This window comes from Saccopteryx bilineata, chromosome 5 (genome assembly GCF_036850765.1).
Source record: "Saccopteryx bilineata isolate mSacBil1 chromosome 5, mSacBil1_pri_phased_curated, whole genome shotgun sequence".
NCBI classification, from domain to species: Eukaryota; Metazoa; Chordata; class Mammalia; order Chiroptera; family Emballonuridae; genus Saccopteryx; species Saccopteryx bilineata.
Window position 1 is genome coordinate 265,247,488 of NC_089494.1, and position 112,373 is coordinate 265,359,860.

Sequence of the window (112,373 nt, forward strand, 5' to 3'; positions counted from 1 at the left end):
CGTGCTAGGTGGGTTGTTTATTGATGAGGGACAGTGCTGACAAGGGTCCTCAGAGCCCAGAGGGCCAACAGGCACACAGAGCCCGGAGACGGGACACAGGCGTGCTAGGTTGGGTTGTTTATTGATGAGGGACAGTGCTGACAAGGGTCCTCAGAGCCCAGAGGGCCAGCAGGCACACAGAGCACGGAGATGGGACACAGGCGTGCTAGGTTGGGTTGTTTATTGATGAGGGACAGTGCTGACAAGGGTCCTCAGAGCCCAGAGGGCCAGCACGCACACAGAGCCCGGAGACGGGACACAGGCGTGCTAGGTGGGTTGTTTATTGATGAGGGACAGTGCTGACAAGGGTCCTCAGAGCCCAGAGGGCCAGCACGCACACAGAGCCCGGAGACGGGACACAGGCGTGCTAGGTGGGTTGTGTATTGATGAGGGACAGTGCTGACAAGGGTCCTCAGAGCCCAGAGGGCCAGCAGGCACACAGAGCCCGGAGACGGGACACAGGCGTGCTAGGTTGGGTTGTTTATTGATGAGAGACAGTGCTGACAAGGGTCCTCAGAGCCCAGAGGGCCAGCAGGCACACAGAGCCCGGAGACGGGACACAGGCGTGCTAGGTTGGGTTGTTTATTGATGAGGGACAGTGCTGACAAGGGTCCTCAGAGCCCAGAGGGCCAGCACGCACACAGAGCCCGGAGACGGGACACAGGCGTGCTAGGTTGGGTTGTTTATTGATGAGGGACAGTGCTGACAAGGGTCCTCAGAGCCCAGAGGGCCAGCAGGCACACAGAGCCCGGAGACGGGATACAGGCGTGCTAGGTTGGGTTGTTTATTGATGAGACGGTGCTGACAAGGGTCCTCAGAGCCCAGAGGGCCAGCAGGCACACAGAGCCCGGCGCTCCGCCTGCAGCAGGAGGGCGTCCGTCTGCAAAGCAACAAAGACCATCAGGGGGTGACACAGCCAGCCCCAGCCACCAGCTGTCTGTCTCCACCTGCTTCTGAGGCTCTCAGAGCACCACCTGACTGTGTCTTCACCCCACTTAGCGGGGACCCTTTGCTGCGCTCTCAGCCTCAGCCTGGGACCCTTGGCCCACTCCTCCCTCTCTCTTCCTGCAGGCCCTGCCTCTGCAGCAGCACTGCAGTGACCATGTGCACATCCACCCCTCAACCCAGAGGACTCTGTCCCTGCTTCTCCAACTCCTTCAGCCTCTCCTGGGGTCCCCCATCCTCTGACATCCCCTCACCCTTGAGGGGGGGTGTGGGGGCGCTGCTCTTCTCAGGAGCCCAGCTCCTGACGCACAGACTCAGGCCCCTCAAACCCTGGGGTGCTGTTACAGGCTCAGTCTGGGACCTTCGTAATTGGCCAGAAAAGGGGACGCGACTGGGGCCTGGCCTTCTTTTTACTTCTGGGAATTCTCCCATCCTCTCAGTCATAAACAAAGGCTCTGGCTGGGGCACAGCACAGGCTCCATGAGGCTCACCGTCCATTCCACACCTGGGGCTGCCCCCTGCCTTCTGTTACCCTGAGGCAGCCTATGCATGAACCTGTTCCTCCCAGCCCACCCTGCCCAAGCCCACCTACCGTGCCCAGCACTACCCCACCCCCCAAGAAGGGACCGCTGCTTCTCCCTGCCTCAGTTTCCTCTCTGCCCGTGTAGGGAAGGCAGGATTGGGACTGGTATTCTTTCTCAGGGTCCAGCTGGGGTTGGGGGGAGATGGCACAGGGAAAATGGTTAATGAGGCCTTGGGGTGGCGGCCAGGCCTGGAACTAGTGTGCAGGGCATTTGAAAGGGGTGCTCCCAGACGAGGCTGGTCCCCAGAATGCTCCGGGGAAAACTGCAGCCAGATTAGGGCGCTGCACCGTCAGTGGGGCCGGGAGACTTGAGAATGCAGCCCCGCGGTCCCGGGAGGGGCCGGTCCTCACCCGCGTGTCCAGGCTGTAGGCTGTCTTCCGCAGGTCCTGCAGGGCGCGCTGCATAAACTCGAACGCGTGACAGTCCACGCACGGGCGGCCTGTGGGGACGCGGGTCAGCGCGGAGACGCTCTAGCTTTGTCCCACGAAGCAGCCGGCCTCCGCCCACCCCTCATCCCCCACAAAAGAAGCGTCCAGGGAGCCCGGCTGCAAGCGGGGCGCAGGGACCGCCGGGGACAAAGGCAAGGGGCGGCTTCTCGCACGCCCGGGTGGGGCCCGGGCAGGGGACCCCCGCGCGGCACCTACTCTGCGCAGGGACGGTGCTCCCGGCTACGGGCTCGGCGCGGGCCTGGGCGCCCAGCACGGCCACGCTCAGCAGCAGCAGCAGCAGCAGCAGCCGCGGCCTCGGGGGTCTGCACGGCGACGGGGGGGCCATGGCCGAGCGGAGGGAGCCTGCGCCCTGCAGCGAGCCGGGGAAGGGTCGGCGCGCCTCCCGCCCTCCGCCCCTCTACCCCCTCATCCCCCCTTCCACCCCACCCCCTTTACCACCCCCGTACCACCGAAACCAACGCAAGCCCCACCCCGCGAACACCCACGACCCATCACCCCAACCTCAACCCACGAATGTTAACCTCGAACCCCCCTACCTCAAACACCCCACCGCCCCCACGACCCAGAGACCCCCACCCCGACCCCGCCCTTACCGCGGTTCAGGGACCCCGCGAAAGCAGTGCGGGCGACTTCGGAGGACGTGCTGCGTTCAGCGCGCACCGCGCATGCGCTCCCACCCAACCCCGCCCGGGTTCCCCCTCCGATGTCGTCGTCATGGAAACCCGGAGACTGCACGAACCGCTACCTTAACCGGACCCACGTAGCTCCAGGATTTTTCTGTGCCTGACCTTCGCCCCAGGTTGCGGATGGAGCACCGTCTAGCGCACAGGTTGAAGGAGGGCTGCCTGGAGGAGGCGGCCTCTGGGTGGAATTTTCAGAGCCATCAGTGGAGGGAGCAAAGCTGAGGAAGCGGGAAATCTGCAGCGGAGCTTGGCAGTTCAGGGCTGGGGTGTCCCTGGGGCCGATCCCGAGGGAGGGGCTTGGTGCACGTGAAGAGCTGGGGGGCCAGTGCAACAAGCACCTTTCTTCCCCTCGGGCCGGTGGGCGGCCAATCGGGTGGCCCGGAAACTGGGCCTGCAGGGCCAGCATCTCCAGTGCACCATTTCTGACCAAATCCCCACGCCAGCTGTGTTCTCCCTGCACCCAGCCTTCACTCCCTTATCCGTGAAGGGGTGAAGAGACCTCTGCTTTCGCGGGGTCTCTGAACCGCGGTAAGGGCGGGGTCGGGTGGGGGTCTCTAGGCTGTGGGGGCGGCGGGGTGTTTGCGGTAAGGGGGTTCGCGGTTAGTGTTCGTGGGTTGAGGTTGGGGTAATGGGTCGTGGGATGAGAGCGGGTGTTCGCGGGATGGGGGCCAGGGTGGGAGTTTTGCTGGTTTTGGGGGTTTGGGGTGCGGGTGGTAGAGGAGAGATCTGGTCCAGGAGCCACCCGGGCCCGCGGGGTCGTGGAGGTCTACCCTCTCCAGCTCTTATTACTGCCGGCCTCGCCCCCACCCCACTCTCCACCTCTCCAAGCCCAGACACTTATTTGCCGCTGTTCTTCAGCCCAACTGTGTGACCTCGGACACGTCTCTAGGCCTCTCTGTGGCCTTTTCTTCCCCTTGAACGCACTGGGTTGTTGCCGTATGGCCCCCGCGTGTGGCCCTTGTGGGCGCCGGAGGCCCGTGTGTCTCACGTCCCCCCATGCCAGCCAGCGAGTGTGGGGAGACCGGTCCCTCTGAGAACCGGGGACCCACTTGGCGTCCACTGGTCTCTACAAAGCCCAGTAAGGGCGCAGAAGCCCAGGCCCACGTCCGGCTGCGCCTGGGTGGGGCCGCACCTGGCCCCCACAGCCATCTCCGGGCCTCTCGGGTTGGTTGTCGCCCAGTCATGAGATGGGGACGTTCACGGCCCGGTGGTACGTGGGTTTCCTGACCAAGGGAGGGGCCGTGCTAGTGACCTCCCCCTCTGCTCGTGCGCGTGGGACGGACGCGGGGCCGAGATGTCCGTCTCGGGCTTCTTAGGGACAGGGTCTTGCTGAAGCCCCGGCCCGGGCCGGGGGATCCAGAAACGCGCGCGGGCAGGACACCAGCATGGCGGGGAACGGCAGGCCGCGCGCATTTTCGCTCGCTTCTTTGTTTGGAGTTCCACACTCGGCGCGGGCACGGCCCTGACACCGCGCGGCAGGTGGGGCGTGGGGGTTAGGGCTTCAGTGTATGAATTTGGGGGGACACATTCCGTCCATAGCACCCCCCCCAGCTGCCCTTACTCTGACCTACATTTTTTTTTCTTACAGTTCTCACCTTTTGACTTTCTCTCTCTCTCTCTCTCTCCATATATATATATATATATATATATATATATATATATATATATATACTGTATTCATGAAATATGAAATATGTTGATGTTTCAATGTACCTAGAGCTCCTGGGTGGGGGTGGGGGGCAGTTTTGCCCTCAGGGATATTTGACGATGTCTGGAGACATTTTATGCTGTCACAGCTGGGAGAAAAGTGCCACCGAATCTGCTGAGTGACCTGCCCGATTTGTCGCTGGTGGTGCAGCTGAAAGCCTTAGTATTTGTCGCGCCACTGGGACGTCAGGCACTGGGAGGGCAGGGGCTGGTGTCTTGGCTCTTTCTGGGTCTGCGGCCTCTGGAACCACTGGGCGGTGAGAAGGTGCCCAGGATGCCTGAGTGTGTGAGTGCAGGGACCCAGGTGAGCGGGAGACCCACCTGCTCGGGCAGCCGCGCCTGGGGAGGAGCTGCCTTTCTCCCGGCTGGGGGGAGAGCGAACAAAGGGCACTGAGGAGGAGCTACCGCGCAGGCCCTTCAGGGGTGGGGAAGTGAAGGGTGGGTACGAGAGAACGCTGGTGAGGCAGGCACTGGTCAGAAACGGTGCGCTGGAGATGCTGGCCCTGCGGGCCCAGTTTCAGGACCTGGAGACTGGGCTGTGGGAGCTGTTGGCACAAATATGGCCTCCTCAGTGATACCAGGACGCTTGTGAAATGAACCCTTCTGATGCCTTCACTGCAACATCTAGAGCCCTTGACGCCTCCACACTCTGGGGGCCACCACTCAGGGGCCCAGGTGGGTCTGGGGGCATCTGAACCTCAAAGAGGCTGTTCAGCCACCTCATGCTTGCTTGGGCTCTGGCTGGGACAGTCTCGGGGACTGTCCTTGCCTCTTAGAGCAGATAAATCCACAGACCCACCGCCCTAATTCTCTGCTGTCGGGATGCACTCCCCAACTCCCCCTTACCCTGCATTAGCCTTCCCAGCAGGGGGGGACTGAGATGAGGAGGTGGGTGGAGCCCATGAGTGACGCTGATAAACGGGAACCAGAGAAGGGGGAAAAGAGGGTGTGTGGGGGGCATGGGTTCCAGGGACACAGGCAGAGTTTGCTTTCAATCATGTCAGGTTGACTCAGCGGAGCCAGAAAGGAGAGACGTGTGATCCAGGGCTTTGTGGCTCAAAAGGTAAACTGGTTCAGTCACTGTAGCCTGATTGTCTCACAGCAGGGAGACCAGATGTCAGCCTGGCCCTTCAGTTCTGATCAGATCAGGGGTCCCCAAACTTTTTACACAGGGGGCCAGTTCACTGTCCCTCAGACCATTGGAGGGCCGGACTATAAAAAAAACTATAAACAAATCCCTATGCACACTGCACATATCTTATTTTAAAGTAAAAAACAAAATGGGAACAAATATAATATTTAAAATAAAGAACAAGTAAATTTAAATCAACAAACTGACCAGTATTTCAATGGGAACTATGGGCCTTCTTTTGGCTAATGAGATGGTCAATGTGCTCCTCTCACTGACCACCAATGAAAGAGGTGCCCCTTCCGGAAGTGCGGCGGGGGCCAGATAAATGGCCTCAGGGGGCCACATGCAGCCCATGGGCCGTAGTTTGGGGACCCCTGGATCAGATTATCCCCCCCCCTGTGGGTTGTATTTCCTACTTCTCTGCATTTACCGTAACTTATTGGATGTCAGATACTGCAAGTTTTACAATGCCCTGTTTTACATTCATATATATATATATATATATGTATATATATATGTGTATATATATATGTATATGTATACACACAGACTTTTTAAAGATTTTATTGATTGATTTTAGAGAGAGGAGAGAAAGAGAAGGGAGAGGAGTGGGAAACATCAACTCATAGTAGTTGTTTCTCCTATGTGCCTTTTCTGGGAGAATTAACACTATTGCAAAACATTACAAAGCTACAGTATCAAGACTGTCACATCAGTGTAAGGATAGGTAGATAAAGTATAGACAAATCAGGACAGCCCTGGCCAGATAGCACAGTTGGTTAAAGCATTGTCCCCAATCACAGAGGTTGCCAGTTCAATCCTGGATCAGGGCAAATACAGAAACAGCTGGATGTACCTGTCGCTCTCTCTCTCTCTCTTCCCTCCTTCTTCTCTCTCTGAAATCAATAAAAATATATATGTATATATACACATAAATACACATGTATGTGTATATGTATATGTAAATAAACAAATCAGGATAGAAAGGAGTCCAGAAATAGACCCACATGGACATGAACGACAAATATTTTACAAAGGCAGTTCATTTTAGCCTGACCAGGTGGTGGCGCAGTGGATAGAGCGTCGGACGGGGATGTGGAAGACCCAGGTTCGAGACCCCGAGGTCGCCAGCTTGAGCGCGGGCTCATCTGGTTTGAGTAAGGCTCACCAGCTTGAGCCCAAGGTTGCTGGCTCAAGCAAGGGGTCTCTCAGCCTACTGTAGCCCCACAGTCAAGGCACATATGAGAAATCAATGAGCAACTAAGAAACCTCAAGGAAGAATAGATGTTTCTCATCTCTCTCCCTTCCTGTCTATCTGTCCCTATCTGTCCCTCTCTCTGTCTCTGCCACAAAAAACAACAACAACCCCAAAACAAAGGCAGTTCATTTGAAAAAGATGTCTTTTCAACATACGGTGTTGGGACAATGAGATGTCCATATTTAAAAACAAAAACTTCGACTTCCTAATATTGCCATCTAATAAGTGTAATGAGGCATCATGTCATTATAATTTGGATTTCTCAGGTGACTGATGACTTTAAACATCCCTTTGTTTCTCAGGTTTGGGGTTTCCCTTCTATGAACTGCCTATTCTTATCTTTTGCCCATTTTTCTATTGGATTTCCTTTTTCCCTCTGATTTGCAGGCATTCCTTTTTTCATTCTAAATTTCAATCCTCTATTGCTCTTTAATTTTGCAAATACCTCCTCCTAGTGGTCTGTCTTCTTTTTGTTAAGCCAGTGACTATGTAGAATTTTTCCTGATGACCCAGAATTGAATCCAAGGACATAAAACAGAGGACTCAAATACACGAAGTACCACACATTCTATAGAAGGCCACAAACAGGGTCAAAGTTATTTGGATTGTTTCAAGTTTTTGGCTGTTATGAATACAGCTGCCAAGGACATCTGCATCCAGTAAAGAAAGATTTTTCATCTCAGCTGATGGTTAGTTACACTTCGATCATTATTTGACAAATGGATTCCACTCTGTGCTTTTCCCAGTAAGTGTATTGTCATTAAATTTGATCTGTGACCTGACCTGTGGTGGCGCAGTAGATAAAGCGTCGACCTGGAAATGCTGAGGTCGCCGGTTCGAAACCCTGGGCTTGCCTGGTCAAGGCACATATGGGAGTTGATGCTTCCAGCTCCTCCCCCCTGTCTCTCTCTCCTCTCTCTCTCCCTCTCTCTCTCCTCTCTAAAATGAATAAAAAAAATTTTTTTGATCTGTGATCATGTGTGAAACTATTTCTCACCTTCAAACAACTCTAACTATTCTTTTTATTGAATTTATTGGGGTGATACTGGTTAATAAAATTATTTGGACTCGGGTGAACAATTCTATTGATATAATAAATCATCTGTATGTTATATTGTGTTCACCACCCCAAGTCACGTCTTCTTCCCCCACCATTTATCCCCCTTTACCCTCTGGTAATCACCATACTGTTGTTGTTTGTGTCTATGAACAACAATTTTAATTATTAACTGGAACTTGTTTTAGCTCCAGCACCACTTACTCAGAACTGCAGCCAACAGTGAGTGACATGAGGGACTCCTTGGTTGCATCGGATAATAGTTTTTGAATACTGGAAGTAAATACTGCCTCAATTTTGTGTGTATGTGCTATTTGCAACATAATGACAACAGACACAAAACACTTTTAACTTTAATCTTCATTGTTAGCATTTTTCTCTACCACTTTAAGTCTGGAGAGTCACCAAAACAATCAGTAAAACCCTTCTGCCAATATCTATGGTGTAAATATTCCCAACACTGCTGGGTTCAAGCTGCCAATGCAACATCAGTGAAAGTGAAGTTGGGAAGCCAGTGTTCCCGGGTAGACCCTCACTTCACTTCGTTGACAGGTTCTTGGGAACTGTGCCTTTAAGCAAAATGACATATAATGGAACCAATGTCACCCTAGGCTAAGCGATATAAACAAGAGTTAAGTTCCTACTGCATGTTTCTAGTCACAAAAAAATCACCAAACTTCTAAATGAAGACCCACATCACTTCTAATATTAAATATTAAAATCAATGTGAACTGTATATACATTTAAGAGAATAAAAACAAGCAGAATGATTTTCCAATCTGCATATTCCAGTTCAGGGTCCCGGCTGGCCAGTCTATCCCAGTAGCTCAGGGCACAGGTGGGACCCCACCCTCACTCACACTGGGACAGTGCAAACAGTCACTCATCCCACAGGCATTGTGGGGATGTGGCAAAACCCACGTGGGTGCAAGGAGAACCTGCACACTCCACACAGACAGCCTAGCTGGGAATCCATTTTTAACATTAAAATTATATTTATTGCCCAGCCTATAGTGGCGCAGTGGATAGAGCATCGACCTGGAATGCTGAGGTTGCTGGTTCAAAACCCTGGGCTTGCCCGGTTGAGGCACATACAACAAGCCATCAATGAACAGTTAGAGTGAAGCAGCCATGAGTTGATACTTCTTGCCCCCCAACTTCTCTTTCCTCTCTCTAAAATCAATATGTAAAATCTTATAACACACACAAATCCTGCCACTAAAAAAATTATCTTTATTAAGCCAATTTTTTTTCCTTTTTATTGAATTTATTTGGGTGACAGTGTTTAACAAAATCATACAGGTTGCAGATGCACAATTCTGCAACACATTTTCTGTACATGCACCGTGTGTTCATCACCCCAAGTCAAGTCTCCATCAATCTCCCCCCAAATATCCGCCCCTTCTCCTCCCCCCTCCTCCCCATCCCTAGGGGCAGTCACCACACTGTGGTCCATGTCCGTGAGTTCTTTCACCCTTTTTTTTTTTCTTGTTCAATCCCCACACCTATCCCCCAATTTTTTTCAACATTCTCATGACCATCACTTGAGGACCTGCAGGACAGCACTTCCGACATTCAGTTACAGTGGCTATAAGTAGTGCCTAGAATGTGGATAACAGTGACAAATATAAGATACCTTGTGAAAGGTAAAGTAGTAAAATGAAGACAATGAAATTTGATTTTCAACAATGGCTGTGTTTAAGGACAGACTTGTAAAATTCCTGAAAATTTAACAATGGCTTGTCAGCCCAGCTCCAGCCCACGGCTGTGGGAGGGGAATGGTGCAGTCCCTTTTGGCAGCCTGGGTGCCCTCTGGCCAACAGCCCTTTTCTGGGACACGCACCTCTCAGGCCCTTACCCATTGTCCTGGAGAGGAATGGAAAGCTAAAATGTGCTGGAGACAAGGTTTGACACAAATCTCATCTCTGTCCATTCAGACACAAACATATACCCGAGAACACCTTGTGAAAGACACACACACCAGGACATATTCCGAGCATGCCAGAGTAAGGGGTGAGGTGTCTGGGGACAGAAGCAAACTCTGGGACTGATGGTAAAAGGAAGACAAATAGGTTCAAACAAAATAAAACCAGAGTTGGGCCTCATCCCCACCAATGAGGACAGTGGGTCCTGATCTGAGGTCTGAACTGTGACCTCCCCAGGGCCCAGGTGCAGACAGAGGAGGCAGCAGTGGTGCCCCCAACCCCTCCCCCAGTGCTCTGGATGACAAGCAGGACGGAGCCTCCAGGCATGGTGGGCGATGGGGAGGTCTGGCCACAGGCACCCTTTCTGGAGAAGAGATCCAGGTTGTGACAGGGGTGGCAGATATAAGGGATGTTGTGGTAGAAAGGTTGGGGGAGCTCCTGAGCCTCTGGGGTGCTCTGTGTGCAGGTGCTCAAAGAGGTGGCCTTGGCCATGCCACAGTAAATGTCCGCATACCTCACAAATTTGCTGTCCTGGTCCACCAGAGCCCTGACTCCTGATTCAGTGCTATGATGACTGGAGACAGGCCAGGAAGCCAGCCTGGTGGCAAGGAGGGGCTTGGCCAGGGTGGGAGAGGGCCCCTCCAGGCACTCAGCTTTTGGCCGAAGCCCATGCCTAACATGACTCTGGGGGGGGGGGGCGGGGGTGATAAGAACCTGGCCAAGATGGGGATGACTTCCTTTCAAGGGGACGTGACCAATGACGCCCCTCTTTGAGCATCTGGAAAGGATGATCCCAAACGTGGCACGTGCAGGTGTCACGGACAGGCCCCAGCAAAGCCACCTGCATCTGACCCTGAGGACAGGGAGCAGCTGCAGGCATAGCCGCGTGTCCTTTCTTGGGACAGCTGCCTGGTAAATGGCCACCACAGTAGAGAGGCTGGCCAGGCCTGAGGGAGCTGGCCCAAGTTCCTGTGGGTAGAACTGCATCATAAAACTGCACCCCCTTCCCTGCCTATCCAGCTGCCCAGCTCTTCTCTCCACACCTTCTGCAGACTGCCCACTGCCTTTGGATCATGGGACCCACAAAAACAAAGGTTCCTGCCTCACTAGGGTACCCCCCAGCTCCCAGATGTGGCTGAAAAAGGGGGCTATGTGGCCAGTCTGAAAAGCTCAGTAACTGAAGTAACCACACAGGAAGGACTGACCACAAGTTCCTGACCCACAGGTCATGCTGGACAGTCATGTCCCAGGACTACTGCTTCTGAGCCAAGGTCCGACTTTTATCTTGGGTTCACGTAGGATAACATACCTTCGGAATGTCGAGTCATCTTCTTTTACAGACCCCCCGCAGGCATAAGATCTCCATGTGCTCCATGTAAACGTTAGGCATTAACTACCCGCGCCCACCCATATAGAAGCACGTGTCACTCCGACCCAAGCTGTCCCCGCCTTGCCTTCTCCCGTCCCCCAATCGACCACCGAAGGGTTTCACGCCATCCCCTCGTTCTGTCCTTGGACACTAAGTGCGAGGAAAGAAGAACAACACACACAACGGCAGAGCATGTCTCCATCCTCTGATGAGGTTCTGCTTTGGGTCAGCCCGTCAGATCTGGACCAAATAAACTCACACTATTTGGACTTGGCATGGACACGGCACATCGTAGGTGCTCCGCGCACGTTAAAGAAATGAACGAAAGCTGAACCCTACCTGGATCTCTTGGACAAAATTGCCCCTAAATGTGTCTTTCTGACCTCGAAAACTGCCTCCAAGGGCCTGCTAGGGGCCCTAGCCGGCTGCCCGCGCCGATCTTGCTCCGCAAATCCAAGGCGGAGCAGGTGAGATTCTCCGCCTGGCCGCCGCGCGTGCGCGCGCCCGCGCACTGGCTTCAGGGCGCGACGACTCTCTTGACGTCATCTCCCACGGCCGCCCAGAGACCGCGAGCGCCGCCACGTTAGGTTACGGCGGCCCGGCAGCCCGGCGGCCCTCCGCCGGCGTCCCTCCGCCGGCGTCCCCACGAAGCGGCCAGCCGAGGCCCCGCCCCCGCCTACGTCACCACAGGCGCCCAATTCCGGCGCCGCCATGTTGGGGGTCCTCGCCGCGGGCGCGTAGGTGTCTTCATAAGATGCCGGCTCGGCGGCGGCGGCCGGCTTTTTCCCCCCCAAGATGGCGTCCATGCGGGAGAGCGACACGGGCCTGTGGCTGCACAACAAGCTAGGGGCCACGGACGAGCTGTGGGCGCCGCCCAGCATCGCGTCCCTGCTCACGGCCGCGGTCATCGACAACATCCGCCTCTGCTTCCACAGCCTCTCGTCGGCCGTGAAGCTCAAGCTGCTGCTCGGGACGCTGCACCTCCCGCGCCGCACGGTGGACGAGGTGAGGCAGGCGGCGGGGCGCGGTGCAGGGCCGGCCTCCCCGTCCCTGTCCCCGAGACCCGGACCTCGGAGTCTCGACGGCGCTGTCCCGCTCCCGGCGCTGCCCTCGTCCCCGCAGCCCGCGTCCTCCGGGAGGGAGAGCGGAGCCCGTCGCCGCGGGGCGGCCGGGGGTCCGGGGGGCGCGGGCACATGTTCGCGCCGGCTCCGCGGGGAGAAGCGGCGCTCCACGCCCGGGTTCCCGAGCGGGCCGTGCGGGCGCCCTCGGCTCTCGGAGAACTTCCCAGCGCCGGCGCCCCGCGACCCAGCCCACGTGCGGGTCCCTGTCCTCCGCGGGCCCCGCCGCACGCTCGCGTCTCCGCGTCATTCTGGTCGGTGGGCGGGCATGCGTGAACGTGAGTGTGAGAGTGAGTGAGTGTGTCGGTTCCCATCGCGGCGCGGCCCCTGGTTTTCCGTGAGACGTGAACTCCGCCGTTCTTCCAAGAAAAAAATGTTGAGGACCCCACGGGGGGTGGGAAGCCTCCCCGACGGCTGCTGCCGCCGCCGCCATGGTGGCCGGGGAGGCGGTGTGACATGCCTACGCGCGCCGGGGTCCCGCTCGCGGCCTCCCCGCCCCTCCGCGTCGGCGCCCGGCTTCTCGGTCATGTTACCGGCTTTGCGACCCCGGAACACGCAGCACGGGGTCCCCGCACGGGGACACAGCTGGCGGCGGCCGGCGTGGCTGGTGATGAGCGGTGTCTGCGCTCGCGCTCGGGCCGCCCGGACTTTCCATCTGGATGGCTCAGTGCCCGGCTGTGCCCACCGGGGGTTGGGTCAGATTCAACCCACGCGCGACGCGCCACTCGCCAGCGGGCGTTGTATGTTGATTTCTTTGTTTTCCAAAGTGTCTGCGTCGCTTTTTGTGGTTGTCGTCGTGGAGGCGTCACGGACAAGACCGCCTTCTACTCTTTTCAGCGTCGTGATGGGATACTGGCTTGTGTTTCGAAATGATTTCCCCCGCAAAGTCTAGTTACTTAACATCGGACGCACTGCGTGTCGCTCCAGAATCTTTTTTTTTCTTTCGACGGGAACTTGGAAGGCTGAGTCCCTTGTCAACTTCCAGACGCGCCCACCGCAGGATCCGCTGCTGTCACCGCGCTTGCTGTGCGTCACATCCCATTGCTGGCTGAGCATGGTTTCATGGGTGGACTCACTTGTTTGATTTTCTTTGTTGTGAATTGTCTGTTCAGATCTTTTTTCTTTTTTTTTTTAATTTTTAATTTTTATTTTATTTATTCATTTTTAGAGAGGGGAGAGAGACAGAGAAGGAGAGAGAGGAGAGAGAGACAGAGAGAGAGAAAGAGACAGAGAGAGAGAAGGGGGGAGGAGCTGGAAGCATCAACTCCCATATGTGCCTTGACCAGGCAAGCCCAGGGTTTCGAACCGGCGACCTCAGCATTCCAGGTCGACGCTTTATCTACTGCGCCACCACAGGTCAGACTGTTCAGATCTTTTGTTTCTAATTTTTTTTTTTTCGTTCTGTAGGGATTTTTTTTTTTTTCTTAAATAAGGTTGGATAGCTGTGGCTTTTCAGTGGCAAGTTACAGGTATCGTCCCGTGTGGGCTGCCCTAGCGTTCTGCACACAGACACTGAGCTGTAGCTAGAGGAGAATGTACTTGTCTTCCCCCGGGTGGTTGGAGCCCAGTTTGTCTTCCTTTCGTTGGATGTGCTTCTGTGCCCCCCCCGGGGGGGGGGGATAGGGGGAACACCCCTGCTGTCACTTCAGAGTTTACAGTTTTGCTTTTCCCATTTGAGTCTATTTGGAATTAATAATTGTGTGACACTGCGGTTCCGATTTTATTACTTTCCATATGAATGTTTCATCAAGCCCAGTGCCATTTATTGAAATGACTGTCATTTAGTGTTTCAAAAAGGGTCCATTGGCCTGACCTGTGGTGGCGCAGTGGGATAAAGCGTCGACCTGGAACACTGAGGTTGCTGGTTCAAAACCCTGGGCTTGCCCGGTCAAGGCACATATGGGAGTTGATGCTTCCTGCTCCTCCCCTTTCTCTCTCTCTCTCTCTCTCTCTCTCTCCCTCTCCCCCCGCTAAAAAAATCAATAAATGAAAAATAAAAAAAAATAGAAAAATACCCCCCCAAATTAAAAAATAAAAGGGTCCATTGATTGCTGTCACTTGTGCTGTGGGTTTGTTTCTGGGCTCTCCTCTGTTCCTTTAGGCTGTTTATATATCACTGTGTTAGTAACCCACTGAGTCCTGGTGTTGCCCCTCAATGCATAAGTCTTGACAGCTAACAGACCCTGCCACTTGATTTTCCTTCTCCAGGCGCGTCTTGGCTATTCTTGGCCCTTTGCACTTTAATACTGTCTGTTGTTTTCATCTCTTAGGTTACACATACACCCACATACAACTAGGTGAGATTTCCATTAGGACTAAGTTGAATTTATAGTCTATCCTGGGGTTAAATCATGTCAATGTTGAATCTTCTAAGTCAGGGGTCGGGAACCTATGGCTCGTAAGCCAGATGTGGCTCTTTTGATGGCTGCATCTGGCTCACAGACAAATCTTTAATAAAAAATATAATAACTTTAAAATATAAAACGTTCTCATGTATTACAATCCATTCATTTCCTACCGCTCATGTTCATGGTTGTGGGTGGCTGGAGCCAGTCACAGCTGTCCTCCAGGACAACACCAAATTTTTATTGGATAATGCGTAATGTACACGGGTCGTTGTATGGCTCTCACGGAATTACATTTTAAAATATGTGGCATTCATGGCTCTCTCAGCCAAAAAGGTTCCCAGCCCCTGTTCTAAGTTATGGATATTGGCATCTGTATTTAGATCTTCATTAACATTTGCTGTAAAGCTTGATGACTTTCTCCATAAGGGCCTCCCGTCTTCTGTTGAATTTCTAGATATTTCATAGTTCGTTTCAGGCTGTTATGTAAACATGTTGAAGTTTTCTTTTTAGATGAGTTTATGAATAGCATCTGTGCTAAAGTCTTACTGCCTGCAATCATTTCCCTGTAGAATCTGTATTTTTCTGTGTACTTTCTATTACTGTTTCTCTTTCCAGTTACCCTCTCCTTCTTTTTCTTGCCTCAGGGTGCTTACCAGGACTCTTCAGCATATTATCTTGTTTCTGATCACACGGGGAAAACTCTCAACTGTTTTGCCAATAAGTTTATATTTCATGTTATTTTTGGTAGACCTTTTTTATCTGGTTATGGAAATTCTCTTTTATTCTTAGATTTGAAAAAGTTACTACTTTTTTTTATATGAAATACTTCACAAAATTTGTGTATCATCCTTTTGCAGGGCCAGGCTACTCTTAGTTTTTAGAGAGAGACAGACAGGAATGGAGAGAGATGAGAAGCTTCAACTCATAGTTGTGGCACCTTAGTTGTTCATTGATTGCTTCTCATGTGTGCCTTGACTGGGACCCCAGCCGAGCCAGTGACTTTGGGGTTTTGAACCTGGGGCCTCAACGCTCTATCCACTGTGCCACTGCCTGGTGAGGTTTTTTTTGTTTGTTTTTAACTATGTCAGCAGCATTATGGTTTTAATTTAAATAACTTAACATTTTTAATTTTTTTCCATTGACTTGAGCGAGGAAAGGGAAAAAGAGAGAAAAAGAGGGGGAAGGAGAGAGAGCATCAACTTGTTTTCCACATGGTTGTGCACTCATTGATTGCTTCTTGTATGTGCCCTGACCAGGGATAGAACCCAGGACCTCAGTATCCTGAGATGACACTGACCGGGAGCCTCTTGGCCAGGGCATCTAATCTTGTTGGTATTGTTCCAATTTTTTTAGTATCGTGCAGCCAAAGGAGCACTAAAAATATTAGTTTAATTGTAAATGAGTTTTAACAACTCTGTTGAGATGTAACTCACCTTAGAATTCAGTTACTATGTATAGTTGAATTGGTTTTTAGTATGTCATGCTAATCAATTTGAGAACATTTTCCTCCTCCCAAAAAAACCCTGTACCAATCAGCAGGCTCCCCCACACCTCCCAGCCCCAGGCAACCACCCGCTTACTTTCTGTGCCTGTGGATCTGCCTCTTCTGGGCGTTTCCAGTAAACGGAACTGCTATATGTGGTCTGTGGTGACAGGCTTCTTTAACTTAGTGCTGTGTTTTCAGGGCTTGTCCGTGTGGCTCAGTACTTAATTCCTTTCTAATGACTGAATGGTGTCCCACTGTGTTGATGGGCCACATTATTCAGCAGTACTCAGCAAGGCACGGCTCACTTGCTGCCTTCGTGCGACTGACATCCCAGCTGTTTTCTGGGCCCTGAGCAATGCAGACGCTTGGGTGGTCCTCCCTGTGGTTTATTGTGAGCCAGGCCACTGTGAAAGTTCATGGCAGTTTCTGGGGAGCGCTCAGGTGCATACCTAGGAGGGGAATGCTTTGGGTCATGTGATGACTGCACCTGTTGGGGTTGTGGCCAAGCGGAGCAGGGCAGACAGGTGCATGGAGGGGACTCCACTGGCTACAAGGGTCCCTGGGAGTCTGGGCTCCGGGTGGCAGAGCTGCCCTAGGGGAAGAACTCAGTCTGCTGGGCACTGAGGGGACATGGGCACCGCCCCACGTCACCCTAGTCCTCTGGTGTGCTGGCCTCCTCCAGGGCCTCTTTCTGGTGCTGTCCAGAGGGGAGAATGGGAGCCCGGCACCGGCTGTGGGACGTGCAGGGCCTGGCCCGGCTCCTGAGGACTCCAGGGGCTCCTGCTGTCTCGGGTGCTCCCTGTCCTGAACCCCAGCATCTGCTGACTGCAGCCCCCGCAGCGATCCTCTGTGCCATGGGGAGGCCTCGGCACATGCTGGGCTCACAGGTCACAGAGCAGGACAGACAGCTCCGCATGCCTTCCCCACCTTCCCAGGCAGGTGCCCCTTCCCACAGCTGCGGGTGGCCGAGCCCCCGCCTGCCTCGGCGCTCCCCTTCCCGTCACTGCCTGAGGCCCAGCTCTCCACACCCGAGATGCCTCACTGGGCTCCCTAAATGGGTGGGTGCCTGGCCTAGTTCTTAGCAACACACACTCAGAGAAGGCGGGAGTAGAAAGTGTCGGGTCATGGATGACCTTCACGTTCACGGTTCCTGTGGTGGCAGCACGTGAGGAGACCAGGTGCTGCCTGGGGAGGCTGTGGAGGTGCGGCGGCCCCACGGGAAGGTGGGCACAGGCCAAGGTGGGGACACTAGGTCCGAGTGGGTGTTGCAGCCTGGCAGAGGCTACAGGAGCCCAAGAAGGCAAGAAGGCCCTGGGCTGGGCGGTGCAGAGGGAGGGAGCCCACAGGGTCCTGTGAGGGCAGGCTGGGGCTGGGGCAGTTTCTGGAGAGGTCGGACGGACGTTGCCCTGTGCCTACCCCCTGGCAGTTACAGGGATTTGCAGGGGGCTCCTCTTGTTTAAGAACAGAACATCAGGCCCTAGTGCTCAGCCCCTTCCGTGGCTCCTGTGCGAGGGGTGGCCCGTGGCTGTGCTGCCCGAGGAGGGCGGCGGTGCCCGGGAGGGGCAGGACAGGGTCTGGCTCAGGACTGGTGTCCTCTTCCCGGCAGATGAAGGGCGCCCTGGCGGAGATCATCCAGCTGGCCACCCTGGACTCGGACCCCTGGGTCCTCATGGTCGCGGACATCCTCAAGTCCTTCCCGGACACGGGTTCACTCAACCTTGACCTTGAAGAGCAGAATCCCAACGTCCAGGATATTTTAGGAGAACTTAGAGAAAAGGGTATGTGCGCCCATTTGGTTCACGCTGAGAAAGGGGGAGCAGGGTTTTCTCTAAAGTGAACTTGACCTCAGGAGTGGCAGCTGGGGGCTCTGCTGCTGCACAGCCGGGAGACTCCTCCTGTCTGCCACCAGCCCTTTGCCCGTCTCTGAAAACAAACTTAGAGCCGCCCATAAGCCCCCCCCCCCCAGTGTTCCATGGCTGTGATTAGAAAGCTGCATTTTGGGTGTTCCCTACTAGCTCTGTAAGGGAGAGCCCCTCCTAACCTTGTGCTGGTTGTTGAACGGACAGTGACTGAGTGCGAGGCATCCGCCATGCTGCCGCTGGAGTGCCGGTACCTGAATAAAAGCGCCCTGACGACCCTGGCCGGCCCCCTCACGCCCCCAGTGAAGCACTTCCAGCTGAAGAGGAAACCGAAGAGTGCCACGCTGAGGGCGGAGCTGCTGCAGAAGTGTGAGTGCCACACCCACACCCACACACACACACACACACACACACACACCCCACACACACACACCCCACACACACCCCACACACACACACCCCACACACACACACCCCACACCCACCCACACACACACACACACACCCCCCCACACACACACACCCCACACACACACCCACACCCACACACACACCCCACACACACACCCCACACACACACACCCCACACACACACCCCACACACACACCCCCCGCACCCGGGCTGAGCCCTGCAGAGGGGGCTAGGGGCTTGGAAACCTCGCCATGCAGATTGGGCATTTGTCCGATTTCTGTAGTTTTTATTCTTAGATTGCTTCCAGATTTCCTGGTACCTACACTGTCCTTTTTTTTTTTTTTTTTTTTTTTTGTATTTTTATGAAGCTGGAAATGGGGAGAGACAGTCAGACAGACTCCCGCATGCGCCCGACTGGGATCCACCCAGCACGGCCACCAGGGGCGACGCTCTGCCCACCAGGGGGCGATGCTCTGCCCCTCCGGGGCGTCGCTCTGCTGCGACCAGAGCCACTCTAGCACCTGGGGCAGAGGGCAAAGAGCCATCCTCAGCGCCCGGGCCATCTTTGCTCCAATGGAGCCCTGGCTGCGGGAGGGGAAGAGAGAGACAGAGAGGAAGGAGGGGGGGTGGAGAAGCAAATGGGCGCTTCTCCTGTGTGCCCTGGCCGGGAATTGAACCCGGGTCCCCCGTACGCCAGGCCAACGCTCTACCGCTGAGCCAACCGGCCAGGGCCCCTACACTGTCTTTTGAAGACAGAGTCCTACGTAAAGTTTTTGAGTGTCTTTAGAAACTTTTTTGCTGTACTGAACTGTGTTCTAACAATCTGTTTTAGAAATTTCAGAATGTTCAGGCTAAAGTTCTGTTATCTTTGTTACAAAAATGAAATCTGTGCCCACCAAGGCACACGGGTGAAGAGACAGGCAGCCTCATTTGGGCTTTAAAGATGATTGGTCGTTTTTTTGTTTTTTTTTTTTCTTTTTTCTTTTTTGTATTTTTCTGAAGTTGGAAACGGAGAGGCAGTCAGACAGACTTCCGCATGCGCCCGACCGGGATCCACCTGGCATGCCCACCAGGGGGTGATGCTCTGCCCATCTGGGGCGTTGCTCTGTTGCAACCAGAGTCATTCTAGCACGTGAGGCAGAGGCCACAGAGCCATCCTCAGCGCCCGGGCCAACATTGCTCCAGTGGAGCCTTGGCTGCGGGAGGGGAAGAGAGAGAGAGAGAGGAAGGAGAGAGGGAGGGGTGGAGAAGCAGGTGGGTGCCTCTCCTGTGTGCCCTGGCCAGGAATCGAACCCAGGACTCCTGCACGCCAGGCCAACACTCTACCACTGAGCCAACCAGCCAGGGCAAGATGATTGGTCATTTTATTTACTGTTTTCCCAAATCGTGGCTCATGAGCTTAGTGTGGACGGCGAGTGCCGGGAAAGGCAGTGCAGGGTGGTCGGGTCCTTCAGCCGAAGAGCAACACACAGATTTCAGTGAGCTGTTTTATTTTGAATGGTTATGAAATTGATACAGTATTAAGTAAACCCATAAATGCCCTGTTTGCGAAGAATTTGAGTGACACCCAGCAGCCACCGTGATTCTTGGTTCAGAACTAGCAGGGCCCGGGCCTGTGCAGTTCTGGCTTCATGGAGCAGGCAGGGTGCAGCCCGGGCCACAGGCCCCTCTGTGTGGTCAGCTGGGTGCGGGCGCTGTCCCTCCCTGAGCCATGTCAGGAGAATCTGCACGTGGAGGGGGACACCAGGCTGTACCTGCTGGCCACCGTTGATGAGGACACTCGACCAGGGCTGACCACAAGGCCCCCAGTCCCATCTGGGACTTCACATCCGCACATAGGTGTGGGCAGGGAGAACCCCGTGCACCCACCCTCCTGGGCAGCACAGCCCTGCAGCTCTGCTTTCTGCACAGGTGGCGCGGCTGTAGCCCTCACACTTGCCCTGGGCTCCCGGGTGAGCAGTGAGTGCACGTGTGGAGTGACGGGCGCGCCGTCCCTGCGGGAGCACGCACACCCACACCCTGTGCACGTCAGCGGGCGGAGGCTGTGTGGTCAGCGTGGGGCATGCTGACGGCACAACCTTCTTCTTGCAGCCACTGAGACTGCCCAGCAGCTGAAGAGGAGTGCGGGCGTGCCCTTCCACGCCAAGGGCCGGGGGCTGCTCCGGAAGATGGACACCACAAGTAAGGCCGCACGCACCTCGCCAGAGTGGCCCTGAGCTGCCCTCTGTCCAGGCCCAAGATCAGACGCCCGGCTGCAGGCCTCCTCGGCTTCTGGGCTGGCTTAGGGCCCAGAGCTGCCCATCACTCGTCAGGCCTGAGGGTTTGACCTGAGAGAGAGGATTTTCCTCGTTTGGCAAAGTCGTTCAGATAGTGAGGTCTGGCCACATGGCAGCCCAGAAGCTGCCTCCTGGCTGTTTGTGGAAAGGGCGGGCAGAGCCCAGAGCTGGTCCCAGAGGGTTTGCCACTTCCAGGCAGACCTGGGAGCAGAACTCGAGGGAAGTGGACTCCCGCGGCTCTCCTCTGTGGCAGCTGTGGGCGTGTCCTGCGAGGCAAACTGCCTGCCCAGAGAGTGGACGTGGCTCCTCCCTGAGCCTCCGGAGGCTGGGAGGGAGGGGCTGCAGCCAGTGGACCCTGTGCTGCTCCTAGGACTGCCTCCCTCAGGGTGGGGACACAGCCTCGTGCAGGACCTCAGCAGAAGAGGTCGTTACGACGAGGACACGGCTGTCCTGCACCCCTCTGGAAAGTGTGGACACACACCCAGTGGGCCAAATGTCATCCTCCTGAGTTTCATGTCCCTGTGTCCCCCACCCTGTGCCCCCCCCCACACCCACACTTACACACACACTTACACACACACACACTCACTGCCCAGGGCCCAGCAAACAGCCGGGACGGTCACGTGTAAACGGCAGACGAACATGACGTGGGAGCCAGAGGGAAGCTTGGAGAGGTGCCCTCTGCCAGCACCTCGTTGGCTCATTTGCCTTCTGTCACATGCAGACCCCAGTCCTGGACCTTTCATGTAGGGCCTGGTGTCTGGGTACTAGCTGACTTGTCACTGCGTGAGGGGTGGTCCCCTGGGCCCATCACCTCAGGCCAGTCTGTCGCCCTGGTTGCCTTGGAAGCACACTAGGTGGCTGTGGCCCCTCTGAGGTCCTGTGGATGCAGGAGTGGCCGCAGGTCTGTCTTGGGTCCTGGGCCCCAGTTGTGCTCAGACCCTGTTGGCAGCGCTAAGGGGGCTGCCTGTGAGTTGTGCCTGGTGGTGGTGGTGTGGGAACTGAGGGTGTGGCCCGTGTCCACGCGCTGAGCACCGAGGCAGGGTCCCGCTGTCAGGAACAGGGGTGCCTGCTGCCCAGGGCTGGGACCAGGCCCGGTTCAGATGTCCAGCGACTTCCCTTTGACAGGCAGTGTGGGGCCAGGCTGAGGGGACAGGGAGGGCGTCGAGCCTGTGACAGACCTGCCCACAGAGGTGCAAGAGGGATGTGGGTTGAGTGCTGCCTGTGGCGGGAGAGGCAGTGTGTTAGGATGGAGGGCGGCAGGTGTGGCCTTGTGTTCAGTGCTTCTGACAAAAATGTCACAGGTTGCCTGACCGGTGGTGGCACAGTGGATCGAGTGTCAGCCTGTACACTGAGGACCAGGTTCAAAACCCTGAGGTTGCCAGATTGAGCACGGGATCATTAACATGATCCCAAGGTCACTGGCTTGAGCCCAAGGTCACTGGCTTGAACAGGGGTCACTCACTCTGCTGTAGCCCCCCAGTCAAGGCACATATGAGAAAGCAATCTGAACAACTAAGGTGCCCCAACTCCTAACTGATGCTTCTCATCTCTCTCTGTTCCTGTCTGTCTTTGTCTCTTTAAAAAAAAACAAAACAGTCACAGGTTGGCTGTGATACCATTGCTTGCCAAAGGCTTGCTCTTCCTGGCAGGCTGACCCAGTCCCTGACGCTTGTCCACAGGGAAAGGGCAGGCCCTCGCTTCCTCAGGACGGTCGCAGGTGACATGGGCTGTCGCCTCCACCCGCCCTCAGAGATACTGCAAGTCCATGGGACCTGGGCTCATGCCTGCGCAACACCAGGAGATGGGCACAGGCACCCTGGGCGAGACACAGGAGATGGCACAGGCACCCTGGGCGAGACACAGGGTGGCAAGCTGCTCCCGAGCGTGCCGCCAGTGCCTCTGCTCCTGAGAGGGCAGCGTAGGAGGCACAGGTGGCGGGAGACAGGCCGTCTCTGCTGTCACGGCCGCTGGAGCACTGACGGCACGCTCCTCTCCGCAGCCCCCCTCAAAGGCATCCCAAAGCAGGCGCCGTTCCGGAGCCCCACCACCCCCAGCGTCTTCAGCCCTGCCGGGAACCGGACCCCCATCCCTCCCTCGAGGACGCCGCTGCAGAAGGAGAGGGGGGTGAAGGTGGGCACATCTCTCCATATCGGGCCCTCACGAGGCTGCCCTGGGTGCCCCCAACACTGTAGCTAAGGGTGGGCTTCTGTCTGTCTTGGCAGCTGCTTGACATTTCTGAGTTGGATACGGTCCGGGCCGGCCGAGAGGCAAAGAGGAGGAGGAAGACGTTGGGTGTGTACTTGGGGCTCCCATCGGGGTCTGCAGAGGGAGTGGCTGCCGCCCAGCCGGGGTCTCGGTCAGCACTCGGGCCTGTTCCTTGGCTCCATGGAGCCGCCGTCCAGGGAAGGGTGGCTGCTCTTTCCCGAAGGACGTGTGTGCTTTGCCTGGAGACAGCAGGGAGGGCAGGCTGGGCAGCTGTCAGGACCGGCTTCTGAGCCTGCTCAGGAGGGCCGGCCAGGCGCGCTGATGCACCTCTGTCAGCAGATACGGAAGTGGTGGAAAAGCCCGCCAAGGAGGAGACGGTCATTGAGAACGCCACTCCCGACTACGCAGCCGGCCTGGTGTCCACACAGGTAGGGCTTCCGCGTGGCGTGCCTGCCCGCCCGCCAGTCTCACCTCCAGCATCGCAGGAGGTTACCGTGCGCCCTCTCTTGTCCGATTCTTGGCCACTGAGTTGTCGGAAACTGTGTACAGTTGTGTACGTGCGTGTGTGTATATACATGGACAGGTATGCGATGTGGGCATGCCACCTGGTGTGGGATGTGCGCGCCCCCGTCCGGAGGGGGCGATGCCACCTGCTGTGGGATGTGCGCGCCCCCGTCCGGAGGGGGCGATGCCACCTGGCAGGTGCGGGACGGGAGCGCTGCTGAGTTGAGGCTGCCAGACGTGGTTCCCAGCGAGTGTGTCGCTGCTGGGGCGTCTCCCGTGCAGGCTGCATGAGCGGCTTGTGGCCTGCAGGGTGCCCGTCACTGCTGGGTGACAGATTATTTTCTTCCCATTGCAGAGTTGTGTTTTGTTTTCATAAAATGGGCATGTTTTCTGTTGCATGTTTATATGAGGAAAATGTCTCAAAAACGGCTGCTCTGGAAGCTTCTCAACCAAACAGAAGCAGCCCCCCCCCCCCGCCTGAGCAGCTGCAGGGCAGGGGGCTGTGGGCTGTGGGCAGGGGCTGCGGGCAGGGGGCTGTGGGCAGGGGCTGTGGGCAGGGGGCTGTGGGCAGGGGCTGTGGGCAGGGGGCTGTGGGCAGGGGGCTGTGGGCAGGGGCTGTGGGCAGGGGGCTGTGGGCTGCGGGCAGGGGCTGTGGGCAGGGGGCTGTGGGCTGTGGGCAGGGGCCTGTGGGCAGGGGCTGTGGGCAGGGGGCTGTGGGCAGGGGCTGTGGGCAGGGGGCTGTGGGCAGGGGCTGTGGGCAGTGGTGGCCCCTCCCCCAGCCCCGGGGAGAGCAGCGCCTGCGCCCGCTGCAGGGTCAGAGTCCTGCAGGTGGAGGCCTGTCTGGGAGCAGCACTGGAGGGGTCTCATGCTCTGTCTTCCAGAAACTCGGGTCTCTAAATAATGAGCCTGCACTGCCCTCCACGAGCTACCTGCCTGCCACGCCCAGTGTGGTCCCGGCCTCGTCCTATATTCCCAGCTCCGACACCCCAGCAGGTGAGTGGGCAGCAGTGCTGGACCCCATGTTGGGGCAGCCTGCCCGTGGCCCCTCACTGGCGGCCACCAAGCAGTGTCGCCTGCCCACGTGCTTCGCTGGCGTCAGGACCTGTTCTGTGCTGGCCGAGGGCGGGACAGTTTAAAGAATAACCCTAGTTTCCACCTGCTGCACCCTTCCTGGGGGCAACACGCAGCTGCCCCACGCACAGCTTGGCAGGAGTGAGTCCCCGCTGTGGAGTGGGAAGGGTAGCCGAGGTGACACAGGTCCAGTGTTTTGGAAAGAAGGTGTTGCAATGTGGACGAGGTTAGTGGTTCTCTGAGGTTTTCACTGGGTCAGGCTTAGCTTTGCCTGCTCGGAGCTTGGCTCTAGGGAGAGGGTGTCCAGAGGTGGCCTTTGGGGTCTGCCAACCTGGTTGGACTCAAGGAGGCTGCCTCCCTGCCTTCTCTTTAGTGCCAGAGTGAGGGACCTGCTGGTCCTCAGGCCAGGAGCTGACCAGAGCCCGGATGTCTTGTCTGCCAGTCTGAGAAGTTCTAAGCCCTCTGGCTACAGAGTAGGGCTCTCTGGGGCCTGTGCCTTCCGCCCTGCTGGGGGTGCTGTTCATGGCTCCTGCCCCAGCAGTGGGGAAGAGGCCTCCTGAGAGGGGCCAAGAGCTTGTACAGCCGAGGTCTCAGGGCCGACAGGTGCAAAGACCAGGTGGTGTGTGGATTCGGGCAGGACACCGTCATCACGAGGGCCTGGGAAGTGGAGCAGGGCCGGTCCCCTCTCTGGTAGTGGCAGGGCCTAGCACAGAGCCTGGGAGAAAGGGCCCCATCACGCCAGCCCCTTAGCAGGCCTCCGTGTGCACACAGCCCCGCCTTCCCGGGAAGACAGCCTGCAGACCAGCCGGCCCCCCGAGGAGCCCGGCCCCCCGAGTGCTGCCCTGCAGGCGCCGTTCAAGCAGAGGGCACCCATGTACAACAGCGGCCCAAGCCCGGCCGCGCCCACGCCCCCAGCGCCCGCCTCGCCCTTGACGCCCACCACACCCCCAGCCGTCACCCCTGCTGCCCAGGCACCTCCAGTGGCTTTGGTGGCCCCCCAGACCCAGCCTCCTGCCCAGCAGCAGCCCAAGAAGAACCTGTCGCTCACGGTAGGTGTGCCCTGGAGAGGCTGCAGGCCACCAGGTAGGTAGTGTGGCCTCACCCACCCACACCCACACCTGTAGCAGTGTTCTGGGGGCGCCTGGCGCGGCCGGCAGACACTCACACCTTCACCACACGCAGAGAGAGCAGATATTTGCCGCTCAGGAGATGTTCAAGACGGCCAACAAAGTCACGCGGCCCGAGAAGGCCCTCATCCTGGGCTTCATGGCTGGCTCCAGAGGTAGGTCCGTGGGGTCGGCCTGGGTGGGGTGGTGGGCTGGGGGGGACAGGCCCAAGGCCACAGGCGCCCACCCAGTCGCCCATGCCCCCGCAGAGAACCCATGCCAGGAGCAGGGTGACGTGATCCAGATCAAGCTGAGCGAGCACACGGAGGACCTGCCCAAGTCGGACGGCCAGGGCAGCACCACCATGCTGGTGGACACGGTGTTCGAGATGAACTATGCCACGGGCCAGTGGACGCGCTTCAAGAAGTACAAGCCCATGGCCAACGTGTCCTAGGGCTGCCCGCGCCGCCCGCGGCCTTGCTGAGCGGCAGCCTCACCAGCTGCCGCGCCCCCGCTGCCTTGGCCTCTGGAGTCTTCTCTGGGGGGTGTTTTGGACTTTTTAGACTTTTAATATGGGTTACTTTTTGTGCGATCTAAGACACTTTTTTGGATTCAATGTTACATTTTTGAATGTTCAAGTTAACCAAAAAAGTTATAACTTCCTAATTTTAGTGACAGCTCTGCCTGTTAGACTTTTACCTTTTTTATTTCTCTTAAATTCCACTGACCACGAGGGAGGGGCTCTCCCCGCCCACGAGGTTGAGAGGACCAAAGGTGGTGCCTGGCGCGGCCGCAGCGGGCGGGCGGGCGGGCCTTCGGTGTTCTCGCCCTCTGCGCAGCGGGAGCACGCACCAGGCTCAGGCGCTGTGCTCACTGTGAGGCCCACTCGAGTGAGGGCGGCTAGCTTTTCGAAGAAGAGTCAGAGCCATGTCCGTGCCGGTGCGTGCTCTCGGGCAGGGCGGGCGGGGTCAGCGGTGCCGCCCACCCGACTGTGTCGCCTTTAATGGGAATTTGGAACCAACATATTTTTTAAAATTAAAAATACATTTTTCCAAGATCAGAATTACAGTTACTGTTTTTGTATTTGTTACACTTCCCAAGGAGGCAACGTTAGTTTCGCCCTGGCCAGTCAAGCAGAGTGACAGTGTGAGGAGGGAGCTCTTCTGAGGGAGTGTCAGCAGACTGCCGCAGACAGACCCCAGAATTCAGAGTGTGATTCCACAGAAAAGAAGTTTAAGATAAACGTCTTTTAAATTTTTTTAATACAAAAATACTCATACACAATTTTCCAAACACAACTTCCCACTTTAAATGCTATTTCCCCCCAATATTGGCAGTTCCCAAATCTACATTTCAGTATATTTACCCCCTAGACGTTAACTTCAAGTTTTTGAGTCTATCAAAACTGGTGATAGCACCCAGTATTCCTAAAAGGAGCCTGACCTCATATCAAGTAAAGACACCAATAGGAACATTTAAATTTATATTTAATTTCTGACAGGGTATTTCACATCTGAACAGGGTATGGTGGACACCATCATGGACACAGTATTTACTAACATTCATTAAACACTGCACTCCTCATAGGATCAAGAATTTGGCAACTAATAGCCACTGGCATTAACTTTCATTAGAACAGCCTTTACTTAGTTTTTGAAAAGGTAGTTCAGGAAGAGGGGCACTGGACACGTGGTTCCTTGTCGAGATAACACTTCAGAGGTGTCAGGAGCACAGACCTGAGTGTGTCTGGGGCCTGGGGCCCGGGGCACGAGGGCCCTCCTTGGAGAACAGACAGACCTCGCACCGTGTACTGGGGTGCCACACGTGGTCACGGCCAAGCAAATAGCCTCCTGGGCCCTGCCAAAGGTGGGGGGTGACATTCACCTTCCCAGGCCAGTGCTGGCCGGCAGACATGTGGACACAGGTTCCTGACACCAAGGAATCCTGAGGTGTTGGGCAGTTTTTGTGGTTCTGCTTCACATTAATGACAGGGTTGAAGCTGACGTTCAGAAAGACTGACCCCAAATGCACGCGCGCCCGCTGAGACAGCACAGGGCCTGCCGAGCTGGTGGGACTCGGGACTCACAAACTGGTTTTCTAAGGATTTTCAAAGTTAGTGTTATTCGCTCCTTAGCCAATTTTGGAAAGAAGACAACCACATTGAAAATCAGTTTCCCAATAAGTTTTGTAAAGAAAGGACATTAAAAATTTGGAAGTATCAAAGTGACTCAAAAATCACAAGGTTTTTAACTACTGTCAAATATGGAAATAAGTTACTCTGCTCCCGAAAGTGCACACTGCAAAACCAGTTCTGATGTTCTGACGTCCAGTCCTTAGCTGGTGGGAAAGAAGTGACGTCAGCTGACGCCTGGGCCCTGGTGTCTGGAGAGCACGGCCACGCCCTCCCTGTGTGCCACTCGTGCCAGGATCAGCCACGCGGGGGTGTGAACACTGCCAGGCCTCTCGGCCCACCACTGAAACACCCTTCGGCACCGAGAGCAGAAGCAGCACAAATCTATAAACCAAGCCAGTACTTTTAAGACAGTGAAGAGAAAGTTCCGAGCTGAAACTCTCCACAGTCCCATCTTATCGGGCAAGTGCGCCTCCACACAGACTGAGCCACGTGTGCCGAAGCCATTGGGACAGCTCTGGTTTTCCTTTCCGTTCTATAAGCCGTCACTGTCCAGGATCCTGGTAGAGGCCATGGGGACGGCCAGTCCATACAAGTCCTGCCAGCCAGCACTCGGGAGGTGTGGGGCCCCAGGGGGCCTCGCACCCAGAACCTCTCCGGGGTCATGGCCTGCAGACAACCCCCCAGCTCATATCACAAAACCACAGGAAAGTGGAGAAGTGCCGGGGCGAAGGCCACCCTGCAATTCAAGGCCAGAGTCCACGAGCAACAAACCAAACCAATGTGTCAAGTTTTCTGCAGGACAGATGTTCTCCTTGGGAACTACATATAAGATGGTCAGAAGAAAGCGCCTGCTGCTGAGGCCCCCTCTTTCCCTCCCCTTGTGCATGAAGACAGGCCGGCCCTCTGAACGCACACGGTGCCTGGAGGACTGCTCCCCCTTTCCTAGAGGGCTCCCAACTTCCCAGGGTCGAGAGGCTCTAGAAAAGCAGAAGCACATCTTCCACAGAGTGCTGAGTGCCTCCCAAAAGTTTCTCACGCCCTGGGACTCTTCCACGGACGCTGCTGGGCACGTCTGGACCTGGCTGAGCACATCTGACCAGCACAACTGTTGTCCATGATCAGAGGCACAAAGTATGAGGAAGTGGACATGACTTCAGGGGCTAGTCCTAACCTCGGGGTCTTGGGCCCTGAAAAGAACACTTGGCGAGCCTGTTTCCCAGCTGTGTGGGTCTGGAGGGCACAGCAGGGCCCTCGCTAGGGGCCGGGCAGAACCAAACCGAACGCAGCGTAGAGCCTTCCCCTCAGCTAGTCATCACCAAGCAGACGCACAGGCCACACCCCGCTGGTTCAAACCTGCCGGGAGGACTCGGGGACGCATCAGTAAATACACGGTTCAGTCGGTGGTAATTGTGAAACGAGTTTAGCAAAAATGTATTGAGAATAAAAGCCAGAAACCGGTGAAGAAAACTCAAAAATGAAAAAAAAAAAAATACAGTCGTTCCCCAAGTGTTGGTAAGAATCTACTGAGGTTGGGCGAGGGCCCAGGTGAGCCGCCCGGGGAAAGCCACTCCTCAGCGGGGCCTGCACGCGGACGCTGACACAGTAGCAACGCTTAGTTAAAATCCACAAGAGAAAAAATGACGGGAAATCTTAAAACACTAGCACTATCACCATTCCTGGGCCAGCTCCTCACCATGATGAAAAAGGAATATTCCGAGGAAGAATTTCACATTAGTTGCATAAAAGCAAAACTGATGGTCAAAATCATGGTTTCCAAGGAACTGAGGTCCGAGTCCTTGCCCAGCAGGCCCGGCCTGGTTCCTCCTGAGTTGGTGACAACAGGTAAGCAGGCCAAGAAACAATGTTCAGATTCAGGAGACAACAGTGACTCTTTAGAAAAACACTAGTCTACACGTTTGGGTGAGATAAAAACATTTCATATGCCAATTTTTCAATCATAACCTAAAAAGATCGAGTGGGAGGGAATGTTGACATCTGCAGCAATTCAAGTGTGGCCGTAATGCTGTGGGCAAGGCGTCTGTCCTGGGACATTCCGAACCACGCAGCTCAGACGGTGGTCAGTGCGGGTGCAGCGGGCGCTGCCGATGGCTCAGTGGTGGGGGCGCCCCCCCCCAGGGGAAACTACACGGCTGTCTCACTGTCTCACGGCTCTGCCCTGGGTCCCTGGCCAGTCTTCACACTTGGCCCCACCCACAGGCAGGCTGGACCCTGGCCACCCTCCATCCACCCAAGCCCCCGGTGCTATTTGCTGTCCATGACCCTCCGCCAGCACCTCCTTCTCTTCCTCTTGCCCTTGGGCTTCATGGGTTCTGGAAAGGACTTCTCAGCCTTAGCGCCGGTCATGCACTCTGCCCCCGAGTCATGCTCACCGCAGTAGGGACGCCCATCCGGGGTGCAGCTGAAGGCCGCCCCGCCCTGGTGCTCCCTGCAGAAGGAGTTGGGGCAGAAGTGGCAGAAGGCTGCCGAGGGCTTGCCGCACACGTCACAGTGGTGCCACGGGCACACCCACTTCCCTGCAACGAGACCGCATGTTACCAGACGGGCAGCGTGCACCAGGCCTCATGCCCGGGCAAGAGGCTCCTCCCTCCCCACTGTCACACGCAGGGAAGCCCGCTTGGCGGCAGGGCCTGTGAGACCCACCGCCTGCCGCTGGCCCTGCCCCTCACCTGCTCTGTGGCCGTCTACCCCGGGCTAGTCACAGTCCTGCTGGTCTGTGCTGGCCCCTGACCTTCCTGCCTCAATTCCCAAGGGCTGTGTTAGGTCGGGGTGACGCCACAGACCTCTCTAACAGCCTGTCGGCCTGGCTCTGTCACCTTCTGCCATACAAACTCGTGTTTTTAATAAACACGTTTGACTTTCCTTTTTACAGAACTTGGCTTTCCTGACTTTGGGGCAGGGCTTCGCTTTTCCTCCTGAGGGCACAGTGCCACTCACCCACTGTTGCCAGGGTCTTCCCGGGACGCGCCCACGCCCACGCCACCAGGGCCGGGGACACAGTCCCCAAACAGCCACCACGTGTGACCCGGGACCCACCGAAGGGCCGCTTGCCCAGGCCTAGGCACGACAGGTGGTAGGCCTTGGTGCAGGACTTGCGGTCACACAGGACCAGCTGGCCGCCGTCACCACAGCGGAAGCACTCGTCCTCAGACACCTTCTTCCCATCGCCTCTCGTCCTGCGCCTCTTGTTCTTCTTCTTCTTGGTCTTCTTCCCCTTCTCCTCTGAAGACGGTGCCGCTGAGGTCTAGGGTTAAGAATGAAGCACCATTCATGTAAAAAAACAGCATGGACCAGCCCTGGCTGGGTGGTTCAATGGAGAGAGTGCCATCCCAGTGCACAGAGGTTGCGGGTTCGATTCCTGACCAGGGCATGTACGAGGAGCAACCAATGAGTGCAGAACTAAGTGGAACAGCGAGCTGATGCCCTCTCTCCCTCTCTCTCAAATCAACGGAAAGATAAAATAACAATAGAGGGCACTGGCTGAAGCAGTAACACTGGTGGAGAAGAATGGGCGAGGCCGTGACCTGGCCCAGCTACACACCCCTCCTCCACCACGGACCTGAGGTCAGCAGGCCAGCAAGCACAAGCACCTCTCAGCAGCCAAGATCCACAGGCCCAGACCTGCCGACGCCCCCACAGGGACAAGGACCCAGGGCAGCAAGGGACGTGGAGACACAGGAGGAGCAGGCGCCTGTGTGCCCCTCAAATTCATGTCCTTCCTGCAACCTGCGAGTGTGGCCTTGTTTGGAGACAGGGTTGTTGCTGATATAATTTAGGGTGAGGTCACTGGTGCGGGGCCCCTAATCCGGTCTGACTGCTGTCCTTACAAAAAGAAGACAGGTGGGGAGAAGCTACAGGACAACAGGGGCAGAGACGAGTGAGGCAGCTGCCAGCCCAGGACCGCAGTGGCCCTGATGCTGTGGAGTCCTGGGTCCCACAGTAGGGCCGCCCATCCGGGGTGATGCCCCCTGGGACCCAGCCCCAGCTGCTGCAGCCCTGGACATGGCACTGGGAGGAGTGTGGACAGATGGGCCAGCCAGCCTTGCCCACGCCCGCGTCTGCCCATCCTGGCAGTGGGCCACCTTGGAAGAAGCCACCTGTGACTACAGGAGCGTGGGGGGGCTCACCTTCGGCCTGTCCCCGAGGAAGCCGCTGCAGTTGGAGGCGCCACAGCGGCACACGGTCTTCTCATTGCCCAGACAGTCGAGGTTGTAGTTAAAGGTCAGCTCCGTCCCTGACGACAACAGACAAGCCCCATGGGAGCACCACCCACCTTTGCCAGGAAGCATTCATCCAGCTGCCAGGTGTGCCCGCGGCCCCCATGCCTACGCGGCCAACCTCGGCAGTGCAGCTCTGCCTCGTTCAACAGACACAACTGAGGAACACGTCCTCAGCTATGTGTCACCAGCCGCCGCCCATCCTGGCCACCCCGCCCGGAACGTACCTGCAGGGATGTCGCACACGGCAAACAGGCCCACGCGAGTGTCACCGTTCACCGTCCACTTGAGGGTCTCACAGTTGGGCTGGCAGCTGTGGTTCATGAACCGGGAATAGTTGCCTTTGGGGCCAGCATCAATTATACGGTCCTGAAAGGTACAACTCACGTTTCAAGTAGCACTGACACGTGGCCAACTCCCAGCCGCCAGTCCCACCTAAGGAGGTTTCAGGGTCAGGAGACAGCTGTGCCTCCGGTGTCGTACTGGGAACCATGGTCTCCTGTGTCCACTCACACAGGACACCCCCAATCCAGGCCTGTTTCTGTCGCTCACAGAGGGTGGGTCAGGACCACGTGGACAGGACCGAGCCCTGGGAGCCTGCAGCAGGACCCTTCTTTTTGACGGTCCCAACGCCACCCACTGGGTGAGAAACAAGGGAGCCAGGATGCTGAAGGTCAACACCCACTGTCCCCAAGCTCACACAGAGAAGACCACCCCAATTACGAATAGGCGCAGGATACAAACACAACTCTGTGAGAGCAAGTGCACCCCCACACGCAGGAGGGAGGGGACCCCAATTCTAAGCAGCTGGAAATGCAAATGGAAGTACGGAAACCTGACTTCAGACTGTGACACCAATGTCACAAAGGCAGAGGCCCCGAAGGAACACGTTGAGAAAGCCAGCCAGGCAGGCCAGCTGCAGGCAAGTGCCTGAGGACGCCCACAGTGACTGCAGCGAAATCCAGAGGTGGTGCCGCTGCCCAGCCACAGGACGCGGGCAGACCACAGCCTCCGCCCGCCTGCACACCACAGGGCCGGGCTCCAGACGGGCCGCCACAGAGGAGTCCCAGCTCTGACGGGAGCGGCCAGGCACCGAAAACAAGTCCGTGTCAACTGCTGGTCACCAGTGAACCCAAATCACGTCTGTGATGGGGACAAACGTGGAGCTCCATGGCACCAAGAGCACGGCACTGAGGCAGCCGTGGGCCCATCACGGGCAGGGCCCCTGCCATGTGGCCGGCCAGCCTGTAACAAAGCCCCAAGGGCTGGCCCATGCAGCAGGCCACACGCACACCCAAACTACTCTGCCCCTTGAACACAGACGTGGCCTCAGACTCTGCTTTTCTGTTCTCACCACACTGGACGCTGCGGCAACCAAACCTTGGGGACGCAGGGACAGTCCCTGACCCGGCACAGTGATGCTCCCCTGCCTGGCCCCACCTGCACTGGGACAAGACTGCGGTCCTGCGCTTGCGTACAGCCAGCATCCGCCAAAGTCTTTCTCCAGGCCTCCTAGGACGCCTGCCCCAGATGCCGGGCAGCGCCACACTGGGCCCTGGGCAGCTGGCCCCCAGCATCCCTGTCTCTCTGACTGGTTATCGGGTTCTGTTTTTGTACACGTGCTGAATAAATGTGTGTCAAGAACTTTCTCACAGGTGTTTTAACTTCATAGTAGCTTTCCTCAAACTTCCTCAGTTTTATGCTACTGGACCAACCCTTGCTTTCTGCACTCGGGGTCTGGCTGGCACGGCCCCACCCACGCTGTCACCACCTCCCGTACCCCCCCAGCTCAGTCCACCCATGTCACCACGGGAGCACGGGCAGCGGCCCTGGGAACCAGCCCCCGCCTGCTGCCCCTTTGCTGGCGCTGGGCTCGGGCCACATTTCAGAGGTCCACTCTCATGGCTGAAGACACAGCACAATTGTGCAGACTGGCATTCTGCACGGACTGAAACTGCCCAGCAAGGGTGACTGAAACAGTCCTGTAACTGAAATCCCAGCGACCTTTGCAAGGTGTCACCTCTCCACCTGAAACAGGGCGTGCGGCTGCTCCTCCACTGCTGAGCCTCGGCCCTCCTGCCTCCTCCTCCGGGTCTCTGCCTGCTGCGCTGCGGCCTGGAGAGCTGGCTTTCCTACCCCACTACTGGGCTCACCGCCAGGACCACAGGGCAACCCTCAGCGTGCCTCTGTGTTCAAGCCAGGCCGTCTGTGCCTCGATGTCTTCTGCTGTTTGTGACCTCTCAGCTCCTCTTCTGGCTTTGGCCGCCTCTGACACCCACACTCCCTCACTGCTCTCTTTCAGGTCCTGCTCCCGTCCCGGCGAGACCAAAGCCCACCCTTCTGTGGAGGGCGCCGTGCTCTGCGAACATGCAGGTGGGGCTCTGCTGGCTCACTTTTGTGAGAAATGCTGGCGGTGTGATCCCTCCCTCGTGTCCCGGGTTCCTCTGCTTCAGCCGGTGTCCTGGGCGTGTGGTCATTTCAGGGACCACCCTGTGTGTTCACTGAGCAACATGGCACTTTTTACAACACACAAGTTTAAATTTAGACCCTGAAACATGGTAAGGCACAGGCCTGGGTTTCACCTTTTAATGCAGCTGCCTCCCTCACCACCCCACAGAGGGAGGGCGTGGCAGAGGGGGTGTCAGTCTGCCACCTTGCGGTGGCTGCGGTCACCCCAGGAGCCCTGGAAGGGCCCAGGGCCGGAGGGCATCGTCAGCACCGTGACCTCGTCCCAGGTGCACCTGTCACCCGTCCCACTTGTCCAGAGGGTCTTGATCCACCCTTCTTCCGAGAGTGCTGACCCCACCGGCAGACCTTTATCCCGAACGGTTTACTGATCGGGGCTCACGCAGGCGGGGACGCGCAGAGAGGGCATTCAGCGTCCCCGCGTGCCCGTGGGCACAGGAAGCCTCGGCCCTCTCTCAGGAGCCGGAGGAGACCCTGCACTGGTCTCACAGAGCAGCGCCCAGCGGACGTGCCGGCAGGGGGCAGGGGCTGCGTGCGGGCACCAGGCCGAGGACACTGCCCGCCCGGCGTGGGGAGGGGGCGGGGGGCTACCTTGTCTATGGTGAGCATGTAGAAGTGAGTGATGTCATTCTCGTGCGCACGCTTGATCCGGGCCATGCACTCCTCTTCATCGATCAGCTCCCCGACATACTCGTTCACAAACTCCCCCTGGGGTCAGAGGGGGGCTGGTGACACAGAGCAGACCAGCGGGCACCACGCACTGCCCGGCCTCCCCGTGGCGGCTCCTGCGGGAAGCGCTCCTTCCCACGGCCTGCTTCGCACAGCAGCACCGCGCTGCGTGAGGGCCCACGTCAGGGGATGACGAGCTCCGCGGGAACAATGACCTCCAGGTCACGCTTCACAGCATCCCACCGCGAGGACTCAAAATCACACCAACACCCCCTCCCCATGTGCATTCAGATGCACACTGAGTCCACCTGAGGAGCCGCTGGGCCACGGGCCTGAGGGAGGGACGGACCTTTCGGATGTCCCTTGTGGCGACCAGTCCCCAGCCCTTTCCGTCCGTCCGGATGATCTTGGTCTCAGGGTACTGGCGCTTGCTGAAGCACTGGTTCTGGCAGAACGCCCCGGCCGGGCACACCTGCGGGTGGCACTCGAACATCAGCATCCTGTTGAGACACTCCGAGTCGAAGCCACAAGGGTTCTCGTCCGTGGGCTTACAGTTGCACTTGGGAATCTCAGAAATGTCGGCCGTGTAGATCTGCACTTTGCCATAGGGCTTGTTCACCTGCAGGAACAGGTAACCTGCCTCAGCCCACACACAAGGGCGTGCTGTCTGGCGCCCGGCGGGGCCCCTGCCCCACCCTGCCAGCCTCCTGCGTCTGTGAGCTTCAGTGGCTCAGGCCCAGAGGGGGGCCCAGCAGGAGGTCCTGCAGCCCACACTCATCACAGAGGCCCGAGGGCCTGGCTGGTGATGGCACAGGCGACAGTGTCAATCTGTGATGCTGAGGTCCCAGGTTCAAAACCTTGAGGTTGCCAGCTTGAGCCGGGCTCTCTGGCTTGAAGCCCAAGGTCACTGGCTTGAGAAAGGGGTCACTGGCTGGGCTGGAGTGGAGCCCCCAGCTCAAGGTACACATGGGAGGCATCTCTCTCCCTTCCTGCCTGTCTCTCTCACTGAAAACAAAAACCAAGCGAGGGCCCTCGGGCCGCCCAGGCGCAGACAGGCCACAAGCCAGGAGCTGTGGAAAGTGGGAACCCAGCACGTGTGTGCCGGCCGTCGTGCCCCTTGTCCAGCCAGGCGGTCATCACAGGAAGACACAGCTCAGCACAGGCGGCACCCAGCCCCTGCCTGACGAGCCCTGCTCTCCTCACGGCCCCACATCTGTCTGACCCTCCACACTGGGCACCCCCAGGTGCCCACGGGAGCAGGTGGGCACAGGGCAGTCTGCACTATGACCTCACTTTATTATTAACGGAGCCAGAGTGACCCAACAACAAAGCAGCAAAGAAAGCTGAGAAGCAGCCAGAGCAGAGGGCAGCGCTCGGGAAACCGTGGGGCAGCAGCGGAGCTTCGGGGAGCGCCTGAACTGCGCCTCGAGAACCCGCAAGTTCCTGGCTGTCTGACCCAGTCCCTGCTCCTGGGACCTTTTCCCCGAGCAGATGCAGTACAGCTCGCAACAGGACACTCCGTGTGCAGCCCACACGGCAGCACTGCGACCAAGCCGCTGGCAAGCACGGGTCTCCGACCGTGTCTCGGAGCCGAGCTGTGTGACGCAGGCACGTCCTGGACCCACTGCAGCAGAGATGCAGAGCCACACTCAGCAGGGGCCGCCCTTCCCCGCCCACCACGCCCTTGCAGGGGGGCGCACCATTCTGTCTCAGAGGTTCCAGCCGGGCACGGGCCTGGGCCCAACACCTGCAGCCCTAGCTTGTCTCCAGCACTTGGTGACAATGGCTCCAGGATGTCACCTCGTCCCTCCTGCTCTAGGCCGCCCGGCCAGGATGTGAGGCTGAGACTCACGCTCACAGGCAAACGGCGCCCCCCAGCCCTGCACCCACCATGCATGAGAACACACGCTCGAGGCGACAGCACCTGCTATCGGCCTTCCTGTGAGAGAGGCTTGCTCACGACACCCCTCATACTGATCTCGCAACACACATGCACAAGACACCCCACGACAGTTCCCAGGCGGTGGGCCATCACCTTGATGTGCTTGTACGGCGGGGGCTTCCGCTCACTCTCCTGTGTCTCTCTGGCTTCCCGCTGAAGTTTGATTTCACGGAAACGGGCTTCGGCTTCCTGCAGTGCTACAATGTCAGGGAAACACGAGCAGAAGGTCTTAGTAAAAGACACCCTGACCCGTGAAGCTCTGTGCTTTTAGTGATTCACTCTGAACTTCCCTCTCCCTGCTAAGTGTGGTTTCCAGTTTCCATAAAACTAGAGGGTTTGCAAAACTGTCAAGGGGAAGGTTTTAGATGCTGCAGAAGTTTTAACCTGAACAGCCGCAAGGACACCCAGCTGGCCAAGGTCCCAGTGGGGCCCGGCACCAGCTCACCGGGCAGGCTGCTGTCGGGGCGACCGCCACAGCCACACCCTCAGCCACGATCAGGGACAAGAACCAGGGTCAGCACTGGGCATACAGGGCCGGCCCGCCGGTGCCGGTCACTAGGAAGGAAGGCCTCCACCACCAAGGAAGCCCGGCCGGACCAAGCACCGGCCAGCACTCAACATGGTCAGCTCCCTCGCAACTTCAATCTCTCTCAATAATAGCTTTTGAATGTCTTTTGTTGTATAACGCCCTCATTCAGACCTGAGTGCCTGCTGTGTGCCAAGGACCAGAGGACAGAAGTCCCCTGTGCAAGGCAGCCTGCAGCTCTGCCGCTCACCAAGCCATGGCGGCGCTGTCAGCTCTGACACGTGCTCTCCCGACCTGGCCGCAGGCAGCTGCCCACCCTCACTCCCGGCCCGGCGTGAGCATGCCTCCTGTAGCCCAGTGGCTACCTTTCTGTCCTGTCTCATCACCTGATGACACCGCACATCTGGCTGTGTAAATGAGGGCGGGGCATCAGTCTACCTGCCCACAGCTGATGCCCAGTGTTGCTGACAGACAAAGCAAGCCCAGTGCTTGCGGTCTGGACAACAGGCAAGCCCCTGCACACCTTCCCTCACACAGCAGGCTAGAAGGAACGCCTGCAATCAGCACTGAGGTCATTTCCTACAAACGGTTTTCAGGCATGCCCGTGACACGAACCCCAAACCAGCACAATAGGAGTTACCACCATAGACTCGTTCCACACTCAGAACATAGTCGGCAAATATCTTGTTTAAAGAACAGCTAGCCCTGGCTGGTTGGCTCAGTGGTAGAATGTTGGCCCAGCATGTGGAAGTCCCAGGTTCGATTTCCAATCAGGGCACACAGGAGAAATGACCATCCGCTTCTCCAACCCACCCCTCCCCCTCTCTTCCCCTCCTGCAGCCATGGCTCAAATGGTTCCAGCAAAGTTGGCTCCCGGGTGCTGAGGATGGCTTCATGGCCTCAGCCTCAGGTGGTAAAATAGCTGGGTTGCTGAGCAACGGAGCTGCAGTCCAGCCAGGCAGAACATCGCCTGCCAGGTAGGGGACTGCCAGGTGGATCCTGGTTGGTCAGGGCATATGCGGGAGTCTGTCTCTGCCTCCCCTCCTCTTACTGAATAAAAAAAATTAAGAAATTAAAAAATAAAAAAAAATAAAGTACAGCTAGAATGCTTACTCCAGGGTTTTCTACAGAAACCACACTTTCAAAAAGCAGAAGTCAGGCCTGACCTGTGGTGGTACAGTGGACAAAGCATCGACCTGGAATGCCGAGGTCACTGGTTTGAAACCGGGGGCTTGCCCGGTCAGAGCAAATGGAAGCAGCACATACTAGGAGTCGTCCCCCGTTCCCCTCCCCTTATCTCTCTCTCCTCTCTCTAGAATGAATGAGCTTTTTTAAAAAGCAGAAATCAGGATTAGCACCACAACTGCTGTTCATTCCACCTGGAATTGTCCGTACCGTTTTTGAAGACTCTGCCGATGCCTCTGACCCCCTGGTAGCGGCTGCCCCGGTCCCCTTCCATGTACGGGAACACTCGAGCCTGATGCGTCCAGTAATAATCTTTAGACCCAAAGAAAAACACAGGGAATTCTCCAACCTCGTGCTTCATTTTCTGAATATTTGGGGGAACATTTTTGGGATGGCAAACTTCTGCCGGCCACCATCTATTATAAATATTAAAAACAGGATTCACAGACTCTTCAGAGAGAATGACAATCATTTCAACACTGCAAGCACTGTAAAAACACTGAACGAGGAGACGGGCACCGGGTTCCGGCTCTCACACCTGTAGTTGCCCAGCTTCACCCAGACAATGTCCTGGTGGTGCAGCTTCTTCCCCGCCCGGCAGTCGTTGCAGAACCAGCTGCCGTCGGGCATCTCGATGTTCAGGCAGTCGGGGTGGAAGGCGGCCGGGCAGGACTCACAGCACAGCAGGCTCCCGCCTGCAAGGACACGGGGCTCTGTTGGCACCCCACACACCCGCTCCCGGTCACTTCTCACCCGTCCCCGGGGGCTGGCACAGGAGCAGGTTTTATATCACCACTAACAACCTCCCACGCGTCTGAAACAATGGCAGTTAGCTGAGGAAGTCGCAGGCACCACCCCACGTGAACACACAGGAAACACCGCGTGCGCAGGGCCGCAGACGGCTAGCCCAGCACGGCCCCGGAGGGCCCTCCACAGGGGGCTCCCGGGGGGCGGAGGGGCTGCGACCCGAGCACTCACACGTGCCCGGCTGGTGCCCGGTGCAGGCAGCAGAAAGGCCCCGTGGCCGCCCGGCCCCAGCCCGCCGGCCCTCACCTTTGGAGCACACGAAGCACCAGCTCACATTGACGTGGGCGTGATGCCGCTTCCCCTTCCGCGCGGTGAAGTGGCTCGGGCAGACGATGCCATGGGACGCGACCACCACGCAGCCCGCGGCCAGACACGCGTCCCCGCCGTGGTAGGCCACAGGGCAGCGGACACACCGCATCATTTTGCCTGAGGCAGAGAGACAGGCTGAAGGCCCGGCACGTGGCGGGCGGCGAGAGCCACCCAGCCCCACATTCAGGATGTCAGCGCTGAAATCAGCGGAGGTCTGATGAGAATGTGAACCAGGACGTGGGGGGTAAGGGTGGTTAACAGACATCGTGAAAACACATCTCCTTGAGGCAAAGCTTCTTAAAAAACGAAATGCTTGAGGAAACGGTCAAGCATTCAAAATGCCAAACTCTAAAGAAAAGCCCCCAGCGCAGGCGCTGCTGCTGGTGGGCATCTGGGCACTTCACCCAGCACAGCAGGGTCCCCGCACTGCCCACCGAACGCCAGCCAGCATGTGCCCCCAAAACAGCCCCGACATGGCCATGGGTGCCCTGCAGTAGAGGTGACTTGTCCTCAGTGCTGCACACCAAAGATACAGCAGTGCAACAGGATCTGAAAGCATCTCCCTTGTGTATGAAGAACCACTGAAATAAGAATAGAACCTACCGGTTCAAAGGTCCCCCCCTAAGATCAAAGTTTAAGATGACCTTTACGGCAGGAAAGGAGACGGAAGGGGCAGGGGAGCAAGTCCTCTGTCGGGGAAACTGTACCCCAGCAGGTGGCACTGGTGCAGGGACGGGGAGGCAGACAGCACTGCACCCTCCCGCACGCCTGCAGCCCCCCACCTGCGTACCTTTCGAGGGGCGGGGGTTGACGGGGTTGGAGGCGTGGCAGCTGAGGCAGCTGTGCAGGGGGCAGCGGAAGCCGCGGCTCTCGAACACAGTGAGCGGGAACTTCCTCACGCAGGCCTCGTGGTAGAACTTCCCGCACTGCGACACGACACAGCGCCGCACGTCCGCCTCGCTCTCCTTGCACACGAAGCACGTGTGCATCCCTAACAGGTGGTGGGGGGCAGGGCAGAGAGGGGCAGAGAACAAGCATTAGCCACTCAACTGGCCGCTGGACAAGTCACTTCCCAGCGCCCAGAGCCGTCCACACCGGCCTTGGGAGGTCTCCCTGTCAGGGGACGGCGCTGTGGTCTGAGCTCCAGCCTCACCTGGAGGACAGGGGAGTGACCAGCAGCCCGGTGGGAGCCCGTTCAAGTGAGCGAGAAGCAGGAGGAAACGGGGGCTCCTAGGGAGAAAGGCTTTCACCGTCCCACCAAGAGGGTGACCGATCACCTGGAAAACCCCTTCGAGGCCTGGTGCCCTGGAGCGGGGTGTCCAGTGCACGGCCGTGACCTGGGAGAGCTCCCTGAAGACTCAGTGTGTCCTGACCGAGGGTGTGTTCTGAGCACAGTCAGGAGCTGGCTGCAGACAGGTGACCAGGGACGGCTGCTGGGCCGGCGAGGTCAGAGCAACCGCCCGGGACAAGCCACGCCGCAGCCCGGGAAACGCCCCACGTTCCTGTGAACGTCAGCGTCCCGTGACCAGCTAGGTCATGACCTCGTCCACCTCACGGAGCAAGGCTCGCGCTGCCCAGAGGACCGCACCCTGCAGTCACCTTCCACCGGCTCATTCTGAGTGACCCTTTCTTGGAAGTAGTCACACCTACCACCTGATGGAAGGTAGCCAGGGGAGCACTTTTGGGGCCACCAAGGGGAAGCTGCCTACCAGGGGCACGGAGGGACCTGTGCTCAGCTGGTCACACCTGTGAAGAAGGCCCGAGCCCTCGGTGTGAAGCGAGGCTGGGAGCAGATGTCCCAGGACACCTCCCGAAGCCAGCCCTGGTGACTGCGGAGCCCGGATGGCACTTGCCTGAGGTGCACTCGCCACAGGTGAACCTGCCCTCCGGCGGCCGCGACAGCCCGAGGCAGGAGAGGTGGAAGGCCCCGCAGCAGGGGCCCTCACAGAGCAGCAGGCTGCCGGTCTTCTCACACAGCTGCGGACAGACAGGCACAGTGAAGCCCCCGCACAGCCCCTGCCCCACGGGCGGCCCCAGGGGACAGGACACACGGACCTCCCCCCCAGTGCTGAGTAAGCACCCGGCTACGGGGTACAAGAAGGGACCCCTTAGCAACAGCCACAGCGACCGACAGAACCAAAAAGCCAGGAGCGCGCTGGCACAGCATCGTCAGAGGTCACGCTCGGCCCAGGCGGCCAGGAGGCCGGGCACAGAGGTCACGCTCGGCCCAGGCGGCCAGGAGGCCGGGCACAGAGGTCACGCTCGGCCCAGGCGGCCAGGAGGCCGGGCACAGAGGTCACGCTCGGCCCAGGCGGCCAGGAGGCCGGGCACAGAGGTCACGCTCGGCCCAGGCGGCCAGGAGGCCGGGCACAGAGGTCACGCTCGGCCCAGGCGGCCAGGAGGCCGGGCACAGAGGTCACGCTCGGCCCAGGCGGCCAGGAGGCCGGGCACAGCTCCCGTGGCTGCAGACGCACTCACGGCACCGTGCCCCAGGGCACGCCCACCCGCCCCATGTGTGTGCGTGTCCGTGTCCGTGTGCGTGTGCGTGTCCGTGTGCGTGTCCGTGTGCGTGTGCGTGTGCGTGGAGAGACCAGAGGCTGCAGCAGCCCCCGGCCGCTGGCTCCAACCACACCGCCTCTCCCCACTGCAAGCACAGAGGGTGCCAGCCGGGGACCCAGGGGTGCCTCACCTGACAGACGTGCTCCTTCTTGGCCGTTACTCCTCGTTCTGACTTTTTGGATGAGACAGACACTTCGGTCTGAGTTTCATCGGCACTTTCGTACGGAGACTCCAAGGGCTCGTCTCCCGGGCCGTCTGAGACCTGCAGGTGAGGAGGCGGCGACAGTTCACTAGTCGCAGGGAGCGCAGGGACGGACCACCAGGGGCGTGCCCTCGCACGCACGCTTGGGTCGCAAGCGCACGTCACACAACTTGTCGACAGGCTGGGTAGGAATTCAGAAACGGACTTCGTTCCACTCGGTATTTAGTACATGTGTGTACATTTGTATGCTGGAAAAGCTCTGACACTCCCTCACACTCCTTCAAGATGACGTAACATCATGAAAACCCAGGGTGCTCCCACAGGTGGCCTCAGGCAGGCTTTGGAATGGGCGTCCTGACCTCTCACCCCATCGGTTACAGTCCAACTATTTTCGAGGAAGAGCAACACTATTGAGACCAAGTGAATTTTTGAAAGAACCCAAGTGCAGTCAGACCGTGAGCCTTCACGCCGTGACCCTCCTGCACATCTACAACTGCTGAGTGAGAGGCTGTGTTTCAAAGGGGGGTACACCGGACTGCTGACCGGGCCCATCGGGCCGGCCCCTGCGCGTCCTCCACGCACTGCCCGCCTCCGAGGGGAAGGGAAGAGGGGGAAACATCCAGGAGTGATCTGCCTCTGCTGAGTCCAACTGAACGGCCGGGGGGGGGGGGGTGCAGGGGCTCCCGGGCTGCACGTGACCATCTCTCCCACACTCAGACCAGGACACACCCGTCCCGTCTTGTACTCAGCACTCCCCTTACTTGACTAGTAACAGTGAAGTCTCTAAATAGAAATCAGTAAGTCTTTAAACTAGAAAACTTTCTTTTAGATATTTACCAATTTGAGATAAAAACAAAACAAAACACCAAAACCTAAAAGTACATCTCCTGTTTCTGATGTTCACTGAATGAGAGCAAACGCACAACTGCACTTCCTTCCACACGAGAACAGCGCTGCCCTGCGGGCCTGCTGGTGCCGGTGACCCTGCGCGACGTGGGAGCTGGCCGCCCGAAAGTCAGAAACAGAAACTAAAGAGGCAGCCCACAGGCTCCACGGCTCCACCAGTCCCGACGAGCTTCTCCATCGGGCCCACTGCCTCACCGCCAGCAGAGGGAAAGAGAAAAACAACAACACAGGCGTGTGCTGACTTTAAAAACTGGTGTCAGAGTGGGGCCTGTTGGTACCAACTGATGTCCGTGGCGGAGGTGACAGGTGTGTGGCCACCTCTCCAGCCATCATACTCTCTGAGGTTTAGACACACCCCATGAGAATAAGTCTTAGAGAGAAAGTGGCCTTTTAAATGATTCCTTTGCTTTTTCCAGGAAGAGGGAAACAGCAGTGTGAGTGAACATTACACTATGGGGACCCCTGTGGTCAGGCATGGTCACTGCCGAGGACTGCCTGGATGGGGCCCCGCCTCCTTCACTAACACTGACCCTGGGAATCAGGTGACCTGAAGACATGCTCTGAGCTCACACTCCAAGTCACGTCTTTCAGATACCGGTCCGACAGGGCCGAGCACTGGAGACTGGTGGGCACAGCGGGCAGGCGCGGGGGCAGCAGCTGCACACCGAGGCCAGCCTGCCCGCCGGTGTCCCCAGGCCCCAAGGAAGGGCCTTCGTGTGGGCTCCAAGGGAGACAGCCCGGTGCCTACCCGCCAACCCGCACCTCTCCCTCAACACAGCTGCACTGACGTGCATGGAGACAGAAAACACAGACCAGTCCTGGGTCAGAGGAAGGAACAGCACCTTTTATTTCAGATTTACAGAGAAAGTGAGCACGTTTCCAGGAGGAGCAAGCTCCCACATTAACACAGTCTGTTGGAGGAAACAAGCACTGGGTACACATGTTGAAAGGAAATAAAACTGTTCGAGACACAGGAGGCTCGCTTCCTGGTTGGGGTCTCAGGTGCATATACAAGTTACAGACCTTACAATAGCACAGCCCGTGACACACATGGGGGGACAGTTGTCTTCCAGCCCCCACCCCTTCCAGCAAGCAGCTCGACAACCAGCACAGTCGGGGTCCCCCAGCTTTGCTCGCAACCCCCCCCCAGGGCCCAGCACCGGGGCTACACTTGGGCACACGCCTCACTCCAGCTGCAGGCTCCAGGGCACCAGGTGACCGGTACTTACTCGGAGATGCGTTTGTGAAAGCGAGAGTCACCTGTACGGTCCCAACACAGTCCCAAATCTCAGTCTAGGACATCTAGGGTCTACTCCATATCCAATAGGATGCATTTGGGAAGAGAAAAATGGAATAACTGGACGGACACAGACACTGTCAACAACTCCCACTGCTCCCCACGGCCACCGCGGCCCTCAGTCCTGCGGCACAGTCCTGGTGTCCAAGCCCTTCCTCTACTCCCTGCTCAGCGTGGGACAGTCTCCGCCCGCCTGCACCCGAGACACGCCCTCCTTCCCGGCCGGGAGTGCAGCCTCCGCTGCAGTCACGGCGGGTGTTCAGGACAACGGTCTCCATCGTCCTGTCACCTGGCGGACGTGCATAGCCCAGCTTCTAGGGGTGATGTGCGAGTCCCCACAGGTCCTCCCTGCTGTCCCTGGAAAGCAGTCCCCAGGCTACCCTGCACGGTGTCACACACAGTGAATTTTTCATTTTTTGACAAGACAAACCCCCTCACAAGTAGAACGCTACATCATTTTTGAAATACAATGACAGACCTTGAACAATAGATACTCCACGTTTAAGTTATGCTTTTGTAAAGAGAAAACCAGATGTCCTTTCACACAGCATTTTGAATTTATAGATAAGGACCCTGTGCCCAGCAGAATTCATCATCTGAAAATCAAGACTAACCTCAAACAGGTCTTCCAAGTTCCTGTCACAGTGAAATGTTGGAAGTCATTCACTGCCTAACGTACTACAGTAACGTGACTTGTATAAAAGCCAGCCACCCCTCGAGAGGACACAGACCAGAACCCGCAGAGCGGCCCTGAATCCCAGGGCCAAGCCTAAGTCCCGTCCTGTCCTCTAATGCTGGCAGCTGCCGTGCAGCCCCCAAACCCTGGACGGGCCAGCAAGAGCTGTGTGGTGGCCTGGCCGCAGACCCAGGCCACCCCTGTCACAGCGACCACGAGCCTCCAACATAACCCTGTCGCCCCAACCGTGTCCTGGCCGAGCGCCGGGAGGGCTGTCTGGAGAGCAGCACAGCCCTGCCCGTCCCCCCGTCCACACGGCAGCGGCACACCCTCCTGCCGGCGGGGCCGCCCCCACCGCCTCCTCAGCCGCTTCCTGAGGGGGTAGCAGCTCAGTAGTCAGCACGCTTCAAAGCATATGCTGACAAATCACATACAATGACCCAACTATACACAGGCCAGACAACATCACACCTGCGGCTCAAACACATAACCCTAGTTACAACGGTACCCGGCAAGATGTGGCCTGACACTGAGCCCCTGGAGGGACAGGGGTGCAGATGCCCCTCACAAGTAGCGCGGGAAACAAGAGGGACACGCATCTTCTACGTGCTGAGGGCAAACCACATCCCGTCACGGTGACCTAGCTCCAGAATTCTAGCTAAAACAGCAAACCAGTAGTGACAGGGTCAAAATCAACCTCACCAACCAAACTCCTACCATACAGAGGGCTCAACACATTTCCTAAAGGACAACTTAGAAGCCAGTGAACAGGTTGAGAACATCTGAGAAACCTTTTCTAATAAGACAGTGATCCTTCAATTCTTTCAGCAAAAGACCATAATTAGAGTCAAAATCTCAAAGACAAACAGCAGTCTTCAGCCTGTTTCTTCTGTTCATGGAGTTTTTAGAAAGTGAGGCGATGAAGCAATTTCAAAGTGTAAAATGTCAGTTTCACATGAAGTCAACGGGCTGGTGTCCCCTCCCCATACAAAGGTCTACAGGCCAGTCACCTCAGGACTGCAGTCACCACTTAGAGGGGCTAGGGTCTTTCAGAAACACGTCAGGATGGCATGGAGAAAGAAGTCAGGCAGACTGGTCAGAGTCACAGTGCTCCTGTTTCCTAGCTGTCAGAGGGGTGTTTGCGTGACGTGAGGACCTCCCCTATAAAATGGGGCCTCAGAGTGGATGCTGTCCTTCACCCAAACACACTGACACTATCACTGACGGTCAACACATCACACTGACCATCAGCCACTGCAGGCCCGGCGCCCACACACGCACCAGGTTTTGGGTCAAGATCCTCCTCAAGGGCATTTTTATCCTTTACATCCACAATGGGGCACATTTTAGGTTTGGAACTGATGCTAATTGACCGCCTTCTCTTTCTAGGACATTTCTGACAGACTGGCAGTAGTGAGCCGCCCACTGCTCAGCACATGCAGGCTCTGCTTTGCCCTCAAGCCTGGCTGTTCTCATCACCTCCGGTCACCAACTACATAAACCCCTTGAATTGGCCAATGACGTGTCCCCCGTCCCACTGCCCAGGCCCTGAGCGAAGTCAGGCACCTGGGACGCTGGGGCCAGCCCTGCCTGAGGTTTGGCAACACTGCCCGTGGCGTCTATAAACAGCCTCTCAATCCTGGGGCTCCTTCCAGTTGGGAGGAGGGGATATAACAGACAGGAGGCCCACTACAGAGCACCAGGATGCGCCCGCACCTAAACCACCTCTGCAGACACCCAGCCTGTGTCACCTCCGAGCAAGGCCCTCAGGAGACAGGCCATGTGGGCAGGTGGTGGGCAAAAGAGCCACGCTGGCCCGTGCTGCTGCTCTGCGCCCAGGCGGGGCTGCCTTCCAGAGCAGCTGCTGCCAACTCCTGCAAACGCCCCCTCCACACAGGGCCCCTCGCAGCCACCCACAGCACACACGGTACACGGGCAGCAGCATACAGCAGCCCTGCACCGTCACCATGGAAACCCATCTTGGCCACAGCAGCTCAGGTGCCTCAGGGCGAGAGCGTACAGCGCGGCCCAGGCGCCAGCAGCAGAGGACACTCAACCTCCTGCTCTGCACACTCAGAGCAGAGCCCCCACTCGGCCTCCAGGAGCCGCAGGGCCAACCAGGGACGTCCCTCAGCGCCGCCACCACTGACCGCAGGAGGGGACAGTTCTGCCAGGTCAGTGTGGTCGTCCCTCGCCACAGTGTGCTAAGCACACCTCCCTCCGCCTGGCCGTCACCTGCCCCTGGTCCCCAGGAGGTGCTGCTCCCCAGCCAGGCCCCCCGCGTCCTCAGCTGATGCTAGCTTTGTGCCGCTCTGTGGACACGTAAGTCATTCTGATGGCCCCGTCCTTCTTCACAAGAGAAAGGCACCTGTCACGCGTTGGTAGCTGGTGCTGTGCTACGGTTTCCGGTGAAGCCCTGAGTGCTGGTCAAAGGCCTCTCTGGTGGGTCTTTACCTTCAGTCATTGGTTCTTGAACTAGGGCCATGTTTACACCACCGGCTCTTATGCTTTCTAATTTAGTGCTCTGAGAACCACACATGACTGCTGGGCTCCTCATGTCCTCTAGGGACAGCACTCAGATGGCCTGCAGGCCACGTGTCCACTACGTCCGAGCAGAGCCCCAGCCCGCGGCCACCGCCCAGCCCGTGCTCGCCCCCTGGCGGTGCTCCGTCCCCGGAGCGGGAAGCAGCGGCACGCGGTCCGAGGGCCCCTCTCCTAGGCCCGACAGCGTGTGCTTTCAGATAAGAATGGAGCGATGGTGACTTTGTTACTTTATTGTTACAATCATGTCATCACAGAGCGAACCATGGAGTCCTTGCAAGGTGCCAGGGGTCTCAAGTGTTTGCATGCGTTACAGTAAAGTAATGGCTCAGAGCACAAGTGTTAGAAACTTCCACGAGAGGTCAGGCGCATTGGAAGAGGCTGCGGGAACGACTGTGTGCTGTGGACACACGACTCAGACAGCGCCCTCCTGCCTCCGTGAGCTGAGGGCACGTGAGGCCTTGTCCTCAGCACGCACACACGTGACCCCGGGCACGGCACACAGACATTCAGCGTGATGGCTGTCCCCTGCTTGTGGGCCTGTTGGGAGGTGGATGGTTCACGACACTGCAGATGACATTTGCCCTACAAACTTACTCCATCTAGTGTCCTAGTAAAACTGTTCAGTAAAAAAGGACAAAATCAAACCCCTCCTGCCTTCCGTGCTGATACGAGGTGAGGACACAGCAGAGCGCACGCTCCGTGGGCGAGGACAGGCGGTGTGGACGCCGTCACTGCACGTGTGCTGTCTTACTGTTTCTGAAGGTATGGATGTTGACGTTTGCCAGTAAAAATTCACTAAGTCATGAACTGGAGAACAAAAGTGACCTCTAGCGAGAGCGACTCCTCAGTGTGGTGTCCCTGTCGCAGGCCCAGGGCAGCCCCCCACTGAAGGGCACCCTGGCACCTTGAATCTAAGTGATCACTGAACTAGAGCGTGTTTCTATCATGAGATGAATGTGACTGGTTAGATGGCCTTGAGTAGGTATCTTACCTTGGTCTTAAAATGTTATCTGTTTTCTTCATTGTATGTGTTTATTAATACCAATAAAAACAGACTGTCACCCATCTTCCATAAAATGACTGTGAGGGTGTCACTGAGTGTGTACGATGATACGCCACCTGCAGCAGGCATCCTGGGGGTGACACCATGTTAAGTGCAGTACAGGGCAGCTGGGCTCAAGTCCAACTTGACTGGTGTGGGCTCCCATAAAAGCTGTTACCAGTGAAGGCGAGAAAAATGAGAATTTGCTCTACTAAGGGAATAAGAAATGAAGTTACACACACTTAAATCACATCAATCCCTTCGCAGGCCTCTGTCATGCAAGTGTGCCCTCTCATCCCCTGTCCTTGCTGGGGTGACGTGGCCCTCGGCACTAATCATCCCAACATAAATGGTGTTTATTGCATATGCGCTTTCCGAGGAGGACGTAAACCATAATGTGACCTAAAATGTCTTGAAATACCAACTTTATTTGGCTCCTTATTAGGATCAAGGGTGATGGAAAGGGCTGAAGCCCCACACGGTACGTCCACGGTCACCACGCCCACCCGAGGGACCCAGCAGTCTGCGCCCCCAGCTCGCATGTGGCCTGTGCTGGACCCACTGTGGTCCAGGCAGTGACCACCACAGGCAGCCCTCTGCTCAGCGCAGCGGTTAAGGAGGTGAGGTCTGTGAAGACGGCTCTGCTGAGAGGTGAACACAGCCACACGGACGTGAGCTGACGGGAAAGCCCAGATCTCTAGATGTTCTTCTGAGGAGCCGAGTGCTCACTGTGAGGTCTGTGTGTCACCTTCAAACTGCAGGGAGGTGTATGGTGTGTGTGGCCTAGTGAATTTACTAACCTATCTGCTTCTGAAGTTAAAGAATTAACAATCAATTAAGTCTAATATAAAATACTTCCCAAGTTCAGAACGAATGTCTAAGCCACAAAGCTTTAGCTCACCCCGCTTAAAATAACCGCCTCTAACAAGGCCTGTCTAACAAGCTGTACTCCGTGCCCACTGCAGAGCCGGGACCCTGCTCTTGGCCCCGCATGACTTAGGTCGGGGACCACAGGCCAGGGCGGAGCGGCCCAGGGTTTTCCTTTTGACTGCGTCTGGTAAGAGTGTCAGGAAAACTCCACTGGACACATGTACCAAGTGATAGTGTAAGAAACTCATTAAAAAACTTTTTCAAACAAAAAACTGCCAACTTAGGCCCTGGCCTGTTAGCCAGTTGGTTACAGCCCCGTCCCGAAACAGCAAAGTTGTGGGTTTGATCCCGCCAGGGCGCACGCGGGAAGCACGACTGAGCGGGATGGCAAAACGCCTCCCTCCCTCCCTCCCTCCCTCCCTCCCTCTCTGTCTCCCTGCCTCTCCATCTAAAATCAACAAAAAATAAAAATTAAAAAACCAACTTAAGCTAAAGGTCTATGGAACTGCAGCGTTTTATTTCTATATCGTATTCTTCAGAACGGCAGGCCACCCTTCCACGTGGGTTCTTAGGAAATTCATCTGAGCTTGGACAAGAAAAAGGAAAACTATTTTGTACAGGCTGTGCCTTTTCATGTTTCCGTAAGCTCCCAGGGTCCGGTGAAGAATTCTCTCTGCATCCCTGGGTATGCCCAAACGCAGGAGCGCCTGCTACCTCCACACAGCCACTGTGAGGAAGCCCGTCCCGCAGGCGAGCTGCTGCCCGGCACTGCCGAGCTGCCTGGTCCCCGAGAGCGCCCACCAGGGGTGCTGTTACAGTGCCGGGGACCCAGGCAGCGGGCTCAGGCCCCTCTGCACCTTGGCGGCTGGAAGACACCTCACACACTGGATGGCCTGCCCCTCGCCTAGTGGGAGGAAGCCCCTGAGGCTGGCGGAGAGCAGGGGAACACTGTCCCCACTGGGGCCATGGCAGAGACAGGTAAGAGTGCCACCTTCTGACCCAGCAGGGTGAGGGGTCTGTGCCCACTCCCGGCCTCACTGCCCTACACTGAAAAGCCCCGGGTTACTGTCTTCTCATAAACATTCTAGAAGCAGCACTCCTGTCTACAGTGAGAAAAAGAAAATCACAGGGAATAACAAGAAATTAAAACTTGACATAATCTCCTAGGGTAGTCACTCAAGTCTGGAATCCCAAACTCCCTCTGGACAAAAGAAGGGTCAGAGCTGCATCCTGAGGCTATTTTTGTCTCTCATAATGGCACAGACTCCAGACTTGAAGTCCAGGTGTCGTGACACAACGGTGGTCACAACATCACGTACTCTGCAAGTCCAGAAAAGAGGAGCCGTTGCCATGGTGGTCCTGACTCCCCTCAACGCTCAAGTATCTAAGAATATGCTAGAATTTAAGGACCAAAAAAAGCCACAGACCCAAAGCCACATCCCTCTGTGAACCACAGGAATCAGAAGAGTGTGTCCGCCCTTCGTCCCTGGGGGGGGGGGGCGGAGTGTCACATCAGGACAAACCAGACCTCCTTTCACGTGAAGAAGATTTCAGGAACAGCTAAGTGCCTGGCCCTACAGTATGGCTCTCACACCAGGTGTGCACTATGTGCGTGTGTGCTTAGAGCTCAGGGACTCAGACTGCAACAGTGACTCCGTCCATCCATGGCTGCACCACAGTCTAGAGAACTACAGCTCGCCTGCCCTCGTGGAGAACACCGGCCTTACGCCGGGCGAGTCTGGCCTCGGCTCAGCACGCAGCGTCGTGAGCGCCACGGCCACCATGACCACTACTATTTTACCTCGTTCTCAGTTAGGGACGCGGAAGGAGACGAGCTCTTGCTAAATGCAGGAGCCGCAGACGCCGCTGCGGGGGCCCGGCCGCGCTTCTTCAGGGGTTTGCACGCGTCGGACAGGTGCTTCGTGGCTGCAAAACAATTTGGGTTTATAAAGTAAAGCTTGGAAACACCAAGCTCTCAGTCCCTCTACTGCGTTAAAATTACCCCTCTAGTAAACGACATTCTGGAGATGGCTCCCTTTTTGTGTGAAGGGCTTAAGTGTTTATTGTGAGAAAATCTGTACATGATCAAAAGCAGAGACACTGTACAGTGAGCTGCACTGTCCTCTGCCTGGTCCCCAAAACATCACCCTGGGGCCACTGCAGATCCAGGCACACCAGGTAACTGCAGCAAGCCCAGACACTCCTGGCCCTCAGTGGGCTGGTGGGTGTCTCTCAAAGATACGACTGAAACAGAGCCGCAATCTCACCGTGTGCTCACAAGTAACTAGCCCTTCACACCATCACACACTCACTCAGTGTTCAAGCTGCTCACGGACGTCGTTTTTTAAGTCTGTCTAACTGGTATTTTAAAGCCAGCACAGCACCTCAGGCATAAAAAGGAACCAGACCATTTCCAACCTTCACTTCCTCCTGAATTTTGTTTTCCTTCCCAACTAAGAGTTGGAGGTGGAAGCTCCTTCAGCCAACGACCAGAGGCCCATCCGAGGGTGACAGACTGTCACCTCGGCCTGGCGGCTGCTTCTCACTAACACTCACAGCTGCTCCTCAGAATGTGAAACAACCAGCGAGTGCTCCCTGGGGGACCCCCTGGCCCACACTCGGAGAGGTACTGGACAGTGGGGGCGTGGACAGCAGTGACCAGCACCATCGCAGAAGACACCTCTGGTCTGAGTTACTTCTCTGGCACAATTTTACTTTTGAAAACAACAAAGCCACGCAGAAATCAGTACAAGAGTAACTTCAGTAACATCTAGTCAAGCTGCTGAAACAACTGACCACATAGATGGTTCGCTTTTCCAGGGCAGTCACTCCTACCGGCACCTGTCCAGCCCAGCGGGCAGTCAATCCCTCTGAAGGTTCCCGGTCCCTCCCAGCCTGGCCCCCCACCACACCCCCAGCGGGACAGAGTCGAGGTGCTGGCCCTGCCCCCCACAGGAGGCGTGGCCACATTACCTGCCTGGCTCTTCAGGGAGGACACCACCTCTGCGGCCTTGCAGGAGCCCGTCCGGGATGTCCTCTCAGCCACGGCCTCTCTCTGCGATTCAAAACAGTGACGTCGACGAGGAAGATGAGAAGCAGGGAAAGGGAATGACCACCACCACACAGGCTACGCTGCTGACCAGCTGTGGCGGTGACGTCTTCCCCGGGCAGTGAGCCGGCATGACGCCGACAGCCTGGCCGCACTGCAGTGGACACAGGCCTGCCCAGCTCACAGCAGCCACACCACTGGGGCTCGCAAGCGGCACTGGACCGCTGGGTGGCTCTCCACATGCCACCCAAACTTTCCCTTGGCTTCCAGTGTGGTTCAGAGGAGAGGAAAGGACCCTTCTCTGGGATGCCCAAGCCTCTCAGGTGGCACCAGGGTAAGTCCCTGCCAACGTCACCACAAACTCCTACACTGAGGACGTCGTTTTCACAGACAAGCTCCAAACAAATCTCAGGAGAGATCGTGACTAAAACACACATCACAGACAAGAACAGAGAGAAGATGCAGGGACCACGGGCACTGTGTCCAGGACTCAGAACTCAAACAGCACAGATGAGAGTAATCCTGGGGACTTTGCGACAAACGTGTTGTGGTCGACCAGCCACCCCAGGGGCCGAGTCCCTGCACTGCCAACCCATGATAGCCTGCTCAGGACAAGGCCAGGGGACAGGACCTGGGGGGCCGGAGAAGGTGCGGGTGCCTGCACCTGCATGGTGGCAGCCGGCACGGTGGACAACACAACCTCGGAGCCAACCCAGAGCAGACACCAGTGTGCCTGCTGCACGCTGTGCCCTGAGCCCCTCGGTGATAAAGAGAACACGGCCACCTAGCTGCTCGACGTGAACTCTGAGACTCCAACGTTGGGGCCACGTTCTTAGGTGTATCATTTATAGGAATACTTCAAAGCAAGCATGTCGGCACAGGGCTGCTGCAGCCAGAGTGGGTGGAGCTGTGCTTCCCTGAGCCACCGCTGGACAGTCACTCCAACCACCTGCCAGGTTCCTGGAGCTGCCTGTGGGCGAGGAACACGGGCCAGGCCGCCTGCCCCCAAGCCGTAGAAACGGCCCTAAAGAAGCAAAGAGTGATGCAGTGGCCGCCTGGGTACATGTCAGCATGTATGGCTCATTCTCCATTCTTCAAAGCGAGCAAAACAGTAAGTAAGAGCAACTCCCAAACGTTCCCCGGTACAAGGCCAGAGCTCTGCTCCCAACGTGAGCCCCGGACACCTCAAACCCCAGCAGGGATGTCCACTGCGGTCAGCACGAGCCCTGCACACCACAGACCCCAGCGGGGACGTCCACTGCGGTCAGCACGAGCCCTGCACACCACAGACCCCAGCGGGGACGTCCACTGCGGTCAGCACAAGCCCTGCACACCTCAAACCCGTGGGGATGTCCACTGCAGGAGGCCTCCGTCAGTGACAACGTCCTCTGGACATCAGGTTCAGGTGACCCTCCTGTCGGCTGAGCACCACAGGGCAGCAGTGGCCCGCGGCTTCCCCGGCTACGTGGACTTGGCTGCTGTCCCTCTCCTGCGGGCACCGGCGAGCTCTGCCAACGCGGGTGGAATCTGCCAGAGCTGCGAGGTACGAGCTGCGGCCCTCACACCCGTGGAGCTGCCATCTCTGTCGCATCAACAGTCGGGGTCCCCATCGAACCCCATAAGCCCGACACACTGCCTAAGCCCACGAGGTCCATCTTGGTGCCTGTGCACTTTCACACTCTCCAGAAGCGTGCCACACCTCTCTCAGGGACAGAGGCTGCCCCGTCACTCGTGACTTCACTATCTCCACACTCAACAACACACCCTAGAGACCAGGGCCGTTTCCCCGCGTGACCTGTGGGAGCTAAACGTCAGGTGCTGTCCAAGGCTGTATGTGTGTCCTTCTGCAAGCCAGTGTCAGGGCCAGCCACGGCCCTGCAGGTGAGCTCTCTGCAGCGGCCTCCTGAGCGGCAGAAGGATCTTCGCCCCGCCATACCAGAAATACCGTGCTGCATCCCACCAGGTGGGGAGCTCGAGAGGCCACCGCCTCATCCACCCACACCGTCAGGAGTCAGGAAACCGCGGAACTGAGGGTCACACAGCACGTGGCCCCAGCCAGGCAGACCCAGACTAATCACCTTCCGAAGACCGTGCTTGTCCGTCCTGAGTCTTTTCCTGGGTGTGTCCTCCACGCCAGCCTCTTCTGTAGGGTCCTGGGCCCTCTTTGGGTGGGTTCTTTTTTTCCCATTTAAGTTACCTAGGAATGGGGATGGGAAAACATGCATGAAAAACACCGCACAGGCGCCTGCGCTTGTGCTGGGCACTCACGGGGCAAGGACAGCCAGGGCGGCTCTCCGGCAACCCCGCTGGCTCCAGGGCTGAGCGGCACGGACTGGAAAAGTCCTTATCTAATCTACACATTACTAAATTGGCACATGCTATGATTACACTTTAGCGTACTATAGCATTAAACTTAAACATAATCCGCCTGACCAGGCGGTGGCACAGTGGATAGAGCATCGGACTGGGATGCGGAAGACCCAGGTTCGAGACCCCCGAGGTCGCCAGCTTGAGCGTGGGCTCATCTGGTTTGAGCAAAAATCCTGCCAGCTTGAACCCAAGGTCACTGGCTCGAGCAAGGGGTTACTCGGTCTTCTGTAGCCCCACGGTCAAGGCACATATGAGAAAGCAATCAATGAACAACTAAGGTGTTGCAACGCGCAATGAAAAACTAATGATTGATGTTTCTCGTCTCTCTCCATTCCTGTCTGTCTGTCCCTGTCTGTCCCTCTCTCTGACTCACTCTCTGTCTCTGTAAAAAATAAAAAAATAATAAAAAAATTAAAAAATAAACAAACAAACAAAAAAAACCCTTAAACATAATCCAGGATTTTTAAAACGTCCTTTACTTACTAATAGTCAAAGACTAGTGGAATTTAAGGGGGACATTAAGAAACACACAACATGCTATGTTTGATCCATCTCCTCAGAGCAGCACCTCAGGAGCAACGCTCTGTCTGCCTCTGCAAGTTCAAGGCTGTCTACACCGCCTCCCTGTGCCAGGAGCTGATCCCAGAAACAGCAGCTCACCCCCCCTCAGGGTCCAGTCAGACGGAGGACAAGCGCATACCCCAGAGGTCGCGCTAGTTTGGTTTCTCACACACACACACACACACACACACACACTCTCTCTCTCTCTCTCTCTCTCTCTTCCCACCTGCACGACTACTTCAGAGGTTCGGGGTTATTCCTGGGCCCCTCTAACATCATGGGGGAGACCAGCGTCACCCCTGAACCTGAGTCCCCAGTGGGACAGAGCGCACCAGCGGCCCACAGCGTCCATCCCTGCCCAGAGCTGAGACGACGCTCTGGCCACCCTGACTGCCAGGCCCAGACTGCTGGGGGCCAGCCTGCTGAGTGGTCCCTCAGAGCCCGGCTCCTGACCCCAGCCCAGCAAGAGACCTGCGAAGCAGTGGGCAGTGGCGTCTGCTCAGCCCCTGTGCCAAACCAGCACTGGGCACAGCCGGCCTGACTGGGCAGCCGCAGCCCACCAGAGCTGCCCACCATCAGGCGCTCCGTGTCCACGGCTGTGGACCCCGTGGCAGCAGGCAGCCCTGGCACGGCCTCCCTCGCTCCCCATGAAGACCCTCTGGAATGAGGCTACCCCCATCTCACAGAAATAGCAACATGGCTCTGTCCCAATCCCTAACACCGGGACAGGGGGGTGGCCAACACCATGGCCGCAACCGCCCTTGGCTGTCAGCACTGGGATCCCCGACAGGAAGGCGAAGGGGCCTCTAGGCACACATACCCGATGCACATGGCAGAAGCTGACCTTCCCTCCTGTCCACTACGTGCCCAGCAACCGTCCAGACGACAAACTGACACAACCACTCACTCTTCCTCAAAGGTAAGCTGAACCTGGTTCCAGGAAAGCCCTCCTCACCCTGAACACGCGTCTCTCACAGGGACCCTTTCTAGATCCAGCGTACTGGAGTCAGCTTGAGTCTTTGCCGTTTAAGAAAATACACAAACCCTAAACATCCTCACTATTCTAAATTATACAGTATTTACAATGAACACTGAACAAATGAACCAGAGCCAACATTAACCGTGAGACAGCTGACGCAGAAGGCCCCCCGACTGGGAAGGAAAGGCAGCCCAGAGCGTGTGTGCACAGCGGGACCCACGACTGAGCCGCCACACACGTGTGTGCACAGCAGGCTGCATCACCCAGGTCTCGGCCTCCTTTAAGTCGTGACACACTTTACATCTGGCCTCTCCAAAACCCTTCAATGATGAGCCCTGAGAGACACGAAGTTCTTTAATATTTTAAACTGTTGCCCCAACACGTCACACTTTTTACATGAAAACTCTCCTCTTCCACAGCATGCGTGTACACACAGGTGCAGACTGTGCCAGGCTCTCTGCAGAGCTCAGAGCTCAGCCTCTTCTCCTGCTGCTGTCTAAAGCAGAGAAGCTCCTTCCTGTGCTTTAAACTGAAGGCCCAGGAAGAACCAGGACACCTCACGTGAGGTCGGTCCCGTCACTGTCCTTGCCCTGCGAGTTCTCAGCAAGCGAGCTGAGAGCCCCCCTCCCAGGCCACAGCCCTACGCTTTGGCCCCTCGAGTGGCGCCAGTGTAGCCTACCCAGGACACAGCATGAGGCCTGACCGTCCCGTCACATGGTCACACAGCCTACTGTCCCAGCGTGGCCCTCGTGCTGCCCCCTGGCCACAGGGTCCAGGGCGCCCCCTCCACTCAGGAGGAAGAGCAAGGGACCCGCAGCCACTGGTGTGCACGGACAGCTCAGGATGCAGAGGACACAGGTGACAGCGGAGTCTCGCTGTGACCACACACACTCAGGGCCAGCACGGCACGGCAGGTCAGAGCTGGGCAGTGGGTGCCGCCCGATGGTCCCCAGCCGGCGCTCAGCTGGCCACACAGCACGCAGCGTGCCTAAGCACCTACCCAGGTCATCTTCAGACAGCGACGCGGCCAGGACAGCGAACTTGGTGTTGTAGCGGGCTTTCTGCTTCTCGCTGAGCATGCTCCACTGGGACCCCAGCAGCTCCTCAATCTCCTCCACCGAGGCATCCGGGTGCTCCGCCACCACCTGTAAGCACGGGGAGGGTGTGCTGAGGAGGCCACGCACCCGAAACTCACCTGGGTTCTGGTTTGCACACAATCCAGTCACTACTGTCCCACAGGAGCTCCAGAGAGGACTCATGCTGACCTGAGGCTGAAACTCACTGAAAATCCTAAAGGAAAACAAGGCTGGAGCAAATGATCCAAGTGTATCATGTATATACAGGAAACGATAAACATCGAGAAAAAATACAGTTTTCCAAAATCATGAAATTGTTAGGAAGTGGCCCTGGCCAGTTGGCTCAGTGGTAGAGCGTCGGCCTGGCGTGCAGGAGTCCCGGGTTCGATTCCCGGCCAGGGCACACAGGAGAAGCGCCCATCTGCTTCTCCACCCCTCCCCCTCTCCTCTCCCTCTCTCTCTCTCTTCTCCTCCTGCAGCCAGGGCTCTATTGGAGCGACACGGTCGGGTGCTGAGGATGGCTCCATGGCCTTGCTCAGGCTCTAAGGAAGGGCTCGGTTGCTGAGCAACAGAGCAAGGGCCCCAGATGGGCAGAGCATCACCCCCTGGTGGGCTTGCCGGGTGGATCCTGGTCGGGACACATGCAGGAATCTGTCCCGGCCTCTCTTCCTCTCATTAAATTAAAAAAAAAAAAAAGTTGTTAGGAAGTTTCACTTTTCTAGGTTATATTAAAAAATGAGTTGTAGGGGAAACGTCCCCCAGAACTGTGGTCTCAGAACATGGAGTGAGGTGGGGCCTGGCGTCTCGCTGGCCAGAGCACCCAGCCTGCACTTTCTGGCGCATGCTCTGGATGGATGGCACAATGGTGGGGTGCCCAAGCCCCGCCCCTGCCCAGCAGCACTGCCACCACCCAGCAGAGCCAAGAGACAGGGCCACCCTGGCCCACCAGCCACACCAGGCTGCAGCACCTGCACCCATATCACCCAAGAAATGCAGCGCCCCAGCCCACCAGACCTGCCAGGCAGGAGCCCGTCTTCACTGCCTTCAGGACCGCCACGGGCACCCTCCACCCGGGCCGGGGCCTCCGCTGGGCCCCCTGCAGCAGCCTGGGAATTTCCACCTGGGCGGTTCAGGTCCTGCCCGAGACCCCCAATGCACTGGGCCTGGCACCAGTGTTCCCAAGGCCCCAGGTTTCTCGAGTGCGTCGAGCTGGAAAGCCTTCGCCGCAGGGGCACAGAGGTCAGTAAGCGGTGGCTCACAGGCAGACCTGGCCCACCTCCCGCTGTTGTGCGCCCTGCACCTGGGAACGCAGTTCACACTTCCGCACGGGGGAAAGAGCAGGCTCTCACAGCACATGACAGTGACAGGAGATTTCAGGGCCCGTGTCCACAGGCCTTGTCCCCACACTTCCTGTGGCCGTTCTCCAGCCGTACAAGCACAGCCAGGTAATGGCACAGAGACCCGGTCCCTTTAATGCCCTCTAAACTGACTCAGAGTGCTAGCCACACCGAGCAGCCAGAGCCCACTCGGATGTGGGTCCTCCAGGGGTTAGTTCTGTGGAGGGGACAAGTGGGGGTGGTGTCTCTGCCCCCCAGGGTGACCTGGGCTGGCACTGGTCAGGCACCACCAGGACCTATCTCCTGCCCCCCAACGCAAAGCCATCACCGCAGACAGCTGTCCCAGCCCCTTGCCATGTCCTCTTGACCCGGGGACCCCAGTCCTCTGGCCTTTCATTGCAGGTCACCTTCTGCAACACGAAGTTGGCTCTGACCTCCAGCGGTCTGCCGTGTCCTCAGGGCCCCATGAACTGTCACGCTTCATGTCACCACTCTCCCCACGTCCCCAGTCCCCACCTGCCTCCCCCTCTCCCCTTGGGGTGCCGCCCCTTTCAGACGAGCAGGGTCTTTCTGCCTGCCTGCCACCCATGCTGCGTGAGGGGTGAGCTCAATTAGCCCTCAGCACCGAGCATCAGGCACCTCAGACCTTCACGTGGCACAAGTCCTGGGCAGTGGCCTGCGGGGGCTCCAGCCAGGGCTCCTCCGTGGGTGGTCACGCACGAACCTGCCGCCCCGCGCAGTCACCACACCAGACGACGCCCTTGATTGAAACCAATCACAACAGTGTTCACAGCTGCTCCGTCGGGCGAGCCTCCCCCAGCCCAGGGCCAACCCTCCCCTGCTCCTGAGTCCAGGCCAGACTGGCAGCTCCCCGACACCCCACACCTGCCCCGCCTCAGCCTGGTTTCAGCAGCGGTCTCCTGACTCAGCGCCGCTCCTCAGCTGGGGACACGGGGGGGGGGGGGGGGACACGGCAGGGGGGGGGATCCTCCCATGTGGCAACACCTTCTGCGGTCCCCTCGCCCGGCCAGCTGCTCCCCAGTGACAGTGAGCGGTGGGCAGAGCAGGCTCGACCTGCTAACCCCTGCACGGGTCACACTTCCTGAAACACTCCTCCACCGGCCACACGCAGGTCTCCGTGGCAGCGCTGCTCCCATCTGTTCACGGAGGAGCACTGGGCCCCGGACAGGACAGGCCCAGCACCGCAGCCGCCACCCGGCAGCTCCACCATGCTCACCTCCTGGGGGTGCGGCTGCTCACAGCACGTCCTCCCTGTACAGTGTCTTCCTGGGGACAGAGGAAGCACCTTTATCCCCTCGGGTAACGAGGCCAGGACCACTCATTCATGTCTACGTTCCACGGCAGTGCGGTACAATGGTGACTGGGTCCACACACGCCCACGTGCACACACGCATGCTGAGGCTTGAGCCCCCCCGTGTCTTGTCACTGGTAAAAGAGCACGACCTCACTCAGGTCCCTGAGCTCAGTGCAGAGGCTGCGGGGCAGGTGATCCCCAGCAACCTGAGTGCCACTGTGAGAACTGGGTACCACTTTCACGGTGACACGCTGCCATGCAGCCGACAGGCCACGCAGCCAATAGTAGCTACTCCTTTATTTTTAATAAAGTACTTAGATACGTAAGAGAAACTACAAAAAACCAGATACCTGCAATCCCACATGGCTGAGGAAGGCGTGGTCAGGGCCATCGCCAAGGCTGCACCCCGCAGATGGCCACCAAACTGAGAGCTGCGTGTCCTCACTAGCCCTGAGGACACTGGAGGCATGGGCCTCGGGCTCCCGCGCTCGCCTCCTCCGGATGGCAGGGCAGGGGCGGACACAGTGGCAGTGACTGCCCGGCCTGGGGGGAGGGCCCTCCGCCCTGCCCTCCCGTGGGTCCCCTGCTGCAGGGGAAGCCGCCCCACAGTGCGCCAGTCTCCTCCAGGTGATGAGGGCAGCACCCTGGAAGACCCTCCTCCAGGTCAAGCCTTAGGAGATGCAGCCCAGCTGACGGCCCAACTGTGACCTGTGGGAAACCCTGAGGCAGAACCCCCAGCAAAGTGCTTCCAAATTCCTGACCCACAGACAACGAAGTGAGCTGTTACGGAACAACTGTATGGATAATGAACAGGCAGACAGCAGGGCCTCAGCTGGAGACAGGAGGACCAGGAAGGTGGAAAAGACCCTCAGAAACTGAAAACCAAGAGCAAAAACTACTCCTAACTACTGAACTGCTACTAACATTGCAGCCTGCAGGAAAGTCCTCGGTGACCTGACCGCTCACGAGGACCGCCCACTGCCACCAGGCACGTGCACTCTCCGCATCCAGGCTCTCGGGGTCCCTCCGTCCTCACTGTGATGTCATCCAGTCCCTCCCCAGCCTCAGGCTGTGGGCTGTGCTCCAGGAGCAGCCAGCACACTGGTAAGCTGCAGGGCTGAGCCACGCCTGCCAGACAGGCTAGCGAACAGCGCTAACCAGGAACTAACCCACCTCCACAAGCAGTGCACCTCTTCATTTACAAGAAAGAAGCTGGAAGCTGACCTTAGCAAGTGGCAACCAATGTCCTGACAATCACAGTCCCCTACTGAGTGACCCTAGAAAAGGAGAGGCCAGGGGCAGAGGGGATGCTCCACCGGCTCTAGGTCTCAGGCTGGTCGCTGGTTCATCAACTGACAGCCAAACAAAAACACCCTTGGATGTAACAGGCTACCACTCCCAAAAAGAGAGGCCCACCTAGAAAGACCCCACCTGGTCTACTGGGAGGACATGGGCAGCTCTCCAGCCCCAGTTGGGGTCACTCACACAGAATGCACACTCAGGTTAACAAGCACCAAGACTCACGCCTTCCTGATAACAACTAGCCAGCCAGCACCTGACCCTGCCGGCAAAGGGCCCAGACCTCATGCCCAAGGCCGGCACACAGGCAGACGGGGCATCTGTCCTAAAGCAGGACTGAGTGTCCACTGTGCACCTGCAGTTTGATTTGGCCTTCAATGTGACACCAACAGCAAAAACAGGCACCATGGGCTCTGGAGGGTGCTCAGAGCACAAGGGCTGTGTGGTACCCAGACTGCAGGGCACTGGTGACGGTGACACGGTCCCCTGGTGGCTGCGGAGGCTGAGCAACATCTCCTCCCACGTGCACTGGCCATCCGGGCCCTTCCGTAAGGTGCCACTTTCATGGACCCCTTCTCCTCGGGACTGTCTGATCTCTGCACAGGGCCTGTGCGTCCCCTGGGCTCACTGCCTGGCACACACTGTCCTGTAATGCTGTTCCTTCAGGGACGTCACGAGTGTGGCTTAAGAAATCCTCTCATCTCCCAAAGTGACAAGGGGAACCACACTGTGAAACGGCCAGTGTGGCCCAGTGCCAGTCCTGCAGGAGTCCTTGCCCATCTGGGGCCACACAAGTCCGCGCTGGGCTCTGCCGTCCCGCACGTCACTGTCCCGCACGTCACTGTCCCACACGTCACTGTCCCGCACGGCACTGTCCCGCATGGCACTGCCACACTCGTCAGTGTTTTCGGTCACAGGTCTTCCTCCGCAGGCCTAGCTTTCAGGCCAGGCTTCTCTGAAACGTGGCTGGCGGCCTCCTCAGGGGAAGGGCAGGGGATCCCACTGCGCTTTACTAGGGTTGCATGGACTTATCCTCTAGCGCGGGAGAATGACTGCTCCAACTGCAGCCCCACAGAGGAACAGATAACCTCTACTGCTGCTAAAATGTCAGTGATTTTTCACCAAAGTCATGCATATTTATTCGTCAGTACCTCATACTTATATCAAAATCAGTATCTTTATTTTTTTAGCAAGAAAGAAACAGGAAGGGAGAGAGATGAGACGCATCAACTCGTAGTTGTGTCACTAGTTGTTCATTGATTGCTTCTCATATGTGCCTTGACCAGGGGGGCTCGAGCTGAGCCAGTGACCCCTTGCTCAAGCCAGCGACCTTGGGCTCAAGCCAGAGACCATGGAATCACGTCTGTGATCCCGTGCTCAAGCCAGCAACCTTGGCTCAAGCAGGTGACCTTGGGGTTTCAAGTCTGGGTCCTCCGCGTCCCACACTGACACTCTACCCACTACACCTCCTGGTCAGGAAAATAGCACCTTTTTTAACATGATATTTTCTCTGTTCTGCTCTTGAATTCTGCGTTATATCCAGCAGTTCTGGTTAACTCTCTTATTTTTTTTTAAAGATTTTATGTATTCATTTTAGAGAGGAAAGGGAAAGAGAGAGAGGAAGGGGGGAGAAAGGGAGTGGGGAAGAGGGAGGGAGGGGGAGAGAGAGGAAGGAGGGAGAGATAGGAGGGAGGGGGAGGGGGAAAAGAGCGGGAAGCATCAACTCGTAGTTACCTCCTCTATTTGTCTTGACCTGGCAACCCCAGCCATCCAGGCTCACGCTCCACCCACTGCAGCACCACAGGACTGGCAGTGAGCCCTCACTCTAAAGATGTTCTGTAGAGTCTCCAAGTTTCCCACACAGACCTCTGCAAACAATGTCAGCTTTCTGCCTCCACAACTATGCTTTTTTATTTATTGTCTTACTGTATTGCTGTACGCCTAGTATACATTTTCACTATAACATTTCATGTAAGAGGTGACAGAAAGGCATCCTGCCTTGTGAATTTTAAAGAGAATGCTTCTAACATTTCATTGATAAGTGTGATGCTAGTATAAAGTTTTTGATACAAACCCTTCAACTTACGGAATTCCCCTCCTAATCCTGGGTTGCTAACTCATATCAAAGAGCAATTAATTTTATCTAATGCCTTTTCTCCATCTATTAAGATAACCATTAATCTGTGACAGAATAAATCACAATAGATTTTCTAACATTATACCCCTTTACCTTCCTGAGAAAAGCCCCTCCCCATCACGGCAACAGTGAACAAAACCAAAAATGGGGCCCTGGCCAGGTGGCACAGTGGATAAAGTGTCCCAGCAGCTGAGGTCGTGAGTTCTACCCCCAGTCAGAGCACGCAGAAGCACCCAATGAGTGCACATCTAAATGGAACTAAATGGAACAATGAGTTGATGTTTCTTTCTCTTTCCCCCATCCTCATTCTCTCAAATGGAAAAATTTTTTTTAGAAAATTAATGGGGGCCCTGGCCAGTTGGCTCAGCAGTAGAGCGTCAGCCCAGTGTGTGGTAGGGGGCATGCCGGGTGGGTCCCAGTCAGGGCTCATACAGGAGTCTGTCTCTCTGCCTCCCGGCCTCTCACTTAAAATGAAAAAAATTAATGGGGAATCAAGCCTTCACAATACACTAACATATCATGCATCCCATAAACACGAGTAAGAAAATCACTCAAATGCTTTAATGACTGATACTGTCCTGTTAAATACTGCGGAAACAGGTGCTCAGCAGACGTGGTGCCCTTGGGCACAGGAGGTCTGTCAGTGCACACAGGTCCCGGGAAGACATCCCCCAGGGCCCTGCTGAGCACCAGGCTGAGGGCTGGCAGGGGGCTCCCAGTGAAAGCCATGTCTCAGTCCCTGCACCTCCTCAGGCACCAAGAATGAACATCTCAGCCACAGGATGATGGTCAGTGGCTGGTGCACAACGAGGCATTCCAGGTCTGGAACCCACAGGAAGCCCACGGCTCCTCAAGACAGGCTGCTCCTCAGACACACACCCCCCAGCGTGAGGACACGCCACACCCCGCAGTACCCACCTCGTCCCGGTGCTTCTGACAGAAGACCAGGAACTGGGATGCCGCATCTCCCTTCCTGCTCCGTGGAGCGGACGCCACAGTCCTCTTCCTCCCAGGAGGAGACCCCATGCCTCTCCTGGGATCGGACTCTGCCACCTTTGGAGGAGTCATCGTCACTGTCCCAAGGCCACCGTCCTGGCTCTCAGCAAAGTGAGACAGCTTGGCTCTCCGCCCTCTCTTGATGGGGACGCCCTCCTCTCTCCAGGACCTAGCGTCCCCAGCCGCCTCTCCAGTGACTCTGGTGGGCTCCAGGGCCTCCACCACGATGCCTGCCTCCTTGGCCACGTGGGGGTTCAGGTGGAGTTGGTCCCCCACGTAGAGGAAGGTGAACTTGGCTTTTCGCTCCTCCACTGACAAGGCTGCAGCCTCTTCTGCCTGGAGGAGGCCCATCTCCCACTGTGCCCTCAGCTTCCCTGAAATAGGTTTCAACAGCTGAAAAGGAAAACACAGACACTCTAAGTCTCACTAGCAAAACAAAAGTCAACCCACTTTAAAGGATACTTCTGGAATTTCAGATAAATTTACAAATCAAAATTATAAAAGCCAAGTAATTTAAAGGTTTTACAAAGTTCAGCCCAATATAACTCTTTCTTTAAGCTAGGAATAAATTTTAACCACATTTGACTAATGTAAATGCATACGTGTAAGTTATGTATTAAATACATTTCTGTATCTGCAAAGGAAAGTGAGAATGACAACTCACGCTGTCTTAGGAAACACAGTCACGTTGACCTCACTGTGACACAGCACACTGGGGTCAAGTGAGCAGTGACAGGCGTGAGGCATCACCACACAATTCTAAACCATATAAGTTCAGAACAAGGTCAAGAATTAAGAATAAAAACTAAGCTTTTGGTTTGAAATTGTACTTAAGGATCATCAATCACCTTAATTTTCTCAGCTTTCGTGGGGGCCTGCTTAGCACTTTCTTGGCATAATTTTTCAAACTGTCCTTCTCCTTCAAAAGCAACCAGGCTCTTCTCGAATATCCAGGCCCTCTCGGGGGCGTCACCGAAGAACTGCACGTGGTACTGCCGTGCACTTTTCTTTTGACCTGGTTTTCAAAATAAAATGTTAGACCTTGAAAGTTAGAATTTGGGATGAAATTAAGCAAGACTATTATTAAGCACTGACACTTAGCTGCTAACTGGTGCTGACTGTCGCTCTCGCATCACCTGCTCTTATGCCAGTGCTCCAGGCCAAGGGGGGACACCAGACAAGGTTCAAAGCTGTCCGGGAAAGAACACTGACTAAATTACTCCACTGCCTCCCTCCCAGATGCACTTAGAAAGATACCAAACGAAAAGACAGGAGAGGGCATCACACCCTGCCACTCGACAGAGAGGACGGTCAGCAGTGAAGGGAGCAGCTGGTGCAAAGCCCAGCCCTCCCTCCTACCAGCTGGCGGTCCTGCCAGCCACCCCCTCCAGACCTCAGAGTGGGGTAAGGGCACTGGTGACCTCCACGGGCAGCCAGGAGGCCACAGTGTAACCCAGGCAATGGCCACTGCTTTGCTCTCAGCAGAAAGGAATAAAGCCACATCCACAGTACATCCAGCAGGCCCTGGGTAAGGAAGGAACACCTGGTCCTCAAGCCCAAGAGACGGGGTGCAGACGGGGCTGAGGTGGAGTGAGGCTGAAACGAGGAAGCCGGCTCTCAGGGCAGATCTCTGTGCCCAGGGGGAAGAAGTGGTCTCCGTCAGGGCACGGCCAGTCCTGTTCCCTCACACAGAGCACTGGCCACGGGAAGTCCAAGAACACTGTTGGAGATCCCCCAACAAAGCAAACCAGCCAAACACTCTAAAGCTGTGTTTTCTAACTGCCCGTCTGCAAACCAGTCCACCAGAAATTTCATGCTGGGCTGTGAAAGAGTTAACCACCCTGATCATACAACTATGAAGATTACAGACACAATGATCTTAGTGGAATTTGCTTACATTCAAGGTGACTTCTGTCCCCCAAATAATCCTATTTTCACTGGTCCCCAAGTGAAAAAGATGAAAAACATTGCTCTGAAATAAGGTAACAGCCCTCCCCACAAACACACAGGCTTTAGGCTGCTCCAAGCACTTCCCACTCAAACACAGGTCACCAAACACACAAGCAGTCTCTGCAGGGACACAAACACAGCCAGGAAGACATCGACCACATGAGAGAAACATCTCGTTCGCAATGAAAAGAGAACACAGAAAAAGCTATTAGTCATTTTAAACTGCAATCATGAAAATAAAATTCAACAAGAAGGCTTGGAAGGTAAGAAGAAATCTCTCAGAAAGAAGAAAAAAAAAAAAAGATAAAAAATGCCTGCCCCATAAGAAAACTACAGGACAGTCAGGGGCACAATACCCAATAATAGCCCCCTTGAAAGAAAAACAGAAACTCCAAATAATGAACACAAGAACATGCCTCAGAACTAATGCAGCCCTGAGAGCCCCCCCAACACCCTCCCCAGGACACATCTCTGTGACACTGAAGCTGCGGGGGGGGGGGGGCAACAGGGGGGGACACGACAGTTTCTTCCATGTTGATGGAACGACAGGTAGAACAACAAGGTACTTCAACAGCAACTCTGGCCTGACCTGCGGTGGCGCAGTGGATAGAGCATCGACCTGGGATGCGGAGGTCGCTGGTTTGAAATCCCGAACTTGCCCGATCAAGACACAAACAAGAAGCTACTACGAGTTGAGGCTTCCCACTCCTCCCCCTTCTCCTTTCTCTTCTCTCTCTAAAATAAATAAATAAAATCTTTTTTTTTTTTAAGGGAAAGGAGGGGAGATAGACTCCCACACATGTTTCAACCAGGATTCGCATGGCAACCCTGTCTGCGAGCAATGCTTGAATCAACCAAGCTATTTTTAGTGCTTGAGGCTGACGCTCAGACCAACCAAGCTATCCTCAGCGTCCAGGGCCTACGCTCAAACCAATCAAGCGACTGACTGTGGGAGAGGGAGGAGAGAGCAGATGGGTGCTTCTCCTGTGTGCCCTGACCAGGAATCTAACCCAGGACATCCACACACCAGGTTGATGCTCTGTCCATTTAGCCAATGCCCGGGGACAATAAAATCTTTTTTCTCTCTTTTTTTTTTTTTTTTTACAGAGACAGAGAGTGAGTCAGAGAGAGGGATAGGGACAGAAAGACAGGAACAAAGAGAGATGAGAAGCATCAATTATTAGTTTTTCACTGCACGTTGCAACACCTTAGTTGTTCATTGATTGCTATCTCATATGTGCCTTGACCGTGGGCCTTCAGCAGACCGAGTAACCCCTTGCTGGAGCCAGCGACCTTGGGTTCAAGCTGGTGGGATTTTGCTCAAACCAGTTGAGCCCACGCTCAAGCTGGCGACCTCGGGGTCTCGAACCTGGGTCCTCTGCATCCCAGTCTGAAGCTCTATCCACTGCGCCACTGCCTGATCAGGCGAAAATCTTTTTTTTTTTTTTTTTAATTCAGTGAGAGGAGGGGAGGTAGAGACAGACTCCTCCTGCATGTGCCCCGACTGGGATCCACCTGGCATGCCCACTAGGGGGCAATGCTCTGCCCATCTGAGGCGTTGCTCTGTTGCTGAGCAACGAAGTTCTTGTGTGTGTGTGTGTGTGTGTGTGTGTGTGTGTGAGAGAGAGAGAGAGAGAGAGACAGAGACAGAGACAGAGAGAGAGACAGAGGGACAAAGAGGGACAGACACACAGAGAAAGGGAGAGAGATGAGAAGCATCAACTATGAGTTGCGGCACCTTAGTTGTTCACTGATTGCTTTCTCATATGTGCCTTGACCGGGGGGCTACAGCAGACCGAGTGACCCCTTGCTCAAGGCAGCAACCTTAGGTTCAAGCTAGTGAGCTTTGCTCAAACCAGATGAGCCCACGCTCAAGTCATTGACCTTGGGTCTCGAACCTGGGTCCTCCACATCCCAGTCCAATGGTCTATCCACTGCGCCACCGCCTGGTCAGGCAACGGAGTTCTTCTTAGTGCTTGATGTGGAGGCCATAGAACCATCCTTAGCACGTGGGGCCAAATCACTCCAATTAAGCTATGCTGCAGGAGGGGGAGAGAGCAAGAGAGCGAGAGAGAGAAAACAGAGAGAGAGGAAGAGAAAGAAGAGAGAGAAGAGAGAGAAGAGGGGTGGAGAAGCAGATGGACACTTCCCCTGTGTGTGCTGACTGGGAATCGAACCCAGGGCTTCCATACACGGGGTCGATGCTCTACCACTGAGCCAACCAACCAGGGCCAATAAAATCTTTAAAAAAAAAAAAGAGCAACTGTAGATACTAGCAGGAAATGAAATAATTAATACCTAAATATTCTAAGAAATATTATTCTCCCCTGATGAGAGGTGGCACAAGGGATAGAGTGTCAACCTCGAACACTGAGGTCTCAGGTTCCAAACCCCAAGGTTGCCAGCTTGAGCATGGGCTCATTAATATGATCTCATGGTCACTGGCATGAGCCCACGGTTGCTGGCTTGAGCAAGGGGGTCACTGGCTCGGCTGGAGTCCCTGGTATGACACGTATGAGAAGCAATCAATGAACAACTAAGGTGCTGCAACTATGAGTTGATGCTTTTTGTCTCTCTCCTTTCCTGTTTCTCTCTCTCTCTCTCTCTCTCTCTCAAAAAAAAAAAAATTATTCTCAACATAAAATTCTATACCCAGCCAAACCCGTAAATCAGATGTGGGGACAGAAAAGTCACATCCTCCAAACCACAGGGACTCAAATTTACCTCCTGTCCAAACTTTCTTGGGTCACCAACAACATAAACCAGCAAAAAAGAAAACTGACGAAAAAGAGCACAGTGTGGAACCTCAGAAAACAGCACCTGACACTCAGGAAAGGCCGGCCGAGGAGGAAACGCAAAGGTGGGAGTCCCCGCAACCCAGACGCAGCGGAGAGAGAAGCCTCCGCAGAAAGCTCCAGGGGGAGAAGACGAGAGGAAAGAATCCCCCACACCAGAGGGCTGTCTGAGCGGCAGTGACAGAGTGTGAAAAGATAAGATCTGCCTGACCAGGCGGTGGCGCAGTGGACAGAGCGTCAGACCGGGATGTAGAGGACCCAGGTTCGAGACCCCGAGGTCGCCAGCTTGAGCACGGGCTCATCTGGTTTGAGCAAAGCTCACCAGCTTGGACCCAAGGTCGCTGGCTCCAGCAAGGGGTTACTTGGTCTGCTGAAGGCCCACGGTCAAGGCACATATGAGAAAGCAATCAATGAACAACTAAGGTGTCTCAAAGAAAAACTGATGATTGATGCTTCTCATCTCTCTCCGTTCCTGTCTGTCCCTATCTATCCCTCTCTCTGACTCTCTGTCTCTAAAAAAAAAAAAAAAAAAAGATAAGACCTAAGGAGAAGAAAAGGAAAATAGTATCTGACACAGGTTTTCATCCCCCCCAACTGCAGACTCATATATAACAGGGTAAGTTTTAAGGACAGAGAAGCAAATAATTGAAAACAATTAAGGCTGTATGGACAGCAACATACACGATTTAAAAAGAAAGGCAATAATTGACTACAGGTAAAACAAAAAGGTCATATAAGACAGAAAGTCAATTACAGCACACAGGTGGTTTTTCTGAGTGACATTTATTCATAGACAAAATCAGATAAACACTTATGTTTGAAAAAACAGTGAGTTAGGGCCCTGGCCAGTTGGCTCAGCAGTAGAGCATCTTCCTGGCGTGTGGAAGTCCCAGGTTCAATTCCCAGTCAGGGCACACAGGAGAAGTAACTGTTTGTCCAACCTTCCCTTCTCTCTTTCCATGGCTCAAATGGTTTGAGCAAGTTGTGCCATGCGCTAAGGATGGCTCCAGTGGCCTTGCCTCAGATACTAAAAGAGCTTGGTTGCCAAGCAACAGAGCAGCGGCCCCATATGGGCAGATCATTGTGTGGTAGGGGGCTTGACAGGTGGATCCCAGTCGGTCAGGGGGCACGTGGGAGTCTATCTCTGCCTCCCGCCTCTCACTTAATAAAACAAGGAGAAAATAATAATAATAATAAAGTGAGCTAATTATATGGGAAAGTGGAAATGGAAGAAATAGGAAATAACTAAAGAGACCAATTTTCTTTGGGGGGAGGTGGGGGAGGAAGGGAGAGAAAAGAGAGAAGCATCAACTCATTCCACGTAGCTGTGCACCCATTGATTGTCTCTCACTCGTGCCCTAACTAGGGTTCTAACCAGTGACCTCAGGGTTGAGCCAGCACCCTTAGGATAGAGCCAGTGACCCTGGGATCGAACTGAAACCTCCATGCTCTGGAACAATGCCCTATCTACTGTGCCCCTGGCCAGGGACATTTTCCATGATAGGAAGTCAACAGAAATGTCCAAATGATAAAATTAGCAGTTAAAACTACATAGAAGATGCCTGACCAGGTGGTGGCGCAGTGGATAGAGCGTCGGACTGGGATGCGGAAGGACCCAGGTTCGAGACCCCGAGGTCGCCAGCTTGAGCGCGGGCTCATCTGGCTTGAGCAAAGAGCTCACCAGCTTGGACCCAAGGTCGCTGGCTCCAGCAGGGGGTTACTCGGTCTGCTGAAGGCCCACGGTCAAGGCACATGTGAGAAAGCAATCAATGAACAACTAAGAAGTCGCAACGCGCACAACGAGAAACTGATGATTGATGCTTCTCATCTCTCTCCGTTCCTGTCTGTCTGTCCCTGTCTATCTCTGCCTCTGTAAAAAAAAAAAAAAAAAAAAAAACTACATAGAAGAAAATGTTGAATTAAAAATAATTACTTCTTAGGAGTAGAAAAAACTGTCTTTATTAACTTCTCAATACTTTTTTAAAGATCTTTTTTCTGAAGTTGGAAACGGAGAGGCAGTCAGACAGACTCCCACATGCGCCCGACCGGGATCCACCTGGCATACCCACCAGGGGGCGATGCTCTGCCCATCTGGGGCGTTGCTCTATTGCAACCAGAGCCATTCCAGCACCTGAGGCAGAGGCCATGGAGCCATCCTCAGCGTCTGGGCCAACTTTGCTCCAGTGGAGCCTTGGCTGCAGGACGGGAAGAAAGAGACAGAGAGGAAGGAGGGGGGGAGGGGTGGAGAAGCAGATGGGCGCTTCTCCTTGTGTGCCCTGGCCAGGAATTGAACCCGGAACTCCCCGCACACCAGGTCGATGCTCTACCACTGAGCCAACCAGCCAGGGCTTTTTTTAAAAGATTTTATTGCCCTGGCCGGTTGGCTCAGCGGTAGAGCGTCGGCCTAGCGTGCAGAGGACCCGGGTTCGATTCCCGGCCAGGGCACATGGGAGAAGCGCCCATTTGCTTCTCCACCCCTCCGCCGCGCCTTCCTCTCTGTCTCTCTCTTCCCCTCCCACAGCCAAGGCTCCATTGGAGCAAAGATGGCCCGGGCGCTGGGGATGGCTCTGTGGCCTCTGCCCCAGGCGCTAGAGTGGCTCTGGTCACAACATGGCGACACCCAGGAGGGTCACAACATGGCGACGCCCAGGATGGGCAGAGCATCGCCCCCTGGTGGGCGTGCCGGGTGGATCCCGGTCAGGCGCATGCGGGAGTCTGTCTGACTGTCTCTCCCTGTTTCCGGCTTCAGAAAATTGCAAAAAAAATAAAAATTTAAAAAAAAAAAAAAAAAAAAAATTTATTTATTGATTTTACTGGGGTTGGGGAAGAAGTACCAACTCATGTCGCTTCACTTTAGTTGTCTGTCATACGTGCCTTGACCAGGCAAGTCTAGGGTTTGAACCAGTGACCTCAGTGTTCTAGGTTGATACTCTATCCGCTGTGCCACCATAGGCCAGGCCTCAATACAATTTGACATGTTTATAAGTACGTATGCTTCTTGATTTTGTTTTTATTTTATTTATTAATTTTAGAGAGGAGAGAGACAGAGAGAGAGAAGGGTGGAGGAGCAGGAAGCATCAACTCCATATGTGCCTTGACCAGGCAAGCCCAGGGTTTCGAACCGGCAACCTCAGCATTTCCAGGTTGATGCTTTATCCACTGCACCACCACAGGTCAGGCTGCTTCTTGATTTTAAAACAGGTAAGATTAAGAAATATGTCAGTTGATTGGTGACTTCGCCCATTAAACTTTAATACTTTCAATTTTGGGGGAGGTCACAGAGACAGTGAGAGAGACAGAGGGACAGGAAGGGAGGGAGATGAGAAGCATCAATTCTTCGTTGCGGCACCTTAGTTGTTCATTGATTGCTTTCTCATATGTGCTTTGACTGGGGGGCTACAGCAGAATGAGTACCTCTTGCTCAAGCCAGCAACCTTGGGCTTCAAGCCAGTGACCATGTGGTCATGTCCATGATCCCATGCTCAAGTCAGTAATCCCATGCTCAAGCTGGTGACCTCAGGATTTTGAACCTGGGTCCTCTGCATCCCAGTCCAATGCTCTATCTACTGCATCACTGCCTGGTCAGGCTATACTTTAATACTTTCCTTGGTTGCCATAATATAGATACATGTCAAAGTATATGCATAAGGAAGGAAATGTTACAGTGTATATGATGAAATGATATAAAGTTACAGAGTTTTTATAAATAGTGACATAAAAAATGCTACTACTTATGTATCAGGTAGAAAAAACACAGGAGGGATACCATTATCTGATTTCAAGTTTGTGAAATAAATGTAACATTTTTGAAGTTCTTTCCTGCCTAGAAATTTGGTAACAATGTAACCCAATTACCTCCTATTTTTTATAGGTTTCTTTAATCTACATGTAACTTATTTTGGTGCAAATTGAGAGGTGAATATCTCATTGCTTTATTTTACCACATAATTAACTTGTGCTACCACTATTATAAGTAATCTTTCTTCCTGTACTGATTCTGATATTCACTGATCACAGTTGTTGGTATGAAAATACCTGTCACTGACTCCCCAACATCCATACCTCCTAATAGGAGGCCAGACACCTGATGTGGTAGGAGGTGACTTTCCTCCCCCATGGCCCACTGGACCGAAGGCGGCCCCTGCCCATCTGGGCTGAACTGAGCCCATCTTTCTCCAGAATCTGTGGAGCCTCTGAATCGACAGCAGCCGTCTGTGTGCAGGGTGGACTCACAAAGGGACGAGGCTGCCTCCAAGCTGAAGCTGCAGGGAGGAAGAGAAGCCACAAAGACACAGACAAGGCCAGGTGTCCACAGGAGCAAGCACAGAGCACAGGGTCCGTCACAAGGACAGGTGTCTACAGGAGCAAGCACAGAGCACAGGGTCCGTCACAAGGACAGGTGTCTACAGGAGCAAGCACAGAGCACAGGGTCCGTCACAAGGACAGGTGTCTACAGGAGCAAGCACAGAGCACAGGGTCCGTCACAAGGACAGGTGTCTACAGGAGCAAGCACAGAGCACAGGGTCAGTCACAAGGACAGGTGTCTACAGGAGCAAGCACAGAGCACAGGGTCCATCACAAGGACATGAAGCCCCAGAGCTCCGAGGGAAACAGGACAAGCATCTCCACACCTGAGTTTCCACGTTCAGGCTCTGGAGGGCACCAGAGCCCCAACATAGGTAAAGCAGAAACCAACAAAACTGCAAGCACAAGGCAGGCCACTGTCACACTGAGAGACTGTAACACACTTCTTAGTAGCTGACAGAACAAGCAAAAGAAAAAAATTAGTAAGGAGAACTTAATATCAAACAACCCAAGGCATGAAAGGCCAGAATAAAGCAATGAGAGTTCCATTCCATAAAATAGAAAAAGTGATGACTAAAATCTCCACAACAAAAAGTTACTTGATTCCAGATCTGTTTTCTAAAGAGGAGACCAGAAGAGTGCAGGCATGCCAGAGAGACTGTGAGCCTCCCAGACGCAGGGAACCCAGCCAGCCTCCCGTGTGAAACCAGAAGCCCCATCCAGACGTCCACCCAGGAGACGGCAGCCCAGACCAGCTCTGCTACTCCGTATCAGAAACAGAAGCTGGTAAGATTTCTGCTAACTTTGATTTTTGGAAGAAATCTAAACCTGCAAAGCAACCCAGACTGAGCTGCAGCTTGAGCTGTGCTCTGTCCTGCACGTGTGCTGCGGGAATGTGCCTGAGATCAGGTTCAAGCACGGCGACAATCCCAAGCATGACAAATAAAAACAAGTACACACACACAGAAAAAAGAGAAAAAATATCTGGGGTGAGAAAAGGGGGTATGGTGATGGAAAAACTACCTGATTCACAAGACGCCATGCTCAGCCAGCTCCACAGAGAAGCCCTTCCTCACACCTGTCCTTCCCCAGTAAGGACACCTAAACCCCAAAGGACACCACCCTGCTCCACCCCTGAAGCCACACGCCCTGCAGGGCCCAGTTCTGGGCTCCCATAACTACCCTCCATCAAGAGCGCCCTGGTTTCCTCCGAGAAGTGGCAAGTCCAGGATGGGGGTTCAGAGGACAAAGTGCAAAATGAGCCTGGGACATTTCGCTGGGCCACAGGCAGGAAATGCCACAGGCTGATGGAGATGTCTGAGGATACAGCTGAAAGGGACTAACGGTCACATCTGGAACAACGTGAGCACTGAAGAGTGAGGACTCTAACAAATAAGTCATTTTTTAGGAGGGAGCGCTCATTTTCACAGAAAAATAACAACTAATCCAACAGAGAAAGCAGGGTAAAAATGGACTCTTACCATTTTAGAAGCTAATAAATCAACGAGGAGCACTGAATCCCGGGGAAGGCTGTCAAGGAACTCAGCCCCCCAGCATGGCCATAGCCCATGCGTGCTAATGCCTTCCCAGAACAGAGTGTGGGATATGGGACAGCTGACACCAGGAGCTCCCGGTGTCTGACACCCGCCCACCACGCCTCTGTCCTCCCCCCACTTCACATCCTTCCTGAGGTTCCCTGACCATCTCTTCCCAAATGTCACTCCACTCTCTTTCTAGCTGGGGGGTCAACCTGGCTCTCTCTCTTCCGAGCGTGAAGGCCCTTCCCAGGCAAAGGGCAGTCTCAGCCGGTGTTTGTTTTCAAACTCTTCAGATTGAGATACCTCCAGGGTGCATGCTGGGGTCCCTAAAGCCCCTGGGAAGGACTCCCCGAGTCGGGCAAGTTGAGGATACAAAGAGCCCCGCGGAGTCTCAGCTGGAGCCAGCCCAGAGGCTCCCTCGGCCACGCAGTGCTGTGGAGCCTGCATGTCCGCCTGGGCCTGGAGGCCGAAGGCTGGGCAGGACGTGGCGGGGGCACTGAGGACTCAGGTGGAGTCCTCTGCATCCTGAGCCCCCACCCCGCTCTGCTGGCCAGGCGGGCTCCCCCAGCCCACTCCCAGCAGCTGCCCGCGTTCTCAGCTGGTCAGCTGGGCCCCCATCCATGCCGCTCCTCCGAGAGCTGAGGCCTCAGCCGGGGGGGGGGGGGGGGGGGGGGGCGGCCACCACGCACACACGCCCGAGGGCCATCCAGATGGTCAGAACCCCTACGGCTCTGGTCACCACACGTGACAGGTAAACAGGTCACCTGGGGCACTAACTTGTTCAGCGACATCTCTCTGCCAACTCACTGCATGCCAGCTTCCTACAACTAAACTCAAACTTTACAACTTTACTCTAGAGAACTTTCCAAAGAAACCTCAAACCACCTGACCACTCATTTTTTCCTCCAAAACACACAGACGGTATGATTTAGGAATTAGCCAGTGATTTAAATTACCATCTACTGTAATCTGTATCAATAATGCATCATATTTTTAGCATGTTCTTCAACTGCTCCACGTGCCAATTTATATTCCCAAGTTTCATGACACCAAAGGTGACTATTTCTAGTTTTCTCCTTCCCACAGGCCTAATAAAATTAACTGGGACTTTTTTTTTTTTTTTTTTTTTTGTATTTTTCTGAAGTTGGAAACGGAGAGGCAGTCAGACAGACTCCTGCATTCGCCCGACCGGGATCCACCCAGCATGCCCAACAGTGACGCCCATCTGGGGCGTCACTCTGCCGCAATCAGAGCCATTCTAGCACCTGAGGCAGAGGCCACGGAGCCATCCTCAGCGCCTGAGCCAACTTTGCTCCAATGGAGCCTCGGCTGCGGGAGGGGAAGAGAGAGACAGAAAGGAAGGAGAGAGGGAGGGGTGGAGAAGCAGATGGGCGCTTCTCCTGTGTGGCCTGGCCGGGAATCGAATCCGGGACTCCCGCACGCCAGGCCACCGCTCTACCACTGAGCCAACTGGCCAGGGCCCACTGGGACATTTTTACAACTCAAACTTAGTATATGCTCTACTATTTCTAATTTTAGTATATGCGCTGCCGAAGCGAGCACGATGCTCTACTATTTCTAAAAAGTTATGCTAGCCTGACTGGAGGTGGCGCAATGGATCAAGCATCGACCTGGAACGCTGAGGTCGCTGGTTCAAAACCCTGGGCTTGCCTGGTCAAGGCACATATGGGAGTTGATGCTTCCTGCTCCTCCCCCTCTTCTCTCTCTCTCATCTCTAAAATGAATAAATAAATAAAAATTAAAAAATAAAAAGTTATGCTAAAATAAGCAATTACTGTACATCTAAATAACACTATTTATCATAAAACCTGCAGCCTAACCAGGCAGTGGTGCAGTGGACAGAGAGTTGGCTTGGGACACTGAGAACCCAGGTTCAAAACTCTGAGGTGACCCACTTCAGCGTGGGCTCACCAGCTTAAGCCCAAAGGTCACTGGCTAGAGCATGGGGTCATTGGCTAAGCTGGAGCCCCCTGGTCAAGGCACCTATGAGAAGCAATCAACAAAGAACTAAAGTGTCATAACTATGAATTGATGCTTCTCATCTCTCTCCCTTCCTGGTTGTCCCTGTCTGGCCCTCTCTCTCGCACTAAAAAAAAAAGAAAAAGAAAAGAAAAAAGCAATTCAAGACAAAGACCGCTTCTGCCCTAGTACTACCTCAATCAAATACAGTACAACCTGAGTGGACGTAAAAAGAAATGATCATTGTCACCTCTGAATCACTGACTATGTAAAACTGCAAAAGTGAACCCCGGTAAGCTCAACAATAACAAACAACCCGATCCAAATATGAGCAAAGGATTTAAACAGACATTTCTCCAAAGCAAATATACACAGGGCCAGTAAACACATGAAAAGATGCTCAGTTATCACTCATCATCAGGAAAATGCAAATCAAAACCACAGAAAGAAGCCAGAGGACAGTGCTGGGGGAGGGGAGGAGGGGCTAGGGCAGGGGCGGGGCCTGAGCGGTTTCATGAGGATAGTGTCAGTGTGACAGGATGACAGAGCCACACAATAGGAAGGTGCTTAGTATCGCTCAACTGTGCACTTAAACCCGGTTAAGATGGCAAATGTCATGTCATGTGCATTTTAACACAATATGAAAGAAAAAAGACCCAAAATGAGGCTGTTGAAGGAAGACGAGGAAGCAGCAGGGAAGGGAGGAAGGTGAGGGCAGGAGGGAGGCAGAGGACCGCCCCACGCAGTACCTTTGAGTTTGGTGTGGCTGTGAAGCAGCGGGTCAGCAGAAACCATGCATGGCCACCAAGGGTAACCGGACACCTTGGACCACACCAAATCACCGATGTTGTATTTCAACAGGTGGTCTTTGTCTCTGCCAGCACCCGGACAGGACTCTTTCTTAGCTGGAACCTAAAATGAATGACAGACAGACACTGTCACGCCCACAACAACATTGAGCCCAGCCTTTCACCCACAGGAGACCGAGGACCGACCAGGCTGGACTCCACACCCCTCTTTTCCAGATCAGAGCCCCACAGCCAGCCTCACTGAGACCGTGCCTCTCCTGCCGTCAGCTGAGGGCTGGACTCCACACCCCTCTTTTCCAGATCAGAGCCCCACAGCCAGTGTCACTGAGACCGTGCCTCTCCTGCCGTCAGCTAAGGGCTGGACTCCACACCCCCCTTTTCCAGATCAGAGCCCCACAGCCAGTGTCACTGAGACCGTGCCTCTCCTGCCGTCAGCTGAGGGCTGGACTCCACACCCCTTTTCCAGATCAGAGCCCCACAGCCAGTGTCACTGAGACCATGTCTCTCCTGCCGTCAGCTGAGGGCTGGACTCCACACCCCCCTTTTCCAGATCAGAGCCCCACAGCCAGTGTCACTGAGACCGTGCCTCTCCTGCCGTCAGCTAAGGGCTGGACTCCACACCCCCCTTTTCCAGATCAGAGCCCCACAGCCAGTGTCACTGAGACCGTGCCTCTCCTGCCGTCAGCTGAGGGCTGGACTCCACACCCCCCTTTTCCAGATCAGAGCCCCCACAGCCAGCATCACTGAGACCATGTCTCTCCTGCCGTCAGCTGAGGGCTGGACTCCACACCCCTTTTCCAGATCAGAGCCCCCACAGCCAGCGTCACTGAGACCGTGCCTCTCCTGCCGTCAGCTGAGGGCTGGACTCCACACCCCTTTTCCAGATCAGAGCCCCCACAGCCAGCGTCACTGAGACCGTGCCTCTCCTGCCGTCAGCTGAGGGCTGGCCTGGTTCCCACACAGGCAGGCCTCACGTCAGGCAGGTGGTGGCCGAAGTCTATTCCCAGCCTGGTGGATGGTCTTGGACTGACCTTTATTCATCAGTCACAGAACTCTCAGGGAACCCCAGCCCTCAGGACACGCCTCACCCCGGGTGGCAGGAGGCGGAGTGGTGAGGACAGCAGCAGGGCCTGGCAGCAAGTCTCAGCTGCCCCCTCGTGATCTGAGTCCTGGGGCTCTGACCCCAGTTTCTCCACCACGGAACACAGGTGGCAGCCTCCTCCCAGCACTTGCGTTCTGCTCTTTGAGGGACACACAGTCACTGCGGCTCTGCCCTCTTCAGGGGCCATGCCCTCGGGGCTCAGCGTGGGCACGGGGCTGGGGGCGGGCACAGAGCTGTCACATTGCACGCTTTCTCAGAGTAGTCCACGCACTGTTTTACATATTTGTGTCATCTAAGCCATGTGACAAACCCATCAGGACAAGTAGTAGCGTTCCCACTTGGAAGATGGTAAGTCAGAAATCAGGTGATTTTTCCGTTTTAACAAAACCAAGTGGCAGGGCTGGGAGTCACCTGCAGCAGCCTCTCCCCTTGTGCGAGTTCACCACAACCACAGGCACCTCCACAGCAACCTACAGCCCAGGTCCCTGAATGGCATTTTTAGAAACTCGCTATTATAATCATAAGAGTGAGACCTAAAAAGCCCCTGAGTACTCAATCTACGTCTTTTGAACCCGCTAAGTTCTTCATTATTTTACAAGTTCAAGGATATTTTGGCCGTTTCTTCTCCTATCTGTGGAAATTGTAAATAAAATTCCTCGGCTACAATTTTATTTTTACTTTTTTAACTTTTCCATTAATTTGAGAGAGACAGAAAGAGAGAAATGAGGAGAGGGAAAGAGGGAGAAGACTGAGCCCATTGTTCCCTTTAGTTGCTGCATTTAGAGTCACTGCTTCTCGTCCATGCCTGCCCAGAGATCAAACCCACGGCCTTAGTGCACCAGGATAATGCTTTCTCAACTCAGCCACCCAGCCAGGGCCTGCTCAACTATAATTTTATTGATTTTTTATTGACTTTTTATTGATTTACTTATTTTTTGAGAGAGAAAGACAGGAAGGGAGAGAAAGAGGGAGGAGAGAGATGAGAAGCATCAACTCATAGTTGTGGCACCTTAGTTGTTCATTGATTGCTTCACATATGTGCCTTGACCGGGGGGCTCCAGTCAAGCCAGCGACACTCAAGCTGGCGACAATTTCAGGATTTCCAACTGGGGGCACCTCAGTGCCCCAGGCCGATGCTCTATCCACTGTGCCACCACCAACCAGGTGTTGGCTCTACTTTGAACTGAATACTCTAACCTTGGTGATGATACACAACCAAAGCTGGCTTCAGCTACCCTCTTGTACCCTGCAAGTGGGAACAGCACCCTCCCTGGTTCCGTCGGCCGGGAACAAGGTTCCTTGGAGGTTTTATATGGCTTATACTCATTTAAGTAGTGGCCCCCTTGAGTGTCCTTTAAGACATAATGACGTAAGTACCACATCCTTCCATGGTAGGTTAGGGTTCTACAGCCCAGCCTGTGATGAATGAAGCTCAGTCAAGTGTGTTCAAGGGCTGGGCCTGGCGCTGGGCACCAGGAAGATGACTGTGCATCACAGCCAGTCCCCAAGGAGGAGGAGACGGTGAGTCTACATGGACCACTGGGAAGGGTGACAGGCAGGCTTCTTCCGCACAGCTCAGTCCTTGGATGGGAGGGAGCTGGAAACCCCACAATAGGCCCCGACACACCTCCACCGACTGACCAGCACGAGGCCACAGAACATTCAGAAGAGGACTCCATGAAAATAGTATCGCCAGAAGGTCTGGAACTGCCCACACCTGGGTTCAGAAACTGATCTGACCTCTTTTTATCATTTTAACCTTAAATATTTAGCTGACCTCTTTGGGCCTCAGAACAGGCTCAGCAGCCTGCTGGGAGCCCTAAAAGAGGCCATGCTGGGTCCTGGAGCCAGGGCCCACGCCACAGCCCAGCCCTCTCAGCAGCACTGTCCCCACCCCTGCAGCCACCAAACACAGGGCGCTGTCCCTGGGAGCTCTCCCGGGCACGGGTCAGGGGTCATGGGTCATGGGCTGGCTGCTGTGCGGCCCCACCCCAGGCAGAACCCCCGTGAGTACCTTTCTGTCTGAGGGGCTCGAGGCCTCGGACACCAGAGCTGCTTCCACAAGGCCCTGCTCCAGGAAAGAGTCATACTTGATGCTCCTCTTCCGGCTCCTCCTCGCCTTACTCTCTGGGTTCTGTCCATTCTCCTCTGACTGGGACACGGCTGTAGCACCGTCCCCACAGATGGAAGACTCGAAGAGAGGTTTCCCATTCATGTACGTCTTGGTGATTTTCAGTTTGATTTCTGGAGAGCCATTTTTGATGGGGGTAGTGTTAGGCGGGGTCCCGGCCCCTTTCGTCTCCTGGGACTCAAAACGCAGTTTGGCATCATGAGCACCGGGTTCTCCATTGAAGACGCGGGAGGTCAGGTCTTTCAGCTTCTCTGCCGGGAGAAAGGGGAGCGTGTCGTGGCCGTTGAACTTCTGCATGACGCCCTCCTGCAGCCCCGCGGAGAGCGGGCCTTTGCCCAGGAGCACGGAGCACTCGCGGTTCACTTCACAGCTTGGGGCCTTCCCGTTGGTGCCGCCCAGCATCTCCGGTGCCTGCTTCATCCTCATGTACTTCACCACTTTCTCAACGGAAAGAGGACTTTTTTTGATGCTAAATTCCATTCAGTCCAGATGCTTTTGTCCTCAGAACCCTACACTATGAGGAAAAACAAAGAAAGAAAGAAAGGTGTTACATTTAAAACCTAAATGCGTGCACCAACATCTCTACAATGTTGTGGGTTTTGGGGTTTTTTTTCTGAGCCAGTTTATGATGTACTGCAGTGGTTCTCAACTGCCGGCCCGCAAAAGAGCTAACTTCATACAGTGTCAGGGTGGTTAACTCTCTCACGAACTGGCACGAAACACCTGGTAGATCAGCACCAGCCCACAGACCAGCGGTTGAAAACCATTGGTGTATAATGATTTAGATCACAGAAGGCAGTTCTAATACCATAAAAATGACACAAAATCACAAAGCAAAAAAAAAGAACTGGAGCAGCCTTTAAGGAACAGAACACAAAAGCCAGGCAGGTTGGGCCACGACCTCGTAAGCGATGTGGTGGTGGACACATCACCTGACCTGCCTTATGTTCCTCAGAGAGATGCCACCACCCCCTGCCCGGAGCACAGAGCCAGGCCTGTCCCCCTGCGGCCCCAGGCAGAGGTTCCGCGCCGTGAGCCGGTCACCTGGTCAGCAGAGTGGAAAACCAGCCGCTCTGTGCCTGGCACACTTCAGTGATGGGGAGAGCCAAGGCAGAAAGGGAGACAGCAGCATGCGTCCGTCCTGGCGGGGGCCTGGCCACAACCCCATCCCCATCCCAACCCAGCCCTGCCTCGGCCCAAACTAAAGGCCATGACAGGAGTGGCCGTAAACTGGACAAAGTTACCACCTGAAGAAAACTTTGCCAAGGGCAATTGCTGGGCCCTAATGTGTACAACCGGCCATGTGCACACTGATCACTGGGCCCACGTGTGAGACCCCTCTGGCCACACTGTCATAATGCAGGGTCTTCACTGTCCAGCTATAGTCCCCGAGGGCACCAAAACCCCAAGGAGCAGCTAGTCAAGGTACAGGCAGGCACCCAAACCAGCAGGGAGATCACCCACCAAGAGCACCCTGTGAGGCCACCAGTGAGGCCCTCCAAGGGGGGACAGCAGAAGCACCAGACTGCGGAGGTGACAGCAAGGCCTGGAGCCACAGCCACGCAGAGTGGCCGTTCTCAACTGGGAGCAACCGGGCTCCCCAGTGACAGTTAGCTTGTCTGGAAAAATTTTTTTTTTAAGATTTCATTTACTGATTTTACAGAGAGAGGAAAGAGAGGGACAGAGAGCCAGAAGTAGCAACTCATAGTTGATTCACTTTAGTTGTTCATTGGTTGCGTCTCATCTGTGCCTTGACTAAGCAAGCCCAGGGTTTCAAACTGGCAACCGACCTCAGCCTTCCAGGTCAATGCTTTCTCCACTGCACCACAGGTCAAGTGCACCCCTACTTTTATTGCAGTATTATTTACAATAGCCAAGAGATGGAAGCCACCCAAGAGCCCATCCATAGACGAGTGGATAAAGATGTGGTATATGGAATGGAATATTACTCAGCCATAAAAAAGGAACAAACTCCTAGCATTGGATGGACATAGAGGTGAAATAAGTCACACATATCATCACCCTTATGTGTAGAATCTAAAGAACAAAACAAACACACAAAGCCAGGCGGTGGCGCAGTAGATAGAGCATGGACCTGGGACCCTGTAGACCAGCACCAGGTTCGAAACCCAAGGTTGCTGGCTTGAGTGCAGGCTCACCAGCTTGAGTGTTGGGTCCCTGGCTTGTGTGTGGGATTACAGATGTGATCCCATGATCACCGGCTTGAGCCTGAGATCGCTGGGATGAGCAAGGGGTCACTGGCTTGGCCTGAGCCCCCGGTCAAGATATGCACATATGAGGCCCTGGCCGGTTGGCTCAGCGGTAGAGCGTCGGCCTGGCGTGCAGGGGACCTGGGTTCGATTCCCGGCCAGGGTACATAGGAGAAGTGCCCATTTGCTTCTCCACCCCCCCCCTTCCTCTCTGTCTCTCTCTTCCCCTCCCGCAGCCAAGGCTCCATTGGAGCAAAGATGGCCCGGGCACTGGAGATGGCTCCTTGGCCGCTGCCCCAGGCATTAGAGTGGCTCTGGTCATGGCAGAGCAACGCCCCGGAGGGGCAGAGCATCACCCCCGGATGGGCAGAGCGTCGCCCCTGGTGGGCGTGCCAGGTGGATCCCGGTCGGGCACATGCGGGAGTCTGTCTGACTGTCTCTTCCCGTTTCCAGCTTCAGAAAAAAAAAGATATGCACATATGAGAAGCAATCAATGAACAACTTTTAAGTGATGCAACTAGGAATTGATGCTTCTTATCTCATCACTCCCTCCCTCCTTTCCTTCTTTCCTTCCTTCTTTCTTTCCTTCTTTCCTTCCTTCCTTCATTCATTCTTTCCTTCCTGTCTCTCTCCTGCTAAAAATATTAAAATAAAATTTAAAAACACACGCATGAACCTTCACAGCAACATTATTCATAAAAGCAAAAACAAGTGCATGTCCAACAATGGATAAGTGGACACAAGGAACGTCACCCACCCCCAGAGCAGGGCACTGAGCGGCCGTAGACAGGAGTGGGGCACAGATGCGTCATAGCCGGATGGAGCTGGGAAGCATGAAGCTGGGGGAAAGAAGTCAACACAGGCCAGGAGTACAGGACGCCGCTCACACAAAATGCTGGGAACAGTCACGTCCACAGAGAGGGCGGGATGGTGGCTGCCAGGGGCTGGGGTGAGGATCACAAGGCTCCTTCCCAGGACGATGGGGATATTCTGGAATCAGTGGTGACAGTATGCAATGCTGAGAACTTACTAAAAAACTCACCAAATTATAAGCTTTAAAATGGTTTAAATGGTGAATTTTATGTTATTGAATTTTACCTCATTCTTAAATCCTCATGTCATCGAATGGACAGGGACTACACATGAATCTGCATCACTCACGTATCTGTGAGAACCTTTTTTCTGTCTGAAACACACTCCCAGCAGCATGACAGTTCCCTGCAACATCAGGGTCACCTGCCACAAAGACAGGGGCTTGGGGCTGGGGAGGGACTGGCCTGAAGTCCACGCCCCACACAGCCAGGCAGCCAGTGGGCCAGCTGCGCGACAGCTCAGTGCTGGGACCTGGACGCGGAGCAGCGCCCGGAGTGGGAAGGCGCCTTGCAAGGCCAGTGGTGAGCGCCCTGCAGAGCCCAGAGGACAGCCCCGGCAGACACCGACCTTCCCTTGGCTCCTGGAGCCCTCCACGGAGGACGACCAGGCACCCAAAGAAACTTACTGAGACAAGAACTTAAGAGCAAAAGAAAACTGGGAACTCAAAGAAACACGCAATGAGAGAAGTGAGAGAAATCCCAAGAACCCCCGGGCAAGGCTGGAGCGTACCCGCCAGCCCAGTGTCTCTCAACACCCACTGCAGCTCGGGGTGGTGGCAGGGGCTGGGCCGGGGTCCAGGGGACTGTCACGCTACCCTCTAACTCTGAGGCATGGGAATACATTATCTAGTTAAAGTGTTTTCTGTTTGTTTGTTTTTTTAGCAAGAGAGAGAGGGGGAGAGAGAGAGAGAGACAGGAGAGAGATGAGAAGCATCAACTCATTGTTGCAGCACTTTAGTTGTTCATTGATTGTTTTCTCATACATGACTTGACTTGGGCAGGGGCTCCAGCTGAGCCAGTGACCCCTTGCTACAGCCAGCAATCTTTGGGCCCAAGCCAGCAACCTTGGGGTTTCAAACTAGGTCCTCAGTGTCCCAGGCTGATACTCTATCCACTGCGCCACTGCCTGGTCAGGCTAAAGATTTTCTCTAGATGTTTAAAGGAACATTACAAAAATGTAAAAATATTCCCAAAATAACTATAAATTATAGCATGTTATAATAGCATCCCCCTACTGCTAGGGGACAAAAGAAGGCACCCAGATAGCATCCATGTCCTACAGTCTTTTTTTTTTTTTTTTTTCATTTTTCCGAAGCTGGAAACGGGAGGCAGTCAGACAGACTCCCGCATGCACCCGACTGGGATCCACCCGGCACGCCCACCAGGGAGTGATGTTCTGCCCCTCTGGGGCGTCGCTCTGTTGCATCCAGAGCCATTCTAGCGCCTGAGGCAGAGGCCACAGAGCTATCCCCAGCGCCTGGGCCATCTTTGCTCCAATGGAGCTTCAGTTGCGGGTGGGGAAGAGAGAGACAGAGAGGAAGGAGAGAGGGAGGGGTGGAGAAGCAGATGGGCGCTTCTCCTGTGTGCCCTGGCCGGGAATCGAATCCGAGACTCCTGCACGCCAGGCCGGCGCTCTACCACTGAGCCAACCGGCCAGGGCCCATGTCCTACAGTCTTGCCAAAGGGAGAGGAAGAAGAAAGGAGGGAGGGAGGGGGAAGAGAGGAAAAAAAAGAAAAAGATATAAAGATCATGCTAATGAAACATCTACATAATAGGAGTTCTAAACAGAAATAGAAGACTTAGAAAATTATCAAAGACCTGAACACACATTTTTCCAAAGAGGACACACAGATGGCCAACAGACAAATGAAAAGGTGCCCAAAATCACTTATCATCAGAGAAATGCAAATCAAACCACAACCACCTACCACCTCACAGCTGCCAGCATGGCTAATCAATAAATCAACAAACAAGTACTGTGAGGGTGTGGAGAAAGGCAAACCCCCTGCACTGCTGGGGGATGCAGCTGGTGCAGCCACTGTGGAAAACAGTGTGGAGATTCCTCAAGAAATTAAAAATGGAACTGTGAATCCACTTCTGGGTTTAGCCAAAGAATCTCAAAACACTAATTCAAAAAGACACATGCAGCCTGACCTGTGGTGGCACAGTGGATAAAGCATCGACCTGGAAACGCTGAGGTCGCCAGTTCAAAACCCTGGGCTTGCCTGGTCAAGGCACATATGGGAGTTGATGCTTCTAGTTCCTCCCCCCTTCTCTCTCTCTCTCTCTCTCCCTCTCCTCTCTAAAAATGAATTAAAAAAAATAAAAAAATAAAAAGACACATGCACCCTTATGTTCACTGCAGCATTCTTCACAATAACCAAGACATGGAATCAACCTAAGTGTCCTTCGATGGATGACTGGATAAAAAAGCTGTGGTACACATATAATGGAATACTACTCAGCAATAATAAAGAATGAAATTCTGCCACCAGCAAAAACATAAACGGACCTAGAGGGTACTATGCTAAGTGAAATAAGTCAGACACAGAAAGACAAATGCCATATAATTTTTTCTTACAAGTAGAATCTAAAAAAAAAATTAAAAACAATCCCCCCACAAATGAATAAACACCATGAAACAGAAAGACTCACAGATACAGAGAGTAAATGGCTGCCCTCTAGAGGGCAGAGAGGTGGGGAAATGGGGAAAAGACAGGAAAGGAAAAACTAGGGGCCATCATTGACCCCTCCCCCCCAACCCAGCGTCTCTCAGAGCCCAAACAATAGGCTGGTCAGTTTGGCTGCACTTCTCTCCCCACCACGTCGTCAGTGCTGGCCCATCACCACCATCTTTCTCCAGGACAAACAGTCTCCCCACTGGTTTATCAATCAACAAACTGGCAGACAGGGGCTCTCAGTGCTGAGGCCATCAGCGCCAGGCGCAGGCTCAGCACCACACAACTGCTGGGCCCCATCCAGAGCTCGTGATTCAGTAGTGGGGGGGGGGGGCTGAGAGTCTGCCTTTCTAACAAGTTCCCAGGGGACCAGACTTTGAGAACCACTGCACTAGGTTAGGGTGCAGTATCAAGCCCCACAGCAATCAGCTGTTGCTTGGCTCAACCCAAAGGTATCTTCCTTGCTCAGAGTACACATGCGTGCTTTCACAAAAAGACAGAAAGAGGCCCTGGCCGGTTGGCTCAGCGGTAGAGCGTCGGCCTAGCGTGCGGAGGACCCGGGTTCGATTCCCGGCCAGGGCACATAGGAGAAGCGCCCATTTGCTTCTCCACCCCTCTGCCGCGCCTTCCTCTCTGTCTCTCTCTTCCCCTCCCGCAGCCGGGGCTCCATTGGAGCAAGGATGGCCCGGGCGCTGGGGATGGCTCTGTGGCCTCTGCCCCAGGCGCTAGAGTGGCTCTGGTCGCAACATGGCAACACCCAGGAGGGTCGCAACATGGCGACGCCCAGGATGGGCAGAGCATCGCCCCCTGGTGGACAGAGCGTCGCCCCTGGTGGGCGTGCCGGGTGGATCCCGGTCGGGCGCATGCGGGAGTCTGACTGTCTCTCCCTGTTTCTAGCTTCAGAAAAATGCAAAAAAAAAAAAAAAAAAAAACATGGAAAAAAAAAAAAAAAAAAAGACAGAAAGAGTGGCCTGACTAGGCAGTGGCGCAGTGGATAGAGCGTTGGACTGGGATGCAGAGGACCCAGGTTCGAGACCCCAAGGTCGCCAGCTTGAGTGTGGGCTCATCTGGTTTGAGCAAAAGTCCACCAGCTTGAACCCAAGGTCGCTGGCTCCAGCAAGGGGTCACTCAGTCTGCTGAAGGCCCGCAGTCAAGGCACGTATGAGAAAGCAATCAATGAACAACTAAGGTGTTGCAACGCGCAGTGAAAAACTAATGATTGATGCTTCTCATCTCTCTCTGTTCCTGTCTGTCTGTCCCTGTCTATCCCTCTCTCTGACTCACTGTCTCTGTAAAAAAATAATTAATTAATTTTTTAAAAAAGACAGAAAGAGTGTGTGATAAGGCACATGTCTCCTATAGCTTTCACTCAGAAGCAATACGTCCCTTTTCATTGTCCACAGAAATCATGTGGCCACACAAAGTATCAAGGGGGCAATCCTACCCAAATCAGGGTCAACTGCAAGATTCTAACCTGAACAGATGGTATCCACAGACCGGTCTCCTGTACCCACTCCTCAGTGGACCCTAATCCATCAACAGCTCTACAGAGGACTGAAGCATGTGCTGTCCAGAGCAGACAGAGCCTCGTCACTCACATTCACACACGCCCTTCCTGCAAGAACCTCCCACTGCTCCCTCCCCCTTGTCGTCGTCCCCCCCCCCCCCCCCCCCCCCCCCGCTGGTCCAGCCAAATTCTGCCCTTACCCAGGGTCTCTGCATAGGCTGTGCCTGCATGTGCAATACTCATGCCCACCAGCTCAAGCACTGCCCTGCTCCATCCAGCACTACCCGGTCCCCAGTTAGGGAGAATCGCCCTAGACACCCCCATCGTTCCTTCTTGGCTTTCTTTTGTTCTGCAGAGTTCTGAACACATGCAACGGTGGATAAACTACGTAGAATCCTGCATACCCATGCCACCATCGACCCATGCCGGCCTGATCCAGCCACACACTCACTGCTCCCCTCACAGACGCATGAAGCACACAGATGGTGCCTCACCTCATCGGTGAAGATCTGTAGGCATCTCTAAAAGGGACAGATTCTTTTCTTCAGCACAACAAAACCACTATGGGAGCTAAAAAAATTAGAATCCCTTACTAGCAAATCTAGTGAGTGTTCTAATTTCTGTCCCAAGTAACAGAGTGGCATTTTGTTTCGCTGTGTCTGTAACTAGCCTTGTCTTGGTGCCAACAACAAACCCTGCAGAGGGCAGCTAGTGACATGCCTCCCACCTCCTATCCACAGATCCTCCTCCCTCCTTGGTGACCAAACCAGGTGACTGGTCTTCTGGTTCCTATGTTCTCAGTTACGCTAATGGCAATCCTGCAGTGAGTGGTTAATGTGTTCCTTTCTCCCTGTACTTCCTGTAAATTGGTTGCTAGCCATAAAGATTCAGGTTCAATCATTTGGCGAGCCCATTTCACGGGTTCTTCAAAAATGTGATATTCTGAAACCCTGGGCTTTCCTGGTCAAGGCATATATGGGAGTTGATGCTTCAGCTCCTCCCCCTTCTCTCTCTCTGTCTCTCCTCTCTCTCCCTCTTTGTCTCTCTCTCTCCCTCTCTCTCTCCTCTCTAAAAATGAATTTAAAAAATTAATAAATAAATTTTTTTAAAAAAAAGTGATATCTTCACAGTTCTGTAAACTCCATGGGACAAGGACATAGCTGATAGTCAGAAGTACAGTGCCTACTAACAAAAAGACAGGCCTGACCAAGCAGTGGTGCAGTGGACAGAGCATCAGCCTGGGATGCTGAGGACCCAGGTTCAAAACCCTGAAGTCGCCGGCTTGAGCATGGGGTCACAGACATGACCCCATGGTTGCTGGCTTGAGCCCAAAGGTCGCTGACATGAGCAAGGGGTCAGTGGCTCAGCTGGAGCCGCCCCCAGCCCATCAAGGCACATATGAGAAAGCAATTAAAGTGATTAAAGTGTGCAACAGCAAGTTGATGCTTCTCATCTCTCTTCTCCCTTCCTCTCTGTCTGTCTCTCTCTTTTTTTAATTTTTTATTTATTTATTCTTAGAGAGGACAGAGAGAGGGAGAGAGAGAGACACAGAGAGAGAGAGAAGGGGGAGGAGCTAGAAGCATCAACTCCCATATGTGCCTTGACCAGGCAAGCCCAGGGTTTCGAACTGGCAACCTCAGCATTTCCAGGTCGACGTTTTATCCACTGCGCCACCACAGGTCAGGCCTGTCTCTCTCTTAAAAATAAATCAATAAATATGATGGCCCACCTCGTATTCCAGGACAGATAGTCTGTTAAAACGTCCCCTGAGAGGCAGAGCAGTAAGCCCCCGGGCCCAGAACGGGGGAGGCTGGGCCCTGCAGGAGCTCTAATCACTTATAGCCCAGTGACTTCAGGTCATTACTTAACATCTTTGGGATTCAGTCTCCTGCTGTGAGCATTCAATGAGACGAGGAAAAGAAGATTTGCAGCTCAAAGCCACTTACGGAGAAGCTCTGCACACATGGCACCTCGACTTCAAATCTTTTGGGGGTAGCAACTCAGAAGCCTTTTTTTTCTAACATATTTTAACTTAAAAAAATCTAGGAATTCACATATTTACAAAATAAAAATCTTTAGGAAAACAGAAGACTCAAAAGTATCTCCACTTGTTAACTGAGTGCCTCTGGGCTCTGCTGGAAGCCCAGAAGACAAGTCAGAGGGTCCTCACCTTGAAAAACTCACAACCCAGAGAGGGAGGCAAGAGTCTGCACAACATGCAGCCGCCACAGGGCCCAGCACTGACAAAGAAAGGAGGCTGGGCCGGCGGGAGCCCAGCAACGCCCCCAGGACGGCTCAGGAGGCAGCACAGCCAAACGGAGCATCGCTCCTCGCAGAGCTGCGGCAGCAGCACAATGACATCTCAGAGCAGCACCAAGGACCAGCGGGCACAGAAGCCAGAAAAGCATGCAAGGACCACACACCACGCTCCCGATCTAGGGTTTCCTCTTTCGGGCCGACAGCAAAACTCCAGGGCCCATTCTCGGCCGGAGGGTGAGCTCAGAGCTTCTGTCTGGGAAGAACAGAAGTAGATGAGAGGCTAGGCCCACCTTCTTTCTCCACTGGTCCACAGTGAGAAGAGAACGGCGCCCTGCCCACCCATCCTGCAAACTGTGAACCCAAGCCCCCAGGGCCCACTCTCCCCTCACTGAGCCCCACGCTGACCCCAGCCCATGGACACCATTCTTTTTGTATCTGCCCATCCCTCCTACCCTGACCCCTGTGCTTGGGAAGGCGACTGTTCTCTAGCACTGGTCCATGAGCCTTCCCTCCGACCTCTGTCACCAGCCCATGGTGAGGTGACACTTTTCCCACCTCACACCAGGGCAAGCATGTTCAGGCCACTCCTCATCACCCACACCCCTTCTGGGACATCTTGGACAAAGTACAAGGGGCTGAGGCTCCATTCGTTCAAACAGTCCCTCGAGTACCGCTACAGCTTGGGGGTATGACAGCAATCAAAGCCAAGAGGACCAAACAACTCGCCCTACAGACACCTCAATGCATTCATGAAGACGGACAAATAAGAAACACACCTGACTGTCAGAGGAAGCTGCTGCAAGGAGAGAAAGGGCTGGGGCAGGGGGTGAGTGCCAGAGATAAGGGGGGGCAGGGGAGAAGCCTAGGAAGGGAAAGTTGGGGCGAAGACGTAAAGGCAGGAGAGGACCAAGCCATGCAGGTGCCCAGAGGTGTCCAAACAGAAGAGCAAGGACAACAGCTTGAGGCCCACGTGGCTGTGGGTAGCTCGTCAGGGGCCAGAGTGTCTGGAGCAGAGTGAGCATGGACAGCACCCAAGGTAGGTGAGACAACGTGCTGATGACACACCCTGAGCAGTCCCGAAGCGGGCAGGGAATCGGGGTGGCTTCCTAGGCGTGGCATACAAGCTGAGAGTAACTGAGGGGAATGAACAGGAGAAGCCAGCCGAGCCGACATATGCACGGGGCTGTGTGTACAGGGATGGGGGAAGGGGCAAACTGACCGTGCAAAGGCCCAAGGGACAAGCATGGGAGCCAGAGGTGAGCTAAGAGGTCAGGAGAGGGCAAAAGAAGAAATGCAGTGAGGCTGGTCTTGAACCCCAAAGGACAATGCGGATCCCTGAAGAGCGGGCCTCACAGGATCACACGCACATTTTAGAAAGACCCGGCCAGGTGCACAGAACTGACTGAGGACAGTAACTCTGGAGTCAGAAACATGCTTTCTGATCTGATGGCCTCCATAACACAGCAGCAAAAACATATGTGAAAAAGTAACTGAAATGTGAAAACACTGCTGATGTAGCTATAGACCATCTAACAGAATAAGCTGAATTCACATCATCGACTTTCTTTTTATTATTATTATTATTAAGTGAAAACCTGACCAGGTGGTGGCGCAGTGGATAGAGCATCAGACTGGGATGTGGAGGACCCAGGTTCGAGACCCCAAGGTTGCCAGCTTAAGCACAGGCTCATATGGCTTGAGCAAAAAGCTCACCAGCTTGGACCCAAGGTCGCTGGCTCAAGCAAGGGGTTACTCAGTCTGCTAAAGGCCTGCAGTCAAGGCACATATGAGAAAGCAATCAATGAACTAAAGTGTCGTAACTCGTAACGAAAAACTGATAATTGATGCTTCTCATCTCTCTCCGTTCCTGTCTGTCCCTGTCTATCCCTCTCTCTGTCTCTCTCTCTGTCCCTTAAAAAAAAAATTATTAAGTGAGAGGTGGCACAGCAAGGAGGCAGAGAGACAGACTCCCCCATGCACCCCAACCGGGATCCACCCGGCAAGCCCCCTACAGGGTGATGCTCTGCCTCTCTTGGGCCACTGTTCCGTTGATCAGCAACAGAGCTATTTCAGTGCATGAAGTGGAGGCATGGAGCCATCCTCAGTGCCCAGGGCCAACTTGCTCAAACCATTCAAGCTGTGGCTGTGGAGGAAAAAGAGAAAGAGAAAGAGAGAGAGAGAGACAGAAAGAGAAGGGGGAAGGGGAAAGGGAAAAGGGGAGGATAGAGAAGCAGATGGTCACCTCTCCTGTGTCCCCTAACCAGAAGTCAAACCCAGGACTTCCACATGCCAGGCTGATGTTTTACTGCTAAGCCAACTAGATAGGGCCATCCTCAACTCTTTTAATGACACCCAGTTAAGACAAAAATGGAGGTCCCCAGCTCCTTCCAGTAGAACACTCTACACACCCGCTAGCAAAGGCCAGTATTCAGCTCAACCTACACTTTGCAGTTTCTATCCTTGTATGTTTTGTCAAAACCATTAAGTATTACAGAAATTAAGATGCTTTCAAACTCATCGTTGGCCATTTGCTTTTGGAAGGCAGACCCCAGAACACTAATCTGAGGTCTGTGTTGATTTTTTTTTTAACTAGCAAACCAAATTTCATCAAATCAATCAACTCCTTCAACAGCTACGCTGCAATCACAGACAGACGCAAAATGCTGATGAGTCCCTGCAGTAACCAACTTCGGTCTTGTTCTCCCCCAAGTGCTTACTGTAAATAACCTTTCCTGAAAAAGAAATGAACAAATCATGTAAAAGACAGCTTGTACAGTATGAGCCTAACCCTCTGGAACTTCCATGTCACCTCTTGCTTTTGTATTTTGTAGACTTTATATTTTTTACCTTGCTCAGTGACACCAAGAGGTACAGTGGAAACATCAATGCTTGCATCATCTAAGAGAAAGTTACAGGTCTGTTCTGCTGTTGTACTTACATGCTCATAATTTTTTGTTTAATGTTTGAGTCAGCTATGATGAGAAAGAAAAGAAAGAAAAGAGGCCTGCTGGCAAACACTCTTGGCTCCCTGATTAAAGAAAGGTGCCCTTGGGCCAGCCCCTTACTTTCCACACTCAGCTTCTTCCAGAGGGTCTCTTTTTGCTCCAAAATGACTTATAAAAAAAGAGAGGCAAACAGGCCGAATGCTGGCATTAAAAAGGGTTGTTTGTTTATCCTAAACCCTATGCCCATTAATTCAGCCTTTACTGAGTGCCTGCCATGAGGGGGCACCCGCAGAGGCTATGAGCATCCTCCTACCTCCAAGAGCTCAGCCAACGGGGGAGAAAGGTCACAGGCAGCCATGAAAAGGCTGGGTCCTCTGTACTCAAAAGGCAAGGACTAGCAGTGTTCCACACCCAACAAAAGTCTACACAAAAGCATGGAGTCAGGAGAGGGCACCAAGTATGTGGCAAAGAAGGACACATTTATTGTAGTCCAGCAAAAGAGTGAAGCTCAGATGACTAAGACGCTGGTCCAAACCTGCATACATTCTACAGCCAAGTGGTCCACCAAACAAAAACACCAACAACTCAGCACACCAAATAGGTGACTCTAGAGCCTGCTTCTTCAGTTCCTGCTGATTAAAGCCTTTACTTGGAAAGATTATCTGACCAGGTAGCTCAGTTGGTTAGAGCATCATCCCTATACATACAAGGTAGTGGGTTCAATTCTCGGCCAGTACACATACAAGAAATAACCAATGATTGCATAGATAAGTAGAACAACAAAATTGATATATTTCTCTCTCCCTTGTTCTCTCTAATCAATTTTTTTAAAAGATTATCTGTCCAGATAAAAAAGGACAAAGAACTTAAATTTGGATGATGACCTTTTGGCATCATCTTATTTATTTATTAAGGATTTTATTTATTGGTTTTACAGAGAGAGAGAGGCAAGGGAGTGAGAAGTAGCAACTCATAGCTGTTTCACTTTAGTTGTTCATTGAGGGCTTTGAGCCGGTGACCTCAGCGTTCCAGGGTGCCACATTATCCACTGTGCCACCACAGGTCAGGCTCACCATCATTTATGCACATCCTTTTATGTGTGCCTGGTGACAAGAACCCTGTATCTCACATTGCGCACATTTTATTAGCGTTTTCTTTCTTCTCATCAGCACTTCTTAGTAAATCTAATTCCACCAACTTTTACATGTTCTACACTGAAGCACCAAACCATAAAAGAGGAAGTAACTAATTAGTTTTAATTTACATTCTGCGATATGAGTAAACCTTTCAAGGTTGGATTACTTGGAGGAGGAGAGGACATGGAGTAGGTGGAAGGCTGGACACACTTGAAGCCCAGCCGCAGGGCCTCTAACCCCTGTAATTCTGACTCACTCTTCATTTGCTTCCTCATACCTCAGCCAGACTGTTTCAACAGCCCTGCGTAAAATCAGCTGCATAAAAAATGTAAGCCCAGTAGCCACAACTGATGGCCTGTTTACCTCGTTTTCCTCTGTATGTCTCCACAAATTTCAAGTTCTTAAGTTTACACATTACACACGAACCTCTCATGTATGTGCACACACAGGAGGAACTAACTGCCCAGCCGTCTCTGAAACTCAAGAAGTTACTTATCTGATGTTCTTAAAATGGAACGTTTACTGCTGGACTCAGAGGCCAGCCTCAGCTGGTAGCAACGCAGCCAGGAGGGGAGGATTTTCATACTAAATAGATCAGAGTTCTTCACAAAGCTTACACAAACTCACAACCATGTGGTGAGCCCTCACATTAGCAACCACTGGCCCCAAACTGAAGGCTGCTGGGCGTCTGAGAAAATGGAAGAAAAGGAAAGGAAATGACTCAAAGCCATCGTGCTTAAGGCATGAGTCCTCCTCACTTCCAGGCGGCAGTTTAGACTTGAACCAGGGCTGGTTGTGGGGTGCAGGACCAGACACTGATACATGAGGAAAGTGATGTCTGTGCTCACAGAACTGTTTCCTTCATGTTCCTGTTTGGAGTTGTGGTTTTTGTTAATACTGTTTCTCTCCTCACATTTAAATATGTAACTAGGAGACTTAAATCACTTCTGGAAAACAAGAGTTAGAGTCCCAACCACATAAATGGGATAGCTTATTTTCCATCTTGATAACCATATTAAAAGGTACCTAAAACAGACTGGATACAACCGATCTGTGGTACTAACAAGAGGCGTTCAAGTTGGTTAGAGATTAAGGAACATACATCTCCGTGTTTAAACTCATTGAAAAGCCAAGGCCTTGAAGTGTGAGCGCGGGCTGTCAGTGAAGAACTTCCCTAACCTGCTCCCAATTCAGAGTCTCACTGGTCCTCTCTCTTCAAGGTTTTGTTACACACACACACCCCAGGGCGCCAATTACTACCTGCCTGGAAATGATTCACGTCGTTGTGCTACAAAGTTTACACTGAAATGTCAAATCTGAAACTGTTCACGTCCAGAGGCACCGGGAGAAAAGACTAACGAATTAGGCTGCCACGGGTCCGCGTTCCTTCCACCCAAAGTCAAGACCAGCTTTTTTTTTTAAATGCCTCGATTTGAAACCGCCCTCCTGGCCAGTGGAGGGGGGAGGGGGGGGCCGAGCCAGCGCGCGGACAGGGGACGCGTTTCAGGGCGTCCTGAGGCCTCAGGGGCCCCCCTTGTACGCCCCCCAGGACTGAGGACCGGGGTCGCCAAGGCGGGGCCGAGAGCGGCAAGCGCCCCACCGTCCGGTGGGGTCCCCCATACCCGGCGCCCGCCGCCACCTGCCAAGGCCGATCCAGTACGGCTCCCGGGCGCCCGCGCTGGACCAACGGCCGGCGCCCGCCACTGTCATGCAGGGACCCAATGCAGACAAAAAAGCGCCTCCCAGCCGCGCCCCTCCCACCGCCCGGCCGCGGCCCGACCCCGGCTCGGCCCGCGTCTCACAAAGGCCGGCGGCCCAGCTCGCTCGGCGCCGCCGCGAACAAAGGCCGCCCGGCTCGGCAGGCCGGCACAGGTGCAGCCGCCGCGGAGGCCCAACATGGCCGCGCCGGCCCGCCGCCCCGTGACCGCCCGGTCCCCTCGCGCCCCCAGCCCGGACCCCTGTCCCGCCCTCAGGCCTGCGGCGGCCCGGCGGCCCCAGTGACCTGCGGTGCGTCGCATCCTCGGACGGCGGCGGCTCTCAGCTCCGGCGGCGGCGGGGAAGGGGCCGGGGCCGCGGGGAAGGCAGGGCCGGCCGCGGAGGGGAGGGGGCGGCGGCGGGCGCAGCGCGGCCAGGCCGAGGCTCTCCGCGCGCGGCGCCGACCCCGCCCCCGCGCTCCCGCCCGCCCGCCCCGAGAGCCGCCGCCGCCGGGCCGCCGCCGCCGCAGAAGCCGCGGGAAAGTGCGCGCCGCTGATTGGCTGCCGCGCTCGCGGGCTGCGGCCGGGTTTTCAAATCCGCGCCGGGCGAGCGGGGCGGGGCGGGGCGGCGGCCGCGGGCCGGGTGTGGGGGGGGGCCGCACGGGGCCGGGGCCGCGGGGCCGGGGCCGTGGGACCCGCGAGCCGCCTCACACCAGCACCAAGGCGCGCCCGCTCTCGCTGCTCCGCAGGGCGCGCGCCAGGCGTCGGCTGAACCGAGATGCTCGGAGCCAGAAGTGGAGGACGGAGCGAGAAGCGCGTGATGACGTCACGGCCGCGCGCGACCAATCGCCGCCCGTGAGCCCACCCCGCGCGCGGCTCGGCTCGGGATGTGGGCCGCGGCGCCCTCCTTGTGCTGTTCACCCGCCCGGCGCCCTGCGCTCGTACGCGCCACGCGCGGGAGCCACTTGGGCCGCGGGCGCAGGAGGATGGTCCCTGGCCTGGTGATGCTTCCTCCTAGTAGGGAAGGTGGCGGTCGGGGCCAGTGCCCCCCACGCGGAACTCGGGTTGGGCTGTGCTAGGGAGAGTGAAGAGGCTCCCGAGGGTGCAGAGCCCCCTCCACCCCTGCAGTCCTGGACCTTGTCGTAGCGGCTTGGCAGAGATGGTCACAGACAAACAACCACAGCGATGAGGGAACCGGCAGGCAGCGTGGCATTGCAGTCTTCCTGCAGAGTATCTACAGGGCCTGGGTTCAGCCGTTACCTTCCCCCGCCTCCCAGGCTTAGGGCTGGCCTGGAGCTGGGTGCAGTCGGGTAACCGTGGTCAGAGTCAGGGATCACAGTCCCTGAAACTGCTGGAGGGAGCGGGGGTGGGGGTGCCATTCTAGTGAGGCTGGGGTGGGGCAGAGGCCCAGGAGTGCCAGCCTCTGGTCAGAGTCCAGCTTTGGAAATATTCTGTGGTGAGGGCAATAATCCATATGGTCGCCACTCACGTTTCCCTTTAAGAATCTTCCTGCCCACCCTCCAGCTGCCAGCTCCTACAGGGTCTGTCTCAGTTGCAGGGAGCCACCTCACTGCCAGACTCACCCCTTCCTTGGACCAGCCATATCCAGTGACTGAGGGGTTGAGGGTACAAAGGCCTGGTCAGTTCTGCCAGTGCAGGACTCTAGTAAGCAGCACTCAATAAAGAGAAATTGGCCAGCTGCCAGCTACAGCTGCTTCCCACCAGAACAGGGGCTACCTTAGTGCACACCAGGGCTGGGATAAGGCCCTCCCCAGTATCCCAGCTGACAGGGATTATGGAATTGTTCACCTTTTTGTCTGGGAACTCTATGGTGAGGTCATGCTGTGTGCAATGTCCTTGCAGGGTCCTGGCAAGCTCAGGCAACCGGAAGAGATACCCTGCCCACCCAGAGCCTCTAAAAAGAGGTCTAGCTGGGCAGTGGCCCCTTACATTTGCATTTTGCCATATGCCTCTGGGCCCCTCTGCAAAACAAGCCTGAAAACTTATGGCCGCCCCAACACCTTTTAAGTCCCTGTAATACAAGATAAATCACCACCATATCTCATTCTATTTGATAGATTTGGAATGAAGGCTCCTCTCCCCTACCCCACCCCCCCAAAAAAATCTGATTCAGAATAATGCAATCAACATGTAAATTTATTCAAACCAGTCAAGTGTGTGTGTTTGGATTTTCTTGAAGAAAGTTATTTGGGGCTAGCTGGTCTTTTTCCTGCCCAATGCGGGCCTCCCTGAACCCAGCCAGCTGTCTGTCGGAGGTTCTGAGATATTTTAAGCAAATCTGGCTAACTGGACAGCCCCCCCAGATCTACACATACCCATGTGCCTTGCCTGGTGGGCTGCAGGAAGCCAAGAAGAGGTAGATTCCTGGACAAGGAGGTCCTACCTGCAGGTGCACATCCCTCACAGCTATGCTCACCTGTGAGGCTCCCACAGGTGGGCATTGGTTTCTGGGGCAATTATTTTGGTGCTCACGCAGCTTGGAAGTGCTGAAGGCCTGGGTAGTTTCCCCTGCAGGATGAGCTGAGAGAACAGCTGTTCTTGGAGAGCTGGCCTCAGGTAGGTAGGTGGTGGAGGGCCAGGAGAGGTGAAGCCTTTAGCCAGTGGGCCCAGAGATGTGCAGGGCACTCAAGAATGGCAGCAGCTGGGGTCAAATCTTCTTTTGGTCTTTGAGACTTATGTCACTTCTCTGAAAGAAAACTCGGAACTTAACACAGGGGCAAATGAAGCCGATGGAGAGGCTAAGAATCTTACTCTGTATATTTATTGATACTTATTGACTTTAGAGAGAGAAAGGAAGGGAAAGAGAGAAACATTGATTTGTTGTTCCACTTAGTTAGGCATTCACTGGTTTACGTTTGTATGTGCACTAACCAGGGATGGAACCCACAACCTTGGCATATCAGGACAATGCTCTAACCAACTGAGCTACCCAGCCAGGGCAGAAGCCAGTCTTGACACAAAGTAGCAACCACAGATAGACAAGAGGCCTTTCAGAGAGTGAGGGCTATCCTGCTCTGACCATTAAGGTTCAGCTGCCCTCCACTGTGGCTCCTACCTGCGGCCCCCATCCCCAACCTCCTGCAGCCAGCATCCAAGGCTGAGACTGAGCTGAGCAAGACATTGAGGACCAGAGTACCCCAGACCTGCCTGCTGGTTCTGGAACCAGCCCTGCAGCCACGGAGCACAAGATCAAGCAGAACCGGGAGTCCCCTCACTGCAAGGCCTGTAACCTCCCTCCTCTGGCTGCCCACCAACTACTAATCGCCCACTTACGGGGTAAAGTTCTAGGAGGCACAACCCACCCACTTACCCCTCCGAGCTCTCTCTGTGGCCCTGCTGAAGCCACCTCTGTTTCTCTGCTCCTTTTCGCCACAGGCCCTGCAACTCAGAGTTCAGACCTCCCTGTAAAAGCTGCTGCCAAAAGCAAGGTCCAGACCCCTTAACCAAAGGAGCCCCTGAGCCCAGCTTGGCCTCCCCATCCCCCACCAGGGCCAGGGTCCCCTAGGGGCCAGGCTCATTGCTGTTTCCATGGGGATGAGTGCACTCTGACCCCAGCCTTTCTCCATCACTGGCCAAATAAAGAGGGCTTCCAAGTGGAAACCAGCAGTCTCCAGCTGCAAGCTGCCCCTCCTCCCATGCCCCCTGGTGGCCCCTACCTCCAAGGAGAGAAGGGAAGAGAGGCCCCCTCCCTTCAGCCCAGAGCCAGGCCCCAGTTACGAGGGCTTCCCCCACCCTCAGACCTTCCTAACAGTCTCTTCTCAGCCCTGACCACTCAACTCTCAGGGAAGCTGGCCTTTCCCAAGGACCACTTCAGTCCACTGGACAGCTCCCAGGAGCCAGCAAACAGTACTGCAAGGCTCCTCAGTTCACATGGGCGACTCTGTTGAGCATGGGTCCCTGTCCGGCAGATAGATGGACATGCAGACTGAAACCCTGCTAAGCCCCACACCCCAAATCCTAGCTGAAAGGCCTGAACAGGAGGTCTCCCCACCCTCTCTGCCCACCTGTCACCAAGCTGCCCACGGGAGCCCCGAGAGGCTTGAGATGCCTGTCATTGGTCTCAGTAGTCACCTCCAGGAGCAAACCACAGCCCAGGACCAGGATCCAGTCCTAAGGGGGCAACAGCAGACCCATCTTCCCCCACAAAGTTTGCTTCCTGGAGATTCCCCCCAGGACTCCCCTTCCCCTCCCCAGATTCCACTTCCTAAATCCTCCTCTCTTCTCTCCTGCTGCTCTGCCCCCACCACAACCAAGGTCTTCCTTGGTTGAACTTCCTCCTTGGAATTAGGGGCAGCTTTCTCTTCATTGGTTCCTCTGCCCACTGTATTCCCTTACAGTCCATTCTCTGCACCCAGCTGAAGGAATTAAAAAAAAAAAGTTTTCCTGCCCTGGCTGGATAGCTCAGATGGTTAGAACATCATCCAAAAGGACAGAAGTTGCCAGTTCGATCCCTGGTCAGGGCACATACAGGATCAGATCAATGTTCCTCTCTCTCTTCCTCTTCCTCCCTTCCTCTCTCACTAAAACCAATTTAAAAATTTTAAATTTAGACATATGGGAGTTGATGCTTCCAGCTCCAACTCTCTCCTCTCTCCTCTCTCTCCTCTCCTCTCTCTCTATCTCTCTCTCTCTCCTCTCTAAAATGAATAAAATAAAAATTAAAAAAAAATTTAAATTTAGGCCCTGACCGCCTGACCAGGTGGTGGTGCAGTGGATAGAGCGTCGGACTGGGATGTGGAGGACCCAGGTTCAAGACCCCGAGGTCGCCAGCTTAAGCGCGGGCTCATCTGGTTTGAGCAAAGCTCACCAGCTTGGACCCAAGGTCGCTGGCTCCAGCAAGGGGTTACTTGGTCTGCTGAAGGCCCACGGTCAAGGCACATATGAGAAAGCAATCAATGAACAACTAAGGTGTTGCAACTAAAAACTGATGATTGATGCTTCTCTTCTCTCTCCATTCCTGTTTGTCCCTCTGACTCTGTCTCTGTAAAAAATAAATAAATTAAAATTAAAATAAAAAATTTAGGCCCTGAGCCTGACCTGTGGTGGCGCAGTGGATAAAACGTCAACCTGGAATGCTGAAGTTGCCAGTTTGAAACCCTGGGCTTGCCTGGTCAAGGCACATATAGGAGTTGATGCTTCCTGCTCCTCACCCTTCTCTCTCTCTCTCTCTCTAAAATTAAAAAAAAAAAAAATTAGGCCCTGACCAGTTGGCTCAATGGTAGAGTGTTGGCCCAGTGTATGGATGTCCCAGTTTTGATTTCCGGTCAGGGCACACAGGAGAAGCTACCATCTGCTTCTCCACTCCTCCCCCTCTCCCTTCTGTTTTTATTTCTCTCTTCTCCTCTTGCAGCCATGGCTCGGTTGGAGAGAGTTGGCTCTGGGTGCTGAGGAGGCAGTGGCCCCAGATGGACATAGCATTGCCTGGTAGGGGGCTTGCTGGGTGGATCTGGTCGGGGTGCATGCAGAAGTCTGTTTCTCTGTCTCCTAGCTTCTCACTTAAAGAAAAATAAAAATTTAAATAATATTTTTCCCCATTGATTTTTTCTTTTTCTTTTATTTATTCATTTCAGAGAAGAGAGAGAGACAGAGAGAGAGACAGAGAGAGAGAGAAGGTAGGGAGGAGCTGGAAGCATCAACTCCCATATGTGCCTTGACCAGGCAAGCCCAGGGTTTCAAAGCAGCGACCTCAGCGTTCCAGGTCAAGGTTTAATCCACTGCGCCAGCACAGGTCAGGCCCCATTGATTTTTTTTTTGGGGGGGGGAGAAGCATCAACTCGTTCAACTTAGTTGTGCACTCATTGTTTCTCATATGTTTCCTGACCAAGGATTGAACCTGCAGCCTTGGCACGCCAAGACAACACTCTCTCTATTCACTGAGCACCAGACCAGGCCAGGGGAATTTTTTTATTTTTTATTTAATTTTTAAATTTATTCATTTTAGAGAGGAGAGTGTGTGTGTGTGGGGGGGGGAGCAGGAACCATCAACTCCCATATGTGCCTTGACCAGGCAAGCCCAGGGTTTTGAACCGGCGACCTCAGCATTCCAGGTTGACGCTTTATCCACTGCACCACCACAGGTCAGGCAGGGGGATTTTTTTTAAACCACAAAATGGACCATGTTACCCACCTGCTAGGTCTCCCAGTGCTGCTCACAGAACTCCCACTTCTCAGATAGCCTCACGTTGGACTTTCAGGAACAGGGAGGACATCCAGCCCTGCCTCTCTCCAGAGCTCTTGGTCTGTGAAGCTGAGTCCTATCTGGACATCACCCTTTGGCCAGCTATGCACACCCACCCTGGGCAGGTTCTGCACTGTCTCCCTTCCCCATCCCCATGCCAGGTCTTAGCTGTGATATTACTTTCTGCAGAAACCTTCCTTGACCCATCCCAGGCTGGCTGAGTCCCCTGGAACGTACTCCCAGCTGGTGTGAGATGTCTCCTATGACTGCCAGGCTTCCAGGCCTGGTTCCCCACGCTGATTGCTTAGGGCTATCTTTATTTATTTAATTAGTTAGTTAGTTTTTTTTTTTTAAAGACTTTATTTATTCATTTTAGAGAATAGAGAATGAGAGAAAGAGAGAGAAAGAATGTGTATGTGTGTGTGGGGGGGGGCAGGAATCATCAACTCCTGTATGTGTTTTGACCAGGCAAGCCCAGGGTTTTGAACCGGCGACCTCAGCATTCCAGGTTGACGGCTTTATCCACTGCGTCACCACAGGTCAGGCAAGGGCCATCATTGAAGTACCACAAAACAACACAAGGTCATTCTCTCACAGTTCTGGAGGCCAGATGCCTGAAGCAGGGCATATGTAGGGCAAGGTTCCCTCTGACGGCGCCCAGGAGAACCTTCCCTTGCCTCTGCATAGCTTCTGGTGGTGGTTGGCAGAACCTGGGGCTCTCCGGCTTGTGTAAGCATCATTCAAGTACTAGGCTCCACCTTCACATGGCCTTCTCCCTGTGTGCTTCCAGTCTCTGTTTTCTTTCATGAGGACACCAGTTACTGGAGTAGGGCCCACCTAATGACCTATTACCTAACTTGATCATCTGCAAAGAACCTGTTTCCAAATAAGGTCGCCTTCACAGGCAGGGAGTTAGGACTTAAACATATCTCTTGAGGGACGCAATTCAACTCACACCCACACCTACCTTACTAGTGGCACGACCTTGGGGCAAGTGTGAGAGGCCTCAGGTCTGTAATACGATGTCAATAGCTGCGGGATAAGACTGGCAGTGTTGGGTCCTAGCCCTCCTCCCGAGGACGCGGGCTCGCACCTGCCCGGCTGCTGTGCCCGCTGAAAGACCAGCTCGTAAATTCTAGGGAGGATGTGGAGGCCCCGCCTTGGCCGCTGGCGCCCGGGGTGGGGTGGGGGGGGGCGGGGGAGGTTAGAGACCTATCCAGCCAGCGGGCCACCCGCGCTCTCGCTGCGCTGGCCCCGCCCCACAATCCCACCACCGCATTGGCCACGCGCCTCGAAGCCCCGCCTCCCCCGCCCACGGTCCCCTCCGGCCGCTCCTAACCGCAGCTCTCCGGCTCTCCTTTCCTGTCTCCCTACCCCACGCCCCCAGGGCGGAGAGGCTCCCTCAGAAGGAAGGAAGCAATGCCTGAGGACCGAGGGTGATGGCGAGAAGACCGGGAGACCGCCGCCATGCTGCCTCCACCCCTCCTGGGGCTTCTGCTACCCCACCCTCTGCGGCGACTGCCCCAGGTGGAGGACCACCCAGGGCAGCAGGGCCCGAGGCCAGCGCTGCCAACGCATTCAGGCTTCCGCTAAAGAAACATTGTTTTGTGCTCAAGTAACACTTCTATTTCTTTTTCTTAGTTTTTCTATTTTTATTGATTTGAGAGAGAAACAGATTTGTTTTTCCACTTAATGGTACATTCATTGGTTGACTCTTGTATGTGCCCTGACCAAGGATAAAACTGGCAACCTTGGCATATCAGGACGATGCTCAAGGCCAGGGCAATACTTCTATTTCTCATTATGAAAACTGCAGGAAATTAAAAGGTAGAAAGAAGAAAATAAAAGCCCTTCCTAAGCCCTGGGTCAGCAGCCAGATATAAGTGCTGGTAAGCTTGGGGAGTGCTTCAAGACCAGTTCAGTCTTTACAGGTAACAGGCTCTGCCACCTGAGTTGGGGACTGACTAGAGATAGCAGCCTAGCAGACGGCCACCCAGAACACCGATCCTGCCCTCTTCTTCCCCCTCCCCTCTTCACCCCTACGCCAGATAGATCCTTTTTATTATTTTTATGTAAATAACTTTATATGAACAGAAAAGATTTAAAGCTCATACACTGTCCCCTCAACCCCGCACCTGTTTTCCATGCTATCAATATGTTACATTTCCATAGTAGCTTTGTCAAAACTAAGAAACCAGCCTGACTAGGTGGTGGCGCAGTGGATACAGCATTGGACTGGGATGTAGAGGACCCAGGTTCGAGACCCCAAGGTCGCCAGCTTGAGCACGGGCTCATCTGGTTAGAGCAAAAAACCCACCAGCTTGAACCCAAGGTCGCTAGCTCCAGCAAGGGGTTACTCGGTCTGCTGAAGGCCCGTGGTCAAGGCACATATGAGAAAGCAATCAATGAACAACTAAGGTGTCGCAATGTGCAATGAAAAACTAATGATTGATGCTTCTCATCTCTCTATTCCTGTCTGTCTGTCCCTATCTATCCCTCTCTCTGACTCACTCTCTGTCTCTGTAAAAAAATAAATAAATAAAAACTAAGGAACCAGCATTGGTCCGTTATTGTTAACTAAATTCAGGATTTGATCAGAGCTCATCAGTTTTCCCACAGATGTAGAAAGATCTCTTTTAAAAAGCAGATCTGGGCCCTGGCCGGTTGGCTCAGTGGTAGAGCATTGGCCTGGCGTGCGGAAGTCCCGGGTTGGATTCCCGGCCAGGGCACACAGGAGAAGCGCCCATCTGCTTCTCCACCCCTCCCCCTCTCCTTCCTCTCTGTCTCTCTCTTCCCCTCCCACAGCCAAGGCTCCATTGGAGCAAAGTTGGCCTGGGCGCTGAGGATGGCTCTGTGGCCTCTGCCTCAGGCACTGGAATGGCTCTGGTTGCAACAGAGCAATGCCCCAGATGGGCGGAGCATCACCCCCTGGTGGGCGTGCCGGGTGGATCCCGGGTCCGGGGCATGCAGGAGTCTGACTGCCTCCCCATTTCCAGCTTCAGAAAAATACAAAAAAAAAAAAGAAAGAAAGAAAGAAAGAAAAAGCAGATCTGCCTGACTGGGCAGTGGCACAGTGGATAGAGCATCAGACTGGGACGCGGAAGACCCAGGTTCGAGACCCCGAGGTCGCCAGCTTCAGCGAGGGTTTGACAAAAGTTCACCAGCTTGAGCCCAAGGTCGCTGGCTCCTGCAAGGGGTTACTCGGTCTGCTGAAGGCCCGCGGTCAAGGCACATATGAGAAAGCAATCAATAAACAATTAAGGTGTTCGCAAAAAGCAACGAAAAACTAATGATTGATGCTTCTCATCTCTCTGTTCCTGTCTCTCTGTCCCTGTCTATCCCTCTCTCTGACTCTCTGTCTGTAAAAAAAAAAAAAAAAAAAATTATGTTCTAAAAAGCAGATCTGATTGAGGCTTCCACTGCAGGCTATAACAGAGAGGTCCAACCCAGCTCCATCTCCCAGTGTAAGCAACTGTAACAGGGACAACACTGACGAGGCAGTGTTTTCAGGGGTTGGGAACACAAAGTGACCCTAATGAAGGGAGATTTTTGAGGTTGACTTGACCGCCCCAGCTCTCAATGTTTGGGCAGTCTGATGGCATGGGGAGAAAGAGTCCACCAGGGCATGATGTGCGGCTGAGCTGAGAGGGCCAGTGACAGAGTTGGCATTGGTGGGGAGGGCACTGAAGGAGTGTGCAGAGGGGAGTCCAACATGCCCGCCATCCTTGGCTTAGGACTGGGCTGGACATACTTAGGGTGAGGCCCTGGGTTCACCAGAGACAAACAGTACCTGGGAGCTGTGGCCTGGTCCGCGTGGAGACCTTGTTCAGCCCTGCCCCCTGCCTCCCAGTCCCTGGCACAGTGTTGAGACTATGCATCCCTGCCCTGAGCCTGGGGCCAGCCATATCCTAGGGCAAAACATTCTCTACACCAGTGGTTTTTAACCTTTTCACACTTGGGGACCAGTGAAAATAGAATTATTTCAGGGTCCGCTAAGGCAGAAATCACCCTGAACATAAGTGAATTTGACTAAGATCATTGGGTCTATAATCTTTATACAACATCAGGATGGTTAACTCTTGCAGACTGGCACAGATTTTCTGGCAGATGGAACAGCAGTTGAAAAACACTGCTCTAGACATATTCTGTTATCTACTGCTGGGTATTGTGTAGTGGTTCAAAAGAGCAATAAACAGACCCTAGCCAGGTAACTCAGGCCAGTTAGAGTGCCATCCTGATAAGCTAAGGTTGTGGGGACCTGGTATTCCTGGTCAGGGCACATACAAGAATCAACCAATGAATGCATAAATAAGTGGAACAACAAATTGATGCTTCTCTCTCCCTTCCTATCTCTCTAAAATCAATAAATACATTTAAAACAAAAAATTTTAAAGAATGGTAAACATTGGCCCTGGGCGGTTAGCTCAGTGATAGAGTGTTGACCTGGCATGTGGAAGTCCTGGGTTTGATTCCTGGGCCAGGGCACACAGGAAAAGCACCTATCTGCTTCTCCACCCTTTCCCCTCTCTTCTCTCTCTCTCTCTCTTCCCCTCCCACAGCCAAGGCTCCACTGGAGCAAAGTTGGCTCGGGCTCTGAGGACGGCTGCATGGCCTCCGCCTCAGGTGCTAGAATGGAGCAACACCCCAGAAGGGGAGAGCATCGTCCCCTGGTGAGCATGCCAGGTGGATCCCGGTTGGGTGCATGTGGGAGTTTGTCTCTGCCTCGCCATTTCTCACTTCAGAAAAAAAATTTTTTAAATGAATAAAAAATTAAAGAATGGTAGACATTGGTCATCATCACACACAATTTCTTTGGTCAGGAATTCCAGAGTGGGTGAGTGGAACAGATCTGGCTGGAGGTCTCCTGTGGGGTAGTGGACAAGATGTTACCCAGGGCCTGACCAGGCGGTGGCGCAGTGGATAGAGCATCGGACTGGAATGCCGAGGACCCAGGTTCGGACCCCGAGGTCCCAGCTTGAGTGCGGGCTCATCTGGTTTGAGCAAAAGCTCAGCAGCTTGGACCGAAGGTCGCTGGCTCGAGCAAGGGGTTACTCGGTCTGCTGAAGGCCTGCAGTCAAGGCACATATGAGAAAGCAATCAATGAACAACTAACGTGTTGCAATGTGCAACAAAAAACTAATGATTGATGCTTCTCTCTCTCTCTCCGTTCCTGTCTGTCTATCCCTCTCTCTGACTCTCTCTCTGTCTCTGTAAAAAAAAAAAAAAAAAAAAAAAGATGTTACCCAGGGATGCCATCACCTAAAGACTGGGGCTATGCATGGGCTACCAAGATGGTTACTCAAGTGGCGCTGGTCTCTGCCAGCAATCCTCTCCATAAACAGCTGGGATGTCCTCCTAACACAAATCGTACATAACCTTCCATAGTCACCCCATTTACACAACGGACAACAGTTGAGAGAAACAGAGTGTGATGTCTGGCAGCAGGACCACCCCGGTTAGGGAGGTTAGAGAGTCAGATTAGAGGTGAGGTTAGGGGCCAAGTTAGGACATCGAGTTAGGGGCGCAGGTTAGGCAATCAGGCTAGGCTAGGGGATTGGGTCAGGAGTCAGCTTAGGGGGTCAGAGTGCCAGAAGCAGACCCAGCAGGGCTTTGAGCTGCATTTCAGCCATGTTCAGGTACAGAGCAGGTGGTCTTGGATTAGGCCAGGCTGGGGGGTTTGCCCGAAAACACGATAAAGGAAAGGAGGAAATGCTTGCGATACATACATCTAAGGACCTGTATCCAGAATAAACAGAGAACTCTTAACAAATCGGTAAGGAAAAGGCAGATGGCCCATTGGAGTATTGGACAAAAACTAGCCTGCCATAAGTGCTTCGCAAGAGGTACAAATGATCAAGGATATATGAAGAACTGCTTCAAAATTCATAGGCACAAGAGGAAGGTAGAATAAACCACAATAAGCCCCACATCTTCCAGAAGGACCTTCACTATAACCACAAAACCAAGGACTGGTGGGCATTCTGTGTGACGCACTCCTCTGCTGGTGGTGGGGTCGGCTCCCAGAACCACTCTGGAGAACTATCTGTCAGCTGCTCCCAATGTTGAACTTCAGCACACCCTGACGAGCAAGTCTACTCCTGTCAAAGGCATACATTTCTGCCACAAATACCATGTGCAACAATGTTAACAGCAACATTGTTCATAGTGGCCCAAAATAGCAGATCCCTCAACCACAACACTGATAAATTGTGGGTCCCTCAACCACAACACTGATAAACTGTGGTTATTCATATAATAGAATACTGCATAGCAAGGGAAAAACAACTCATGTCACCCACAACGCTTGTGAAATTTTTTTTAATATACATAGCTTGTAAATTTGATAAACATAATAATAAGTAAAAAGTAGGCAGATTTAAAAAGCATAGACTCGCCTGGCCTGTGGTGGTGCAGTGGATAAAAAGCATAGACTATTTGATTCTATTTAAATCAAGTGAGAAAAGGGCAAAACTGATTTTTGGCAGTTGAAGCCAGAGTAGAGGCTACGTCTGAGAGAGGTGATGTCCTGGGGGCAGGCAGTCTTCTGCCTTGATTGGAGTAGGGGCTGCCTGGGTGTGGACATAGGAAAACGGCTTCCGACTATGGTGAGGACTTGGCCAGGTCATTTCACTTAAATGCAATGAAGTAAAATGAAAATGTAATTTGAATTTAAAAATGAAACCGTTCATTTTACTTTATTATAATGGCAAGAGGGGAGACAGAGAGACAGACCCCCGCATGTGCTCCACCAGGATCTACCAGCAAGCTCCCTAGCGGGGGGAGGGGGGGATGCTCTGCCTATCTGGGGCCCTTGCTGATCATCTGAGCTATTTTTAGGGCCTGAGGCAGAGGCTCCGCAGGAGCCAGCCTCAGGGCCAGAGGCCAACTTACTCAAACTAATTGAGCCATGGCTGCAGGAGAGGAAGAGAAAAAGACAGAAGAGAGAAGGGGAGACATGGAGAAGATGGTCGCTTCTCCTGTGTCCTGACCGGGAATCAAACTGGGGACATCCACATGCCGGATGATGCTCTACCACTGAGCCAACTGGCCAGAGCTGAACACTGTTCATTTTTATTTTATTTATTTATTTATTTATTAATTTTTAGAGAGGAGAGAGAATGAGAGAGAGAAGGGGGAGAGGGAGGAGCAGGAAGCATCAACTCCCATATGTGCCTTGACCAGGTAAGCCCAGGGTTTTTTTGTTTTGTTTTTTTGTTTTGTTTTTTTAGCCCAGGGTTTTGAACCGGCGACCTCAGTGTTCCAGGTTGAAGCTTTATCCACTGCGCCACCACAGGCACACTGTTCATTTTAAAGGTTAACAAAATCCTCTAATCTACCTAGGCTGCAGGAACTCACAGATGGCACCCAAAAGCTGTGGCTAAAGCACCCCTACCCCTCTATGGAGACCCTATTTTTTACCTCTCCCTACCGCCCCATGGGGCTGGGTCAGTGGAGAGTCATCCTAAGGGCAGCTGAGCAGTGTACAGCTTTCCTTACATCTGCAGCCTCAAGTAATACAGAGCGGGAGGGGGCTTTCCTCCCCCCTCCCCAACCAATGTTTTTCTTCTTCTTTTTTTTTTTTTTGTATTTTTCCGAAGCTGGAAATGGGGAGAGATAGACAGACTCCCGCATGCGCTGGACCGGGATCCACCCGGCACGCCCACCAGGGGGCACGCTCTGCCCACCAGGGGGCGATGCTCTGCCCCTCCCGGGGGTCTCTCTGTTGCGACCAGAGCCACTCTAGCGCCTGGGGCAGAGGCCAAGGAGCCATCCCCAGGGCCCGGGCCATCTTTGCTCCAATGGAGCCTCGGCTGCGGGAGGGGAAGAGAGAGACAGAGAAGAAGGAGAGGGGGAGGGGTGGAGAAGCAGATGGGCGCTTCTCCTGTGTGCCCTGGCCGGGAATCGAACCCGGGACTTCTGCACGCCAGGCCGACGCTCTACCACTGAGCCAACCGGCCAGGGCCCCAACCAATGTTTTTCAAAGTCCTGTAAACAGACACGCCAGTCCATCCACCCATGAAAGCCTCATGCTCAGCCCTGTCTGGGGCCAGCCGGCACCCCTCCTCGTCCTCAGGGACCAGCTTTGATTCGTACCTGTCCCTCTGTCAGCTACTGGACCTAGGGCAAGCATACCTCTATACTTTTGGGCAGTTAAATGCCAGTCCTGTCTGACACTGAGTGCCTGCCCACTCTCGTTCAGGCCCCATATTCAGTACAGGAAAAAGGACTGTCCTTCCTTTATCACCCCTGCCCTCCTGGCGGGGGGGGGGGGGGGGGCGAGGAGAGGATCGGTAGGAAAGGAACCTGGCTCTACCGGTTTGTTAGCAGCGAAGGCCTCCGTTTCTGGCATATGTGCTTAGATTAGATGAACTCAAAACTTGATGTCTATAGCGCTCACTGCCCAATGCCAACAATAGGTATTTCGTGTCATTTTTCAAAGCGCTTCGCACTAACTGACTCCACCTTTTCCCAACTGGGATGGGGACACCAGGCTAATCCCGGTCCAGCACCTGGCAGCTCCGGTTCAGGAAAACCACCGCAGGCAGGCGACTTCTCTTCTTCCAGATGGTGACTGTGAAAGCTGGTGTAGCCTCCTGGGTGACGTGCCCGTCAACCGGCTTCTAAAGAACAGGGAGCCTGCTGGGATCAGGAGTTCCACGCTCCCGCAGCCAGAGCACAGACGTGCGCCCTGTGTGCACTGCAGGACCCTCATGACCGTGCGGTGTCCCGGGATTCTGTCGGCGGACAAGACTGACAGGTGGACGGGCGGGAAGGACGGAAAAGCCTTCTCGGGCACAGGGCCTGGGAGGAGCCAAGGCTGAGGGGTAGGAAGCTGTGCGGGAGTCCGAGGAAAGGGTCTCGTGCGACAGTGTTAGTTTAGGATGCAGACCCACGGGAGGGGCCTGCAGTGGAAGCCCGGGTTCCATGGCTCCCTGCGGGACCTCGTCGGTCCACACGCGACCGCTGCAAGGGGGACCTCATCTTAAGGAAGAGGAGAGTGGGGCTCAGAGGTCACGCTGCCGGGTCTCGCTCGTGAGCAGGCGCCGGAGATCCACGCGGCGGTCCGCGGGTTTGTCCGGTCCCCTCCACCGAAGACGGGGGATGGGCAGGCCAGGGCGGAACACACAACGCCCGCCGGGCGGCGCACATGGCCTGCGAGGTCGGCGCGGGCCGCCGCCGCCTTGGACCCAGGGGCTCCTGGGGACTGCGCGCGCTTGCCGAGGACGGAAACGAGCCT

General features: G+C 54.8%; 3 protein-coding genes, 1 long non-coding RNA gene and 1 other non-coding gene across 10 annotated transcripts; 1 reads left to right on the plus strand and 4 right to left on the minus strand.

Moving 5' to 3' along the window:
• Nucleotides 1-814: 814 nt before the first annotated feature.
• NICOL1 (NELL2 interacting cell ontogeny regulator 1) lies at nucleotides 815-2,696 on the minus strand. The gene is made up of 4 exons (XM_066280581.1): nucleotides 2,611-2,696; nucleotides 2,213-2,366; nucleotides 1,919-2,007; nucleotides 815-919 (listed from the first exon to the last, which is right to left on the minus strand). The coding sequence occupies exons 2-4, from the start codon at nucleotides 2,340-2,342 to the stop codon at nucleotides 854-856; spliced, it is 285 nt and encodes a 94-aa protein (XP_066136678.1). The 5' UTR covers nucleotides 2,343-2,366; nucleotides 2,611-2,696; the 3' UTR covers nucleotides 815-853.
• A 3,401-nt stretch (nucleotides 2,697-6,097) lies between these two features.
• LOC136306375 (uncharacterized) lies at nucleotides 6,098-11,535 on the minus strand. The gene is made up of 3 exons (XR_010725643.1): nucleotides 11,483-11,535; nucleotides 7,581-7,706; nucleotides 6,098-6,435 (listed from the first exon to the last, which is right to left on the minus strand). It is a non-coding gene; the product is annotated as an uncharacterized lncRNA (long non-coding RNA).
• A 276-nt stretch (nucleotides 11,536-11,811) lies between these two features.
• Nucleotides 11,812-26,607, plus strand: NELFA (negative elongation factor complex member A). 2 transcript variants are annotated; one of them, XM_066232939.1, is made up of 11 exons: nucleotides 11,812-12,153; nucleotides 17,707-17,878; nucleotides 18,167-18,328; nucleotides 20,463-20,552; nucleotides 22,650-22,780; nucleotides 22,873-22,942; nucleotides 23,195-23,283; nucleotides 24,241-24,352; nucleotides 25,202-25,479; nucleotides 25,613-25,712; nucleotides 25,806-26,606. In XM_066232939.1, the coding sequence occupies exons 1-11, from the start codon at nucleotides 11,944-11,946 to the stop codon at nucleotides 25,988-25,990; spliced, it is 1,599 nt and encodes a 532-aa protein (XP_066089036.1). In that variant the 5' UTR covers nucleotides 11,812-11,943; the 3' UTR covers nucleotides 25,991-26,606. The 2 variants fall into 2 exon arrangements, with proteins under 2 accessions (XP_066089036.1, XP_066089037.1); XM_066232940.1 differs by having other exon boundaries at nucleotides 12,020-13,006; nucleotides 25,806-26,607.
• A 399-nt stretch (nucleotides 26,608-27,006) lies between these two features.
• Nucleotides 27,007-97,453, minus strand: NSD2 (nuclear receptor binding SET domain protein 2). 5 transcript variants are annotated; one of them, XM_066232931.1, is made up of 22 exons: nucleotides 97,245-97,453; nucleotides 81,518-82,143; nucleotides 78,342-78,504; nucleotides 65,873-66,039; nucleotides 64,947-65,417; nucleotides 57,865-58,009; nucleotides 55,033-55,151; nucleotides 52,879-52,960; nucleotides 51,707-51,831; nucleotides 42,499-42,630; nucleotides 41,663-41,786; nucleotides 40,600-40,800; nucleotides 39,747-39,926; nucleotides 39,232-39,388; nucleotides 38,904-39,109; nucleotides 37,076-37,179; nucleotides 35,390-35,659; nucleotides 34,963-35,079; nucleotides 32,133-32,274; nucleotides 31,816-31,922; nucleotides 30,725-30,932; nucleotides 27,007-30,204 (listed from the first exon to the last, which is right to left on the minus strand). In XM_066232931.1, the coding sequence occupies exons 2-22, from the start codon at nucleotides 82,112-82,114 to the stop codon at nucleotides 29,933-29,935; spliced, it is 4,089 nt and encodes a 1,362-aa protein (XP_066089028.1). In that variant the 5' UTR covers nucleotides 82,115-82,143; nucleotides 97,245-97,453; the 3' UTR covers nucleotides 27,007-29,932. The 5 variants fall into 5 exon arrangements, with proteins under 5 accessions (XP_066089028.1, XP_066089027.1, XP_066089029.1 ...); XM_066232930.1 differs by having other exon boundaries at nucleotides 81,518-82,148; XM_066232932.1 differs by lacking the exon at nucleotides 97,245-97,453 and adding an exon at nucleotides 91,073-91,187 and having other exon boundaries at nucleotides 81,518-82,148.
• Nucleotides 32,381-32,504, minus strand: LOC136307247 (small Cajal body-specific RNA 23). Its single transcript, XR_010725907.1, has one exon. It is a non-coding gene; the product is annotated as a small Cajal body-specific RNA 23 (non-coding RNA).
• Nucleotides 97,454-112,373: the final 14,920 nt, after the last annotated feature.

Excerpts from the sequence above, each read along its gene's own strand:
- NSD2 (XM_066232931.1), bottom strand. The coding sequence starts at position 82,114 with ATGGAATTTAGCATCAAAAAAAGTCCTCTTTCCGTTGAGAAAGTGGTG. Across the intron at positions 58,010-64,946 it reads GTCAGAAGCACCGGGACGAG|GTGGTGGCGGAGCACCCGGA; the intron begins GTGGGTACTGCG and ends CCGTGCTTACAG. Across the intron at positions 52,961-55,032 it reads ACAAGCACGGTCTTCGGAAG|AGAGAGGCCGTGGCTGAGAG; the intron begins GTGATTAGTCTG and ends TTTGAATCGCAG.
- NICOL1 (XM_066280581.1), bottom strand. The coding sequence starts at position 2,342 with ATGGCCCCCCCGTCGCCGTGCAGACCCCCGAGGCCGCGGCTGCTGCTG. Across the intron at positions 2,008-2,212 it reads GAGCACCGTCCCTGCGCAGA|GCCGCCCGTGCGTGGACTGT; the intron begins GTAGGTGCCGCG and ends GCGTCCCCACAG. Across the intron at positions 920-1,918 it reads CCTACAGCCTGGACACGCGG|ACGGACGCCCTCCTGCTGCA; the intron begins GTGAGGACCGGC and ends GTTGCTTTGCAG.
- NELFA (XM_066232939.1), top strand. The coding sequence starts at position 11,944 with ATGGCGTCCATGCGGGAGAGCGACACGGGCCTGTGGCTGCACAACAAG. Across the intron at positions 20,553-22,649 it reads CCGGAAGATGGACACCACAA|CCCCCCTCAAAGGCATCCCA; the intron begins GTAAGGCCGCAC and ends TCCTCTCCGCAG. Across the intron at positions 25,480-25,612 it reads AGAAGAACCTGTCGCTCACG|AGAGAGCAGATATTTGCCGC; the intron begins GTAGGTGTGCCC and ends CACCACACGCAG.